General features: G+C 37.9%; 1 protein-coding gene across 1 annotated transcript; it reads left to right on the forward strand.

Moving 5' to 3' along the window:
* Positions 1-45,711: 45,711 nt before the first annotated feature.
* On the forward strand, positions 45,712-103,986 carry LOC124872285 (ankyrin-1-like). Its single transcript, XM_047372094.1, has 39 exons — positions 45,712-45,828; positions 46,061-46,159; positions 47,108-47,206; positions 47,370-47,468; positions 48,345-48,542; positions 48,750-48,848; positions 49,507-49,605; positions 53,095-53,193; positions 53,403-53,600; positions 53,706-53,804; positions 53,986-54,084; positions 54,277-54,474; positions 54,621-54,719; positions 56,526-56,624; positions 56,717-56,815; positions 57,454-57,546; positions 57,732-57,804; positions 58,361-58,381; positions 59,685-59,808; positions 61,527-61,590; positions 61,745-61,857; positions 61,967-62,191; positions 62,430-62,584; positions 62,779-62,990; positions 66,828-67,032; positions 69,116-69,212; positions 69,324-69,552; positions 69,724-69,852; positions 73,326-73,445; positions 77,479-77,563; positions 79,496-79,570; positions 79,790-79,921; positions 81,887-82,045; positions 82,539-82,610; positions 97,594-98,248; positions 98,340-98,475; positions 98,946-99,017; positions 100,010-100,104; positions 102,391-103,986. The coding sequence occupies exons 2-38, from the start codon at positions 46,103-46,105 to the stop codon at positions 100,076-100,078; spliced, it is 4,956 nt and encodes a 1,651-aa protein (XP_047228050.1). The 5' UTR covers positions 45,712-45,828; positions 46,061-46,102; the 3' UTR covers positions 100,079-100,104; positions 102,391-103,986.
* The last annotated feature ends 231 nt before the right edge of the window (positions 103,987-104,217 follow it).

Consider the following 104,217-nt stretch of genomic DNA (forward strand, 5'->3'; position numbering starts at 1 on the left):
ATGGAAAAGCAAAAAACAGGGATTCCAGTAATTAGCTAAAACCTGTTCAAAACAATTAATATATTTATTGTGTACTGTGTTAAAGCTAGGGAATTTGTTTCTGTAAATGGACTGAAGTTACATACCAGAGCTCAGAATCAATAACTTTAATTAACAAAATTATATTTAAGCTGCATACGTTATTACATATATTAAACATAATTTATTTGGAAAGTTAATTTCTTTTTTTTATGTCTTTTCATACTTCACATAGGTCTTAAATTTGCTTATAAAGTTTCAAAAGTATTAAAATTTTACTTACTGAAACAGACAGGAACCCTAAAGAGTAAATTACAAAAAGAAATTCAACATGGCATATTCACTAAACAAGCATATTATTCCTAATCTTTCACTGCAAGTTGTTACATGCACCTTAATTTTTCAGACAAATTAGATTATTAAGTACACAAGTTTTAAGGAGAAAATGTGTACTTTGAAGATGGTATAGATATTTCAACTCCGGTTTAATATGACTTACATAGTCATATTAAACAATAATATAGTGTGAGATAAAAGTATTCATAATTTTTGGGCAGCAATTTTGTTTTTTCATCCACATTGAGGAGAGGGAAGGTAGGATGAGCCAAGGTCGAACAGAGCAGAGCTGCACTCACGACCAACCCAAAGCTGCCACAGGCTATATTTACCTGGCTGCATCTGAAAGCAGAGCTTCCTGTCTGTCTACACGCCACTACAGAGTGCTAGCTGAGCACCTGCTCTGATACGGGATCTGATGTTGCCTCGGATCTCTGTCTGCTGAAACACCATGGATGATTTCAGAATAGAAGCACAATGAGGATAGTCATCAAAGTTATCTGAGGTTTTATCTAGTACTCTAGCACTTTTTGATTTACAGATCAAAAGGATTGCATAAAAGTGTGTCTGATCAGACATCTTTGATGTGTGGAAATACATTTTGTTCTTTTAATGCTAATCTTAGTAGGCATTTTCAGATACATACCTACAATTTTACACTGTAAAATGTTGAATAGTTGCATTTTTCTGTGGATTTACGGCCTGCTGTAAATTCCTAAAATGCAGGAAGGCTTGACATGGACAGGCAATGTGTAGTTCTGGCGTGTAGAGATGGGTATAGACAATGGCTGGAAGTCTTTCAGCAAAGTCATTTGTGATCCTTAGGCCATCTAAAGTGTAAGATGTTCCTGTGGTGATTACAATTGAACCCTGCACATGGTGGATAGTTGAAGAGATAAATGATCATGAAGTTCCTGTTGATGAAAGATTGTAATCACAACAGATTACTAGTTAGACATAAAATGTTGAAGGGATATATGTTGTTGCTGTATATGCAGCCTGATCAACAATTCCTAGATTTATGCTGATTCTGAGTTTAATATCTGGTTTTTGGCCTGCTTCACACCAAGTTAAGACTGCATTGGGACTTCTGGGGCATGTCAAGTATTTGCACCCTCCATTATGCATGATTTAACATGCCTAAAACTGGAGGTGCCTGGAAGCAGCAGTGGGAGCTAATCATGACATGTGGCCAACATACACACTGTGGAGCGGACATCAGAGAATTTGAGGTAGGAATGGCAATGCCGGCCTCATGTTAACAGTACCTTATGATGCCCACACTGAGCTGACTTTTCTTCAGTTAATTTATTTTTAATGCTCTTGGTGGCATAACTGATGTGAGTATGAGTTTCTGCCACTGCTGTTGCTTCAACTGCTCTGACAGTAAAATATCTTTAATTGAGAAATATAACAGTGTTTTTGCAGTTTGTATGCTTGTTGGGATAATCAACAAATGCTAAACAATATACAAACCTTAAACTAGACACTACAGTGATTTTTGTGACAATGAAAGTTTTTGTAATAAAGAAATACTCCTCAGCCCTTAACCTTAATTGTTAGAAAATTCTCCATTTTCACTTTTTCTTCTCCCCACTGTCCCTACTACAACAAGAAACGTTATCATTGTGAAAAGGAGGCACAAGGTACATTGAAAGGTCTTTAGAGTAGGGTTGAATAGGAATCTGAGAAAAAGGACTAAGATTTTTAAAGGCATCTGATCCATGCAAACATTCTTGCACACATCGTAGTTTTTCTTAAGCCTTCCACTTGCAGATCTACTTACATTGGTGATCTGTTTGACCCTTCTGAGATTAATAGCAAGATCCCTTACATTTTTTAGGTTAATTAAAGGAAAAGTGAAAGTGAGTGATGTGGACTGGCACATTGCCCCACTAGACTAACATATAGACATAGAACACACACACACACAAACACACACACTTAGAGCAGTAACAAGGCATTATGTAATAGAATTAGTGCTCCTGAAGGTTTGCAAGGATCATGTGGCTTGCAGGAGCCAACTGATGCACTGAGGCAGCCTCTTTCGGGCACACCCTGACTCCATCATTTTTCTCCACCGCTGACCTGAACACATTTTAAAGTACTTGTGATGGCTAATGGATGTCATAGCTGCACGGTCAAAAATCTACAATTTTTATGATCAAGCTCTTCCAAATCCAGTCAATGAAATTATGAAGTTGTGCAGATATTGAATAGTGCATTAAAGTATGGGCAGCATAAGTACAATTAAAATGCAAAACAATTACCCTGCAGTAAATAAAATTACTTCGTAAATTATTTTCTTTTCTTTTTTCTTTTCAAAATAATCGTTGCACCTCCTTGGATAATTAGATGCATTTGATTGAGAATATAATGAACCCACTACCAACTTAATGTCATCACATTTAAAATGAAGATATGGAAACTTCACTCAATTTCCAAGAGGGGTTACTTCAATAATCCCTCTTGGAAATTAAAAAGAATCAAACTAATCCAAAATAAAACATCGTTGCTGAGCTATTTTTTTAAAAATCTTTCAAAAAAAAAAGAATCCAGAATCTACTTTTATAAATTCAAATATTCAAAGTTCTCTGAACATTTCAGCAATTTTTTAAAAGCATAAACGAACATATTTACTATAAAGTTACATAATGGCATTGGGTTCTGGGCACTTGATTGCATAATGTGAACTCCAGCGAATCTAGGATCCCACAGATTTTAGACCTGTCAAAACCATTCTGTAACACATTAAAGACGCCATATGGACCACAGATATGCTTCACTGGTATGAAGGTGTTGCCATTGCTCTGGCATAGCAATGACCCAATGGCATGTTCCCAAATCACATACCATGATTTGCAGATGCTTTGTTTGCAATCACCTAAATGCCTGAAGTAGCTCTAACTGGGGGTCAGTTTGACCCATTTCCTTAGTAATTATTATATGACAGCCTAGGGGTCAAATAATTAGTAACACACAATAAACTACTTCATAAATGTGTTAGGATTTGATGTTTCATAATATGTGCTTGATTTCTTTACATTTAGAGGCACATGAAATGTGAAAAACAGCGTGATAGGAGCTTTAAAATTGGATAGGGAACAATGTCTGGAAATGTAAATATTTTTTCCATACTACATTTTCTTTGCAAACGAATCCATACCTGGAAAATACTACACTCAAATTCTTAACTTTTCCAGATTTTACAAAACTGCTCAAACCCAGGTTGGCGTTTGAACAAATAAAACACCAGATTTCTTCCACCTTCCATCTCTTCAAACAAAAATCTGTGTTGCTGGCATAATTGATGTGTTTTTTTGTCTTGAGCATCTGCATGGTGAGAGAGGGTGTTATGTGTCTGAGGAAAGATAGAAAGCTGTCTCCATCTTCAAGCTTCATCATTCAGTATAACCACTTTTCAGTTATGGACAACATATACATAACCACATGGGTACAAAAACAATGAAAAACATTTCTAAAAAGCAGCAGTTGGGTAAATAGTTGTGTTTTTAATGAATGAAGCTGGTGAAAAGGTCTAAATTATATAATCAGATTATTTGACCTTCCTTCAAGCTTTTCACTGATAGATGGCTGAAAACAGGAAAGAAATAGTTTTTCTAAAAACTGTACCAAAATTTTATTTATATTAGAAAATGCCGAAAAAAAGGTTGATCATTAACAAAACACTGTGTTTTCTTGCTCTATCTCTGCATTCCACTGTACACAGAGGCACTGAGCTGGAAATTCAATGCTGCACTTGTATAAATACTTCATTGCTAATTTAATTTTAAACTGTAGATGGAAGGCGGAAAACTGTTCCCCTACTTCACCCTAGTGTTTTTCCTCCATCAGCTACGTGTCTATTTCTTCAACGCTGTCATACATCTAGCTGCATCCTTCCATTTTAATCTGAACACTTATGGTTCTCTCTGTTTTCACCTCTTTGTCTGCATCCGCCATCATATTTCATTAACTGTTCACTTGATTGCCTTTTTATGCTGCAAGTGTTAAATGGTCGGAGCTAAATACTTTTGCTCTAGTTTTTGCTAACGCAAAGTGGCTTCACTGAATGAAAAGATTAATGACAACGTAAAATATTTACAGTGTTTAAAATGTGAGAATGAGCTGCAGGGACATTTAGACAGGACTAGCTGGATTAATGTTCTGCAGTGCCGTTTGTCAGAATCATTTGAAAGGAAAAAATTGATTTACGAGACTGTAGAAAGAATCGAATAAAAGTGGAATCCGGTATGCCTCATCTACGTGTTTTGTAAAAGACTGCATTATTGGTGTTTAAAAAATAAAATTGCTAATTTTTTGTTCATTTATCAGTAATGTCATCAAGATCCCAAAATGTCATTACAGAGAAGTAAATATATGCTTATTGTTGAAAGTTAGTTAGGAGGTTTTTTTTTTTTTTCATCTTTTAATTTGTCTCCACCCCCCTTATCACCATGTCCAGCCTTTCCTGAAGCTCTACCATTCACTGTGTGATTCATTCACAGCATCACTGCTGGTTAACAGAATCACTATGACTGCCTGAGGAAGTGCGGTGACAAATGTTTGCAGCCTGAATAGCTGACCAAACAATAGAGAATCACACTTTATTGCCTCCCTTGAGCTATTGATGTATTTCAGAGCAATGTACACCAAATTTTCTCCAAAGTTCTCACACTGTTTTATCTTGTACTTATGACTTACACAATCTACAACAGAAGATCGTGGCCTAATTGTAATGAAGCAGCAAGGCTGACTCAGCATTTTTAATGTCATATGACTGACTGACAGGGTGACAGGGTGTGTCCTGCTGGCTCTGCACCAGTGCTCCCATAGGGAAGACAACCAAGGTGAGATGAAAAGCACACAAAGTCTCAAAAATGCATGTAGCATACATTAAATGAACCCAATAATCCTGTACTTTGATTGTAACCTCTTTTCCTTCATTGCAAATCTGAAACAAAGCTCGGTGAAGCATGCGAAAAGACTAAAAGGACCATAAAACTACAATTACGATGACTTACTGGTAAAAATAGAGAAGAACATCTCACCTTTGTAAGCACAACCCACAATCTGTTTCTGAGTTAATAAAGATGTCTGAAGCAATATAATTATGTAAAATGGATCCTATTCTTATCTTTTTCCAACAGTGTAGTGTGTTACATTTAGGATAAAAGTCGTAGTAATTACAGAGTCTATCATTGTGGTATTCTTTTTTGTCTTTCAAAAACCTGGCATTTAGGACTGTGCAGGCAGTGTATGGTAGACAGATGCACACTTTTCCAATCACATGTTCAATGCACAGCTCAGAGAATAAGCTTTAGTGACTGGTGAAGGATGATTGATAGTGTTCAAGATGAAGCGCAGCTTTCTGTAAATGCAGTGTGTCAGCTTGTCTTGCCCATATTTTTAGTTTTCCCTTGTGCATAAGATTTATTATAGCCTGAGCTTTGAAAAGAGCTCAGTATCTTCCCATTGTGACTGCTACCCTACTTTTCACTATTCACAATTAGTGTGGGGAATAGTTGATACTGCATTTCAATGAACTTATTTAGCCTTTAACTGAAGGTTCCATGTTTTAAAAGAGTTGAAAGTATGAAAATGTGATTTAATGTAGAACCCCCGATTTTTCTGTGCCATTAAATGTCTTAAACACTTGTTGTAGAAACTGGGTTAAACCAAATATTTGGGGTTAATATTCTTAATTTACTTTATTCATCAGCATCAATTATCAGAAATCCCATTCCAGCCCATGCCTACATGATCCAACCATGTAGTCAGATTCAGATGCAGCTATGTACAGTCCAAATTATAATGCAGTGCAATCTGATTTAGTTGATCGTGTAATGCCAAATTAATTATCCAAGGAAAACCAGCAGATTTCGTCGAGTTGCAAGCATGTGGCAACACTGAAAAGTAAACACTTGGTCTCTGCATTTCTCAATTAAGCTGAAGTAGTAGGGAGAGCAGAGACAAATTAGTTGGTAGACAGGGTATTCAATAACAGGGATTTACCATGTCATCAGATGTTCCAAATAACATTCAAAGATAAATTCCCCAGCCTAATTACCATTCAGCAGTACATATTTACCTTGCCATTGTTTGTGATTTCTTACCTATTATTAGTCCAAATATGTGCAGCATTTATTTTTTTACAGATTGTAAGTATCTTAGCTGATTCCAATTTCCAGTTTCTGTAAAGGTTTGGCACAGGTGAGTCTGACTTTGCGACTTTGCTTTACTAAATTCTTTCTATGGCATCTAAAACTGAAACCATATAAAAGTCTTACTTCTTGATAAATTGAAAATTAAATTATGTTTATTTAAGGTAAAAATATATGTTTTTATTAATGTTTTGTCAAAAAAAGCATCAAAGTACAGGACCTATTTTCTGCCTCCGAATACCTTTATAAGTGGGCAATAGTTTCTTAATGTTGACATTTTTCTCTCCACCCCAAAATAGTTATATTTTATAACAAATATTTCAACAAGTTCTTAGTTTAAAGCCATATTCAACATAATATTAGAGCAGAAAAAGGAACATCTGGATGGAAATTAAGTCCTTCCTTTTATAATTCCTGTGTAAAATTAGAGCAGAAGGATGGAAGCTTCCAGAGGTGGTGTTAAACATTTGTTTGAATTTCAGATTGTTCTATAAATGAAACCCTCTGGCAATATGACACTGAACAGAATAAAAAATTGCCAGAGATACTCAAATAACAAAAATATATAACTTTTTAAACATGTTACAGATTTCTGGAATTCTGTTACTGACTGCTTTTTCAAAGGGTTTCATACACAGAAAACAACCAAATTCTGATCTACTGGTCATCATCAAAGCAATCAAGCTAAACATTACCTGGTTCTGATCTCCTGCTGAGCGATTGTTGCATTTTAAGTTTCAATGGAACATAGCAGTTTCTTTTTTCATAAACTGACAGGCTGTGGTCGCACAACATTTGAAACCGTGCACATCAGGCCTGACCCTGCTGTCTGCAGATGGCTGGGTTGATGAATATCTCCCTGCTGGCTAAAATGACCCTTTCTGGATGAGCCAGAATGCTGAGTCATGAGGAAATGTTTCTGTTGACTGATTTACGGAACAGTGAGAGTCTTTTAAAGATACACTATCACTGGCAACATCTTTCTTTCTTATTGTCATGGATAGAAAACATTTGTATCAATTTGTGTAATAAACTGAACTTGACTGCACTGATTGATAAGCAGGATCAAACTGGAATTTATGTAATTGACTTTAACTCTGATCTAAATCTGTTTGATTGGACTGTTATTTTTACAAAGTGCCTTCAGACAATAACTGTTGTGATTTGCTGCTATATAAAAAAACAGAATTGAAATTAAGTTGATTAATATAATAAGCTACTTTAAGTGCAAATCTCAAAGGTTTCTCTGATTAGAAAAGGTGTATGAATGAGGTAAATGTTTAGAGCATTAATGAACCTTATGACAGAGTGTTTTGCTATATTCTGTAATGTAACTGCTGTGTCATTGCTATTTGTAGCAGCTGCAGGGATCCTCATCGTGCTAGTTGCAGCCTCACAGCTGAAGGTAGCCATGCCCTTCTCTGATCTTGTCCTCTGCAGTCTCTTGTGACATTTCCTCCTTGATCCTCCATCAACCCCCAGTCCCTGTGTACCTATTACTCTTTCAGCATGTTACTTATTGGTGTGGATCTCCACCCACTGGGTGATTAATGATGACCTGCTGTCATTTGCACAGACACGCACAGTGGGGAGGCCTTCTGTGCATTTGCTCAAGCTTAAATATAGGTCCTCATAAGTACTGTAAACGTGTCACTACAAACAATGGTGGTTCCTACAAGCAGAATTGATTTCTTATCACTTGTTATTAGCTGGGAACAACGTTCTTTCAGATACAAATAATCAGTGATGCATTCCAGGAGGCACTTCAACCTGTATTTCTCCATCCTGTACGGTTGAAGGGTTTAAGGTCATTTTAGTCCTGCCGAAATTACAGTAGGATTAATTTCTCAAGGCCAGAGATTCAAAAGATACTACAAAAGAACAGAAAGTTTTCAATGTTTAGAGACTTTAGTGAGTGATTGCAAAAGTTTATGTAAGTTTGTGTGTGTGCCTGTAAAAATCTATACTTTAGTTTATATTATTATATGACATTTGTATATTACATAATGGGGAACCATTTGAAAAAATGTGAATTTTTAAAAAGCGTATCACATATGCAATGCCTTGTGTTATTGTCACACATTTGGTCTACTTTGTTAGTATGAAAGCCACAAGTGCCACTGCAAATGCTTGAATATTTAATGGAGGTTAGATAAGTCCAATATTGTTTTACATTGTGGGCATATTTGTTAAGCTTTTCCTTTTTCCACTGTTAGAGAACAAGCATTAGATCCTTGGTTTACTAAAGCTGTAAAACCTCTGTCAAATTCTATTTTTTTTTTTTATTTCATCTCTCTTTTCTTTTTTAAAGGTTATCACAATATTTTGCAATATTTATTGTGAAAACAATAAAATAAATCATAAAAAGTATTAAATAGTAAAAAGTAAAGGCTGAATACAGTCAGAGCCTTATACATAAAATGTCCTAAAAAATAACTTGTACCCCTCATCCAACAGCAAAAGTAACAATTTAATGCTAATAGTGCTAGTGTGTGCTATATCTTTAAAAGATTTACTCTTTTCTGTAAAGTGTATTGGTGAAAAGTATATGGATAAAGATGAAAATATCAGGTTTTTTTTTCTTTTTATAAACTTAAGGATGCCTTGTTGGTTATTTGTTAGTCTTGTGCTTTTACTTTGGAGGAATGTGTCCCTGTTCTTTGTTGTGCTGTTAAAACCTCAGATCAAGGTAGTTTGTTCTAAATCCATAAAAGTAACATAATTTTCTGCATTTTGGTAAAGTAACAAAGAATATGAGAATTACAAAATTTATGTAAATTTAAATGTCTTCTGTGAGTGTTTTGTATTCATTTTTATATATTGGAGTGAATTTACTTTAATATATGACCCATCTATAGGTCAGTTTTTTTTTTTGTGTGCTGAAGACAACTTCTTTACCAAGGTGATGAACCATTCAGTGCCGAAGACCCAGTGGGTTGTACCAAAACGATCATCGGGGGGATGAGGGAGATTCCAGCTAGCTGGGTGGCGAGGCAGAATCTAAAGATCTGTGAGGACAGTGCAAACTGTATCCAGAGATCTTCTACATCATGGTGGTAGAACAGACAAACCACACACACAACCAGAGATTGGGCCCCAGCAGTTGACCAATTTGACCATTTAGACTTCACCAAGAGACAATATTTTAATTAATTCTAGTGCACAATCAGTTATTTTAGTTTACTATTATGGGAGAGAATTTTATTTCATTTTGTAAATGTTTTTTTCAGAAATTTGAACCACAGTCGTTAAATATATTGCTTTGTATATTAACCAATCGTAACCAAGGTAACACTAGCTACCATACCAAGGGTATAACAGAGGGCCTAATTAGCTGGCCTCACTAATGCCAGATTATGACGCATGAACATTTCCTTGTCTTGACATTTGACCAAAATTAGAATAACCAGTGTATTATACTCCAAGCAGTGTATCAGCATCAGTAATATTTAGTACATTCTGATAAACATGTTTGTTTTATAAAAGTGAGAATGAATCAAAAATTAGATTTATTCAGCATAGTTTTTGATAAAAGAGATGACATCAGTTTATTAAAAAAACTATACATAAATGATCTAGCACCCAGTATGGCATTCATATACATATATTGAAATGGACAAGTAAAATAATGTACAATTGTAACAGAACAGCTGCCATTAACTTTATAATATCTTTAATTGTTTTCCCCTCATACGTCTGTTTCGCTCAGTTTCTCTCCTGGATGAAAGGCCATAACTTTGGGAGCAGTCCTGGACCAGTGCTTCTGTTCACCCCCCAGGTAGTGACAGAAGATGGCTGCTCATCCTGAGCCTGGTTCTGGTTCTGATGGAGGTGTCTTCCTGCTAAAGGGCAGTCATTCCTTCACGGCTGCAACGTGCTACTGCAGCAACCTGTAGAGCACATCAGCTTTGCTGAACCTGTGCTTGGAATCATTAAAATCCATTATTATTGACAGGTCCATCTCAATAAAATTAAGATATTACTGAAAATGAATGTATTTCAGTAAAACATTAAACTTTTATTTTACATGTATTCATTACACATGGAGTGATATATATAGCATGTGTTTATTCTTGTCACATTTCATAATTATTGCTTACAGCTAATAAAAGCTTAAAATTCAGGTTCTCAGTAAATTTGAATATTACATCAATCTGAGAAAAGATTTTTATTATGGAAATATTTGGGTAATATGGCCATTGTGTCATTCTGTTGAAGAATGTATGTTGCATGACACAGAGACCAACTGCTAATACACTGCTGTTCTGAATGTTTTTAAGAGATCTTAAAAATGTCTTACAGTTGGTTTGATTTGCTTTGGAGTATTTTGTGATGCATGATTTGCTTCTGTTCTGTGCCCAACACTCTGCTAATGCTAAGCTGACATGCAGACTTGTATGTGTTGGAGTCTTTACTTCCAGCAGTGAGGAGCATATGTCAGCTTCTGTGACTGCCTGTTGGCAAAGATGATGTAGCATGTTACAGTGTGTGTATGCAAACATGTCTGCAATGGGTCTTAGGTTCAAAATTATGTTCATGCAGGGCTATTCATTTCTAAAAAAAAACTAAAAAGAAAAATACAAACACTTTGAATGTATTTTTTCCATAAGAGAAAAAAAGTCCCACATAAAACAAATATTTTATCTACAAAATGACTGATTTGATATAATTTTTTCTTCAGTTACATTTTATTAGCAATGTACTTATTAAGATGACCAGAATGTCTTACTAGTTAATTAGTAACTGGAGATTTCCTGTTTCCCTGGGCATCGCTGCTCAGAGAACATGCCATTCAAATGATCCCCAGGAAACAGGTACAAGAAAATAGCTACTCAACTAAACTTTCAGTGAAAGTATACTGGGTCCACCTATCTACTTTTAAAGCCAATTTTAAGACAATTGGAACAGTAACAAACAAGGCTGGACAAGGACTCAAGTTTATCTTGCTACCATGCATTGTGACAGGGATGAACAAGAAATTTAACACATGCATAAAGCTCGCTGTTCAAAAACTGTGGCATTGACTGGCTTCTTGGAGTCATTAACTCGTACTCGTACTCATTGTCTTCCACTTCATCTGGGACCTGGTCGCGGGGGCAGCAGACTCAGTAGAGACACCCAGACTTCCCTCTCCCCAGACACCTCCTCCAGCTCAAGGTGTTCCCAGCCCAGCCAAGAGACATAGTCCCTCCAGCGTGTCCTGTTCCGTCCCGTGGGCCTTCCCCCGGTGGGACGTGCCTGGAACACCTCCTGCGGGAGGCATCCAGTATAGATGCCCGAGCCACTTCAATTATCTCCTCTTGATGTGGAGGAGCAGCGGCTCTACTCCGAGCCCTTCCTGGATGCCTGAGCTTCTCACCCTATCTCTAAGGGAGTGCCTGGCCACCCTACGGAGGAAGCTCATTTCAGCTGCTTGTATCCAAGATCTCGCTCTTTCGGTCATGACCCAAAGTTCATGGGCAAAGGTGAGGGTAGGAACATAGACTGACCGGTAAATTGAGAGCTTCGCTTTTCGGCTCAGCTCTCTCTATACCGCAACGAACCAGCAAAGCGTCCCCATTACTGCAGCAGCCGCACCGATCCGTCTGTCGATCTCCTGCTCCATTCTCCCCTCACTCGTGTACAAGACCCCAAGATACTTCAACTCCTCCACTTGAGGCAGGAACTCCCCTCCAACCTGAAGAGGACAAGCCACCTTTTTCCGGTCAAGAACCATGGCCTCCATGGAGTCATTAAGTCCTGTTAAAAAACATATGCTATCTATATGAGCACGTCTTTTTTGAGGCATGTCAGAAAAAAATTTATTCTGTCCTACCTCCACAAATGTAAACCAGTAGAGTTTGCTTATTTCTACTAAATTTGAGAAGCAAGTGGCCACAGTTGTCAAGACTTGTTTTTATCAATTACGTCAAATTGCCAAAGCCAAATCTTTTATTCCTCCTAAAGACCTTAAATCTTTTGTCCATTTATTACCTCTAGGTTAGACTACTGTAACTCCTTATATTTTGGACTTGAGAAATCATCTTTCCATCGTCTGCATTTAGTCCATAACACTGCTGCACAGCTGCTAACAGAAGGAACCAGAAGTTATGACCACATCACTCCAGTTTTAGTGGATTTACTTCAGCTGCTTGTGATTTTTTTGGATCGATTTTAATATTCTTTTACTTACTTTTAAAATTTTAAATGGTTTGGCACCCAGTTATTTAACTGTTCTTCTTAACTTTAATAACCCAAAAGGAGCACTGAGATCATCTAGCTAGATGTTCTTATTTTTTGGTTTTAGGGCTGTCTTCTGAATTTATGTTGTTTTGTAATTACCTCTATGTGAAGCGCTATGGTCAACATTGTGTTGTTGTTGAATGTGCCATATAGAGAAAATGGACATTGACATACTAGGACTTTACCTTGACCTGTATACTTCGATCAGATGAAACTAATATTAACCATTTTGGCATCAAACCTTCCAGTTGGCCTTGGCGTGAAACAAATAATGAATATATGGAAAAGCACCCCATTACCAGTGTTAAGTATGGTGGGGAATCTGTGATGATGCAGGCCTTTTTCTCTTCCAAAGAGCCTGAAAACCCTTGAGTGCATGATATCACGGACTTGAGATACCAGCACAATTTAAATTTCTGTTAGTCTCTGCCAGTAAACTCAAAATGAGTTGTTCATATAATGATCCAAAACATTTGTCAAAATGAACAAACAAATGGGAAATATTAGACACTATATCAACCAATACAATCTGGAGTGCAAATAATACTGGCAGAGGTGATTTTGCTAAAAATATTAGATAGATGGTAGATTAGATGTTAGGGAATACTTTTTTTTTTTGCTCCTAATGAATGTAGTAAAATTAAAGGTTATATTTTTTATAAAACAAATTTTGGCTTAGATGATGTCAATGGAATAAAATATAAACTAATTTCAGGGGTTTTTACACATCTTTACCTGAATGCCAATAAATATGTGTTGGGACCACAGCCATGGTTACAACGTGAAAGGCCAGTACAGACTTTTTTGGAACTTTCAAAATAAATTGCATTAACCTACTTCTGGCACAGCCAGGAAATGGGATAACTGCGGATTCCTGTGACGTCACTGTCCAAATAAAAGCACCACTACATCCTGGCCCTGTCCCAATACCCGCACTTCCACCCTTGTGTCCCTGAATTGCGCGTTCCCGTTGATGGGTTCGAGTGCGTAGTGTGTCCCAATTATCCAGTCACCCCTTTGTGCCCTACATCCGCCCTTCGGCGAAGCCCGCATCTAAGCGGACTTTGCCGAAGTATATTACCCACAATTCACTGCTGCAGATGACGTCCTGAGCAAAAACCAATCACAACCGTCAACGTAACCAGCCATCAAATCAGAATAAGAACTGCGTAAACTTTAGACAGCAAGCCGACAAATTTTTTTTTTTTTTTACTGGTTTTCCAGGCTTAACATTGTAAGAAACCACTGGGTTCAGAGTGAGTCTGGGCAGTCAGTATGCCATAACACTGAAGTTACCTTTCAAACAAACACTGGTGCGGCGACAGTCTGGTGTATAAGTCTCCGTCGCTTCCTGCACTTTCTTCTTGTTGCAGTTTTAAATTGTTTTTTTAGCAGCAAGACTGTGAAAACAGCGCTGGTTCCCGCCCTTTTTGATGTTGCAGTTACGGTGCAGAGGTGCAAGTCGATGACGTAACCCCTACTGTCCCAATTCCCCAATTTTGCACGCTTATAACCTGCGCACTTCAACCCTTACATGCACTTGTACAAAGTAAACACTTCATAGAGGGGCGTAGGGTGTAGTGTGGGTATTGGGACAGGCCCCCTGTCTCTTCCATGACGGTGACGACTGGGACAGGAGAGGCCCAGCGCACTAATGTATTTTCGCTGGCAAACAGACATAACTCTTCAACTGGATCCGAGAGCGTCATACGATCATCGATCATATGCACTGAGTTAAATACAAATGAATCGCTGTTCGTGTATCCGGTAGATTCATTCATAACGGGATAATTAAGGTACAAGCCTGGCTTGACTTTTCTCTCTGAGGCCTACAGAAACAAGCTGTGTTATAGAGAGTTCCCAGCAGAGACGCCGAGTGGAGCAGTTTCCCGATCTGAAAGGAGGACAACGGCACCGCATCACCATGGTTACTGCAGTTATCGTGCAGTGTGGTCAGCAGACAGAGCGAGCCGCCCAGCCACTGCTCCGGAGGTTAGCTGGAAGCTAACCCTTTGTTCACAGAGCTTTCTTCACACTTCGTTGTCGCCCGGACAACTCCTCCTCAGCACGGTTCATGAGGTTAGGGTTTGGGCAGAGTGAGAGAGAGATATTTAGGATGAAATGATCTAAACGTTTTTCATTTTATGAAGTTTGGTTTTGTTTGTGAAACTCTGCTATCTTAATGCTAGCAGGCTATCTGCAGCACACGTGCTCAGGTTGTGTTCTGTGTTTGTGTTTTTAAACTTAAGACAAACTTTATTTAAAGGGTTATTTTAAACACAGAAGATTGATCATAATGCGCCGTCCGCGCTTATGCATTTTAACCCTTTTATTAACGGTATTTTAAAGGTGTGTGTTTGATTCTGGTGCTAAGCTATCAGCTTCTTTTGTTAGCTTTAACTGCTAACAGCTAAGAACACGTGCTTGCCTGCTAAAGAATATTTACCCAGAAAGGTAGTTAGTTTTCAATCCAGTAAATAATAATTCCCTAAACATTTTACTAAACTTGATAACTAAGTGAACACTATTAAGCTCCATCTCTCCAAAAAGATCTGGCTCTTTTCCAAAATGTTCCCTTAAATATTTTACCATTTCCTTAATAATCGTTCGTTCGTTCGTTCGTTCGTCGTCTTCCGCTTATCCAGGACCGGGTCGCGGGGGCAGCAGACTCAGCAGAGACGCCCAGACGTCCCTCTCTCCAGACACCTCCTCCAGCTCCTCCAGGGGGAGCCCAAGGCGTTCCCAGGCCAGCCGAGAGACATAGTCCCTCCAGCGTGTCCTGGGCCGTCCCCTGGGCCTCCTCCCGGTGGGATGTGCCTGGAATACCTCCCGAGGAAGGCGTCCAGGAGGCATCCGGTATAGATGCCCGAGCCACCTCAACTGGCTCCTCTTAATAATATTTCCTTAAATATTATTTTAATAAATAAAGGCAGCTAATGAGACACCGTTGAGAATTAGTCATCCAGAAGGTTGGTTTTATTCAGCAGATCATTCTTTAAAACATTATTTTAATAAAATAATATTTTATCTGATCTTGCATTGTGAATGGTTGTCTAAGTTAGTTCCAAGACTAACTTAACTTCACTTCCAGATTCTTCAAAAATAATCCTTGGTTCTCAAACATAAACATTGCATGGTAATGTTGCATCACTTTTGGTCATGGTTTTAACCATCTTTAATCAACTTGATTATATTGTACATAGCCCATTAGTCTTCGTTATTCTTTAATTCTGCTTGGTAGTTTAGTTGGATTGTTTTAGCATAGTAAAGAGTTTGTTTATTGAAATATGTTTGACTTTGACTTGACTTATTTTTGTTAATAAATTCCTGTATTTTAAGAAATTGTGTGAATTCATTCCATGTGTGTGCAGAGTTTTGCTTTTCAGTAATGTCTGAGCTTGGCTCATCCTTTTGATTTTGTCCTATTACCACTGCCTTACTGGGCTGGTATTCACAGGACAACCCATAACAGACCGAAATATTATTTGATAAAATATAAAAATATTAATATTCAATATTAAATAATATATTCAGATTCATAGTCACAACAATGGTTGATGTTGTAGATTGGGGGCTAAATACACTGGTTCACTTACATTAGTTGGTATTCACCAGAGCCCTCCAGAGCTTTAAATCTCAGATGATTTGTTGGTCAATCCTACAATGTTCTGATGGGGCTAGCGCCTGCAAAGCATATCAATCATAAATGTTTACCTGTGGACACACACACCAGGACAAAGCCACAAATACTCATATCTACCATGTAACAGTGGCTTCATGTGACTGATTGATACCTCAATATTGAAGTGTCTTTCCTGGTAAAGAGGTGACTTCATCTGTAGGGATTTCTAACCCAATTTTATTAGTGGTTTTGTTTCTCATATTGATGCAAAATTATGATGTTTTTAGTTGAACAGAGTTGACTTTTCTTAACATCTGAAACGTTTTTGAATGAAATACAGACAGAAATATACAAGAAGATACATCAAAAATATCCCTCTAAAGCTGTAAAAAATCCCCCCATTTGATATGTTGAAGGCCAAATGCAATGACACTGTTGATGCAGTGATGATAAATATGATCACTGAGACCCAAAGTGGTAGCACAGACTAAGCAGTGATAAAGAGCTGTGCAAAGCAGCTTTTGTTCTGTCTAGACTGCAATAAAAATATTCAGAGACAGCTATTGAGAGAGAAAAGGACGGTTGATGAACTATAGACGCACTGCATTAAATGCTGAGGTTACATCTTTGTACTTACGAATATTACCAGCTGGGACTGAGTCATGCTTTAACAGCTGTAGCAGAAAATTAAGAACTGTGGAAATTCACCTCCTGGTCTTTCTATCAGGAAATCACTGACCTTGGTTCAGTTTGTTGACTCATGCCCGTGGTGCTGCTGCGTTGTTTTTGACCATGACCCCCTGACATCTCCCTGTCAGCGCAGAGCGCATCATAAAGCAAGCCCCTCCATGTGAATTCATGGCTCTGAGAGATCCATCTCTCCTGTCACTAACAGACAGGTTGCTTCAACACGTCACTCCTGTTCTATGTGTTTTCTGTTTTCCTTTCTACACTTTGCCTCTATTTCTAAAAACGATAACCGTTTATAGTAAATGTGTCACCGCAGTAATCTTTCACACAACAAAAACAGATATTTTTCAGCTCTGGTCATGATCCTGAAGTCTTGTTTGCCTTCTGCAGAATCCATGATGTTATTAAGAAGGAAAGGAACAAAGTTGAGAAATAATCTGCTAGATACTAGAAAGAACAGAAATATTTCAGGAAATAATCCACAAAAGAAGTATTTACACCGAGTTTTTAATATCATTTAATTTTTTTCTTTGCTTTCATGTACAGATTATTATAATTCCAAAGCCATTCCTTCTCTTTATATGTCCTTCTTTTCTATCTCTGTTTGCTGCCTGCTCTTTCCTGTCATAGTCAGTAGATGTGGCCTGATGGGAAGTATAATGCAGGCATAGTCAACATGCACCTGAGTGCTGTGCATTAGTTACGCACACTAGACTTTTAGAGACAGAGGCTCTTAGCTTTTCTATGACTGCTTTTTCCTCTATGACTTCCTTTTTGCATTTTTGCTGTTTCAGCATGCTTACAATATACACTACTGTGCTTCACTAATTTATTTTAGACATTGCTTTCAAGAAGCCATTTTTTTTTTCTGTTCTCTAGGTTTTCTTTGAATGTTTTTAATTTATTTTCTGTCCAGTCCCTGTACAAGACAGTGAAAACATGTTGTGCAGTGCACAGCTGAACAACATAAGAACTGTCAGGTCTGAAAAAACTGTCTTCAACTGAAGTCTACAAAGGCAGGAAATCAGTCTGTATTGTTTTTTCCAGCAAAGCGGTCCCAGTGCAACTGGGCTGGCGTAAGAGGCAGTTATTTGCTTGTTCTATAAAAGAACTGATTTCATTTTCCACAGCCAGAGAACCAGTCTGGTATGGAAGCAAATGTGTCCCAATATTCAAATTAAAAGATATTAATAAAATGCTTTTTCATTTTCAAAATGACGCTGCATTTTTTGACTCATAAATAAAGTTAAAAATAAATCATTCAAACTGCATTTTCATTTTCTTCTTCAAGACTGCTTATTCTGTTACTCAATGAAAATAATGAATAAAATAACATGTAACATTTCAATTTCAAAGCAAAAAGTGACCAAAATTAATTTTGAATTGCAATTTCAAGCGGCGAAGGAGAGTGACGTCAGTGGCAACTATTCTTCTCCTGCCACAAACCGCACCATTATGCATCATTATGCATCTTGTACCTTAGGCTATATACAGTATATACATATATATATATATATATATATATGCAGTCAGTCAGTCAGTCAGTCATTTTCTACCGCATATTCCATAGTGGGTCACGGGGGAGCTGGTGCCTATCTCCAGCAGTCTATGGGCAGGACGTGGGGTACACCCTGGACAGGTTGCCAGTCCATCGCAGGGCAACACACAAACAACCATGCACACACTCATTCATACACCTAAGGGCAATTTAGATTGACCAATTAACCTCACAGGCATGTCTTTGGACTGTGGGAGGAAGCCGGAGTACCCGGTGAGAACCCACGCATGCATATATATGCATATATATATACAGGGGTTAGACAATGAAACTGAAACACCTGTCATTTTAGTGTGGAAGGTTTCATGGCTAAATTGGACCAGCCTGGTAGCCAGTCTTCATTGATTGCACATTGCACCAGTAAGAGCAGAGTGTGAAGGTTCAATTAGCAGGGTAAGAGCACAGTTTTGCTCAAAATATTGAAATGCACACAACATTATGGGTGACATACCAGAGTTCAAAAGAGGACAAATTGTTGGTGCACGTCTTGCAGGCACATCTGTGACCAAGACAGCAAGTCTTTGTGATGTATCAAGAGCCACGGTATCCAGGGTAATGTCAGCATACCACCAAGAAGGACGAACCACATCCAACAGGACTAACTGTGGACGCAAGAGGGAGCTGAAAGGGATGTTCGGGTGCTAACCCGGATTGTATCCAAAAAACATAAAACCACGGCTGCCCAAATCACGGCAGAATTAAATGTGCACCTCAACTCTCCTGTTTCCACCAGAACTGTCCGTCGGGAGCTCCAAAGGGTCAATATACTCGGCCGGGCTGCTATAGACAAACCTTTGGTCACTCATGCCAATGCCAAACGTCGGTTTCAATGGGGCAAGGAGCGCAAATCTTGGGCTGTGGACAATGTGAAACATGTATTGTTCTCTGATGAGTCCACCTTTACTGTTTTCCCCACATGTGGGACAGTTACGGTGTGGAGAAGCCCTGAAGAAGCGTACCACCCAGACTGTTGCATGGCCAGAGTGAAGCATGGGGGTGAATCAGTGATGGTTTGGGCTGCCATATCATGGCATTCTCTTGGCCCAATAATTATGCTAGATGGGCGCTTCAATGCCAAGGACTACCGAACCATTCTTGAGGACCATGTGCATCCAATCGTTCAAACATTGTATCCTGAAGGCGGTGCCGTGTATCAGGATGACAATGCACCAATACACACAGCAAGACTGGTGAAAGATTGGTTTGATGAACATGAAAGTGAAGTTGAACATCTCCCATGGCCTGCACAGTCACCAGATCTAAATATTATTGAGCCACTTTGGGGTGTTTTGGAGGAGCGAGTCAGGAAACGTTTTCCTCCACCAGTATCACGTAGTGACCTGGCCACTATCCTGCAAGAAGAATGGCTTAAAATCCCTCTGACCACTGTGCAGGACTTGTATATGTCATTCCCAAGACGAATTGATGCTGTATTGGCTGCAAAAGGAGGCCCTACACCATACTAATAAATGATTGTGGTCTAATACCAGGTGTTTCAGTTTCATTGTCCAACCCCTGTATATATATATATATATACACACACACATGAATGAACACATATTGAAATATATAGTAAACAAAAAGTAAGTAGTAAGTAAGTAGTAAACATTTTTATATTTTAGATTCTTCAAAATAGCCACCCTTTGCTTTGAGTAATAATAATTTAGACTTTATTGATCTCACAATAGAGAAATCGATATCTGCATTTTAACTCATGCCTTTAGGGAGCAGTGGGCTGCCACTGTGCGACACCCGGGGAGCTTTTTGGGCCTAAGGGTCTTCCTCAGGGATCCAACGACTGAGACAGATGAAGTCTTACGTGGCAAAGTCTTACAACATGAGCCACAGTTGCTTCTACTAATTTGCTCTCGTGGTATTCTCTCCATGAGCTTCATGAGGTGGTCACCTGAAATGGTTTTCCAAAGAGCCTTGAAGGAACTTCCCAGTGGTTCATTGAGAGAAGGCCAAAGGTTATTATTTCAGTCAATATTTATATGACTATGTATGTTTTAAACTATTTAAATTGATATCACTCTGTTACCTATATTTTGAGAATGTGTTTTAGAAAAACATGAACTTGGACTAACTAGACTCTCTCTTTTTCAGTTGCATATAACTATCCAGAACAGAAAAACCTTGCCCATATTGGACAGATGCAGCACCTGCTGCACAAACCTTCACTGTCCCTTTTGCAGCTCAACTTTATTTAATCCCACACAGCAGCTGGGCATAAACAAGTAAGCAGACCAGAAATTGTTAAAGTTCAGTTTTAAGCTAGTTTATTCAAAGTTTTGAGGCACCCAACACACTTCATTTGCATTTTACATTTTGCTTTTAAAAAGGAACCCTGATGGCTGCAGGAATAAAGGATCTTAAAAATCTCTCTGTCCTGCATTGAACAGAGAGGAACCATCCACCACTATGTTCCGATCCATCAAGGTGCCATGAAGCAGATGACCTGAGATTGCTCAATCTCTCCATCACCTCCCTCTGAATCCATCAGGGGCACATGTCTGAAGTCATGTTTGAATTTAATGAAGTCATGATTTTATTATAATATAAAGTTAATCAGGACTTGTATTAACTGTGGATGTGACTACATGTAATAGATGTGTATACATGTATTATTAAAATTGTTTGCTGAATTTCTCACATTTCTCTGGACTTTACTTTCCTGCTATCAGCTGAAGCATGTGAATGTTTTTATGTATACAATATTACTTAATACATATTTCTGTGTAAGCATAAAGCATTTATCACTATTTAGTAGTTTAATGTAATAAACTTTCAAACTGTTTGGTATCGGTGTGCACTAAATCTCTAAACTATTACAATCAGTGCTTTAATTAGCTTTAATAGCTGTTGCTGAAAAAGGCCTCAGGCTAAATTGAAATCAGATGTAGCCTATTGATACCCAAAGGGAAATTCTTTATATTTATTTGTGTGAGAAAAAAAAAAGGCAAATTTTTATTTCAGTCGGGAAAACAAGCGGTCTAAAACTGCGGGTCTGAACGTGCAGGACTGAAACTGTGGTTTCCAGTCTGCAGAGACATACTATTAGATTTTGTTGCCATTCCTGGGCAGCTGCGGCTTCCCTTAGCAGCTCTGGTATAGATTTGGACATGGTGATTTCCCACTGTCTCTGAACACAATCTTCGCGCTCTCATTGTGTCTCGGCAGCAATGCACACCGCTCCCTAACGTACAAGATGTGTAATGGTGTGGTCTGGGGCAGGAGAAGAAGAGTTGCCACTGACATCACTCACCTTTACCGCTTGGAAAATTGCAGCATGGTTTTAAAACTATTGTTGGGACTCTGTGATGGAAATGGGTCTATATTATCCTTTCAAAATAAACTCACTGATATTTACAAAATAAAAGCCTCAACATTCCTTACTTGGGGCCTGCCATAGCAATGAAGGAAGAACAGTGAGTGGCCTGACTCCCATACCAGTGCCTGGAGGCACCTGTTACTACACATCTCTAAACTGGACTCTTTATTTATTGGCGACTGCCATAGCAATGCAAGGATGCATGATTACTGGTGAAAAAAGAATAGGTCTAGATAGATTTCTTAACCTTCTACCCTCAATCGTGACGCACACCTTTCTGTTGCTTTGGTTCTGTATCTCAGCCACAGATGTTTTGGCTCTGTCTGAAATACGGACCAAGAGGCGCAGGCCCCGTCTAAATTTCTTCAGAAATTTTCTAGCGAAGTCAAATTGATTTATGGAACACTTTTTGCAGGCGCGGGCATGAAAACAAAAAAGCATTTCCCTCTTAGTTATTTCTTTAGTTGTGTCACACAATGAGCAGTCTTGAAGAAGAAAATGAAATAAAATGCAGTTTGAAAGATCTATTAGCAATTTCATTTATGAGTCAAAAAATGCAGCTATGACTTTAAAATGAAAAAGCATTTCTGTTAATACATTTTAATTTTCAAATTTGACATTTCAAAATGAATTTTGGTCACTTTTTGCTGAGCCATCTTTTGAAAATGAAATGTTAAACATGGTTTTATTTTACATTTTAATTAATTTACACATTGAGCAGTCTCGAAGAAGAAAATGAAAATGCAGTTTGAATGATTTATTTTTAACTTTATTTATGAGTCAAAAAATGCAGCATTCATTTTGAAAATGAAAAAGAATTTTATTAATACATTTTAATTTGAATATTGGGGCACATTTGCTTCCATAGTCAAGTGTCCTTCATTATGTAATTTAAAACATTTCAGCGGTAAATGTTTGATTCTCCCTCTGTACATTTCTATAGAGGATCATTCAGCAGAGACAAAGTTTACCTAGCAAATTACGTGAGTTATACCTATGCAAGTACATGTCAAAATATCCCCAACTCAAGTTATATGTGCATGTGGGGTTGTAAGTGTTTTAAAATCCTAACAGGGAGATCTCTAATCAGTACAAGAAGCAGTGGGAAACAGAGGTTAAACAGTTTTTTGAACAGGATTTATTAGGAAATGTATAAAGAAATAAGCTGGGAACCAGAGTGGGGTGATTTTTTACCTTGAGTGGCCCTAATAAGTGAACAGATACTTAAAAATTTAACTTAAAAATCCAATCTTTTTCTAGTCCTTAATTGCATCATAAATAAGCAGATAGGCTGCATTAATAAAAGCACTCTTCGGTGTGGAATTTGTTACTGGGTGAGGAAGTCTCAGTTACGTATTTTTTAGTATCTGCAAGATGTCTGAAAATTAAGTCAGAGGAAGCAAAAAAGGTATAAGAAGCTATTTAAAAGGAATATTCACTACAAGCTATTTACAAGAGAGGCACGTCATGTGTTTTTTTAAGCTGCAATAAAAGAGAGCTAAACTCATGCAAGTGCTTCGCTCCTTCACCATTTCATACTGTTGTTTCTTTAGTTGTTTTTTCTTGACTTTTTTGGCATGAAGAGGTGCTGTCTGCCATAGGACATCTATTTGTAACCATCTGAGGAACAATCAACAAACTGTCTCTCATGGAACATGCTCAATTTGAAAACATTTGCAGCCTTTTGAAAATCTCTAATGTGTAATTATGCCCCTGCTTCCAATAAAAATAATTAATGACACCTTATTGTAGGTGGGCTACAAAGACATATTTTTGAATATTTTTAGTTATATAGTCTTAAAGTCTAGTTGAAATTGGCTAAAGTTAGGATCAGCAGATCAAATATTTCCAAAACCAAAGAAAATAAATTTGTCATAAATCTTTGTATTAATACTGGGCAATATTAGAAGGCAGATTTACCTGCTTAAACTCTGTTACGAGTGATATCAAAATAAACAGCAGGAAATTAAGCAACAGTGGGATTCTGTTATTTTGAATAATGCTAAAGCATGGTAAGAGTTTTTGCGGTAATTGTGATAATTGCGGTAATTCATGGAGTGTTGGCATGAGGTGGAGGTGCTGTGGCTGGGTCTGTTTGCATTGAGACTAGGCTTGGTTGTGGGCCGCTGTGTTGTGGGGGGGTATGGGACAATGGACCTTGTGGGCATGGGGGTAGCACCATGAAGTGCCCTCTCTCTGCCATATTTGGACCTGCCCTGCACCTCAACTTTAATGCACTAGAGACACATAGAGCTTTAGGGTTAGGTTGGGGGAGACTTTGTTGTCAACAAGCAGTGGGGTCTTGTACACCACAACCACAACTCCAATTTTAATGCATTTTTCACATACACATCTGCATTCATCACACACTTCACATTACAACAGACACACACAAGTACAACAGAAAGAGGGGGCTGTATTCAGCGGGCACTGCGTGGCACTGGTGGCACTGGTGGCCTACAGCTCCTGGTGGTGTGTTGGGCCGGTTGAGGGCTGCGGGGTCTGTGTTGGGCTCTGGTGGGCATCCCTCCCTCTAGACCTCTCAGGGACTGCCTCACCAGGGTAAAAAACAATGTGTCACTCCTACTTTGGTCCCCCCGGGTTCCAACTGCTGGGTTGAGCTGGTGCCTGCCCAATGTGTTGGGGTGCTGGGGGGGTTTCTCCTGCTTGGTGCCAGACAGTCTTGCTGCAGGGGGTTGGTGCGGGCCCTGGGCCACTGGGGGTACCAGTTCCTGGTTTCACTTTGCTGCTTTATGTCTGGCTGAGTGGGACTGCCATGGCCTTTCGAAGCCAGGTCTACCTGTCTTTTGGTGCTCTTAGTTGCTGTGGATTGCAGGTCTTCTACCGCTCTCGCCACACTTACAAACGTACACTTCCAGATGACAAACTAACACTCACATACACCATCTCAACTCAACACACTTATTTCTGCACACATGCACCACACACACACACGCACCAACGCACAATTACTCCAAATGGTTGTAGGTCATACAAAGACAGGTTACTATAACATCAATGTGGCCTTCCTACTTTGATGCTGAATTAAATCTGGAATTAATAAAGTTAATCATGTAGTTAGAATAATGTCTGGAGATGTCCTTTGTGTGGAGCAAGACTGCCCTGGCACATGTAGGCAACCATCTGCTCCATATGGTATGCCTGAACAGCCATAACAGGAAATGTTAAATTAAAAAAAATAATAAAGCTGAAGCTGCATGATTTTAATGTTTTTCATTTTCATTTTTTAAATAAGACAAAAATAAGATCAAAAACTAAACTAACTCTGGAGTTTTAACCAAGATGCTCATAAAATATTGGACCTATATTATGCCAACACCTAGGAAACTGGCATGGAGTTCTACATTTTTAGAATCACCCTACTCAGCTGCACATTTCATTTATTCTGAGAATGCAATTTGTAATAACTGTACAGTATTTTAAATTGTACATGTTCCCTTACAGTAGTGTCTTATTTATATATATATTTTTTTGTTTTTATATTTTCTACCTTTGTGTGTATCTATATTCTTCCATGTGCCTTTCACTTTGCTGCTGAATGTCCTACCTGAATTTCCCTACTGTGGGACAGTAAAGATATTTTTGTTCTATTCTTTCATCTGCCTATAGATCCTAATCAAAGCTTTTTTTCATCTTTGCAGAAAAGAGATTTTGCTGAAACAGCAAATGTTTTTCGATGCCAGAATCAATGTTTTTGGTGTTGCAAACAGAAAGAACTTGATCTAAGCAACAATAGCATCAGTCATGCATGGAAGCAAGTGTGGTTGAAAACCTTTTTTTTTGACAGAATGTTTTGTCTTTAAAACCATAGAAATAAAGTAGAAACTAGGAAGTTTCAGTCTTAAAAACCAATATATTCACCTGAGGAACTGTACGTGTGTATGTACTGTGGAAAACTATGAAAAAGATCTGACATAGGTCCTGAAAGATGCGTCAGCCTTTAGTTGGCCATACTCTCTGACAAGTTTTCAGTTAATGGCTCTTTGGGAATTAAGTTGCTTGTGGTGAAACCCTGTTTCCTGTCTAACAAACTGTTATTTATGTTTGTTTATAGATTCAGCTAAAGAAATGGTAGTATTTTTTTTTTCTGCCAGACTGCTGGTAGTAAAGAGCCCAAGCGTCCAATTTAAAAGCTGTTCTTCATAAGTTATTTGTTACATGTGTACACAATACTGAGTTTTAGAGGCTTTTTATGCCATGATCATAGTTAGCAGCTTGACACCCAAGCAGAAAAAAAGTATTCTTCTGTAAATGCAACTGGACTGAAACAGGTAAAAAAGCAGTAGAAATGTACATGAATTGTACAATGTACAAACTGAAAAACCTTTAGAAAGTTTAAAAAGCTATTGATCAAGACCACTTTAAAAGATTACCAGACAGTCTATCTCCTTGGAAACTTATTACAAAAATAGTGCATAGTGCACATTTTATATTTCAGGAGCCATTTCGTGCAAGAAGTGTGTTTCCTCCATATCAGGCTCCTGCTAGCAAGGAGACACAGAGAGTGAACTCTGTTCAGTGTGGTACATGATACATGATAAGTTTTCCGATTTTTGTAATTGTAGACACAGACATCAAATTTTGTGACCCGAACGGAGTATGTTTCCAGTTTCCTGAATGTTCTCTACAGAGCTGATGATAAGTGACCTTCAGCTCCTAATGGTTTGATGAAGATTGGAACATAGTATATTGGTTAATAGGATAAAATTACCAGCTCCTAGGAAATCAAATTGAATAGAACAAGTCTGTACACTTAGAATGCTTTTTTGTTTTGTGGTTATTTCTAGAGCTGGTTGATGACACACTGCTTTCTGTTTGCTACTAAAATATATTCTCAGATATCAGTAGTTCTGGCAGGGAACTTCACTTTGGTAAAGAGACTGAAGCAGGGCATAGAGCCCAGAATGTTAACACGGAGTAATGACGTCAGTAACAGGCTTGAAGAAGCAGCTTTACCCAGCATGCTTTGCCAGCAGCATTTCTGCAGTGCTTATAAATATTGAAAGATTACAAAAACAGAAAGAAGGGGAGGAGGCAGATTGAAAGGTGGAGAAACACAGAAGAGACACAGAGGTGAAAGGAGTGGATAGGTAGCTGAAAAACTGAAGTTCTTTTGAATTCAGGACTCATGGGTAGGGTCAGTGCTTTACTTTGCTGCTCCTCACTGTCATATGCTGCAGGGAAATTACCCCTAACTGTAATGGAGTAGTAAATAAACTCCATCCATCCATCATGGAAATTCACAGTTGAGCTTCTATTTTATCACTGCTAATAATCTATAGTGATTCAGTCCACATAGATACATCACAAACCTTTTAAAAATCTCCACTTTGGAAACCATTAAAAAAAAAAGTCTAAGTCATCCAAACCCCTGTTTACATGTGAAGGGGGCAGAGATAGTAATTTGAGTTTCATTCTTAAACTCAAAATGTATTGGAGACATCCAAACAAAGACTTCAGACTTGACTTAGATATGCTCTCTAAAGACTCGGGACTTGGTGTACAATCTCCATCTTTCGTAATCTGGAGTTAAATAAGTTTGTATGTATGCTGCAGCCCCTAGCTCTAACAGAGGATGTCCCTTGAATTGTAAGCCAATGGCGTTCATGGACTGTTGGCAGTAAGTGGCTCATATAATGTTCATGGTTGTTTTATCTTTATAATGCTGACCATTACAAAGACCCATCTGGTTCTTTAAAATAATCACACTCCATTAATTGCATTCAGACATTTGGCGCTCTCTTTTAATTACTCACTACATTGTTTATTTTGTTGTAATTTATAGTCAACCTTGAAACATGTTAACAGTGAACACTAGACAACAAAGGCTTTAAATACAGATTTAGAACATGGTTTTCTAATAATGGTAGGTTTTCACCTCAAAGTAAGATGAAGCAAACCCTCCAAGCCCTATTTAGTTTAGCACAGTAGTGAAGGAGTAGATAGTACAAACACAGGGCTGAACAGATTTTACCATCATTGTAAAATAAAGTGCATTTTGGTAGGTAAACTAGATGGCATGAATCTGTTAATCAATGCTTATTTCAGTCATCAGATTCTTCACTTGGGCTTGCCACAAAAAAAAACGTCAGACTTGATTTCGACTCAGGGAAAAAATGTTTAACTTCTCTGGAAGGGGTGAAATGTTGCAGCAAATCTAAGTTTTGCAAAACAAATGGAGGCTACAGGTTCATTGAAAAAAAAAAGTTTTTTGGTCACATTTCAGAAAGCGAAACATATATATTATATTGATTCATTACATGTGGAACTAAATATTTCTAGAGTTTCTTTTTTGTAATTTGCTGATCATGGCTTACAGATAATGAAAACCCCAAATTCTGTATTTCAAAAAATTTGAATATTGTAGAAAATCTAAATGTTGGAATCTTATAGTGTCACACCCTAATCAGCTAATTAAGTCCACAAAGGTTTCCTGTGTCTCTAAATCTTTTCTCAGCTCAGGTCAGTAGGCTGCACAATCAAGGGGAAGACTGCTGACTGGACAGATGTTCAGAAGACATTGATTGACACCCAGTCATTGACACCCTCAACAAGGATTAAGGGTTAAGCCACAAAGCGTCATTGGTTGAACCTGGTTGTTCACAGAGTGCCGTATCAAAGCATATTCAAAGAAAGTTGAGTGGAAGGACATAGTGTGGTAGGAAAAGGTGCTCCAGCAACAGGGATAACCACAGCATTGAGAGGATCAAATAGGCATTCAAGAATTTGGGAGCTTCACAAGGAGTGGACTGAGGCTGGAATCAGCCTCAAACACCATTACACACAGAACATCCTACACTTGTGCTATTATGGATTCAGCATCACCTTATATGACACACCCAATCAAATGTCGAAATGGTGAAATCTATTTCTAGAGTGAATGTTTTAAAATTAGATTTTTCAGTATGATATGCACCCTGAGTAATCCAGGCAAGTTTTGAAAGAATCGGCCAGTGCGCATGTTCAAAATGAATGTGTATTTAAACATTTGCTTTCCAGTCGCTTTACCTTTTGCTGTTTGTACATGTGTGCTATATGTCTGCGTGAGCATCAGCATGCAACATGACAGCATGCACGTTATGCGTGTGCATCAATATACAAAAGCAGAAAAAAAGCATGCTTTGATTGTTATGGGCTGCAGAAGCAGTGGCCTGACGGAAGTTATAAATAATTTAGCAGCTCTGTTTCAGCGCGGAGACAACAGGAAGATCCTCGTTTTGATGTGTCCCATCATTTTGGTGGAGAAAGGAGAATTTTGTGCTTTGTGAAATATATTAGCCGGAGTGAACAGTTAAATGTTTTATTTAGTCTGGGTCTGATGTTAGTTTTAATATAAAGAACATATCCACTTGAAATGGTGACTTTTCTGTGAACATTGCACCTTGCTGGACTGACTTTACTTATTTATTACAAACTAAGGCTTGAACATGTTTCTTTGTATTCTATTATAATCTTTATTCCAATTAGAATCTGGAAGCTGTAGATTGCCACACTGCAGGAGATGTTGGCTATTATTCCATATTATTACTTTACATATTTTGTTTTGTGTATTTTTGAAACAAACATATGATCCATTGTCCTCCTTAAAATCTGTGTGTTTCAAAATTAACTAAAAAAAGAAATATATATTTTCTGACCTGTAGGTGTTTGGCGCTACTTCCGATATTCAGACAACTCCTTCCATCTCTCCATCAACCTCACTAAGTTAGATTCCAGTCTGTGGACTATTGATTTTTCATTCTTTGTTCAGTGACTTCATCTGGCTAGTCTTACTCCTTCTCATTTAGTTTCATATTTCCTTGGATGATATCTGGGGGGAAAAAAAGTTGTCCTATAATAAACTCAGGCTAAAATAAACAATTTCCATGTTATTTAACACTCATTATTTTATTTCCAAAAGGTTTTTGATCAATTTTAAAAAGTATTTTAGTCTAACATGCGGTGGCAATTTGCAGTTTCCACAAAATAGGACAGAAAAAAATCCAGTTAAGTTTGGGAAATATTTTACAAAAATCTAACTTCTCAATTTGATAAAATGTATTAAGTGAAGAAAAATACACATTAAATCTGAACACCACAATTAGTGGCACTGCTAAAGATTCCTATAAAATAAATGCACCTGGTTCATTTACACATATTCTCTTACTTTTCAAGTTAGTCACAGCATCTGTCCACAATTTCCATTTTTTCTAAGATGTAATCAGAATGTGACACAGAGACCCTTTCTTTTAGCTTTTAGGGGTGCCACTAATTATGGAGAGTGTGGTTAGTCAATTATATGTTTTATGTGGTTATGGCATCTAAATGTACATCTAAATGTTCTTAAGCTTAAAAGGTTTTCTGAACAAGACTTTGTTTTATTTAGAAAACTATCCCAAGGGAATTAACAAATGTTTCAAACAACTGAAGGGAAAGAAGTAGTAGCCATGAATATGTAAGTGATGAATTAGGTTGCATCTGTACATTTGTTTCTGTGCTCCACATTTCTCTATTATCTCACAAATGGCACTGCCAGGTGTGGAGGTCCCTTTTTTTTTGTGTCCATGGCAGATGATTTTTCATATTTATTAAGTAGGTTTCTTTGGAGAAGTTATGTGTACTCAATATCTTGCGTGAATGATCTCTTGTCTGATAAATTCCATACCGGTTTGTACAAACAATGTTTTACAAACTTTCAGAGACTGCGTGCTGCAGATTGTTATTTACATGAAAGTTCATGTAACAATAAAGACTATGTTCGTCCAGAGCCTTCCACCAATAGCATTCTGTGTTTTGCAAGTAGAACATATGGATCACAACTGAACAGTAGTAATTTAATGCATATATAATGGGTGTAAAAAAAACAAAGAAATTGCAGCTTTACACATAAACTCTATTTTGTTGTAGTATTGGAAGAATCTTCAAAATGTTTACCTGAGCCATTGTGGGGTTTTTTTTGTTGGTCTCTTGGTAAAGAAATTAAATTCTTGTTTTAACAGTTTATGATCTAAGACAAACTTTTAATCCACCACAACTCAGCCAAGAACCACGTAGCTTGGAAAACCACTGTATTAATGTCATCCACATTTAACCCTTTCTCAGTATGAGTCATTTTTCTAACTCTGTTGGTTGTTGTTTGGGGTAGGGTAATCAGCTTCAAACCAACCAATTGTGGGACAAAGTCTTTGTTTTATGGGACAGGTTACCACATGTTTATTTAAAAAAAAAACAAGGACGTTCAAAAGGCTCTGCATGTCACCAAATACTCTTCCTTTATTTGACTGAAGCTCGCCACTTATCCTATTGAGTGTTTGCTGAAATAAATTATTTTAGATTAAATAAATTAGACTGAATTTTTGTGAGCTGGTGCTTTATAAAAACGATTTCCATTAAACGGATCTTATTCAGAGTGCTGTGGGGTTTTTTGCTATCTCCAAGTTTTTTCTACAATCTCCAAGTGTTTTTACTTGTTTTTGCAGAAATGCTGCTTATTTAGACTGTAGCCACTTCTATTTGGCTTTTAGTTGCAGCAGGAATGTATTGATTATTTTCAGATTATATATCTTGAGATACATTTTTCAATGATATTCCACAAAAATGTGTGCATATAAGTTTAGTCTTTACAATTTGTCAACATTCTGTGCAAAGGCACAGATACGCAGGAAAGATTTACCATTATTATCTCACTTTGCAGGATGAGGGATGAATGATTTAATGCTGCATAGTCCCACTAAAACAGGGGCACCTGGTGACCCTGGTTGTGGATGCAAATCAGCTTGCAGTACACATATACTAAACATAACTAGCATACTATGTAATGTACAGTGAGTGTATTTAATTACATGGTTTTGTAATCTGCTTTTTGTCTTCTGTTTTTAGCTTTCTTAGATTTGCATGACAGCAAGGCTACAAGGCTTAAAGTACTTTTTATTCTCCTGTCAATACCTAAAAAAACATGTTCACCAAAGCTTTGCATGTACATTGCACACATTATTTGAGAACGTTTGTGGTGGCCTCACTTACGTGTGTGTGTGTGTGTGTGTGTGTGTGTGTGTGTGTGTGTGTGTGTGTGTGTGTGTGTGTGTGTGTGTGTGTGTGTGTGTGCGTGTGTGTGCGTGTGTGTTCAAGTTTGCCTGGGAATCTGTCTTCTCTAGTCAAAGCGTGCCTTTGTTAAAACCCATGAGGGTTCATTACTTTGATCTATCTCCCTCCCTGTTGCTGCCAACCCTAACATACTGTGGCGTTGATACAACTATTTTTAGTTTTGTGTCCATGTGTGTGTAATTGTATATTTGTGTGTGAGTTTGTGTTGGTAATTTGTCTTAATTTGTATTTTAATCATAAGGAGTGATTTTCTTGTTTATGCTCTCAGCCACAAAGAACCACCATTCGTCTATCCACAAACATAATCAGTTAATGTCCACTGGAGACATTAACTAAGAGACCAGCATACTTGTTTTGGGTTGTGCATCACTGGTTTGAACTTGACAGGCACAAGCTCTATGATGTAGAGTTCACTAGCTTGTAAACGTCCTGTGATTTGTTCCCTGCCATGCAAACCATACTAAATGCTGTCCCTTATTTTCATCTGAAATTTGAATGTTATGGTCAAAATCAGATAAGTAATAAGAGCCATCAATCCTACATCCAAGTTTAATATTTTATATTGTTTATTTTAGTTCTATAAGAAAATATATTTAAACATCTTACTTATAATTAACATAGTAGCTGGTATTTCTTGTTTTTACCAAGTTTTGGTGCCTGGGGGATGAGATTCATGTTGAACTGCTGAGAGAGGTCAGAGCTCTAAGTGTCACAAGAAGTTAATTCAAAATCATAACTGACAGGAGCTATCACTGGAATGTCACTGGAAAAAGTTTAGATATTCAGGATTCTGCCAGTGACTTCTGTCAGAGGACACCCAGGTTGCTCATAGTCATCAAGAGAGAGTTTCTTAAGGTTCTGATTGAATCCTTGTATTTCTAAAATCATGAGAGCTTTTAACAGAGAGAAATAGATATGCTTGAGAGAACATAACACAGTAGTATCTTGCACTGGATACTGTTTTAAACCAGTAGTGCTTTATTTTGTAGATTACATTTGCTATAGTTCATTTGTCCATTTAATGGCTCCCATCGGATATTATTTGGGAAGACTGTATCTCCCAGGATTGTGTCTTTCTGTAGCCTTTGTTAAATCTATGTCTTTAATATGTATTTTTATTGTATAGAAACCCCTTGAGTTTTTCACATTTTGTCACATTACAAACCTAAACTTTTTTGTGCCACATATATGATTTTACACATTTCAATTTTGGTGTCATCTGACTTGACCACCTACATACACATGCCTGCTTGGTTCTCTACATTGCTTAAGAGAATAAGCAACAGGATGCTTCAACAGTAGATTTCTTCTTGCCACTTTCTATAAAAGCCAGATTTGTGGAGTGCGCAACTAACAGTTGTCCAGTGAAGAGATTATCACCCCTGAGCTGTGGATCTTTGCACCTCCTCCAGGATTAAAATTGTTCTCTTGGAAACCTTCTGAATGATGATCTACTTTCCTGGCCTGTCAGGGTAATAAGCAACCATGTCTGGGTAGGTTTTCTTTTTTGCTCAACTCTTTCTGTTTTTGGATGATGGACTATGAGTGCTCTACGAGATCTTTATAACTTAGGACATTGTTTTTTTTTTAACATAATCTTGCTTTAAATTTCTCCATGACTTTAACTCTGGCCTGTCTGCAGTGTTGAAAGCACAGATGGACTTCACTGTATTAATTAGGTGACCGCAGGACACAATCGGTTGCACTAAATTCAAGTTAGCATTATGAGACTATGATAAGGTCAATATGAATATACACCACACTTTTCAGATTAGTTTACTTTTTAATGCAAAGCTCTTTTAGTGATTGAAAATCTTGATTAAATAATTTCCTATGCGTATAAAATCTATTCCATGTTGCTTTAATTATAACCAGACTCACCCACCAATCAATAGAAGCATTTTAACTGCTATAATCAAGAGAGTTTACACAAGTAGCATGCTTGTGTCATTTATAGGCTGACATCTGGAGCAGATTTTTGTCAGCTCTTATCTGCTCCAGATGTGCAATTCTTAAAAACTGTAAATATATTATTTGTGTTCTATGTTATGTACACATTACTTATCTGTTGCATGCTTTATTTGAGAGGTGGGATTTCTTGCCTTTTTACAAAAATGATGCTCCTCTACATGACAGTTTTCATAATTTCTAGCAATGCTGACTTTTCCAGTTTCACCAATTCTGTTTCAATGCATTACTTTATATGTTTCTTTAAATCTAGTTTAAAAAAAATAATTCCTCCTAGAAAAGTGGTAACTGTTGTATAAAGGAAATTTGTTGTTACAATTTTCAATAATCAGCTGGCACATTTCTAGCAGGTCATATTTAAATCAACATAAGATATAGTTGTGTTCTTAGTACTGTATATCAAGTAGAGCCCTGTGGAAGAATAATTTGTTTTTTGTAAAGTTAATTGTGCCATATAGGGATTTAGATGCAAAACAGCGTAAGAGTACACATTTGAAAACCATTCCAAAGCAGAACATATTGATTCTCTTGCTGGGATTTATTTATTTCTTTTTGGCAGGGGGGCATAAATCACTCTGTGTGGATTTATGTACTTAACTTATTTGTTTTAGTTATTTGAATAGTCGTTTCTTGCTAGATGCTGAAAGCAATTTTCCATTTTATGTGCATTTAATGGACAAAATTATCTTAATGATAAGAAAAAGTCACATTGTTTGTAAGTCATACAGACATGAAATTCTTTATTACAGTAGTCAAGGGGCAGTAAAAGTGCCCTTTGCAGCCACTATAGTATGCAGTCAACACAATACTCGTACTGAGGTGAGTTCATAAAAAACCTAAAAAAAAAACAACTCAAGGCTTTACAGTTTCTACATGAAAATCGGAAATGTGAGAAAAACACAGACAGAAGCATCAGTAAAAGTAAATTTTGATTTGGTTACTGGAAAGTTAGAAAAAGCGAGCATTTATGCTGTTCTGTGCAGTGCAACGGGAACAGTTCCGGTAATTAAATTACCTGACACAAATAGAGTTAAAGAGCACGAAGGGCAGCGAAAGATTGGATGGTGAGAGCAGAGATGAATGAAATATGAGCAGCAGAGACAGTGGCAGAACAGGATGGAAGATAGATACCAGCCTGGGAGCAACATGAACACCAGCCGTCATTTCTTTTGAGCTTTTAGAGGGTGGTGCTAGGTTTTTGTCAGCAAGACTCATTAATAAACACAAAGCTCCTATCTGGTGAATGCAGATAGAAAAACAGCTCATTGTGGCATTTGGCTCTGAAGCTAAATCGGACCCTTATCTAAATTGATGGTAATACAGTCTGTATAATGTGGGAATGGAAAAGGCTGAAGAAAAGTTTCCTATTGACTGAACAGAGGTTACGTGACGCTGCGTCAAATATTTATTTTAATTAATATCTGCAACGGAAGTCACCTATTGTGTGATTAGAGTCCACTTTATCGTAATTTCATCTCAGTATTTATACAGCTGTTCTGTAGAGATTAGTGAACAGCAAAGCAACCTTCCACCATTTGAAAATGGAACAAGGAGACTATTGATCACAGAAGCAGCCAAAAGGTTCTTAATAACTCTGGACAAGCTGCAGAGATCCAAAATCTGTGTAGAAGAATCTCTTGAAGGAAAACTAGTACTGTGCCCCAAAAGTTCAATTTGCAGTTTGTTACAAACCATGTAGGAGCCACTCCTTGAACAAAATTCAATTGTTTTGCCGTCATGCAAAACACTTCACATAAACCTGAACGCACTATCTCCACAGTTAAGCATGCTGGTGGCAGCATCGTGCAGCAGGTTTTGAATTTTTTTGACCTAGTCAAAATTCAGAACAAAATTCAATTGAGAATCAGTAGCAAGATTTAAAAATTTATGTTCACAGACGTCCTTCATCCAACTTGACCAACCTTGAGCTGTTTATCAAACAAACAAAATGCAAATCTCTGCCTCATGATGTGCAAAGCTGGCAGAGTCATACCCCATACGTATTACAGCTGTAATTGCACTGAAATGTGGTAAATGCAATAGATTAAATATAAATCTGTGTTTTTTTATTAAATTTATTTATGAAACATTTTGAAAACCATTAATTATCTTCTTTCCACTTTATTAGTCTACCAAATAAAATCCCAATTAAATATGTTAAAAATTGAGTTTGGACCAAAAGTAAATGCGCTCAAAGGGGTATGAATATTTATTTCCAGGCACTATAAATGCTAAATTAATCTATTCACATAGTAGTTGTGGTTAGCAAATTAGTTTAAAAACTGAATCTATTTTGTTTTATAGAAAAAAATCTAAAACACTCTTTAGTTCACAGAAACAGAATGTAGCTTTCTGAGGCACCACCAGCAATTAATATCTTGTATGAATAAGGTTTGTAAGGAAAGGTGAAATAAAACGTCTGAAAAGGGCATGCGCTTTTTTCAGCAGTTCAGTATAATTTAACCACTCAGGAATAAAGGCTTCATCAGATTCATAGTTTAGCCGGTGACAGAGGTAGAGGCGGGGTCAAGAGAACAGCAAAAGCATGAGTTATCTCTTCTTCAGGGCACTGAAAATATCTCATTGTTCAGGTCAGCCGTATTACATTAGTTGTTAGTGAATGAATTTTCGGAGTGGGCGTACAAACACTGACACAGACAAAGAGACAAACCACAGGAGCTTTTCCTGACTGAGATCAGACAAAAGCAAAAAGCAGAGCTCGTGGCAGAGCGTGCTGAAATAGCCTGCCAAACTCATAGTGTGGGCACAAGTGGGCTGTAAGGAGTCTGGCATTTTTAGCCTTTTTACAAAGGAGAAGACAAGCAATGAATGTTTTCTTACTGTCATCGTCTTTGCAGAAATGTTTGTAACCTTTGTGGCGTTAGGTGATAAAAACTGATACAAAATTAGTAGTTTGTAACTTTGGGTGTGGACAATGTTTTTTGAAACGGACTCTAACTCATCTTACCAACCTGCTCTGATTGTCCTCTGTTACCTGTTTCTGTGGCAGGCTGATGCAACCACCAGCTTCCTGCGCGCGGCTCGTTCGGGGAACCTGGACAAGGCCCTGGATCACATCAAGAACGGGATTGACATCAACATTGCTAATCAAGTAAGATGTCTTCTGCTGACTGAGTCACAAGATCTCAATAAACAAGACAGCGGATTACATGTCAAAACAGATTACAAGATTTAAATAGTTTTCAGAGGGCTTAACAAAAATAATAGCTTTAAACTAATATACCTACGATTAGTATTACATTGAAATGAGCATTAAATTAGAATAAGCTTGTTTTGTATTTTTTTGTCACAAAATGTGTGCACTTTGACATTAATTCAAGGTTCTCTATAGAAACAAATATTTATGTTGACTAGCAGAGACTGTAGCAAAAAACAAAAACGTATTACCAATCCAATGACGGCGTTAAAGCTATAAAATATTATATACTTTATATTATACACTCAGATGGCCATGTTTAAGCTGCATATTTAAGGCAAGAATGGTTTATTTCTTGAGTTATTAATGTTTCAGCAGGTAAGTTTCCACCAGACTTTTTCACACTCTCAATGTTCATGCCCAGAGGGAGAAGTTAAAAGTTTTTCCTGGTTGCACTTGTCTTTAGTAATTTCCTGGGATGATAAAGCAATATCTTGTATCAGGAGTGTTTTGCACCTTTGTTGAACATAATATATTGAGATATTCCTTAAGGAGGGCTGGTGACACACTTACATAAACTCATCAAGGGCATGAAAGTCATTTTATATTTGAGTCTTTAAGGATGCATGATGCATTGAACGATGCTTCAAATAATTTCAAAAAATTACATCTGAAAACTGCAATTTAAACATACACCGACACAAAGTAACCAAATATTAGTGATGGTGTATGGATATATTTGACTTAGTCTGGAAACATTTTCAGTATTTTCCAAGTCTGAAAAAAGAAAATATGTGTATGGAAAATATTTGTATTTCTAAATCTTCTGTCCTTCCTACATTGGGTCTTTTCCATCCTTCATTCCTTCTCTGTGCCCTGCCTCTTTTCATTTATAATGTCCTACCTTATCCTTAACTCTTTACTATGGTGCCTTTCCTTCCTTCCCTCTTTGTGTCCTTCCTTTGTTTCATCCCTTGTGTCACTGCTTTCTTTCCTTCTCTCATTCCTTTCACTTACTTTTTTCCATCCTTCTCACCTTTATATCCTTCCTTCCTCCTTCCTTGCTTCCTTCCTGTTTCTATTTTTTCCATACTCCATATCTAAAGCCTGCCTGCTGCTGAAACATCTGCAATAGATTAATATATTTGAAATATATTATCAATACATATTTGTAACAAATGTAAAGTACTAGAAGCTGAGTATGAAAAACTCTGGAATATTTACAGGAAAATGTAAATGTAAAGGAGCCCTGATTTGATTATAGAAAATCCACAGTAAATTCAAACTAGCACACTTAATTGTAGTTTTTTTAAATTCATCTGGGGTTTTTGTTTTCATGCCACCCTGAAAAAAGAACAGTTCAAATGCATCAATTAACGCCCATAAATATTATGAAAATCATACCCATGATAGGTTTATGTAAACCTTTCATTGTTGAATGTATAGAAATATTCACATTTCAACATAAATCCCCCTTGTATCAAATCCCTCATCTAGAGAATGTGTACACCTTTTTTCCTTTCCCTCACTTTAAGTGGCAGCATTGTTCGGGTTAAACAGTTATTTGTCATCATATGTACCTCTTTAAGATGCTCCAATGGTTTCAGGACCAGATTTTATCAAGGCTAGTCACAAAGATTAGTTGGTTCACAAAGTTTTCCTAAGGTCATTGTTATGTCCTCCAGGTGGCATCCTTTAGGTTTTCTGATTGAAACCTTTAAACCTTTAGCCAAGCTAAGATGATAAATATGTTGGTTTTAATTTAGTTATTGTTTTAAATAGGATTATCAAATTCAACATCCTTTTTTACTTCATTCTTGTTAATTATCTTCCAGTCGAAGCCATAGAAAAACAATCCCACAGCATATATACCTGTGCTGCTAATGTAGTGAAGTGATGGAGTTAATGTTTTCTGAGACAGTCTGTAGAAGATTAATTTCCAATCATATCAGCTTATTTTGCTTCGGAGTATTTTATATACCGTTTGGCAAACACACAGCAAACTTTCCTTTTACTTTCAATCACTGTGGTGGTTCATTTGTTTTAGTTGTTTGACCTTTTATGTTATGTTCCTTAATGGTGGTATTTTGTTTTTTAGTCTCTTGCTTGGTTTGTTTCTGTTGTTGCTTTGAACTAATTTCATGTCCAGTCCAGTTATGATTTGCCATACTCTGCCTCAGGTTGTTGATTTATGTCCCTAGCCTTCTTTCCTGCACAGCCCATTTGATTTGTGTTCTGTATGTTATAAAGTATTTTTAGCTTTTCACCTGCTTCGTCCCAGGTTTCAGACTTCATTTTCACTCCTACAACCATTTTTTTTGCATCACACAAAGGCTATTCATTCTTTATTATTCAGTATAACTGTTGTTTTTTTTTGTTTTTTTTGTATTTGTGGATGCAAATACAAAAAACATCTCTGAGATATAACGCATCCAGAGTTTTTTATCAAGTTTTATAAGGTGTTTCAGGCAATAGGAAAATATAGAAATTAGAAAAGGACAAAATAATAATAAATGAAATCAATAAAAAGACTCAAGTGGTTCCACTTTTTTTAGAGCTGGAAGAATGATGAAGAAAACATCTAATCTTTCTCAGTCAAATAAAACAATTACTTCAAGCCATCTGTTGGGTTATTATCTTACTTGACTCAGCTAAAATAAAAATTTTACAATGTAACTTCAATAGTTTGAAAGAAGATATTACTTTAGCTTAAAGGCCACCATTGCAGTAAACTGTATCTGGGTCCAGTTTGTTCTGTAAACATCTTTATAAACACATTCTTTCATACATTGTGATGGGATGATTTATTCACGAAAAAAGAGAAATGTACATCTGTGTAACATCATATTAATGCAACACAAAATATAAATATATTTAAGAACATTGCAAGCTTTAAAGTACATAAGTAGGCCTTTAGAATGATGCACAGCAGACTGTAAATCTCAATGGAACGTTCCTCTGCAGAATCAGTAAAGTGTGTAAAATCAGAGCCTAGGAAGATTATTAAAGATTCATACTTCCCAGAACCTCCTTATTCTCTGTCTTTGTCTAACATGCATGAATAATTGAGAAATCAGATTATAGTTCCATAAATGTTTAGTTTTACCTTCTGTTCATCTTTACCTTACTGAATTAAGATCATAAAACAATGAAAACAGGTATAGTTGACGTTTAAACACACACACAGACAAGCTAATTGGTTCTGCAAAATGTTGTGAAAGTATAACTGAAGAGATTGAAGTCTAAATGAAAACTGAATTCTAGATGTTGGGATTGTACTGCAGATATAAATACAAATAATGCATGACAGCCATGTCTTAAATTAGCTCTAGCAGAAGGCCTGATTGCAGAAGGAAGGAATTTGTCCAATGAGTCGGAAAAATATGATTAAGTTATATTATTTTTGTACCATAATAAAAAACAAACACCTAATCATTAAAATGATTTCAAATCTACAAGTTCAATGTCAAAAGACAGAAATGCAGCAGGGTTTAAAAAAATAACACCACATTTTGATCCTATAAGAATAAAAACAAGCTGTAGCACCTGAAAATGTGCCCTATTTTAACCTTGCATTGTATCTCAGTAAAATTACAGATAATTAGGCTCACACATTTTCAGGTATACAGTAGTGTGCAAAGGTTCTAGGCAGGTGTGAAAAAAATGCTGTAAACAAAGAATGCTTTCAGAAATATAAATGATTATTGTTTATTTTTGTCAATTAAAAAAGTGCTAAGTGAGCGAACTTAAACATACAGCCAAAGTCATTAAGAACTATCTTCAGCGTAAAGAAGAACACGACTTACTGGAAGTGATGGTGTGGCCTCCACAGAGCCATGATCTCAACATCGTGGAGTGTGTCTGGGATTACATGAAGAGACAAAAGGATGTGAGAAAGCCTACATCCACAGAAGATCTGTTGTTAGTCCTCCAAGATGTTTAGAAAAACCTACCAGCCCAGTTCCTTCAAAAACTGTGTGCAAGTCTACCTAGAAGAATTGATGCTGTTTTGAAGGCAAAGGGTGGTCACACCAAATATTAATTGGATTTAGATTTCTGTTTTGTTCATTTATTGCATTTTGTTGATTGATGAAAATAAATGATTAACACTTCCATTTTTGAAAGCATTCTTTGTTTATAGCATTTTTTCACACCTGCCTAAAACGTTTGCACAGTACTGTATATCCACAAGAAGTTCCCTATAATTCAAATTCTGATATTTCCCTGTATTTTGTATTGTTATTGTTTCTCTCCTGCTGTGTGCCTTAGAATTTTTTACTCCAGGCTCAGACAAAGGCGAGTGTGGTATTTTTATTCATGATTTATATGGCTCTGTGTCCTTGCTGTATCCATAAACCTGTGAACTATTTTTAGTGCTGTTCTTTTCTCTTTCTGTCTTCTTGTTCCTCTCTTCTCCAAAATTTGCTCAGATATTTAATTAACTATTGTTGTGCAATAATCTTCATGGCTCCAAATAAATGCATACACATATTTCACAAATGAAAATGTTTGCTGAATAAACAATGAATAGTAATAATGAAAGAACCCTCTGGTGCTGATCAGATCATAAAGTCGGGGAGAAAGAAGGTTTTACATATCAGACCGTAGCAGAAATTATTTGGTCTGTAGATTCTAAAACAATTAATGTATTGCTCGAATAGTTCAGACATACCACTGATTCTACATTGATATTATTCCTTTATCAAGAATGATGCCAAAATGGAAAAGTTGTACGAAGAACTAAGTACACCACATCCTGCATTAGCTTGTAGAACCACCTTTAACAGCCATAACCTGAAGCAGATGTTTTATCTATGACTCGCACTGTCGTGGAGGAATTTTACTCCACTTGCTTTGTTGCTTACCTGACCCAGTTTGGGCCAGGTTTTAAGAGTTGGGCAGAATAATACTTTTGTAGACAGATGATTCCATGGTCAGCTCAATTAATAAAGGATGTCTGGGTCATATGGCTGCAAAACATGTCCCAAATCATCTATCCCTCCTCCACAATGCTTGACAGTTGGTATGAGGTGTTTGTGTTGATATGCTGACTCTGGTTTTCGCAAACATGCCACTGTCTGTCATGGTGATGCATCTCTGCTTTAATCTCATCTGTCCAAAGGACACAAGTCTTGTGGTTCATTATTTAACATGGCAACTGAGGCTTGTAGGGTCTAAGTTGTTTTTTGTCATTTCTTTTAACTTACACAGTCAGACCTTGGGGTGAACTCGCTAAGTCCACTCTTTGGAAGAGTAATACCTGCCGTAAATTTCTCAGGTTGATGAGCAGCAGGTGATGATGCTGATGTCTTTCTTTCTTGACGTTGTGATAGTACACACCTCCAAATTTGTAAACTATCAAATCTTGGTTTTACAGTGTTTTTAACACTGACGATCAGTAAAGCCAGTGCTTTAATTGATTGTTAACACATGGCTGCTACTTTTCCTTTTAAATCCCATGGAAGCAGCAGTGATGTACTTATTTTTTTTTTCTCACACATCTTTTCTGTTTTGAATTTACTTATTCATTTATTTTTATTAATAATTACAGTGTGCATTCGGTAAAGTTGAAGTTAGATGTAAATCATTTTTATGATCTAAAATCTGGTGAAGATGATTTTACCATGTCCTGATATGTCTCACGTGGGTTTAGATTTTGCTAATATAGTATAGTTAAATATTACATTTAGCAAAAACTGACACAATATGCTAAAGTACTACGGCTTAAACAAAGAATTCAATTTTTTATCAGACGTTTTAGCCGCAGTAGTTAAAGCATTCATTGTCTATGACTCTGTCTAAGGTTGTTGTGGGGAATATATTTCCCCCAATTATCTTTATAAAGTTGCTCTATTGAGTTTTGCAGAAACTGATTTATTCATAACTCTCTTTAAGTTTTGCCACTGGATTTGTTTGGCAAGTTAAGAACTACAATTCTTTTCATTTTTTTGGATCATCCGGTCCAACTGGTAAATTACTAAATTTGGGACAAGCTTTAGTTTAGATGTCAGACATATGGCCTCACATTTGACTCCTAAAGTTTTTAGTATGAAGATGGGATAAAAGAGTGTGTAACTGTGAATGAATCTGTGTGCAGGAGCTACCCACTTGAAGTGAGTGACACTGCAGTATGATCAAAAGCCTGAGAGCAGTGTGGATCACAATGACCCCTTGTGGACAGATTGATTACAGCAGGCTAGCTGCAGCTTAAATATACTTAAATAATTCAGGATGCTGCCAGACACATAAAACCAGAGGAAGATAAAAGAAGTCCAGCCAAGAGCTGTGTGTAAAAGAGCTGATGGTAAAAACATAATGTCAATAACTGAATAACTTATTGTTTTAATTTATTGATATGAGTGGATAATATTTTTTTTAATGACATTTTACTCTTGTAACTTTATCTCTGTTTTCTCCTAAGAATGGTCTTAATGGGTTACACCTGGCCTCTAAAGAGGGTCATGTCAAAATGGTTTTGGAGCTGCTGCACTCTGGCATTGAGCTGGAAGCAACCACCAAGGTAATCTGCCCTCTTTCAGCTGTAGGTCATTAACACTGGATCTGACCCACCAGAACTGGATGATCAGCCTGGATGCTGATAATTAATTTTTGTTATATATTTTGTTATATATTTAGCAAGGGTAAAAAGACTGGTGTTAGTGATCTGTGACAGTTTTTTTTAAATTGTTAAAGGAAAATTTTCCACTTTTCACCTTTATTCTTTAGCTTGAGTGGTGGTGTTAGGTACCTCCACAGAGACCTGACTAACCTTGATACCTAAAACGTAAATTTAATTACACTGGACCTGTTTCTCGAGCTTGTATTTTAGTGTTAAGTGTGGATATCTAGGCCATTGGGCTTCCATAATTGTCTTCTCATTCTCTTTAATTTCCCTTTTCTGACCTTCCATGGTTTTTTTTTTCCGTCTGTGTGTGACCTTTAGAAAGGGAACACAGCTCTCCATATCGCAGCTCTGGCAGGGCAGGAAAAAGTGGTGGCTGAGCTCGTCAACTACGGTGCCAACGTTAATGCCCAGTCGCATGTGAGTTACCTGAAGCTGTGTTAAAATTGTAAACTGTTGAAAATGTTGCATATTTATACATTATTCACTGCCTTTAGGTTTAGGAGTGTAATATACAATGTGTTTCTGAGAGTTTCACTCAAATAATCCAGATCAGCATCTGGACACTGAAAGCTATGTGCAAATATTTGTGATGGATACATGATGTTTTAATGCTCAAACAGAAAGGGTTCAGTCCGCTCTACATGGCTGCACAGGAGAACCATCTAGAGGTGGTCAAGTTCCTCCTCGAGAACGGTGCAAATCAGAGTCTCCCAACTGAGGTATGTGCGTATGAAATTCTCAAAAATATAAAAAAAGAAAGGTACAACATGACCTATTTTTTTTATATATATAAATCATATAAAACAAAATGTATTCTTAAGGATGCTAAAATAAAAAAATATATATTATACCTTTAATACTACCATCTACAACCTTGCAGGCCATTCAATAAGTTATAATATTATTGAAAGGTTAATTTATTTCAGTAACTCAATTCTGTTTAGATCAACACAATTTATATAGAAACAATTTGGACCGTTCAATTTGAGTTATAATGCAATACAGTAAAATTCAGTTCAACATTATGTGACCCGTGTACGGGGGCTAACAGTCCTTGACACAGCCATCATGGGTTCAGTCCTGGTCCATTTACCTTTTTTTCCCCTCTCTCCACCCCAGTTCCTGTTGATCACCTGTCAAAATAAAGGCCACTTGTGCCACAAAATTAAAACAAAGAAAGCCTAGTCCATAGCATTCATTCATTGACCTTGCACCAGCTACTTAATCCTAAGGAAACATGCGGTGACAGTGGTACGAAACCACAAAGCTAAACACAGAAGCACCAAACCAGGAAATAAAAACCAAGAGAGTGCATACAGTTAATTACAGCAACACCGCTGTCGATGGCTCTTTTATATTCACTACAAAAGAGGAATTGCCAAACACAGAAGTCCTTTCAATTGGGAAGAAAAACCGAAAGCACCTCTTTCCTTTTCTACATAATATGAGACTTAATGGATCTTTTTTTTACATTTTGTTGCTCTTCTTGACATCTATTATAATTTGTTTCGTTTGATTTTGTTTTTCTTTTTTTTATTATTATTACCAATAACTTGCTAACAGTAAATTCATTTTATAATATTATGAACACATTAAGCATTAATTTTGACAAACTGAAAGCTTAAATACTTTGCTGTAATGACAATAATGAGACAGCACAAAGAAAAGGAAAATACAGAAAAGCACTGCAGTGGTTTTATATATATATATGCTCACATATATTTATACCATTTTATTTTTATATTTTCTATATTTTAAAGCATCTCTGTGTGAAAGACAATATCGCTTCGATCTTTTTTTTGTTTCCTCTCTTTACTCCTTCCCTCCATTTTTTGTTCTTCCTTCAGGATGGCTTCACCCCCCTCGCAGTGGCCCTCCAGCAGGGCCACGAGAACGTTGTGGCCCTGCTCATCAACTACGGCACGAAAGGGAAGGTCCGCCTCCCTGCACTTCACATCGCTGCACGCAACGATGATACTCGCACTGCTGCGGTCCTCCTGCAGAACGACCCCAACCCCGATGTACTTAGCAAGGTATGAAACCCCTCAGATTAGGTTTGCTTTGTAAAAGCAAAGCAAAAGAATTAAAAAAGATGTAGAAATAATTTTAAAGAAGATTTTAAAGGAAAGTACAGGAGCTTTTAAGTCCTACATTGTAGTTATATAGTAAATATAGATCATGACTTAAAATAGAAATCAGTAGTATGTGAAATGTTGTTTATTTCTCATTAATGTTCATGTTCCTCTCATTTCCTTTTCTCTTTAGACTGGTTTCACCCCTCTGCATATTGCAGCTCACTATGAAAACATGAGTGTAGCGCAGCTGCTACTGAACAGAGGAGCAAATGTAAACTTCACCCCGAAGGTCAGTTTTTGTCAGCCTGCACATATTAAACGATACTTTATTGTCTTTGTATTTGCCAGGTCCAACAAAATTCTGTTTGCTTCTCAGCAAACATTCACTTATGATCACACTACAAACGTCCCCCATTTCTTTTGCCTTCCCATAGATTTAAATAATATATATACTTTATATAAAGATTTACAGTATATATTCCTTTCCTTTCCTCACTCCCGACCCTCAGATTTCACATAATTAGACATTCACATTATCCAACAAGATGAAAATTGTTTTCATTTGTAGTGCTCACAGCATTCTCTCATCTCATCAGGATACATAGTAAAGAGTTGTAAAAGGCCTTTAAGTTAATATATTATTGCAGTAGAACAATCTCACATGGAAAATTTGTGTTAAACTTGCTATATATATACTCAGTGGGGATGCATGCTGCATCCTTTTCCTATTATGATAATGCCTAGAGTGTACAAGTTGCAGACAAATCAAATTAAAAGTCAGGGTCTACCTCCTCATCACTTCTATTAGGGATAGACGGCCCAAAAGCTATCCTCCTCCTCTTTCCATAAAAAATATTTGCATAAATCTGCCACAAAATGGAGATATTGGTTATTTTTATATTTCTTTTTATTGTTTTAATATTATTATCATAATTATTCTCATAATCACAAACGGTAATAATTAGCTATGTCATTGAATACCATTAAACATATGCAATTTAGGTTGTTAGGACCTGTTATATGGTAATAGAACTGAGAAAAGTCATTCATGTTCACCATTTATACTTTTATAAAAACTATAAGTAGATTGAATTTCACACAGAGTCACTATATAATCTTAAGTCATAATGCCTGTTTTGTCAAAACACATCATATAAAGTCACAATGTTCTGTTGCACTATTTTTCTGGTTGTAACTTGTGACATACAACAAACTATATAATTAATCTGCTCTCCAGAATGGAATCACACCTCTTCATATAGCCTCCAGAAGGGGCAACGTGATGATGGTCAGTTTACTGCTGGACAGAGGAGCTCAGATCGATGCCAAAACAAAGGTGGAGTAAATTTCAGCCTCAGCCTAATTTGATTTTTGCAGGAGCTTGTTGATGAGCAAAACCATTCCCATATTGTTGTTGTTTCTGTGTATATTTTTATACTGATTCATACTGTTGTTTAACTTCTTTCTATTTACTTCTGACTTCATCAATCTCTTCGCAGGATGAGCTGACTCCTCTTCACTGTGCAGCCCGGAACGGTCATGTTCGCGTTATTGAAATCCTACTGGAACATGGTGCTCCCATCCAGGCCAAAACTAAGGTATTGTTATTGTCACTTTCTCTACTGTTTTTCAGCCTACGATCAAAAGAAATAAAGTTTTTTTTTAATAGTAAAGCAGTCACAGTCAGCATTTAATTAGCAGTTTGTGATGAAATCTAGTTTAATGGCACCTTGGTCAGGTATATGCCTCTAGATCCTAAAGAGCTATGAAAAGCCTTTTTTGCAAAACATTTCCACCCTAAACCCGCAAAGACAAGCCACCTTTGAACTCCCTCTGGCCATTCATAAATAACAAATGGAGACGTCGATGCCCCACACTGCATTGTGCTCTTAGTACTGATCCCGGCAGTGCACTGTGCATGAAATCGGAGTCAGAAGTCTCCCAATGCTATTCTTTTCAAAACAATAATGGTGGATGTGGAGTGGAGCGCAGCAAATGCTTTGAATTTCAATAATTTATCTCACCTTCTTACTCTTGTTGTCGTAACTCATTTCTGAGTCTTGCTTCCTTTAACCAGCCATCCTGTGGCTGGTTGTGCCTCATGACTACATCACCTTCTCGCACAAAGCCGGCTAGCTCTTATAAAAATCAGCTAGCGCGGGCTGTGACTACTACCCTGGTCGAGTTAGGGGCGTAACAGAGGAGGGCTCACTTCTACTTCCCTAACCGCATTGGTCCTCTCGCTAAAACACATGGAAAAAGCAAAAGGGGCCTTTATCCCACCTTGAAGGTTTTTTTTTAAAGGAACTAATGAATCTATTCAGTGAACACTAATGTATTTTTCAAAAACATTTCAGACTTTCTAATTTTTTTCTTTTTGTTAGAACATTAGCTGGTTTTCAAAATAGTTTTTCTGTTATTAAGAAACCTACTTTCAGGCCACCATTCTTCCTTTTCGTTTATTTGTTCCATAGAACGGTCTGTCCCCAATTCACATGGCAGCTCAGGGGGATCACATGGACTGTGTCCGGCAGCTACTGCAATACAATGCTGAGATCGATGACATCACACTGGACCATCTAACCCCGCTTCATGTAGCAGCCCACTGCGGTCACCATCGCATGGCCAAAGTCCTACTGGACAAAGGAGCCAAAGCTAATTCTCGTGCTCTGGTGAGTTGCTGTTTTGCCATATCTTGGAAAGTGAAACTTTCTTACCTAATAGAGCCATGCTACATTGCGTAGTTTGAAAGTAATAAATCCGTCAAAGTTTTTCTTTTCTGCTGAAAATGTTTAGGCATTTAGTTTTGTGTTCATAAAACAGCACTTGTATTTAAAGGTCCAAAATATGTTTTGAACTCTTTTTCTCTTGTACCCCAGAATGGCTTCACACCTCTTCATATTGCTTGCAAGAAGAACCACATGAGGTCAATGGACCTGCTGTTAAAGCACTCTGCTTCCTTGGAAGCTGTCACGGAGGTGAGAATATGTGTCAAAATATCATGTCACTTTTCACTTAGAAAACTTTGATGCTTGACACTGTTTTCATTGGCTTTTAATTCATGGAAGTTTGAGCATTAGATGTGTGTTTTTATCGTAAATGTGATTGATTGATTAATTGATTGATTGTAAAAAAAAAAAAAATAACACATGGCAGTTCTATTCTGCAGCTTTGAGACAAAGCTTTATTCAAAGCTTTGGTAATATTCCAACTGAAATACCGAAGAAGGTACAGTGTTTTTAAATAACATTATTTTCCCTGTGAGAAATGATTGTCATCCATCTGCAGTGGCAGTTTTTTTATATATGACAAATGGGCAGTTATCCAGGGCAGAATTAGATTGTGGGCCATCAGATAAAATAGAAAATCTGTCAGTTGTGACTTGAACAGGTTTTCTATTGGTTAGATGTGTGCATTTTCAGTTGGGAGATGCACTGCATGTAATCTTGCTTCAGAACTGCATTTCCATTGGTTGGGAATAGCAGAAGAGGCGCACTATCCATGCAAGAACCGCCACTGTCTAATATTTTAAACTGAATTCACTGAATTCATTTATAAACAATAATATTACTGGTTGTAATGCTTTCTATTTTGATCCTAATTACCTTTTCTGACTTTTTCTGTTTATTTGTATAGTCTGGTCTCACTCCTCTTCATGTAGCATCATTTATGGGCCATCTAAACATTGTAAAGAACCTGCTCCAAAGAGGGGCTTCACCTAATGCTTCCAATGTGGTAAGAACTACTGTTATGCTATAACAAAACAGATTTAAAACAAGGCATCTTTTTTGCTTATGAATCTTTGTTAGCTAGTGATGGTTATCTTTAGCCTTTATTTACAGTTTCTGTGTAGTCTTATAAAATATGGAAAAGTAGTGCATTTACTTTTAGAATTGATATACGAATACCAAAAATGGATGTACCTGCTGTTGTTAGAGAAGAAAGTTTACTAATATAAAAATGATGAAAAGACAACTGATTTCCTCTCAAAGCCTTTTATTCAGAACACATCTTCATAATATGAAATCCCAAAGAATCCCAAATCCCTAACACAAGTTGGGGCATATACAGGTCCTTCTCAAAATATTAGCATATTGTGATAAAGTTCATTATTTTCCATAATGTCATGATGAAAATTTAACATTCATATATTTTAGATTCATTGCACACTAACTGAAAAATGTCAGGTCTTTTATTGTCTTAATACGGATGATTTTGGCATACAGCTCATGAAAACCCAAAATTCTTATCTCACAAAATTAGCATATCATTAAAAGGGTCTCTAAACGAGCTATGAACCTAATCATCTGAATCAACGAGTTAACTCTAAACACCTGCAAAAGATTCCTGAGGCCTTTAAAACTCCCAGCCAGGTTCATCACTCAAAACCCCAATCATGGGTAAGACTGCCGACATGACTGCTGTCCAGAAGGCCAATATTGACACCCTCAAGCAAGAGGGTAAGACACAGAAAGAAATTTCTGAATGAATAGGCTGTTTCCAGAGTGCTGTATCAAGGCACCTCAGTGGGAAGTCTGTGGGAAGGAAAACGTGTGGCTGAAAACGCTGCACAACGAGAAGAGGTGACCGGACCCTGAGGAAGATTGTGGAGAAGGGCCGATTCCAGACCTTGGGGGACCTGCCGAAGCAGTGGACTGAGTCTGGAGTAGAAACATCCAGAGCCACCGTGCACAGGCGTGTGCAGGAAATGGGCTACAGGTGCCGCATTCCCCAGGTCAAGACACTTTTGAACCAGAAACAGCGGCAGAAGCGCCTGACCTGGGCTACAGAGAAGCAGCACTGGACTGTTGCTCAGTGGTCAAAGTACTTTTTTCGGATAAAAGCAAATTCTGCATGTCATTCGGAAATCAAGGTGCCAGAGTCTGGAGGAAGACTGGGGAGAAGGAAATGCCAAAATGCCAGAAGTCCAGTGTCAAGTACCCACAGTCAGTGATGGTCTGGGGTGCCGTGTCAGCTGCTGGTGTTGGTCCACTGTGTTTTATCAAGGGCAGAGTCAATGCAGCTAGCTATCAGGAGATTTTGGAGCACTTCATGCTTCCATCTGCTGAAAAGCTTTATGGAGATGAAGATTTCATTTTTCAGCATGACCTGGCACCTGGTCACAGTGCCAAAACCACTGGTAAATGGTTTACTGACCATGGTATCACTGTGCTCAATTGGCCTGCCAACTCTCCTGACCTGAACCCCATAGAGAATCTGTGGGATATTGTGAAGAGAACGTTGAGAGACTCAAGACCCAACACTCTGGATGAGCTAAAGGCCGCTATCGAAGCATCCTGGGCCTCCATAAGACCTCAGCAGTGCCACATGCTGATTGCCTCCATGCCACGCCGCATTGAAGCACTCATTTCTGCCAAAGGATTCCCGACCAAGTATTGAGTGCATAACTGTACGTGATTATTTGAAGGTTGACGTTTTTTGTATTAAAAACACTTTTCTTTTATTGGTCGGATGAAATATGCAAATTTTGTGAGATAGGAATTTTGGGTTTTCATGAGCTGTATGCCACAATCATCCGTATTAAGACAATAAAAGACCTGAAATATTTCAGTTAGTGTGCAATGAATCTAAAATATATGAATGTTAAATTTTCATCATGACATTATGGAAAATAATGAACTTTATCACAATATGCTAATATTTTGAGAAGGACCTGTATGTGAAACTCTTGACCGATCCGATTTACCATCCCATTTATGCTCATGTTCTGGCACACTGACCTTTAATGTCAAAGCGACCTGGCAGGATTCAAGATATAATTCTTTCCACCTGGACTGTTTCTATCCAGCCTATAAGTTAGCTTCTACAATAACAAGTCCGTTAGTCTTTCCTCACTCCAAGAACTTTTCCTTATCTAAACATTTTTCCAGACAGGCCTTGCACGCTGCTTGGATTGACTGTTTCCTTATGCCCAGAACAATCTACCCAGAATTTATTTTCACATATGGTAAAACAATACTATTCCTCTTAGTTTTAATCTACCACACTGTGACTTATTTTGATGTGATTTTTTTTAAGATGATAAGCAGACTACCAAGTTATTTTAAAAAAGAAAATTAATGCATTTAAGTTAAAAGGGTGACTGTGAAATGACACAAAAGAACGGTTTACAAATATTCATTTTAAAGAAAATGACAAAAAACTATGATGTATGAAGTTAGTAAAATAAGTCATGTCAATGTAAATGTAGAATGTAAGCACTGGGTGATAAATTACACAAAGCAAACCAACCAATACAAAGCAAACAAATGTAGTCCTAGAAGACAAGCCTGCAACGGCAATCTATAATAGCAGTGCATTTGTGATTGGTGTTTTCAGCTTGAAATGAATAAATTAACCCAATATTTTAATATTTTGACCTTTTTGATATAATAAGATGAGAAAATAGATGAGGATGATGATGACAATGATGATCATGAAATTTATCAACAAAACGAGTTCAAGGTTTCAGTATCTCACAATTGTGAGAAACTGAAACCTCCATTCCAAGAAAACAAGTTTGAAATTATTTTTCATATAATGAGATGTTAATGATGATATTGGAATTTCTGTAGATAATGTGACACTGAAACTTTTATTGCAAAAAGAGCTCCAGATGACATCATCTGGATATGACATAATAAAAGTGTTACGGTGACAAAATGAGCCTTCCACTTTTTCTCAGAAAAATTACCTAATTGAACCATTATCACTATGAAATGAGCTTGAGAGCTTGTTATCTGAGGGTAATAAGATCACCACATTGTTGACACAAAAAACAAAGCTGAGGTTTTTTGTTATCAGATTAAAAATCTCATTATTTTGAGTGACCGTGAATGTGAGCTCACATACAGATCTGTGTCTGTAGTGGATGGCTGTGACGGATGTCATAAAATTAATTGTTGTGCAGTTTTAATGTTTAGAGCACACTGATACTAAACTCGAAACATTGTAACAAAATCACATGAAACATCTGTAATCGCAATTGCCTAAAGATCAACTGAAGTATCTAGAAATAAAAGCCTGGAAATATAAAGAAATCCAGAAATGATAATGTCTCGATACCCTGTTTATAACTATTTGAATTAATAAATAGATCTTAACCCGGTTTTGTCATTGACCAGCAATACTGACTATTACTACTGATTATTCAAATAAAATTCTCAAGAACGGAGTACTTGTATACAGTTTGATTAAGTGGGTCTTTGTATTTATATGCATCAGAAAGTGGAGACACCCCTCCATATGGCCTCTAGAGCAGGACACTGTGAAGTGGCTCAGTTCCTGCTACAGAATGCAGCACAAGTGGATGCAAAGGCAAAGGTATGATCATCAAAATCTTTGCACTTTCATTGTTTAAAAAAAACTTATTTGTTTAATCAATTCCTGCTTTTTATATTCTCAAAGAAGCAGCATGAGACTCACCTTGAGTTTATGTTATGAATATCTTGGTGTTGGTTATTATTATTATTATTATTGTTTTTCCATTTGTTATATAAAACTCTTTCAGAGATGTTTTTATCCCCCAACAGGATGACCAGACACCCCTACACTGTGCGGCTCGAATGGGCCACAAAGAATTGGTCAAGCTGCTCCTGGAGCACAAGGCTAACTCTGACTCGGCTACAACCGCAGGTCACACGCCCTTACACATCGCTGCACGTGAAGGACATGTCCACACCATACGGATATTATTGGATGCGGGTGCCCAGCAGATCAAGATGACAAAGGTGGAGTAGATTATGAAATCATGACATCACATTTTGCAGTGTCATTGCGTAAATATATCTATCAAACATTTTTCATGTGTTTTGTTTTCGTCATATTTGGAGCAGAAAGGTTTCACTCCTCTCCATGTAGCTTCTAAATATGGAAAAGTAGATGTAGCAGAGCTTCTTCTGGAGAGAGGCGCCAACCCAAATGCAGCAGGAAAAGTGAGCCATGACTTAACTTCTGTTCTTGAAAAGTTAAATCTAAGGGCTTAAGTCTGTTGAGCAAATGTTGCTTTCTCAGCTTATTACCATAGTGTGTGTCCCATACATACATACATGTTTCTGTGTATTTATGTCTCTGGGTTTATATATGTTTACATGTGTAAATGTGTGTGGTTGACAGAACGGTCTGACACCCCTTCATGTGGCCGTCCATCACAACAACCTGGATGTTGTTAAACTCCTGGTCAGCAAGGGAGGATCTGCACACAGCACTGCCCGAGTAAGATGCTCAGTGATGAGTGTGCACATACTCACACAAGCCCTTTTCCTATAGAGAAACTCTTGCACCTGTCTTTGGCTTGCGAGGGCTCTTTTACAACAGCATTCAAGTATGCATTGTAAGTTGCACTCAGACACGCGTTCAAAAGAGCAAAGTCCATGCTTGTATGTGTGCCTTTGTTTGTTTCTCCAGAACGGTTACACTCCTCTGCACATAGCGGCCAAGCAGAACCAGATGGAGGTGGCCAGTGTTCTGCTTCAGAATGGAGCGACCCCAAATGCAGAGTCCCTCCAAGGCATTACGCCCTTACACCTGGCATCACAGGAGGGGCGGCTGGATATGGTGGCTCTGCTTATCTCAAAACAGGCAAACGTAAACCTAGGAAACAAGGTAAAGTAGAATGGCACAAAATCTTGTTCATTGTTCTTTGAGATCAATGACTAACTGTTGTTTTTTAATATACAAAAATGCTTAGGGAAGCAAGCTAAACTGAACAGTTCAATGTGTATGAGTTCTTCTTTGTTGTTGCTTTTCAGAATGGACTGATCCCTCTGCATCTTGTAGCTCAGGAGGGTCATGTGGGCATAGCAGACACTTTGGTAAAACAGGGCGCATCCGTCTATGCTGCTTCACGGGTAATTTACACCCCCCGAAACAAGTGCATGGATTGACAAAATTAGTTTAATCTGCTAAAATTACTTCAGTATAGAGACTAACATCAGAATCATAGCGTAGACTCATCAGCTTATTTAAACAGTATCCTGCTTCCTAGTCTTTGCCTATACAGAGGTCAAAAATGAGAAGGGATTTGAGAATAATAAAACTCCATTAGATGACTTCACTGTTTTTTATAACTAGAGTTGCTAACAAAGATTATGTTAGCTATAGCTATGTTATAAAGGGGAAGAGAAACAGAAATGAAACTGTTCCTAACACTTTTGTTTGCCTGTTTCATTATATGTTCTGAAAAAGATTCTTATTAGGTCTAATCTAACACATTACATTTAAGGAAAAAACTACTTGATTCAAATTGATAACCGACAGCAAGGCAACGCTGTCAGCAGTGTTGGGAGTAAAGGGGTTACAAAATAACGACGTTAGTAACTGCGTTACTTTTTCGATAACGATGTAATCTAACTAGTTACGTTTCTCATTTCCGTAATGCCGTTATGATGTTTACAATGTAACGCGATGCGTTACTGCGACTCAATAAGCTGGGTATAATAAGAGCACAGTCTGCTGCTGCGGAGAGATCTGCTTTTCTCCCGCAGCTGCAGTAAGTGTTTTATAAAGCTCTTCAAGGAAAAAGCAGGAGCTGGGGGAGTGGAGAGGGGGGGCATGGACAAATAGCGGCAAACATGACGCCAATTGGCTGAGAAGGCATCAGGTAGGTGGGTTTTCACCACACAGAGTAAAGCAACAGCAAGAGAGAAACGTGACAATGGAGGCGAAGTCTTGTAAATTCAAAGAGAGCGTTTGAAAGTTGGAAGTATAAACAATATTTCACCTTCGCTGAATGTGCATGGGATTTGCAAGTTATATCCGGGAACAAAGAAATTATCCATGTCCATGACCAGCAACTCCAACCTTATAAATCACCTCGCATTGTCTCACCTTTCCACAACACTTGTGGCTAACAACCCAAGCACTGCTGCGGTCAGCACGAGCTCCGACAGTCCTACACCCTGCAAACAGAAAAGGATTGATTTTTCTGGTCAGCAACTTGTAACATCATTTTAGATTCTAAAAAGTAACTGAACTTCGATTGTACAGTAACTGAGTCACTAACTCAAGTTACTTTTTTGGAGCAGTAACAAGTAACTATAGCTAGTTACTTTTTTAAAGTAATGTTCCCAACACTGGTTATTAGCACACTAGTCATCCTGAATGTTTTTTTTTTTCAGCTATTAGAGACTTGAACCTTGACTTGGACTTAGGAAGAACGCCTTGAGGCTTGACTTGGACTTGGAAAATGTGACTGGTGAACATTTCTATAATAGAGATGTGTTGTTTTAAATTAATGGAACCCCATTCGGTAGCTTTTCTTTATGTTGTAGCCAGTGGTGCGAACAAACATGTTAACTGTACCAATGTTTTGGAGGAGGAAATAAACAATACAGCTTAGACGGAATCTCCACTTATTTTGGTTTACGCCCAAGTCAGTGTTGGCATTGCAGCATAACCAGCTTATACAGGAGGTTAGAAAAGTTGTAGAAACAATGACACTGACCATAAGAGTAGCCAAAATGATTCAGGTTCTTTGCTCATTTTTATGCTATCGCACTGCTCTTAATAGATATGTATTTTTATTAAGAGGTGTGATCTGTTTAAATAACTCAGCTTTACAATTATTTGTTGTCATGCTGTAACGTTTTCGAAATATTTACAACAGATTGAATCAGACAGTTCAAAGTTATTCATAAAGTCTCATCTTCTCTCAGATGGGCTATACCCCCCTTCATGTGGCCTGTCACTATGGCAACATCAAGATGGTGAAGTTCCTTCTGCAGCAGCAGGCTCATGTTAATGCCAAAACAAGGGTAAAACTTTCCACTTATTTTAAGAGCTGGGAACTTTGCTTTTTGCTCTCTAATTTTGTCTGAATGTACATCCTCTGTTTTTATACCTGCAGATGGGCTACACCCCTTTGCACCAGGCAGCTCAACAGGGGCACACTGATATTGTCACCTTGTTACTAAAACATGGAGCTCTGCCTAATGAAATCACATCAGTAAGACATTCAAAGCCTTTATTTGTTTGTTTGTTTATGCATTTATTCCCAACAAGGTTTTGAAAATCATGATTTATACATATTCATACTTGTAATTTCTATACATCTCTGCAGTTGTCAAAACATCGGTTTATCTTGTTTAAATGAGGTCACTATTGCAATCATCTAACATTGAAAACACTTGAAAAACAGTTTAGGGATTGTCACATAATTGCACTCATTACAATGATAGGAAACAATCACAGTTTAAGCATATCAAGATACAGAGGCACTCAAACCTTTTAGTTTCTTGGTGTTCTTTCTTTTTGCATCAAAACATAGCTATGTAATTTAGTTATAGGATAAAAGATAACAAATGTTGTTTTGTGTGAAATATAAACCCAAGCAATACATTTATCTCTTGCTTTGAGAAAGAATATACAATAAGTAATGTTATATTCTTAAAATACAGTTGGGGTCTTTTTCATGTCGACTGAATTCACTGTAATGGTTGCTTTGCTGCACTTTAAAGTTCTGCAATTGCTTTGTATAGAAATGTTTGAAAGCCTACACTTGTACACTGTGTGCACAAAGTAAATATGCTGATATTTAATTAGGAAAAGGAAAACAGCCTAAAAGAGTTTTATTTCTCCATGTAGAATGGAACATCTCCCCTTGGCATCGCTAAGCGACTGGGTTATATTTCTGTCATTGATGTGTTAAAGCTGGTTACTGAGGAGTCTGTTTCCATGGTGAGTAACACATTATGCACTTTGTACACTGATATTTTAAATGTTTTGACAAATAGGTTAATGACAAAAATAACTTATTTCTTCATAAAGCTCCTTTAGCTTCTTGCAAATATTTTAAGCATTAAGCTTCCTGTCTCTTTTCCCAACTTTCCTCTTACTTCTAATGTCCGTTTGGTTCTTCACAGATGACCACAGAGAAGCATCGGATGAGCTTTCCAGAGACAGTAGATGAGATTTTGGATGTTTCCGAAGATGAAGGTAGGTTTTCTGTTAGATTTATGTTAGACGACTGTTTTCAGCCCCTTGCACAGTTGTTGTCATCACAATGAATAGAGGTGGGTTTAGCTTCTTTGGTCAAAACTTGTAAGTCTTAAATGTTCGGGATTCCCAATAATTGTGGCTTCTATCTAATCTGAACCAATCCAATTTATTTATAAAGCACACATAAAAACAACAAATGGTTGACCAAAGTGATGTACATTAAGTAATTTTATACTTAAAAAAAAACAATGTGAGATTTGTTTTGCCATTAAGTAAATGCACCCAAATTAAGGTTTATTTTTTAAAATATTTAAAAATGCGATTATAGTACGACAATAGAACATTAATTGGTTTTAAGGCTTTTTACACATCTTTGCCTAGTTGGCCAATAATTGTGAAGGGCACTGTTACTTTTATTGTGTTTTTTTCCAGCTCCTTCATATTTTATAGGAAATGTATAGGAAAACTGCATGGGAAGTATCAAAAGTGTCACAATATATACTGGTGTGTAAATGTATACAGTTTATAACCCTTCTTTCTATTCGTTTTGTAGGAGTTTGCCAGCTAACTTTAGGTAGGATTGTATCCATACTCTCTGCCTTGTCCGGTCCGTTGGCTAGTGAATGTGTGCTGTCATAGCGGTTACTTTCATTATCCCTGTGTGTCAATAATTGTCTTTCTAATTATTCTTTGTCTTTCAACTCCAGCACTGTTTTCTTGTCTGTATCTTCATCTTCTCTATTGTATCTCTGTTCTTGTTTCTATTCCAGCTTCTTCAGAAACTTATTTCAAAAATATTAGCTCTGCTTTTCATCAGCATGTATAGTAGTCTCATTTTGCTTTAACCAGCGCCCAATCCAAGTTGAAATGAGTTTATTATGGACATAATTCTAATTAGTCAAAAATGGCTACCTTCCAATCTAACATTGCTCTACTTTTTGACCCATTAGCAGATTAAAACATGCTGTTCAGCATCTGTGACACTCTTGAAAACATTTGCTGTTTAAAATAAGCACAGGCAGCTGTGCATAAGCCTCATTTTCAATGCTTTTGGTCTTGTTTAATGTTTTTGGTGTTTGCTAAACAGCCACTACTGATAGTTGTCTGTGAACATCTGTCTGTTTAAGTGCTTAAATTAGAAGTTGAACAATATTTCTAAAAATATTTCTGTTAAATAACTAAAGTGTTTTCTCCTACACAGAAACAACAATCACCACGTTATGTCATCCTTAATTAGCATGCTCACAAAAAAGTTAAATGACTGTCACCAGGTTGCCTTGCAGTCTACCGTCCATGCAGTGTACTGAACTGTCCTAAAGATCACTGTCTTACCACTCTTCTTTTTCCACTACTTTGGTTTCCATGTGCTCTGTGTTGTTGGTGTGACTCCATTACTTTAACTTCAATATTTAAAGTTGCCTCGTGGCTATTGTTTTCTGTGGTTTCTTGAAGGCGAAGGGATGGGAAAGATGGCGTAATAGTGTGATAACTACCACTTTGACTTTTTGGATCAAATCAGCTGAAATTATTTACATTTGAACTGGATAGCTATGGTTTTAAAATACACTGTAAATAAGTCATATTGGCATGTATCTATATATATATATATATATATATATATATATATATATATATATATATATATATATATATATATATATATATATATATATATATATATATATATATATATATATATATATATTTTCTTTTCTTTTTTTGATATAGGAAATTTGTAGAACTCATCATCTTGCATGCTCTACCTTGTTCTTATCCAGTTTTCTACAACACTGTTCTCCTTAAAACCTGTTCTTTACCATTTAACATTATTTTGTCTTTACTTTCAGCCTTTATCTTCCTTTTTATTATATCCACAGGAGATGAATTGCTCGGGCTGGATGGAGCACGCTATTTGAAACTTGATGACTTCAAAGACCAGGATGATGACTTTCTCTCCCCAAAGAAAACCCTCCGAGATTTTGAGGGTGGCACGGGCACTACGTAAGTTAGGTCTCTGAGGTTTAGACTACACATGCAGGCTAAATGAGACTTTTTCCTGAGTTCCTGTTAGAGTCATGATAAAAAGGTAAGTACACTGTGGCAGATATACAAACCTATTTGTGCACCACTAAATGTTTGTATTCTTCTAACTTTCAAACTCTAAACAATAGAAGTTCTGCTCCTAAAATAGCTTTACTGAGCACATAGTGTCCCTGTGTGCTAATGCAGTTTACAAACATTATATATGATGTATTATTTATACATTTAGGGAAAATAATTAACCCATATTTTTGTGTGTTTATCTAAATCACATTTGAGGCAAATAACATCATATTCTCAAAAAACAGAGATAAGAATGTTGAATTATACATAACTTCTCAATGTTCTATGTAACATGTTTGCTTCATGTAATGTTTATACTGTTTTTAATTGCTTTTATATGAAGTATGCTTTCTCTTATAGCCCTTATTCCCTTTTCCGTCATAAGGTCCTGTCTATTACCAGGACACAGTTATAAATGAGAAACTGTTCTTAATCTGTCCTGCCTTGTTAAATAACGCTCACATAAAATACAAAAACAGAGTTGTTTGCATGACAATGATTGCATGAAAAAATAGCTGCTGAAAACTGGTGGCAATTTTAAAATCAAGAGAAAAACATGGAAAATAGTTAGTTACCTGCTATATTCAAGTCAAGTTTATTTATATAGCACTTTTCAGCAACAAGGCACTCAAAGCGCTGTACATGAGGAAAAACATTACAATGATACAGAAAATCAGACACAGAAAAACAAATTCAATTACATTAATAATTCTTTGGAGTTTACTGGTAAGATCTGGTTTTAATCCAATCTTTCTAATAGAGGTAATTAGCTCATTAAGTCCTCTGTGGTAAGGAATTCATCCTGTGCTAGAAGAAAAATTATAATATTAATCCTTGAGGTCGCTGGTATGAGGCAGCTGTGGTCCCATCATTCAAATAGTAACAGTCATGGGCACTCACTGAAGTCTAAGTAGAGAAGCTGGCTTTATAAAATCTGGGGGCTGGTGTCTATTTCCAGAGGTCATATTGGGCAAGAGGCAGGGTACACCCTGAACAGACAACCACGCACACACACATTTATAAGGATAATTAGAGGAGACGTTTCTGGACTGTCGGAGGAAGCCAGAGAATTCAAACTCTATGCAGAAAGACCCTTTTTGCTGCAACAGTACTTCCAACTACACCACTTTGCAGTCCTTAATCCTATCTTTGTCTTCCATTTCTATGGTTTTATTTGCCAGAGCAGGTTAAAAAGCATCTTGTCCTCAGATAAAGAATATTAACTTACTTGTAATTAAATATTTTGTGCTTCAAGGCTAAGGCTATGCAGATGGGGATGTTTGAGTTGTTTTAGCGGATAGTTTTTCTTCATACTAAAACAAACTTCTGGTTTAGTTTGTGGTAAACACATAATGAGACTGCAATGTGCAATATGTGCTATAGTTAATCTAAACTTCATCAAAAGTCCAGTTTAACCAGTCTCAAGACCTTTTAAGGATCATATAATTTATTTATAACCTGTTGGACCTCAGAATTCAGATGCAGTCAATTTTACCACTAGTGTCTGTCTATTTATAAACTGCATTGCTTGGGAAATTATTTTTTTTTATTTTTTTTGCATTGCAATTTTAAGCCACTGTTCTGCCTTTTGATTTTCCACATTTCCTCCCTCACAGGCCATACTCTCCTGCTATTCCCAGGATTCCCTGTGTGTCACCGGAGACAGTGCAGCTCGACCAGGTAGGTTTCACCCACATTCACATTATATTCCACAATAAAATATACATTTTAAAGAGTCACAAAATGTTACTCTACCTATTGCTGTTCTTCCTGTCCATTTGTTGTTTTATGGAGCATCTTAATGTCTAATCATTTGTGTTTTTATATTTCCCAGCACACGCCCATCCCTTTACCAAAAGAGTATGATGAGGATTCCCTTATCCCAAGCAGTCCAGCTACAGAGACCTCAGACAATGTCAGCCCTGTGGCCAGCCCCATTCACACAGGGTGAGACAAGCAGTTATTTTGCTCATTGTTAGTAATCCTTTAATTGCATATTAAGAAACTGCTATCGGTGCTGTTGCATTAAACCTACCTGTCACCCCACAATGTTCAGGTTCCTGGTGAGTTTTATGGTGGATGCGCGTGGAGGATCCATGCGAGGAAGCAGACACCATGGCTTGCGGGTGATCATCCCTCCCCGCACCTGCGCCGCACCGACACGCATCACTTGCCGTCTTGTGAAACCCCAGAAACTGACAACGCCTCCTCCACTAGTGGAGGGGGAGGGCTTGGCTAGTCGGATCATCTCTCTGGGCCCTTCCAGTATGCAGTTTCTGGGGTGAGTTTAACTTGTAATGGTTGTTTTTTTGTTGTGCATTCATATGCAGTCAGGAAAAGGTTACATGTACATTTTAGGACTGATTTTAAGATACTAATTTTGGTGTTTAAACGGTCAGGTGTCTCCTTATCTAAATGGTTAATGGCCTGCATTTATTGCGCTTTATCAAGTTTCCAGAGACCCCAAAACTTTATAAAAATATTAAGGACTTTTATACAAGTTGCTTTTAACTTCACAGGCCTGTGATAGTGGAAATCCCCCACTTTGCCTCATTGGCCCGAGGAGACCGGGAGCTTGTGGTCCTCCGAAGTGAAAATGGTTCAGTCTGGAAGGAACATCGCAATCGCTATGGAGATGAAGTGCTGGAAACTATTTTGAATGGCATGGATGAAGGTCAATTTCATTTTAACTGTTGTTGTTTACCATAACAGCTCGCAAGTTTGCAGATAAGTCAGTAGTCCTCTTAATGTGCAACCCTGAAAGGAAACTTTTAATAAGACAACTGTCTTAGCAACTCTGAAACTTACAGTAACTTCTCTTGACCTCAGTTGTAACACTAAAAGTGACATGTTTGCACTTTGTTGTAGACTTGGAGAGTCAAGAGGAGCTGGAGAAAAAGAGGATTCGGCGAATCATCTCCACCGACTTCCCCCTTTACTTTGCGGTAGTCTCTCGCATTCAGCAGGAAAGTGATCTTATCGGCCCCGAGGGCGGCCGCCTCACCAGTAAGCTGGTGCCCCATGTGGAGGCCATCTTTCCTGAGACTGCCGTCACCAAGAGAGTGAGGCTAGGATTGCAGGTAAAAGATGGGTAGAAATTATATATATATATATATATATATATATATTATATATATATTATGGCATGCCGTTCAGGAAATTATTTATATTTATATTCAAAAATCTGAATATATGGAATGAAAGTCTGAATATATGGAATGAAAGTCTGAATATATTGAATGAATCTTGAATATATGGAATGAAAGTCTGAATATATGGAATGAAAGTCTGAATATATGGAATGAAAGTCTGAATATATGGAATTAATCTTGAATATATGGAATGAAAGTCTGAATATATGGAATGAAAGTCTGAATATATGGAATGAATCTTGAATATATGGAATGAAAGTCTGAATATATTGAATGAAAGTCTGAATATATGGAATGAAAGTCTGAATATATGGAATGAAAGTCGGACTGCCCTCGAGGACTTATGGGTAATGTGGTTCAAAACATGCATAGTTGTCTGTAGCAGCGTTTTCGCGTGCTTTTGACACTTCATCGGCAGTGGCTCAAGCACTGTTCCAACCCTAAGTACGCATCAAACGAAGTACTCTAAAAGAACCCATAGATATTCTTATTTCATCCATTTTATTGAGGATCCATCCTTCTGCGGACTTGGGCCAGCATCATATCCCACAATGCATTGCACCTCCACTAGTCGTAAACAGAGGAGGCGAGCGTAGACACTTAGCATTCTCATACTTTTCTGAATTTGTCACAGAAACTTTTGAGATGTTTTAAGCATAGAAGTATAACTAAAATTTTTATGTGACCAGTCGGTTCATCAACAATGGGCAACCTTTGAAATATGTTCTGGAGTTTTGGGACGGCACAGCTTAGTTCACAAGCCGATCAGCCTGCGAAGCTAAGCTAAACTAAGCGGAGTTGGAATGGGATCTGACCTCTAACCCCTGCCTTATCTCGGATAGGCACGCTGTCATTTCTTGCTACCTGTTTTCTGTTTGTGGCTGCTGAAAGTGAGATAGTACGCATTTTTAGGTATATGGGGAATAACTGCAAGTACCAAATTATAAAATGTATGATTTTCTTCCTAATTTCTTAATACTTTTACTCAGTTTACATATTTAATTTGTGTCACATTATCCTCCCAACATTTTTGGCATCTTCACCCTCATGTCTTGACATCGTCTTCTCCCCTTCTTCCTCATGTTCTTCATTTAATTATTTGCTGATATTTTGACATCCAAGATATCAATTCCCTGTACTTGCTGACTATCTGTAATTCCAATAAAATGTTTACGAAAAACGTTTTTTCTACATGTGTGCTATATATGTGAAATGAGCTTACCAGATGGTAATAAAAGAAAAATTAGTGTGTTCATAAGTGTTTAGTAGTGCCAAGTGCAGTGTGCGGGATTTGGTTGGCATCACATTTTTGCTTTGTATTATGTTAGCCCTTGCAGCAAGAAGGTCCTGGGTTTGATTTCAGCCTGGGGTCTTTCTACATGGAGTTTGTATGTTCTCCCCGTGCATGCGTGGGTTCTTTCCGGGTACTCTGGCTCCCTCCCACAGTCCAAACACATGACTGTTAGGTTCATTTGTCTCTCTAAATTCTCCTTAGGTGTGTGTGTGTGTGTGTGTGTGTGTGTGTGTGTGTGTGTGCATGGTTGTTTGTTTGTCCTGTCTTTCTGTTGCCCTGCGGTGGACTGGCGACCTGTCCAGGGTGTACCCAGCCTCTCGCCCTATAACTGCTGGAGATAGACACCAGTAGACCCTCGCGACCCCAAAAAGATAAACTGGACGGATGGATGGATGGATGGATGGATGGATGGATGGATGGATGGATGGATGGATGGATGGACAAATGGATTATGTTAACCACTTAAGATCAAAAGATTGAGGTCCAAACTCTGCTTGTGGATATCTTAAGGCAGTTTAGAAAATTATTACATTTAATTCTTTCTCCTGACAAGTTTGTCAATTGATTTTATCCAGAACCGGTCTTCTGCAAACTCACTTATCTGATTGTAGAGACTGAATCTGGTTATTTTGCTTTTGTCTACAAATGTTTACAAGGTAAAAAGATGAGAGATTCAAATTTGGAAATGTGGTCTATCCTCCTGAAAAAAATCAAAAACAATTAAGAGTTCACACAAGCTGGGTTTACAGGAAGTCAAACTTAGACATTTTTGTTTCTGTTATGTACAAGGAACGGTTAAAGTGTTTGATCACCACGGTATACAACATAGATACGGTTTCTATGAATTTGACCCAAAATTATTTTGGGGACATACAAAAAATTTTTTTGAGTTGAGAGATTACAAAATGTGAAAATTAATTAGAAATATCAAAACTTTAAGGAGAAAAATCATATATTCTATATTCTGGTTGTTGCTGTTATTCGCCACAAAACTGAAATTTAACCGTCACTAACGAGTAACGGGTAACGGGAAATGACAACCTGCTTATCCAACATACGATACGTGAGAGGGGAAACCCCACTCCAACTGTTCGGTTAGTTCAGCAGCCAAGGCGATCTGTGAACCGAGCTCTGCTGTTTCAAAAACCCCAGACTAAATTTCAAATTATGCTCAATGTTGATAAACTGACTGGTCAGATAATATATTAAGGTCTATTTTCTTGTTTAACACATCTGGAAAATATTTAATTTAGCGACAATGTTATGATAGTATAAAAACTTGAAGTTTCTGCCCTTCCCTTCTCTGTTTAGGACCACGGACCACATTACCCATAATTCCTTGATGACTTTCATTCCATATATTCAAGGTTCATTCAATATATTCAGATTTTTGAATATAAATATAAATAATTTCCTGAACGGCATGCCATAATATATATATATATATACATACACATATGGATGTTTGATGTTTCATTCAGTCTTAGAGCGGAAACCCTTTGTGGTTAATAGTTGCATATTTAGCAGCTGGTTTAATGTTGGCTTTCATTGCTTTAAGTCTTTAAGCTGCTCTTTTCTTGCAAATAAGGGAATATACTGTGAGCCTAGGACTCAAGCTGACACCGTATATCCCAGTGTTTTCAGCCAACATTTATTTAGGCAACATGTGAAAAGGAATACTCAGTTTATTATTACAAAATATGGCTGGGCTTATGTAGATCTTAAAGTAAAAAAAGGAAACAACTCTCACCTCATACCATAGTTAGTCACTGTTGTAGTAAACATGAAAATAATAAGTGGGTCAACAAGTGAACATTTCAAATATAGCTTGTTGTAAACAGCGGTCATGATTTAGTATGTATTATGAGACAGTATGATGTAATGTATAAGACCAGTATTGTTTCAGAAAAATAAGCTGACATGAACTGAAGTATGTATGTGAAGCTGGCACACATAAGACACCAGTCATGCAACCTTTCTTGTTTTACATAACATGGGTCTTCAGTGTTTTTTTGGTTTGTTTTGGTTACATCAGTGTACCTAATTAATATTTTTGCCTTGACAACAGTCAATGAAAAATAAATTGCAGGAATCTGTATTTTGCTTTGCCTTACCATGGTTTGTTTTATGTTTTCCTTTTATCCAGCCGTTCGTCACTCCTCAGTTGCCTGATTTAAGTTATGAACCATACTGACTGAGCACTGGTCTGAGTTGGGTCAGGTGTGAAATATGACTTTGTTGCATGTGTGAGTATGGCTGTGAGTTTGTTGCACATTTCTGTCCTCAGCTTTTTGGTGGGTTTTTTTTTTTTGCATTAGTTCCAAACTTTTCCACTATCATTTAGAAATTGATACGCTGTATTTCTTTTTTAAATTTTCGATTTGTCCTTCAGTCATGCTCGGCTTTATCTTTTTAAATAATTTTTTTCTGGGTCTTCTCATTAAGCTTTTGTCCCCCTGAATAAACTTCAGGCACAGCCAATCCCTGATGAACTGCTAACTAGGCAGCTTGGGAATCAGGCAACCTTCAGCCCCGTGGTTACCATCGAGCCACGGCGGCGGAAATTTCACCGTCCGATTGGACTGCGCATTCCTTTACCACCGTCCTGGAGGGAAAGTCCACGAGATGCAGGCGAGGGAGACACCACCAGCCTGCGTCTCCTCTGCAGTGTTATAGGTACTGTAAGAAAAGCCCAAAAAAGGTACCACAATAATACACTTACAGGCTTAGAACTGCCACAGTTTGTGTTTTCTTACATTTCTTGAAGAGTATACGGCATCCTCCCAAAGTATGAATACTCCTTGAACTTTTTTCACATTTTCTCATGTTACAATCACAAACATGATTGCATTTGATTGAGATTTTATGTAATAAAGTAGTGCACAACTGTGAAATGAAAGAAAAATAATACTGTAATGTCCTATGGCGCAGGAAAAAGGATGATGCCGGAAATAGACGATTCCAAATATGTCAGTATTTTATTTGGTCAGATGATCCACAACGCACTGACATACACAATTTGTCTCTGCCAGAAGAACATCTCCATTCAGCATTTATGTTGTATGACAACCAATGAAAATACTTAGTGTCAGCACGTGATACACAGACGTTAAGCACCGCCACCTAATCACATCCTATAAACAACATCCTCTTCCTTTTGAGGCTTTTTTTTTTTAACAAATGAATTACTTAATAACTACTATTATTATTCTACTATTTCTCTAAAACATGACATAACTACCAGGCAACTAGTTTCCTCCGTGATCTAAAGTGCTTCGTTGGGTGGTGCATGCTGCTCAGTGGCTTCTGCTTGAGACAACTGAGCAGGAACAGCCTGATTTTCTTTTCCATCTAATAGGTGGGCGCCTATTCCTCTGGTATTGCCATTCCTAGCAAAACCGCTTTCAACTTATGAACCACAGCAGCAGAAGTAGCATTGTTTAACTTCTCTTACTCAAAGTATCTACTGTAATAGTCCACAATAATAAGGTAATTGTCATTAGTCCATAGGAACAAGTCAGTAGCAACAGTCTGCCAAGGTCTCCCTTGGAATTGGATAGCTGATCATTGGCTCTTTGGTGTTAGATGGTCTACGCTCAAGACAAATGTGGCATTTACTAACCATTTCCTCTATCTGTTTGCTCATACTGGGCCAGAATAAATGTCACAAGCTCTCTGTTTGCACTTTTCTATGCCCATATGCGCCGCATGAGACAGCATTTCAGGATGCAGTGAGGGAGGAATAATGATTTTCTCACCGTAAAAATTATGTTTCGCATCACTGTCAGCTCATCTCTATAGTTCCAGAAGTCTGTGATGTCTGGGTGACGTTTCCTCTTCTCATCTGGCCATCCATCTTGTATGGCCTGCACCAGCAGTTGCAGTTGCGGATCCTTCTCTGTCTCCATCCTGATCTCCAGCAACTTCCTGTCACTAACAGGCAGACTGCTGAACACTGTATGAACCTGCACATCCATGCCTTCACTGAGGGAGTTATCACAGTCAGATAAGGCTTTTCTGGAGAGCGTGTCTGCAACAGGCATGTTTTTACCTGCCGTATGTTTGATGGTAAACTCGTACTGTTGAAGTTGCAGTATCATCCTCTGGAGCCTAGGGACTTCATTTTAATTTTTTTACAATCAGAAATCTGAAAAGTGTTGAGTGCATTCAGTCATCTTTATTGTGATACCCTTTAATAAGACGCAATGCACCCAGCTGCCTTTTAGAAGTCATTTAAATACATTAAAAATCCACCTGAGCGATTTAATGTCAGTATAAATACAGTTTAAAATATCCCCACCGAGAAACATGGTGGGGGCAATATAATGATGTGAGATACTTCAAAATTAGCAGAACAAAGAAAATGGTCAGCATTGATCATAAGATGAATAGAGAAAACCTATTAAAGGCTGCAACAGACTTCAGATTGAGGCAGACATTCTAATTTCAAAACTGATCTAGAACAAAGCATATTCAAGTCATATATAAATGCAATTAAGAGTATGTGGGAGTAAAAACTTGTCTATGAACATAAAAGCATATGTTTATAGAAACACTCCAATCAGTTTAACTGAGTATGAGCTTTTTTGAAAGGAACAATTGGCTAAAAATTATACAAATACAAAAGTGTATTGAATTTTGTGCTTGTAATACAATAAAATGTGAAAAGGGATTAGGGGTATGAAAAAATAATTGTTACGGGTTTTGTAACAAGCTGTATCTTTGCTTATTTAACACATTGTTTGTCTTTGTGACTTAGGTGGAACAGCTCCAGCTCAGTGGGAGGACATTACTGGAACCACCAAACTGATGTACGCAAATAACTGTGCCAGTTTTACCACCAACGTGTCTGCAAGGTAAGCAACTCAGCACAAAAAAATCTATTACCATTTTTCCTTCTTTCCCGTTTTTATTTACAACCCTTTTGAGATTGCTGGCTTTATAAACTTTTCTTTTTCCCCATCCAGATTCTGGCTAGCAGACTGTCCACGTACAGCAGAGGCAGTGACCTTTGCCAATTTGCTGTACAAAGAGCTCATGGCTGTCCCATATATGGCAAAGTTTGTTATCTTTGCAAAGATGAACGAAGTGCGAGAAGGCAGATTGCGTTGCTACTGCATGACAGATGACAAGATGGACAAGACTCTGGAACTGCATGAAAACTTCACAGAAGTGGCTCGCAGTCGAGATATTGAGGTAAGTACAAAGGATAAAAAGAACAGAAATCACAATAACAACAAGCAAAGGTGGCCAAGAACAGACTCTTTTTGACATGTTCTTTATTTTAGTGGTGTACCTTTTTGTAATTCATATGAAAGTGGATGGTCATGGCCTATTTGTTTTCTAACATTGGGATGGTTTTCACAGCTTATGGAGGGCATACCGCTGCACTTGGAGTGTTCTGGGAATTTAGTGCCCATTCGGAAGGCCACTCAGCAGCCTCGTAGCTTCAGCTTCCAGGCCTTCAGAGATAACAGACTGCCTGTTTCTGTCAAGGTCTGTCTTTATGTGGCTGTTTACACACAAAAACTTTCTATCACTTACCATTCATTCCATATGGGGTTTTTTATTTACGTTTTATTCCGTTTTTGGTTTTAACACGTCAAGGATCTGCTCTCCAGAAAGTCAGTATTATTGCCAAAGTAATTATTGATTAATAAACACTTAATTATGAAGCTGACAGTGCTTTTATTAATGCTGTCCATAATATGTGAATATATATATATATATATATATATATATATATATATATATATATATATATATATATATATATATATATAATATATAGAGGAAGAGTGCTATTGAAACAAAACTAAATATTCTCCACCTGCAAAAACTGATAACATGGGCATTAAAAGTTTAAGTCCCTCCAGTGTGTTCTGGGCCATTCCCTGGGCCTCCTCCCGGTGGGACGTGCCTGGAACACCTCCCTAAAAAGGCGTCGAGGAGGCATCCAGTATAGATGCCCAAGCCACCTCCACTGGCTCCTCTCAATGTGGAGGAGCAGTGGCTCTACACCAAGCTCCTCCCGGATGGCCGAACTCCTTACCCTATCTCTAAGGGAGTGCCCAACCACCCTCCGGAGGAAGTTCATTTCAGCCACTTTTATCCGGGATCTCGTTCTTTCGGTCATGACCCAAAGTTCATGGCCATAGGTGAGGGTAGAAACACTTTTCGGCTCAGCTCTCTTTTCACCACAACGGACTGGCACAGTCTCCTCATTACTGCGGCAGCTACACCGGATAGTCTGTCTATCTCCCGCTCCTTTCTCCCCTTACTCGTGAACAAGTCCCCAAGATACTTCAACTCCTCCACTTAAGGCAGGAACTCCCCTCCGACCTGAAGAGGACAAGCCACCCTTTTCTGGTCTAGAACCTTGGCCTCGGACATGGAGGAGCTGATCTTCATCCCAGCCGCTTCACACTCGGCTGCGAACTGCCCCAGTGCATGCTGTAGGTCTTGTCTAGAGGGGGTCAGCAGGACCACGTCATCTGCAAAAAGAGACAAAATCCACTGGCCCCCAAACTAGACCCCCTCTGGCCCTTGGCTGTGCCTAAAAATCCTGTCCATAAAAAGTAAGAACAGAACCAGTGACAAAGGGCAGCCTGGCCGACAACAACGCCAGACGTTCCCAGCAGACCCTCACTATGCACTTGAGTCTGCCATGTCTGTCCAGCTTTCTCCTCTTCTAGCGGATCCAACTCACCACCAGGTGGTGATTAGTGGAGTGCTCAGCCCCTCTCTTCACCCGAGTGTCCAAAACATGTGGCTGAAGGTGTTAAGACATGACAACAAAGTAAATCATCCACCTCCTGCCTAGGGTGTCCCAGTGCCAAGTGCACTGATGAACACCCTTATGCTTAAACATGGTGTTCACTATGGACAATCCATGACTATTACAGAAGTCCAACAATGAAACACCACTCAGATTCAGATTGAGGTGGCCATTCCTACCGTCACGCCTCTCCAGGTGTTGCTGTTGTTTCCCACCTGTGCGTTGAAGTCCCCCAGCAGAATAATTGAGTCCCCCGGAGGGGCACTATGCAGCGCCCCCAACAGGGACGCCAAGAAGGCTGGGTACTCCGCACTACCACTCGGCCCACAGGCCGAAACGACATTCAGAGACCTGTCCCCAACCCGAAGGTGCAGGGATGCGACCCTCTCATCCACTGGGGTAAACCCCAACACGAGACAGCTGAGCTGGGGGGAAACAAGCAAACCCACCCCAGCTCGCTGCCTCTCCCCGTGGGCCACTCCAGAGTAGAAAAGAGTCCAGCCTCTCTGGAGGAGATGGGTGCCAGAGCCCAAGCTGTGAGTGGATGTGAGCCCGACTATTTCTAGTCAATATCTCATGGTTCCCCCTGCAGGTGGTGGGCCCACTGGGGAGGGCCTCATGTCTCTCGTTCAGGCTTGGCCGGCCGGGTCCCGCGAGGAGTAACCCGGCCACCAGGCTCTCTCCGACGAGTCCTGACCCCAGGCCTGGCTCCAGGGTGGGGCCCCAGCTCCGCCGTACCTGGCGACATCACGTGCCTCAAGTGTGCGGTCCCCATTCTATGTAACACTAAAACATTTGAATACTCTACACCATTTGACATCTGATAAAGCAGTGTAAAGATAAAGAGTATTTGTTAATGTCTAGCAGTGACTTGGAAAAACCAAGGTCTCACAGTATACCAGAGAATAGTCTGCTTCATCACCATTCCTTTCAGACACTCAACCATAAAACTTATAAAACACATGATTTTCAGGGCTTTGTACTGACAAACTGTGTAATCATTCTTATTTTAGCTTTTTTTAAGTGATTGGTAAAACAATAAACCCTTTTCTGAAGTTTTAGCAAAAAATACTTGCCTGAAGTACATGCCTGAAATGTTATCACATTGACCCCTTATATAAAGTGAGAATCTTTTAAAAGACTGCCAACATTATCAGCAGTCAGAATGAACAGCCACCATGGCTCTGTAAAACTTTGTTTCCTATTAAATAGCTTCTTGAACCTTTGTACCTTCCCTGACTTCCTTTTTTAACATCTCAGTTTTGATCAGCCAAGTTCTCTGTGCTGGTTTTGACTCTTAATGTAGTATTTACATTTGGAGCCGTCTGCTGTAAACTCGGGATATACATATAAAATATTTCTCAACACAGATTTAGGCAATCTTAAATGTACAAAGGTATTTACAGAAAAGATATGCATGTGTAATGTGTAAATTTATTCAGAAGATCAAGCCCACACTGCAAGTCGAACTCCAAAATGAAATTTAGCCCACACTTACAAGCAAATCCAAAGTCTTTGAAAACTACATGAAACTGTGTATAAAGTGTCTTGTCTGTCCTTTGACCATATTGATGTATTTTCATTCTGTTGTACGGTATACATTCATTTTCTCCAAGTATAGCCAATTTTTTTCATCCATGTCTGTCGGTGTAACTTATGGTACTGTCTAGTATCACCTACCTGAATTCCTGTAGCCATGCAACAAACAACCTACCTATATGACTCTCTTGGGTACTTGTTTGCATGCCCTGTGTCTCCCTCACTTTCTTTGCTTGCCTTCCAGTCTTTGCGGCCTCGCCTGTCTGTTTGGTCTGTCTCACTGTCTCTCTTTCTTTCTCTCATGGTCACTCTGTAACTGTCTGATCTGACAGATGCCCAGGTAAAATGTGCAGGTAAATCTCTCTCTCTTGCCTGCCTGTGGACTGCTTCCATCCCTGTTTCCCCCTGCTTCTTGTCCAATGTTACTGCGCACCAACCTCAAGACACTGTGGAGAGATCTAATTCTTCTTTTTGATTTGTTTGTCTTCTCCTCTGGCTTCTCCTTCCTATTTTTCTGCTCCACTCTAATACTTTCTGATGTGCATCATCTTGTGCACTCTTTCTTTCACATTCTCTCCTTTTCTTCTCCATTCGTTCTTTTTTCTATTTTTCTTCTCCCTTCCTTCTTCATTCTGCAATCTATCTATGCTAGGTCAGGGATAGCAACAAGGAAGCCACCGGGTTTCTTTCTTTTCTGAGGAAATGCACAAAGTACGAGGATTCGCAACATGTCCTGTGTAACCTTAATATAACTATGCCACCTTGCGTCAAGGTAAGATATTGCATGCATTAAAACATGAAAGCTTATATCTGAAATTATACATATTTGTCTTACGTTAAAATGTTCTTATTTGTCTCCATCTGTGTTCAAAAACATTCAGATACTGCCCACCCGGGTTAACAAATAGCACACATCCTAAGTAGTACAGGATGAATCATTTATATTTTTATTAGTTACCTATGAATTTAAAAACTCTAAAATATCACCATAAAAAATTGCCAGTTAGACCCTTCTGATACATTTGCATAACAAGATTTTCCTTTTTATACTGTTTTACTGACAGACTTCTTCAAAGGTATGAAAACATGCATTTTCCATGTAACATGCTTTTCACTATTATTGGCACCCAATAATGTTTAGAAATCCTTAAAATGGGGAAAAATCCATGTCAAGAAATTATTGTTTTTAATAAAACATCAGATACTACATTAATTTCTCTCCAAACAATTCATAAAGTTAAAGTAACCAAAGTATTTTAAATAATTTACAGTGTTGTGAAAAAATATTTGCTCCTCCCATTTCATCACTGAAATTGAAGTATTTTTTTTTTTTATGTCAGACAAAGATGACCTGAGTTCATACAAAAAGCAATTTACAAATTTCATTTATGGGAAAAAAAAAACTTTCCTAACCACCTTGGCCCCATGTAAAAGTATTATTTCCCCACTGAATTCATGGATGAACTATGACTTTTTGGTTCAGATTGACTAACCACACACTGGCTGGATTGCTGCCAAAACTGCACAATAAATATGAACCTGGTAGAAAATCCAGCCACTTTGTGTCCTTCAAGGGGACATATCAAACTTTTAAATTCTTCCTTTTCACACCTAAATCATTCAGTTGTGGTCTATATAAAGTGGAACTGCTAAGCATTGGTCTGAATTCCTTGTTATTTTAGCTCCACTTTCACTCCTCTTTCACCCCTGTTCTGAGGTGCATCTGAGAGCAACTTGTTTTGGAGCGGTCTCTTTAAATGCTACTGATGCACTTCACAGGCCATCCCCCTCCAGGTCAAAAAGTGCACCACTTTAACCTGTTCGGCGATTTTGTGGTTCGATAACAATTATCTATCATGGTAGAAACAAGACAAAGACTGCAAAAACAATGCACTGTTTATGTAATAATAATATTCAAAACACGCAGAACAATTATGTCCTCAAGGAGCACACAACGCTAACATAAGCAGAAGGCACGATGCTACTGCTATGAAAACAATGGCCAGGACATCATATCAACACACAATAAATTCATGTCTAAAATAAAGTTTGTTGTAATTTTAGCCTTATTTGCAGCTTACCACTTTGCTGTGTCCATAGTTTCCATAGAGAGAAGGAACCAACACTTAATCAGATTAAGTCAGTCGGCAAATCCTTCTTGAAACTGGCGGAGGTTGAAGTCCTTGAAGTGGGGAAATAGGAATTTCGTCATTGATGTGGGGACATTTCTATTTATAAAACAAATTTAAAGAAGCACTTCGAAGAGGTTCTGATGCTGGGGGATGGGGTAATGTATTGTGTGGGTTAATACACCCAACAACCGAACCGAACTAGGTATACAGTACCGACCAAAAGTTTGGACACACCTTCTCATTCAAAGAGTTTTCTTTATTTTCATGACTATGAATATTGTAGCTTTACACTGAATGCATCAAAACTATGAATTAACACATGTGGAATTATATACTGAACAAAAAAGTGTGAAACAACTGAAAATATGTCTTATATTCTAGGTTCTTCAAAGTAGCTACCTTTTGCTTTGATTACTGCTCCGCACACTCTTGGCATTCTGTTGATGAGCTTCAAGAGGTAGTCATCTTTATGGTTTTCACTTCACAGTTTTAATAAGTGGAATTTCAAGCCTTATAAATGGGGTTGGGACCATCAGTTGTGTTGTGCAGGAGGTGGATACAGTACACAGCTGATAGTCCTACTGAATAGACTGTTAGAATTTGTATTATGGCAAGAAAAAAGCAGCGAAGTAAAAAAAAAAACAAGTGGCCACCATTACTTTAAGAAATGAAGGTCAGTCAGTCCGAACAATCGGGAAAACTTTGAAAGTGTCCCCAAGTGCAGTCGCAAAAACCATCAAGCGCTACAAAGAAACTGGCTCACATGAGGACCACCCCAGGAATGGAAGACCAAGAGTCACCTCTGCTGCGGACGATAAGTTCATCCGAGTCACCAGCCTCAGAAATCGCAGGTTAACAGCAGCTCAGATTAGAGAACAGGTCAATGCCACACAGAGTTCTAGCAGCAGACACATCTCTAGAACAACTGTTAAGAGGCGACTGTGTGAATCAGGCCTTCATGGTAAAATAGCTGCTAGGAAACCACTGCTGAGGACAGGCAACAAGCAGAAGAGACTTGTTTGGGCTAAAGAACACAAGGAATGGACATTAGACCAGTGGAAATCTGTGCTTTGGTCTGATGAGTCCAAGTTTGAGATCTTTGGTTCCAACCACCGTGTCTTTGTGCGGCGCAGAAGAGGTGAACGGATGGACTCTACATGCCTGGTTCCCACCGTGAAGCATGGGGGAGGAGGTGTGATGGTGTGGGGGTGGTTTGCTGGTGACACTGTTGGGGATTTATTCAAAATTGAAGGCATACTGAACCAGCATGGCTACCACAGCATCTTGCAGCGGCATGCTATTCCATCCGGTTTGGGTTTAGTTGGGCCATAATTTATTTTTCAACAGGACAATGACCCCAAACACACCTCCAGGCTGTGTAAGGGCTATTTGACCAAGAAGGAGAGTGATAGGGTGCTGCGCCAGATGGCCTGGCCTCCACAGTCACCGGACCTGAACCCAATCGAGATGGTTTGGGGTGAGCTGGACCGCAGAGTGAAGGCAAAAGGGCCAACAAGTGCTAAGCATCTCTGGGAACTCCTTCAAGACTGTTGTAAAACCATTTCAGGTGACTACCTCTTGAAGCTCATCAACAGAATGCCAAGAGTGTGCAGAGAAGTAATCAAAGCAAAAGGTGGCTACTTTGAAGAACCTAGAATATAAGACATATTTTCAGTTGTTTCATACTTTTGTGTTCAGTATATAATTCCACATGTGTTAATTCATAGTTTTGATGCCTTCAGTGTGAAGCTACAATATTAATAGTCATGAAAATAAAGAAAACTCTTGGAATGAGAAGGTGTGTCCAAACTTTTGGTCTGTACTGTACTTAAGCTTGAACTACAAAATTGCAGCGAGATATAAAAATGGCTGTGGATACGCAAAATTTATTAGCCAGAAGTCCATGACCTTATTTAGCACTTAATAGTTAAAAAAAAATGTAATACAGGATAGAGAAAACTGAACGGACTGAAAAATATGACCCAAGCAGAAATTAAAGCTATCTCCGCAACACCTGGAAAAACTAAATTGAACGTTTCTGAACTCCTACAGACTCCAAGTACATTACAAAATGTATTTAAAGGCTAAAAAAGTGGATTTTGGATGTCCCCTTTAAGCACAAGCAGACATGGATTCTGTAGGAGAACAAAGCACAGCAGCAAGTCCACCTCTGAATGGGTCAAAAGAGACAACAACTTGAACTGTTTGCTTTGGTCAGATAAAACTAAAATTGAAGTTTTCAGTATGAACTTGGTGGATCTGATGTAAAACAAAAGATTAAAATGTGGGCAAGCACCTCACGGCCACTGTTAAGTAGGCTATAGCTTACTATATCTCTCCAACAGCCCCAGGAATGTACTTGAACAATTTTTAATAAAGAGAGGGTGTAACTGAAATAAAAAATGAAATTGTTTCTAAGCTTTTCACGCTTCTTTACAAGAGATGCCAAAATTAGTAAAGGATACTGTATCTCTCCCTGAGCATTTACATTTTAACTAAGTTCACAACTTAGTTTCACTTCTTTTTGAAGTCCAAAATCTTTATATACAAAATCAAATGTGTTATCTTATTTTTGATATCTCTTTGCATTGCAACTACTACATTGTCCAGACAATTATTATTTTCCCATAAGAAACAATTCTCACAAAGTCCTTTGCCTGATACCTGTTTTAGGTTGCTGGGAGCGAGGAACGCAGGCGAACTTTAACCCCTCTTGCCCTAAGAGAGCGCTACAGTGCGCTGAATGAGCCCGGTGTAGGTAAGTTCTTATTGCCTGTTCTTCAGCCCTCTCCTCATAAACACACTGGAGATGGGCACAGAATGTTGCTCTGCCCTTTTGCCCAGACCCCTGCTTCCCTTATCTGCCCCTACTCTGCCCTCTCTACCCCTATTTGTCTCATGTGCACGCATGGCACAAAGACTAAGCCTTGGATGCAATGAACTGCTGTACAGTATGTCCCAGAGTTTGTGGCAGTGCAGTTAAAGGAAAGCACATTGAATGTGCGGCCGAGAGAAAAGCAGCAGTCTGGAACGTGGCACCTGGAAAGTCTGTCTTTTTCTTTCCTAAGTGTCTTGGACGTTCGAACAATGACTTCTGTGATTGGTTAAGCATGGCGCTGGTGTCTCCACTGGGACATCCAATGGCATGGCAGTAGATACTATTAGCTTATTAGCACTGAGAATGAGCAGGACCTCCCAGTGGAGCTAGACAGAGGAAGCCTTTACACTAGTTTTTGGTAGATGAGTTACGATGACTGTTAAAGTTGGTAAAAAATTGTTGTTACCTGATACATGAGGAAGGAGAAAAGGTTTCTTCTGTCTATCACATACACAGCGCTGCTATATTGCACCTTGGTCCCTCTGTAATGGTTACGGAATGCTACCATGCTTAATGGGACTAACATCTTAATGAATCCCAAAGTGTAACGTCTCATGCCCACACTGAGTCCTAACCTTGGCGATTACGTGGATAAAACAATGTTGTGGGTAGTGCTTATTTATCTCAACAGAGCGAAAAGGTAAGTTTTATCATTAAATCTTAACAGAAACTCGGCTCGGTTTGAAATCTTTTTAGGTCACACATGATGGACTGTAACCGTATGACTTCTTACATGGCTATACTCTATTCAACTTAATAAAAAAAAGCAAATGTTTTAATTCAGGGATGTCCCGGTCAGGATTGTTTTTTTGGCCAATGATACAGATCAGGGAAATTTCAAAAGAGACATTTACTGATAAGATAGTTCCAGTAAAACCTTGTCAACAATTAACACACTATGTTTCATCAGTATTAGATTAACATTAGTATTGTGATTGCATAGCACTTTACTCACTCTCCAAGGACATTCTGAATGCTGCAGTCTGTCCTGTCTGTTTTTTTGACAGTGACAAATATTTTATTTAAACTGGAGTTTCTGCAGGTCAAACTGAAAATGATGTTAAAACGTGATGTTAACTTGTCCAGGAAAGCTTTAAACCCAGGGAGACTGTCACAGATTCACCTCAAACCCCCACACCGCCAACTTAGTGTATGTTTTCTATTAATACTGATTGATGCATATAAAGGATTTTATTGGAAACACTTTGCCAGCATTTAGAGGCTGGAGTAATGCCCACTTATGCCAGATTTTAGTAATTTGCATACTAAATGCCTAAATTGCTATCTATTTCTTGTGCTATATTTAAATTGAGTTAAGAATCAGTTTGAAAGCAATTTTTTCAATTAATTGTAAAGAAATTGAGGCAGCAGGTTAATGTTTAGACAACCGCTTAGTTAAATTGTGCACAGCTTTACATTGCTAAGGATTCATCTGAAATAAAGAACTCAGTCTTGACAGTTTTGAAATTCACTGTGAACACTATTGTGAAGGGTGAAAACATTTGCAATATTGGGAAAAAACAGGTTTGTGATTCAACAACATAACGTGTATGTTCTGATATGTGCATGACAGAGATTTACATGTGCAACAATGTGGCACATGAAAATTGGTGATTTTTAGAAATTAATGCACAAACCAGGAAGATACAGAAGATACAGGGAGTCTGACAACAGTCAATTAAATAAATCCTGGAATTGAGACATCCCTGATTAGAATCTTCTGATTTTATTAACTGTTCACAAATCTGGTGTTTTTGACTCCATCTTTCCATGTTTTGGGGGGGTTCTAAACTGCTCCTATTATCTCTTTAGCTTCAGTGAATGCCATGGAGAGGACTGAGATCAAAATCAACATTATATCTGATCAGCTGGGTTTGAGCTGGGCAGGTTAGTTCCTTCAGATATGTACAGACATTAACCAAATGTGAACAAACCAGAAGATGGCTATTTCTGGTTGCTCTGACTTAGTCTTGACTTTTTCATAAAATAAAATATTTAATTTACCTCATCTGTAAGTGATCATAATATCTCTATTTACTGGTGTAGATATCTAGCTTATTTTATTTCCTTTTTCTTTTTGAATGCTTTTGTGTCTCCTCTTGTTAGAGCTGGCACGAGAGCTTCAGTTTAGTGTTGATGACATCAACAGGATCCGTGTAGAAAATCCAAACTCCCTGTTGGACCAGAGCTCCGCCCTGCTCAACCTGTGGCTCAGCAGAGAGGGAAAAAGGGCCAAAAGTGAGTCTAATGCATCCTTCTGAAACTGTTCTTATATCAGCAGTTGCTAAATTCATAGAGCCCATCTGTAGGGGATTAAATACAATTTTTGAAACAGAGAAAAGTCTGTAGATGTCAACAAACATAGCAAACAAAACAACAAAAAGATCTGTATAAAAAGTAACTATTGTATGATGACAAAAGCCAAAATGTTTCTTGTAAGAAAACTTGATTCTGAAACTTTTTTGGTATTTGAATTCAGCTGTTTGGTTCTGTAATGGTACAACTTCATGGTGCAGCCCTCCAATATGCTCTAAAACAGGCAAAGGAACAAGGAAGCTTCTTATAAAATAACAAGAAAATCACTATTATGCACAGTCTCTACAGAGATTTAAAAAAAACGTACAAGGTTTAATTGATAAGTATTGTAAAAGTACATGGTTTGAAAGTTTTGCAGCGGGTTTATTTAAATAATTTGAATACAATCACAAGTGTATATGAGTCCCAATCTTACTTAAGGAACAGAGACTAAAAATGCATGGAGCTACATTTAAGTAAATGACCCTATATTAGTCTGACTGAACAAATTAACTTTTGTTGGTCAACTGGCATCATTTCTTTGTACTTTGTCTGTTTTCTATCAGTGCAATCGTTATAAAAATCCTGAAAACTACTAGGTAATTCATAATCTTTGTGATAAGGCAAATGTCAATAGCAGCATTATATTTCAGCACAAAAATATAAGATTTTAAAGAAACCTGACAGAAAGGATGTCTAAGGCAATTGGAAGACTGCTACAGAGACATCTTTGTATTAATGGAGGAAATGGGCAGAGCTGATGGTACTGCAGCCAACCTTGTGATAGCTGAAGAATGCAACCACTTACAGGGTTCCCATGCAGTCTGGATAACTATGGGGAAAAAAAGTATCCAAAATATTTCTAGACTTTATGCCTTTTTTATTGCCTAAAAGAAAAAAATCTTAATGTCTGAAGACAAATATATTTTTTTTAGATATTATCTGCTTATTTGGCCTGAAACCCCTTTTAAATAAGAGATTTGACCTGTACTTGGTTTTAACCCATTGTAAACTACTGTTGCATATTTGCCTCAAAGTGCTTCTTTTTATAATACAACCACATTGGCATATGTTTCCCATTAATGCCTGTTGATGCATAGTGTGGACATTCCAGTATACAGCCAAAAACAAGTTTATATAAATTGTAATTTGAAGACTTAAATACTTGCCAAGCTACGCTACTTGTTAAAATAAATGTTATATATTTTAAAATAAAACTGTTCTAAATTTGTCCAGAATCCAAAAAGCAGTAATGTAGCCCTTTACCACACTGATGAATCTGAAGTCCACTTCAGCATTTTGTTGTTTAATGATTTGTGTAACATTCAGATCATGAACACAACTGAAAGCGTGTTGGACACACATTTCCAGAATGTTTTAGAAACTGACAAAAGTCAAAGAAATGAGTCACTGGAAAGGTCTGGGATTTTAAACTAGAATATTTGTTGAGACCCCAAATTTAAGTAGCAACAAAAATCATATTTTTTTTATAATTAGAGATGCAGATAGAACTATTGTTAGCTGTGGCACTGTTATATAGTGCACCAAAGTTAAGCATAAAATTGCTTCTCATAGTATGAAATCAATAGTAACTAAACCTGAAAACTGCAATAAAGCAACAATATGATCAGATAAAAGAACTATTGGAAAATAAATCAAATAAACAAGAGGCATTTTCACAATAAAGGCCCAAAAATATTCTTCTCAACTAGATCTAAAAGACAATCATCTGTGCAGTTGTAATGTACAATAGCAGGTTAGTACACTTATTAGGTGCCACCATTGAAACTCCTGCATCTGGGAATGTCTAAATTATCTCCATGAAAGACAGATTCTCATTTTTCATCTTTCTTGCATTCTTCCGTTGTTTCTCTCTTTGTCTTTTACTTGTGTGTGTCTGCTGCTCAGTGGAGAGCCTGTACACTGCTCTAAAGAACATTGACCGAGCAGACATGGTATCTTCTCTAGAGGGTCAGGCCCCACAGCAGGGGCCTGGGTCTTCAGAAGAGGGTGCCTGTCGTCTGGTTGACAGAGACTCTACATTGCTGTCCCCCCGTGTCATTAATGGTAAGAAACACAAACACAATATATCCAAATTTAGGATAAATATATTTATGTATTAGCTAAGTGTTACCCTTCTACATTAGGGTAGCAATAGTCTTGTTTTATAATTTAAACTTATTTCCCCCTGATTGCCTTAAAGATTGTGTACGAATTACAAAATTACTTCTTCATGGGTATGAGTTTTACAGGGGAAAATAGAGGTCTTTTGTTGTTTTATGTGTTCTGAAGTTACAATTTTGACAATATTTCAAGCAATGCTGACAAAAAAATAAAACGTAACTACTTAAAGTGAGGAATTAAAAATGTGTCACTCTAGGGAAACAGGCATCTAGCCAAAAAAATCAATTTTTAAACGTCTGCTTGCTAATTTATTTGAATATTTACTGTGTTTGAGCACCAGAGGGTGCCCTGCCGTTTCCCCCCATCTGTGAAACCTTGCCTGCTTCCTTAGAGTGTGGGTAACAGCCGTTGTGCCTTGTTTCTGTTGCCCCACAAGAGATCACGGACACAAGGCCATCACGCCTAGTGCACAAGCCCAGAGTTATTAGACCCCCGTTTTTCAGAAGGGGTAAGTTGATCAGAAACTGGGGCTGCATGGTGGTTTGCTGCTCTTGATAATGATGATGATGAGTCTCAGACACTGTTTTTGAGATCTGAGGAATGGTGTCATTCTTCCACCATAAAACTGGCTTTTATCAGCATGCACTAACACCGGCTCTGTGCATTTCTCACCGGGCACCAGTCATCTTTTTTTAAGTTACACTTGATCACACCTCATAATTTAGATATGAATTAAAATGTTCCTACTCATCTAGGAAAACCATTACAGCTCCCTTTTTATATTTTGGATTTTAAGGCTACACCGCCATAAAAGTCGAAACCTGACACATGCAAAGTATTGTGAAAGTATTCCTATCCCTTAAACTATTTTGTCACATCACAACCACAAACTTCGGTGTTTGTTATTGGGTTTTATGTGATAGACCAACACAAATTAGTGCATAATTGGGATGTGGGAAAAAAAGATTTACATTTTATTCAATCAATTTGCAAATAAATATCTGAAAATGTGGCCTGCATTTATTTATATTTAGCCCCCCTTTACTTGGGTAAATCCTAGATTAAGTCCATTGCAACCCATTATTTTTTTAAATCACAAAACTAGTAAATAAGTCCAACTCTGTGTAAGTTGTGGAGATGTTTAAAGCAGGATTAGGTTATAAATCAATATCCAAATATTTAAAGTAGAACTAAACCCCATATCAACATTTTTTGCAGATAAGCTGTAGAAATTGGGCCTTATGAGTGCTATATTTATATTACTGTGCATTTTTTTACATTTTCATGTAAACTTGTTCAATTCGGCAATATTTGGCCAAAAAACGTTTTAGTGCTACCCTCTTTGAGTTGAACGGTGGCTACTGCAGTTGAATTTTCCTATTGGTTCAAAGGGTACAGCTTGTATATGTCAAGTACATGGAATATTTTATAAAAGACAAGCGGTTGACTGGAGGATGAATTGAGCTAAATCCAGTCAGTCCAGCAAAAAACCTGTTTAAAGGCTGCAAGAGACTAGTGACTGGGGTGGAGGTTCAGGATGATAGCACTAAACACACATCAGGAGCCACAATAAAATGTTTTGAATCAAAGCATACTTAAATGTATGTGTTTTAATGGTCTAGGTAAAATTCAGACCTAAAATCAGTGGATAATTCCTGGAAATACTTTTCTATACATAAATGCTCCCAAACTGAAAACAAAATGTCAAAATGTTCATTGTCTAGATGTGTAGATTTGGTGACGAGATACCGCAAAAGGTGGAATACAAATGCACATAACCCATTTTGAGATTTTTATTTAAGAAATTATTTAAAACACGTATCGTTTTAATTCCTGATCACTATTTTTCATTTCTTTGTGTTGGTCTGTCACACAACTTTCCAATTATATATACTGAAGTTTTGTGATTTTTATTTGAAAACCTTTAAAAAAGTTCAAAGTGTATGAAAACTTTCTCAATGCACTTTATAAGTAGTTCCCTTCATTTACTTTGGGTGTTTGGATTACATGTGGGACTGGTTGCGTATGTGTGCACATAGAAATGTGTGTGTGCACACATATTTTTGTGTGTATGTCTGGGATGGATACAAGAGTCAAAACTGGCTCTAGAACAAAATGAAAATGTGCTCTGGGCCTTCATTCCTTGTTTCTGTCTTTCCCCTCTGTCTATCTTTATCTTTTTTACTTTTTACCTGAGAAAAAGACAACATTCCACACATCTTACTGCAGATGATGTTGGTATTATCTCTTTTCCTCAGGGTTCTGTCCGACTTCTTTCTTTTTCTCTGAACCTGTGACACAACATACCAGCTGCCCAGCCGCCCTGCTCCTCCTCCTTTACCTCCTCCTCCCTTCTCCTGCTCTTCTTCCTCACAGCTCTACCTGTCCGACCTCTGACCTCATAAGAACCTCATGTTGACCTCTGGGCTTCCTCTTCTCTTGTCATCTTGTTTCCCCTGTGCTCCTCCCTCGTTCAGTCGAGTGGGGACCTCTCCTCCTCTTTAAATCCACAGCTCAGTGTGTGTACTACTGTTTGTGCACGAGCATGCTGCATGCTTTGCTGTTACCGTACTCGAGTGTGAGCTGGTGTCAGCATGAAAGTGAGCTTTATGTTTCAGACCTGGCCCTCAGCTATTAACAGATGAATTTGTTTAGAAACAGTCAAGGAGATTCTGAGTCTTGTTTACACAGCACATATTTTAAAAATCTGCTAGATTAACTATGAGGTGATTATTTCAAATGCATTCTTACCTTGTCTACTTAAAGTAATTTGGATCTTGTCAGAAGTTTACATACACTTATAAATGGCATGAGCTTCATGTTAATTTTTGGGTTTTAAATATATTTTTAAACCTTTTAGAATCATTAGCTAATGATCTAAAATACAACTTCAGCGAGTTCTAGAAACAAGAATTGGGTGTAAAAGTTCGAAGGTATTGTGTGTTGTTTCTAAGCCACAAAGGGTTAAAAAAGATACATTCTGGCTCAAATACATTCAGTTCAAACTAGATATTTCCATACACTGTATATAAAGAAAAAATTGTCATTTTGTTTCCCCTCACGTTCTGACATTAAACCAGACAAAACTTTATTATTACCAAAATTATTTCTTTTTGCTGAATGAAAGAATAATGAGATCTGTTTTATTACTTTCTTCAATGTCAGAGGTTTACACACACTACTAATACTCTGTCTTAAAACAAACGCCCAGATAATGGCTTTGTAAGATTCTGATAGCTTAATTCACAACATTTGAGTTAAATGGAGGCACACGTGAATGTATTTTGAGGCAGCATGTGAAACACAATAAACAATTCTTTATGAAAATCCATTAGGTAAGATATGAGGAAGAGAATAGTGGACATCCACAAATCTGGTTTATCCTTGGGTACGATTTCAAGATTTCATGAGGTGCATTTATCTACTTAAACATTTATATGCAAGTATAAACATCATCGAAATGTCCACCTATCATACCTTTCAGGAAGGAAATGTGTTCTGCACCCCGGAGATGGACATGTTTTGATGTGAAATGTGGGTATCAATCCTAGGACAAAAGCAAAAGATCTTGTGAAGATGTTTGCTGCAGCTGGGAAGAGTGTCATTATTCACAGTGAAACAAGTCCTGTACCGACCTGGGCTGAAAAAGATTCAGTTGGGAAGTTAAAGCTTAAGGACAAATGGGTCTTCCAAGTGGATAAGGACCTTAAGCAGAAGTTGACCTGTTCAGCCCACGATCACATTGTAAATTAATTTTTTTAATAAATGTTGCTTCTACTATGCTCTGCACCAGTCTACTTCCTCAATCACAACATGACATGAAATTACCTATGAAGTGGTTTAAGGACAACAAAGTCAACACTTTGGAGTAACCATTAAAAACCCTGATCTCAGTCCCAAAGAAAATCTGTGGGCAGCGCTGAAAAGGTGTGTGCAAGCAAGGCGAACATGACACAGCAGTTCTTTTAGGAGAAATGTACCAAAATTCCAGCAAACTGTGTTAAGCTTGAGGAAAGCCAAAACATTTGATTCAGGTCATACAGTTTAAAAGGTAAATATACAAAATGGTAAGTCATATCCAATAAATTACAATATGCATTCCACTAAGACTCATTTGTCTGCATAAAGGTACCTTTTGAAATTAATAACATTTAAGTAGGTATTAAACATTTTATTTATCTTTTAAAGTCCACATTTCTTTTTTATTGGTCTGATGTAATATTTTGATCTCAAATTTCATGTCTTGGCAGAAAATCATAATTAGCAGAAACAAAGTGTTGAAAACATCAGTATGTGTGTAAATAATCTTTAAAGTTTTTAAAGTTTTTTCAATTGAGTTACTGAAATAAATTAACTTTTGAATAATATTCAAATTCATTGAAGCTACCCAGTTTACAAAAAGTAAAACACAAATCTTGAGTTGCTATTTTTGTTGAATGCTTACATAAAAAGTTTCTCCAAACAGTAAATAGCTGGTTTGTGTCAGCAGTTTCAAATTTCCGTCAAGCCTTAAGGCTACTTTTTGTGTTGGTTGCATCTCAGTCCTTATACAATTACAACTGGGTGGTCCAACAGGAAGATGACCTCACACATCATAACTGGTTTCGAAATGCCTATAGCACACTAACATTAGGCTCCAGATATTATACATCTATATCAAAAATTATTAAAGTGTTTTGTATATATTTGAGCCTGTATTTATAATTTTGACCAAGTCTGGAATAGAGAAAATTTAATAAGTTCCAACTTTTGAATTCACTTCATTTTTTTTAAGAATCATTAAAGTTGTATGTTTTAACACCAGTCCAGCCCAAATGAAGAAAGGTTTAAGGAAATCCTTAAAATTATCAAAAATTATTATATCATTGAAGCTGATGATGAGTGTATATAAATTTCTGACCAGATCTGTATGTGTGTGAGTGAGGATTTCCCAGAATGAAATAAATTGTGTGAAACTTTCGTTTTTGTTCTTAACATCAGTGTGTGGTGCATGGCATGCTTTCAGTGTTTGAATTAATCTTCACTGTGTACAAAGTTTTCTTTGTTCAGTGGGTGTATTTTAATCTTGTTTTTTATGCTAAATTAACCCAGAACATTTGTTTCTTTTCATTTACTGTGCAGTAAATGCTGTCGTTTTAACAATATTGTGTGACACATTGACTTCTGCATTGCAAATAATGTTCAAAGAACAATGCTGTGGCAACATACATGGGCAAAGTCATGAGTCATAACATTGTCATTAGGGTTTTAAAAGAAACCACTGTGGGTTAGTCAAGTCTTTACACTTTTCCATATACTTAACACAAAGTTTTGCCCAATTCTGAAGGACTCAGCATTGCTAAACATTATCTGCTGGCAGGGGTACTGGTGAGTGGATGTGTTTGTGTATGATTTGGATGTTTAGGATTAATTTCCCCAAAATTTGTGAGCCAAATCTGTGAGCCAAAGAGATATTTGAACATCACATATAAAAGGATATGAGTGTAGTTCTTTGTTTCTGCGTGTGTTTTTAAACATTGTTTCAACAGTGTGCTGTGAAGCGTGTTGTCCTCTTTAGTTTGTTTTTAGTGCTTTTCAGTCTCAGTAGAGCTAATATGTGCTTCACCACGTGTTGTGCCTCGGACACTTGTTTGTGATAATGTATTTGTGTGTATGTTTTTAACAGCAAAAGTAAAAATGAAGGACAAATCCTGACTCAGTTAAACTCATTCAAACTGCCATTCTGACCCATTCCTTCTTGTTCACCGTCATTCTGATGCCACCTCTGACCATCCTGGCCCTGTTCCATCCCAGAAACACACACACACAGACCACACACTTTGGTTTATAGGTCCATACATTTTGGGAATAACATGCACCATAAAGAAGTATTCCACCAACATCATGAGAATTATACACTTATCGGCACCCCTGGTAAAAATGTGTACTGGAGTAGCTAAGTGTCACACTGAAAAATGTAGAAAAAAGTCATTCAGCCTGGGAAAAAATACCATGAAAATAACTGCTTCAAACAAAATCACAGGTGCTTCACTGGTACTGATCTTAATGCTTTGTGCAACCAGGTTTTGTCTATAGGACAGCATCTAGTCCTCTCCTAGTCATATCTGTGACCATTTCAGGCTTATCTCTTACCTTGTGCTCTTGTTTTCAGGACACCCCACAAGCTTTCTACAGGATCTGGAACTGAGGTTGCATTGGCAAAAAGTTGATTTTGTGTCTGCTGAATCATTTCTGTGTAAATTTGGCCACATTTTTACATAACTCAAAGACCTAATAATGATGCAGTTTAAATTTTCTGGAAAGGCCACCAAATCTGTATTTACAATGTCTTGCTTTCTCAAAGAAATAATGTGGCTCTGAACTATAAGCAGGTTTCTATGGCATTTGGAAGAGAAACGGGCCCACAGCAACCTGGATCCTCCATCATGCTCACTGTGAAGAATGGCCCAGTATGCTGTTGGCCTGTTTCTATTCCACACACACACACAGAAACACACACAGCATCTGGGATCCCTCACCATGCTTAACAGTGAGCATGAGGGTCTTCTCTGTATATTCATCCTATGTTTTGTGCTAGACCACCCACAAAACTAATTCTTAGTCCCATCTGACTAAAACAAACGGTGCCAGTAACATACCCCACATTTTTTGTTTAGTTTGTAAAGGTGGGACATGAAGAGGCTTTTTCCTGACATGGCTTCCACATATTTAGCTGGCATTTAGATGAGTCAGTTTTTTATGGAACCTTGGTGACCCAAAATGCTACTATTTGTTGGAGATGTACAACACTGAAATTTACAGATTTTTTTCAGCTCCCTTCTCATCATCTTCCCTGAGTGTGGTGGCAAAATGGAAGAGGGTCCTTGTCCAGCATTGTTTGTCACATTTCCAGTTTAATTCTCATTATGTTATTATAGCTAAGCTATGAATCGTGTCTTTCCCATTTTGAAAACTGGGCAAGAGAAATGGCCATCTATGACCCACCATATTAAACCTCAGGGAACTGGGATGTCATGTTTACTAATTAAATATTGTAATCAACTTGAAACCAAAGTATAAATGAAAAGAATCCTACAGTTACACTTATTTTAGTGAACTGTTAAGTGTACCAATCATTATGACAGTGGTCTCATTGTGAGAAACAATTATTTTCTAAAAACATTTTTTTTCCCCAACTGAATAAATGTATTAAAATTATAGGTTGTATTTTTTTAATCTGTCAATGTGCTATTAAGCTCTTGCAAGAAAAGAGTAATTTCTTCATAGCCTTTTTCACATTTTTACCACGGGTGCCGTAAAGTGTTGGTTATATAATAGATTGTCACTGTAATAACATATGTCATCTGTGCAAAACATTTTATTAAGCTGGAAAGCCTGAGGCTACTTCATGCCAAAGTGTTCACGCCTCCATTACCAGGCCATGATGGGTACTTCTTTATACATTAGTAGTAACTCAACCAGACACAAAATTCTGAGCTGTAGGTTTGCTGAATTCCAGTTCTGTGGAATACAGCAAAACACTGAAATCCTCTTTTTTACAGTCAACACTGCAGTACTTGGTAGCATGTTGGTTGAACGTGTCAAGTTTGGCAACCTTTAGAAAATAACAAGGTTGTCATCTGGTTTTAGCACATCCATCACATTAGAATTTAACAGCTATGTATCAGCCTCAGTAAAACTACTGTGTTCACTTAAACTGAGAATTAGCTTTCTCAGTTCATCACTGACAAAATCATGTAAAAAAAAGTATCTTCTGAACTCATTTGCATTCCTTTTAACCGATAACGTAAAAGATATGTTGCTATCAAAATTTCTAAACAAAATTTTGAAAATTAAGATTGTAGTGAAATTCAGTTAGTATGCTAACGCCAGTTTTCCAGCCAAACCAACACGGAGGCTTAAAGTGAGGCCAGGTATGAACGAGGACATGAAAAATGTTTAACTTACATTCATTAATAAACGTTTTTAAACGTTAAGTTGAACCTAAAGCTTCTGCTATCCCTTTAGAGTTACAGCGTCACAGTTCTCTGCACTTTTCTAGTTGTGATGTATCTGCATGAATGTTTCTCCTGGCTGCTTTTGTTTTTTGACTTTCACTAATGTAACAATTTAATATTTTTAAACAGCAAAATCCCAAATACAAACCTCTCACATTTTCCATGTTTTTATTTCAGTGATAGAAAATAAAGAAATTACAATTCCATTCCCAGAAATTTTAAATGTATTTATTTTATTTCCCCTTAAGCAAATTCCTAAAATAAAAATCTTACATTTTTTTTTTATATAGATTCAAATGAGAATCAGAATGCATTTTCATTAGAAAAATATTTATGTATGCCCCTTACTTGTTTAAAGTTACCACTAAATAAGTTATATCGGTACAATTGTGTGTTTGATTGGGTTTGTTTTTGTGTCTCCCATGTACTGTCCTAAAAAAAGTAAATGGAAACTTTAGTGATGTAAACTAATTATAGGTCACACTGGAATTAATGATAAAAAGTTGAATGGTGTAATTGGGATATAATTTCAACCACAAAAAACAAAAAACAGTCATTGTCTTATAGGCTCAAAGCAATTCAATTTAATTCAGTTCATTTATATAGCACCAATTCACAACACATGTCGTCTGAAGGCATTTCACAACAGTCAGGTACATACATTCCAATTAATCCTAACCATTGAACAGTGCAGTCAGATTCAGTTATTTATTCAAATTGGATAAAACGTTTTTCTATCTAAGGAAACCCAGTAGATTGCATCCAGTCAGTGACTTGCAGCATTCACTCCTGGATGAGCATGTAGAGACAGTGGACAGTCACTGGCATTGACTTTGCAGTAATCCCTCATACTGAGCATGCATGTAGCGACAGTAGAGAGGAAAAACTCCCTTTTAACAGGAAGAAACCTCCAGCAGAACCAGGCTCTGCCACAACCGACTGGGGGTTTGAGAGAACAGAGCAGAGACACAAAGAGAACAAAGAAGCACTGATCCAGGAGTACTTTCTATGGGAAGGAAAATAAAATGTTAATGGATGTAGCTCCTTTAGTCGTTTCATCTAGAAAGAAAGAACAGATAAACTCTGAGCCAGTTTTCAAGGATACAGTCTGAAAGAGAGCACATATAATTAGTTACAGTAAAAGCTCAGTCAATTTCTTGCAAGCAGTAGCTTGGATTTTTTAGAGCAGGGTTCTGTGAGGAAGTTTTTTTGTGGTTAGTATCTTATACTTTCAATGACCTCAGATTAAGCACAGACAAACATTCATACTGTTCTTCAGTTATTCAGACAGTGACAGGTAAAAAGGTATTTTCTCCTCTAAAACAACTCTACTCTCAAAAATATAATAGCATTTTATTCATATGCTTTTCTACAAATCTCTAAACCGCTGTGAGCATTGCAATGATGGATATTTGCATTAGTCTAAGATTGTTTCCATCAAGACCATATTAGTTGTGTTGTATAACAACTATTACAAAAGCAAAGCACTGCAAAAATAAAAATATTATGTAAGTGAATGCTTTTCATTCATTTTCCTCACCATTTTATTTTTCATTTAAATACTTGCTCAGACCAAAGTACACATTAAAGCTGGCATTTTGTTCTGCTCCTATTTTAACTGTAAGTAGGGCCCCAAATTGTTTTTACTTAAGTTACCATGCAGCTTTGAGCAGGATCTACTTAAAGGAATTATCATCTGGAGGTAAAATACTAACTACTCATAACCTCTCCACAGTTTCGCTAAATAAAAATCAGTTTTAGATCTGTTAACTTTGTTTGATGTGAGTATGTATATTTGTGTGTGTGTGTGTGTGTGTGTGGGTGTAGAGGGACTTTTATTTGAATGCATGTTTTTAAATTGCAGCTGTAATAAAGGAGAATGCAAGAGCAACAGTAGCTTGCATTTTCCTTAGCAAAGTCTATTGCTGAGTCCCACTCAGGAACTTATGACATGGGTTGGAACGATAAGTTTTCACAGCAAGTTTGGTTAGTGCTTTACATTATAGTAATGATATTGCTGAGATGGCAATCCCCCCAATCTGTTTTGCCAAGTATTTTCTCATTTGTATGAAAGAAAAGGTCTTAATTGGGGCAAAAATAAAAGTTCTGCAGAAACAGATATTCTTGGTTTTAATTTTTATACATATCGTGCCAACCCCATATTCAACATGTAAATATATTCACTTTGCCTTTTTTTTCTTCTCTGGTACAGTTTATGTTCTGGAGATTCACTTTCTTTACTCGGTACCAAACAAGAGCCCTGTATCATTCATCTCACAAGCAACGGATGATCCACGAAGCTCTTATTGTATCCCCTCACACCTTGCACATATTGCTGTGTCCCAATGACAAAGACCTGGACTGAATTCTTGGCATCAGACTAACTTACTTTCTTTAATTAGGCAAAGCATTTATTTTTTCTATCCAAGGGTATAAAAAATAACATGATAGCAGGAGTTTATTGATTATCAGAGTTGAAATTGTTGGCTCTGCATCAACTGATGTTTTTAACCATTAAAATCAAACTCAGATAACAGGATGTTTGAACCAAGTTGTTCTTGATTTGTCCTTCCATTACTTGGACAGGTAAATATTTTAATAGGTTAATGACATCCTAACTGTAGACATTAGTAATAATTTGAAGCTAAATCTGAATGGCTGTTTTTTTTTCTGAAAGAAAGGCAACAACACTTTAAGGGCTGCAGTGAATTTGTTCATCTTTAAACTTGTCGTTTATTTTGTTTTTAGGTGGGTATCCTTCAAAAGGTTATGAGCACTGGAATATACAGGGGTTGGACAATGAAACTGAAACACCTGGTTTTAGACCACAATAATTTATTAGTATGGTGTAGGGCCTCCTTTTGCGGCCAATACAGCGTTAATTCATCTTGGGAATGACATATACGTCCTGCACAGTGGTCAGAGGGATTTTAAGCCATTCTTCTTGCAGGATAGTGGCCAGGTCACTACGTGATACTGGTGGAGGAAAAGGTTTCCTGACTCGCTCCTCCAAAACACCCCAAAGTGGCTCAATAATATTTAGATCTGGTGACTGTGCAGGCCATGGGAGATGTTCAACTTCACTTTCATGTTCATCAAACCAATCTTTCACCAGTCTTGCTATGTGTATTGGTGCATTGTCATCCTGATACACGGCACCACCTTCAGGATACAATGTTTGAACCACTGGATGCACATGGTCCTCAAGAATGGTTCAGTAGTCCTTGGCAGTAATGCACCCATCTAGCACAAGTATTGGGCCAAGGGAATGTCATGATATGGCAGCCCAAACCATCACTGATCCACCCCCATGCTTCACTCTGGGCATGCAACAGTCTGGGTGGTACGCTTCTTTGGGGCTTCTCCACACCGTAACTCTCCCGGATGTGGGGAAAACCGTAAATGTGGACTCATCAGAGAACAATACATGTTTCACATTGACCATTGAAACCGACGTTTGGCATTGGCATGAGTGACCAAAGGTTTGGCTATAGCAGCCCGGCCGTGTATATTGACCCTGTGGAGCTCCCGACAGACAGTTCTGGTGGAAACAGGAGAGTTGAGGTGCACATTTAATTCTGACGTGATTTGGGCAGCCGTGGTTTTATGTTTTTTGGATACAATCCGGGTTAGCACCCGAACATCCCTTTCAGACAGCTTCCTCTTGCATCCACAGTTAATCCTGTTGGATGTGGTTTGTCCTTCTTGGTGGTATGCTGACATTACCCTGGATACCGTGGCTCTTGATACATCACAAAGACTTGCTGTCTTGGTCACAGATGCGCCAGCAAGACGTGCACCAACAATTTGTCCTCTTTTGAACTCTGGTATGTCACCCATAATGTTGTGTGCATTTCAATATTTTGAGCAAAACTGTGCTCTTACCCTGCTAATTGAACCTTCACACTCTGCTCTTACTGGTGCAATGTGCAATCAATGAAGACTGGCTACCAGGCTGGTCCAATTTAGCCATGAAACCTCCCACACTAAAATGACAGGTGTTTCAGTTTCATTGTCCAACCCCTGTATTACCTGTAATTGTTAGCATTTGCTCTTTTGAAGAGAGATTATCTCTCCAACTAACAGCTAATTAGAAAGGTACTGGGAGTAAAGTGGATCTCTGCCATGCTAAAACAAGTCCAATTCAAAATATTTCATAAAGGTTCATGCAGATGCTTTTAAAAAAATGTGAATAGCAGTCAAATTTGCATTAATATTTTGTCCTGGCAAGCAATAAAACAAAATACCGCAATAATTAAAGTTCTCCTCCAAAATCAACTAAACACAAATAAAGCATCTCTTCATGAGAGTAAACCGACACTAATGGAAGACAAAAGTTAAAAATCACAAAGAGAGCAGAAACCAAAACCTGTAGCTCAAACCAGAAGAACAAGGTCTTCCTTAACAGAATATCTCGGCTATAAAATTCGCAAAATCCCTGAAACAAAGCCAAGACAACCTTAGAAAACAGAAAGCTCGGCATAGCAAGCAATACCATAACAGCACATGAAGCACAGGAGGCCTGCCTGAAGGGTTAGGTTGGCTTTTAAGTCTCCCTCTCATTCATCTGGCCTCCTTTTACAGGCTGCAGTTGCTGGGTGGGCTGTGTTGTCCAAGTGTCCTCCAGCCAATCATCTACAGACGCCCCGCCGGGGAGGCAGCCAATCAGCAACTGAACACGTAGTAATGCTGCATTCCATTTACCTTTAAAACGGGAATTGGAAAGTCGGAGTGACGTAATTGCCTAGGTGATATCTCAGATGTCGACCTCCAAGTTATCACCTAGATGATTACGTACAAATGGAATGTACTATAATAGGAGGAAACTTCCCACATGGAAAGGTAGTACAGAAAAACGAAAGACGACCACAAGAGGATGGAGGCAGTACAGGCCTGGGGCCGTAACAACTACACAGTTATTTGAATGTTAGTTTGTGGTCTGCAACAATTACCATATTTGACAATAATGTAATGCAAAAACAGGTCCAAGCATATCTGACTAAAGGAAGTATCTAGTACAAAAGTAATGCAATGTAAAACTAACAGTAGCAGTCACCTGAACTGAGGGTTCTTAAACTTGGGTTAATTTATTTATTTAAAGCTGTCTGAAAAACAGGATTTTCCATTAAAATCCTACAATTATTACTATTACTAACAAAGACCAAATGCTTCTGGAATTGACATTTTAAACTTTCTTTAGGAGCTTAAAGTAGTGTTTACCATGGTTAGCACTGCTAGCATTTATAAAATAGCAGTCTCTGTGTGTTTCCCAGAGAATGTAGATCCCTAACTCAAATATTAACAAAAGGCCACCAGCTGTTCCATATTCACCATGTTCCATGAGCGTGGCTGAAAGCTCAGAAGAGGAAAACAGAACAACTTTGCTGTACTTTATTCAGACTTCATGTTATCTGCTGAAAATATAATCATCAAACTTTAACACATATATGAGAACTCTTGAAAATTGTCTCCATCCCAAAATTCTAAATCACTTAGGTTTTCAAACCTCCTGTTGTTTTCCTGTTTTAAAGGGGACAAATCATGCTTTTAAATCCTTCCTTTTTACACTTAAGTCATACAGTTGTGGTCTATATTCAATTCAGGTCAGTTTTATTTATATAGCGCAAATTCACAACACATGTCGTCTGAAGGCACTTCACAAAAGTCAGGTACATACATTCCAATTAATCCTAACCATTGAACAGTGCAGTCAGATTCAGTTATTTATTCAAATTGGATAAAAAGTTTTTCTATCTAAGGAAACCCAGCAGATTGCATCGAGTCAGAGATTTGTAGCATTCACTCCTCCCAGATGAGCATGTAGAGACAGTGGACAGTCACTGGCGTTGACTTTGCAGCAATCCCTCATACTGAGCATGCATGTAGCGACAGTGGAGAGGAAAAACTCCCTTTTAACAGGAAGAAACCTCCAGCAGAACCAGGCTCAGTGTGAGCGGCCATCTGCCACGACCGACTGGGGGTTTGAGAGAACAGAGGAGAGACAGAAATGGAACACAGAGGCACTAATCCAGGAGTACTTTCTATGGGAAGGAAAAGTAAATGTTAATGGATGTAGCTCCTTTAGTTGTTTCATCTAGAAAGAAAGAACAGATTAACTGAGTCAGTTTTCAAGCTTAGAGTCTGAAAGAAAGCACATATAGTTAGTCACAGTATAAGTTCAGTCAGTAGCCATGTTTAGGAGAGAGAGAAAGGGTTAAACACTGAAAGACAGGGCCATGTGGATCATCGGTAGAGGGTGAGCATTAAGTTGTTGGCAGCAGAAGCTTGGACGGTGCCCCCCTCCAGAAATGTCACAGGTAGACACAGAGTCAGGCCAGGTGTAGCTTCTAGGAAGAGAAAAGAGAGAGAACATAAAGTTAAAAGATGAAATAACAGCAAATAATGCAACATTTGAGAGTAGTGTGAGAATGTAGCGAAGAGGGAGAAAGTGGTCATTATGTCCTCCAGCAGCCTAAGCCTATAGCAGCATAACTACAGAGATAGCTCTGGTGTAAATTCCTTTTTTTTATAGCTCCAAAGGACCTTTTTTTTTACCCCTGTTCTGAGGTTCGTCTGAGAGCAAAAAATTTTTGCACGGTCTCTTTAAATGCTACTGATGCACTTCACACCCTTCCCCCCTCAAGGTCAAGGAACGCTCCACTCTAATCCGTTCGGCCATTTTTCTAGATTGATAACAGATACAATTATCTAGCGCCGCAGAAACAAGACAGAAACTCCAAAAACAATGCAAAACTGTTAATGTAATAATAATAAACAGGCAGAAAGGTTATGTCCCCTAGTAGCACACAGCACTAACATAAGCAGAAGGCACGATGCTACTACTATCAAAACAATGGCCATGACGTCAAGTCAGTACACAATAAATTTGTTTCTAAAATAAAGTTTGTTGTCCTTTCAGCTTATTTGTAGCTTACCCCTTTGCTGTGTCCGTTGTTTCCATAGACAGAAGGAACCGACCCTCAAATCCTTCTTGATGCTGGCAGAGGTTGATGAAGGCACTCTTCCTTGAAGTGAGAGGAAAAGGAATTTCCCCACTGGTGTGGGTACATTTCCATGAAAAATAAAGGCACTCTGAAGAGGTTCTGATGCCGGGGGACGGTGTAATGAACTATTAACACACCCAACAGTCGAACACTGACTGTTGAAAAACGTAATAGATGATAGGGAAAACCGAACTGAACTGAACTCCTACAGACTTCAAGTACACAACAAAATGTATTTAGGGGCAAAAAAGTGGATTTTGCATGATATGTCCCCTTTAATGAAATGCAGAGCTTTACAAAATGTATAATTTACTAATCAGTCCAAATTCTTGTAATTTAGAGTCTCTGCTTGTGCATTGGGACATGGCTGAGCTCCACTGTTTCTTGAATAGGTTAGAGAAACAGTCGACATGTATCCTCCCCACCTTCCCCATGGCTGTGCCTGCTTGGTGTTAGTCTTTCTCTTGTCTCGCCCCTGTCTTCCTTCCAGGTTATGGGCTGGTGCAGGAGGAGCTTGTGTCCCCGGCCTCTATGCAGTACAGCTTGCACTCTCCATTGGGTGTGGAGCCATACTGGCAGGAAGTTTCAAGCCTGGAGTGTGCGCCCATTGCCACCACGGAGGAAGACACATTAATGGAGATGTCGGATGTTCAGGTGTGGCCAGCAGGGGTCAGCCCCTCACTGGTCACAATTGAGGACTCGTCACTAGATGGTAGCAGTCGAGCAGATGACTCAGAGGGCGCCACGCTCTCTTTACCGTGCAGCTTGGGACGCCCAAGCAGTGGAGCCAGTGGGGCCAGCGGTTCCATCATGGAGCTGGAGGAGGAGGAGGAGGAGGAGGGGGGGGGTGAGGTTGAGGAGGAGGAGGTGCCACAAGAGCCAACAAGTGCACTGGCAGAATGGGACAGGTTGAGGGCCAGTGGCGCTGTTCCCAAGGTCAATCTGAACGGGCAACTGGGAGGTCAGAGGTCAGACGCAAGGAGAGGGGATGGTGTGGCAATGGGAGGAGGAACTAAAGGAGGAGCTGGTGGTGCAGGGCTTGGTTTAGTGGAAGGCATTTCTCTTGTTGCAGGCCAACGGGTGTATGCCCAGCATGGTGAGCCAACTGGGCTGAGTCAGCCACCAGAACACAACGGGGACAACCGGTATGTCATCTTTAAGGGTACGCAGTCTGAACTCATTAATAGCTCATAGTTTCTCAGCTAATATCAAGGTCTGCTTCATTCCGCTTTGCAGGATGGTGGGAGGAGGAGCATTTCAGCCATATTTACCAGACAAGGACTCCCTGCAAGGCTGGGTGGGCTCGGTATCATCAGGACATGACGGAAGCGTGCCAGGCTTACACGCAGCCCAGCAGGCCCTACTGACTCTGGTGTGTGATACAAGTTACTTTCCTGTTCTGCGGGGGCACCTCCTGAAGGGCATGTAGCCTTTTGACAAGGGGCGGGGCTTCTCTCATCAGGAGACGGGCCAACAACCTTGGGAGCAGGAGCAGAGGCGAGGCCAGGTCAGGTTGCAATGCCGACCACCTGCCGCTTCCTGCGTCTGGAGAGGGAAAACACCTTCATCTTGTTAACTTTCTTTCAATGATCAAATTTAAATCCAGCCATTTATATTTTCAAATCACAATCATCAGTACTTTTAATCTTTTTAAACTGCTCAACAATCATCAAAACTGATGATTGGTCATTTTTATAGATTCAAAGACCAAAACTAGAATGAATTTTTCAAAAGACAAACATTGCTACATTGATATCTCAGGGTCCAGAAAACCTCTGAAGCATTCAAAATTGCCAATTATTCATAGTTTGACTGTATTTTATACTTTTTTCTGTTTTTCAGAAAGAACAGAAGGATGAGTATTCGGCTGAAGCAAAATTTGTTGAAGAACGTGAAATTGCGCTCTCTAGAAAAGTAAGACAGCGTTCTTTTAACATTTTCCATGAGTCACACATAAATAGGCATGGGCCATACGTCAGTTTCATGCATGTTATTGTTTTCATTCTACATAGTAAACTTGTTGATAAAAAAAAATGGCATTTGGGTTTATAAATCAGTTTTACAAATGTGAAACAAATACTGCATTTGGACAGCAATGCTTTTCAGGTGATACGTTGCCAGATCTGTATTAAATAGCCAGTAAATGTTGGGAAGATGCACCCTTTACTTTTTTCTGATAAAAAAACAAAGTATTTTTTCTATTTCTTCTTTCAGAAATATACAGGAAACTGCTTCATTACCCTTAGTGTGTACTTATGTGCTCAAACATTTCTCAGCAATTCAGTTCACTTCACTTCTGAGATTTTCTATACATTTCAGGATCTCCTTCAATAGAGAAATAGGATAAATGCCGGAATAGCATTCACTAGCTGTGCAAAATGAATTAGAATCAGTAGTAACAATAAAATTATTGTGTTATAAAATAGAATAAATTTGACTGTGTAAGAGATTTTTTTTAACTACAATGCAGTAAAAGTATGGAGATTTTCCTCAAGGTTATATTGCCATTAAATCTCATACTGGCCCATGCCTACACACAAACGTTGCAAATCTGAACCTACATCTTTTTATTGTAGATCAGCCACATGGAATGAATAACAAAGAAGATCATAAGTAGTAGCCACCATGCAGGAAAATGTTGGTTTAAAGAATTTCGTCCACTTAAACAGATTTTAAAAAACCAACTATGACTCAACTATGAATCATTCAAATCCGAAAAATCTCAACATATAGAACAAAAATGTCAAAATGGGTTCATTCAGTGCCTGATTTGATTGCCTGACTGCTAAACGTAAAGCACTTAGAGACCCTGAACATGTGAGCCATAGTTAGTTTCCTGCTCTGGTTTCAGCATTTAACTGCTCCAAGTGTTGTCTCCTTCCCTCCTCCTGCCCTCCTTGCTCCAGGTGGGGGTGGATGTAAGAAAGGGTGCTCAGTCATTGCAGCGCACCAGTCTACGGAGAGTTAAACACTGAAATTCACATACTGCCCGGTCCTTCAGGTACGGGACAATGAAACAAGCACTTGTGCATCCCAGTGCTTGGAGAAAACCCTTTGTGGTGACCTTTATGAGTCTGACAGAGCCTAAAAGTTTCTTACGCTAACTTTGTTTTTACTGTTGCTCTAAGTAAGAACCCTACTTTTAAAATCCTGTTTGAATAAAAAAGGTTGGTGGTTGTGTAAAATGCACAAACTACGGGACAGGGTGCAATGATTTGAAGAATTTAGGGTGTATTCTGCCATGTTTGGTCATTACCTGCATGGCTTTGTTTACAAGTTATGGTTCACTTGAAAAATTACAATGCAAAACTTACAAGCAAACAGCACCAAACGAAAAAAATAAAGTCAGTTTTTGTGTCCGAACCAAACAAGCGGACAAAGGACCCTCCTGGTGTGAATAAACCCTTAAACTCTATGCTAAACTGATAATATACAAAGACAGATTAATTTAAAAAAGAAAGGTCCTTTTTATTTTAAATTTAATTTCGTTTTCATTTCTGGAACATGCTTCAGAAATCAGAGACAGTAGGATTTTAACTGCTATGACGGGTCACCATCAATCATACCAGCTTTCGGAAATAAAGAGGAAACTAAAGATATCACATACTGTAAGAAAAAGTCTTTGCTTTCTCATTTAAATGTTAGTATAAACCACAGTAAAAAGGTGTTAAAATCATCTGTAATGTCTTATTCCCAAGCCAAACCAAAAATGTGTAATCTTTCAAAGTGATTTCTGAGTGATTCTCCAGGCAATTTAACAGTTTCAAAGTTTTTTTTTGTAGGAATAGGGGGTTCAGGGTATGCTTTATAAAACTGAGAAAGTAAGCAAGAAAAGGTCTATAGAAACAGAATTCAGCAAAGACACGGCAGAGGATCCTTGGATCATTCTTGGGTGAGTTGTTTTTAACACATGACTCTCTGGGAATGACCTTATTGGTCCTAATATCATATATTCTATCCGCTAAACTGTGCTTTTTTTTGTTTTGTTTAATTAAACTTAAGTAAATTGAAAAAATGTGGTTTTATGTTTGCTCTTACAAAGTAACTTTAAAAAGTTGCTTTTGAGAAGAACCAAACTGCAATCAGTTATTTTCTAAGTTGCTTATTGTTTAGACTAAACACAGGTCCATTCCTTATTTTTAGCAGCCTGAATGCTCAAATGGCTTTATTGTTTACATTTCAGTTAAAAATGAAAAGAAAACCTCTGAAAATAATCAGGAACTGGACTGAAAATGACAGGAATAAAAATTTGTGAAAGATGTCCAGAGGAAAACTTTTAAAGCCCGGTTTACAATTGATTCTTTACTGCATCACCAACTAGATAAAAAGCAGAATTTCTGAAAAACTAAAGTCTTATTAGAATAATTTATATTTAAAATATGTATCTTCCTTCTTGATTTGACCCATCATAAATGTTCAGTGTCCCTGCCTTTTTTTTCATTGCTGGTGACTGTGGCTCAATAGGAAGAGTAGTCATCTTGCAATCAGAAGGTTGTGGGTTCGATTCCAGCTTCCTCCTGCCATATGTCAATGTGCCCCTGGGCAAGGCACTTAACCTCAAGTTGCCTACTGATCTGTATATTGATGTATGAATGTGTGCCCCAGTGAATCTGTAAAATAATCCCATCATGATTTATGGGAGTAAAAAATATATAAGTAAAACAGACCTGATCTAAATTAGTTTAGATACCAAAAAAGTGAAATATTACTTTACCAGTCCAACTTGGATTTAAATGCTTTGTATTCAAATATCCAGACTGTTATAAAACAACTCTAAGTATGTGGAAATCTGAGTCAGGAAAAGACTCACAAATGGAAAGATTGTAGGCACCTTGTGAAAGAGACTGCTGTGTTTTTGTTTTTGACTTCCTCCTGGAAACATACTAGCAGTGCTGGCAGCTAACATTCTTCTATGCAGAGTACAATGCAATAGCCTTGTAGCAAAAATCTTCATCCTGATGTTCTGGTTCATATCTGGAGGGCACTACCGTCACCTGCTGGCAAGTACACCTGTATTTGTCAATGATTTTGTTCAGAATTTTCAATTTTGAAATGCATTGCTGAATCCAAATTTAGCAAATGCTTCTGAAAAGTTGTCCTTTTTGTCCTGTTTTCAGTGTTTCAGTGTTTGCAAATCATGACATCCTGTCTTTTAACATGCATTTTACACAACTTCCCAACCTTTTCTGGATACTTGATTATATCATTGTCTACCCTTTTATTAAACATTTTTAGAAGCCCAAAATAATTTTGTATGCACATCAATTCCGTTTCTCTTGTTTTTCAGGACCGGAAACCCACAGCCAAAACACCCAGCACAAAAACACGACCAGACCGAAGAGGGAAATGAATAACAAGAAGAAGGAGAGCAGAGGAATCTAGAAAATACGCACAGACAACCAGAAACATCCTCAACCTGTGATCACGAAGCACCACAAAACATAAGACGTCAAGAACATAAAGAGGAATTGAACTTGTAGTTTTATATCATTTGTAAAGAAAAATATAACTAAACAGAGGCATGATGATTCATTTTTATACAAAAAAGTCTATAAATGTTCGTAAAACAACTATGAAAAAAAAAAGCAACAAAGTGCTTCCTGTGAACTGTAATTGCATGATAACTGCTGGTGCATGCCCTTTGACCTTTTGAACTGTCATTATCTACAAACTGAAGGAGTAAAAACTAAAGGTACAAAGGCCGGCCCGGGCATGGATCACAGGCCTTTTTAAAGGACCTCATGCCACGTAACTGGAGCGGTTTGTGCAAGCTGAGTCCAATGACACTGCAGCCAAAAAAAAACAAGCCCGTCAAAGGATGGCTGTGTATGCAGCAAAGCCTCTGCTGAGCCTACCAATGCTTCTGTCACCGGACCCTTTTTCCTCTTATTCTTAATGTGATATATGCACTCTATGCTCTGTGGACATGTGCGTGCGTGTGTGTGTTTAAATTGCTCTGCGGCATGTGTTTCCTTGCTTCAAGCTCAGCATTGAGCCTCGCCTCCCAATTGGCTTGTTTTCTCTGTGATGTCACACCGTGCTCGACCTCTGTTAAGGGAAAGGCGCTGGCTCTTTCCTGCTTGTGAGTTTCTGTCTGCGTGTGTCAATGTTTTTATTTAGATTTATTCTTAGACAAACTCGCTTCCCTTTTGGTACCTGTCTGCTTTGGTTCTTCACTTTTACTTCGGTAGAGAACTGAATCTCTTTAATTCCCTCGTGTTTTCAGGGGTAATATGTTTTAAAGACATCGGAATGTTTTCCTTGGAATAGAGTTGGTTGCTTGACGGCATTGCACAGCAGCTCTACGATGAATATCATGACGTTTTCCTTCCTTATTTGCTTTTTTGTCATTTCCTAATTTTTCTCTGTAGCATATCTCATTTTGAGCCAACATATTTATTAGTAGCCCTCGCCTATATGCAGTAAAAATCACAGGTCTCTTCTATCCATCTAAAATGTTTGTGCTCCATCTTTTTTTATCTATTTGGGTCAGCTACAGCACCTCACTGTCAAATTTGTATTTATCCATTCAACACAAAAGAAATAGAATGAAGAAAACGTGGAGCATTTGGCTTATAAGGGGATTTTTGGAGAATTCATGAGTAATGTTGTAAATGTAAAGCGTGGACAGAGAGGTAGCACTGTGACTGTCCAGTTATCACTGACCCCAGACTCGTGAACTTTCTGTACATGTGACTTACAAAAGTATTAATATCCTGTGAACTCCCTCACATTGTTTCTTGTTAGAACAACTCATTTGAATGTATTTTATTGGAATTTTATGTGGAACTATGGTGAAGCACAAACTATTGCATAATTGTGAAGTAGAAGAAAACGTTTATGTGGTCAAAACGTTTTTTTACAAATAAAAATCTGAAAGGTGTGGCATGCATTTGCAGCTTTGCACATATATAGACTGATTTTTTTTGCCAATTTGTCTTTGCAAAACAGCTCAGGCTCGGTTAGATTGGATGGAGAGCATTAATTTTAAAGTCTTAAATTCTTATTTATATATTTATATTCTCGTTTGCAGTCTGGACTTTGACTTGGCCATTTTATCAGATTAATATCCTTTGATCCATTGCAGCTCTGGCTGTATATTTAGGAAAGTTGT

The sequence above is a fragment of the Girardinichthys multiradiatus genome, chromosome 8, assembly GCF_021462225.1.
Source record: "Girardinichthys multiradiatus isolate DD_20200921_A chromosome 8, DD_fGirMul_XY1, whole genome shotgun sequence".
Lineage (NCBI taxonomy): Eukaryota > Metazoa > Chordata > Actinopteri > Cyprinodontiformes > Goodeidae > Girardinichthys > Girardinichthys multiradiatus.

Excerpts from the sequence above, each read along its gene's own strand:
- LOC124872285 (XM_047372094.1), top strand. The coding sequence starts at position 46,103 with ATGAGTGTAGCGCAGCTGCTACTGAACAGAGGAGCAAATGTAAACTTC. Across the intron at positions 47,469-48,344 it reads CCATCCAGGCCAAAACTAAG|AACGGTCTGTCCCCAATTCA; the intron begins GTATTGTTATTG and ends TTTGTTCCATAG. Across the intron at positions 62,192-62,429 it reads TCCAGTATGCAGTTTCTGGG|GCCTGTGATAGTGGAAATCC; the intron begins GTGAGTTTAACT and ends TTAACTTCACAG.